Source organism: Spea bombifrons, chromosome 2, assembly GCF_027358695.1.
Source record: "Spea bombifrons isolate aSpeBom1 chromosome 2, aSpeBom1.2.pri, whole genome shotgun sequence".
NCBI classification, from domain to species: domain Eukaryota; kingdom Metazoa; phylum Chordata; class Amphibia; order Anura; family Pelobatidae; genus Spea; species Spea bombifrons.
In genome coordinates, this window is record NC_071088.1 from 25,736,119 (window position 1) to 25,853,641 (window position 117,523).

The following is a 117,523-nucleotide window of genomic DNA, read 5'->3' on the forward strand; positions in this document are numbered from 1 at the left end:
CTTCAGAGGCAAGTATTACATTAACAAAATACACCCAGTGCGTTTCACCTCACTTGGGCTTCTTACACCTAACGTGTTTCACCTCACTGGGCTTCTTCAGATGTATCACATTAAAAATAAAGCATACCCAATGCATTTTGCCTCACTGGGCTTCTTCAGAAGCAAGTATTGCATTAAAACAAAATACACCCAATGACACAAAATTCATCGTAACTTCAAGTAAGTAAATGCGCTGAATTGTGAAATATATCACCTGGGAATGGGACAGATTACCTTTAATAAAAATATTCAAGATGCCTACCAACACACAGACGAACTTGGCTTTGTAAAGTTTGATGGCGCTTAGACCGCTTTTATAGCCGTATTAAAGTATTTGTATTTGTCAAAGATATTTAGATTTAGACAAGACGTTTAGGGTAAATGTTCGATGGACCCCTGGCTGGTACACTTATTATAACCGTACCTAGAAAAACCAGAGGAAAGGCTACCCGGAGCGCTCCTTCTTCTGCGAGGAGGGCTAACCACGGATGAGGGTTGTGGTTAAATTGGTTGGGAAGTGAATTGGGCAGTGAGTGCACATGGAGGAGAGTGACCCAGTGCTATGGGATAAAACAAAGTGCCCTATCTACGAACGTGTCAAGCTTCCATTATGCCCATAGGATCAAATAAATCCTCTTGTTTTGGTCTTTTTTTGGTTTAGTGTTGGATTTATTAATCCGAAATAAATGATCTATGTTTGGTCTGTAGTATCCACTGCTGCTGTTGCCTTACTCATATACAATAAGATAACATTCTTATCATATTGTATATTGTATTGTAAATATATATATATAATATATTGTCATTTTGTGGTGACACTCCTACACACTTGTGTCATCTGTACACAAGTGTGTACTTTTCTGTCGCAATTGATGCAAAATGTGTTATTGGAACTGATATCAGCATTCTCCCTGGGACACTCCTCGTTTTGACATTTTAAATAGGATTTGCCCCATTGACTCCCGTCCTTTGTGCTTCCTCTTTTAAATTGCCGTGGAGTCCAATCGCAAACATTGCGTGCTACGACAGTTTCCATTCCCAATTTGCCTAATACTTTCTTTAGTAAAATTTACAACAATGCACTGGCAAAGGGAAGGACATTAATAATTCACATTCCGAGCAGATGTTCCTATACAACCTGTAGAGCTGCACGTATTGGCACCCTAAAGAGTATATCCTACGTCACGCGCAGCGATCTGTAAATATCCTACAGTTAACTTTAACACCATAGCTCAGCTCTACCCAGGGCACCCCTAGAAGGCTGAGTGTTGGAATATGATGTCCCAAAGCTCAGAGTTAAGGACAAGTTGTGCGTTGGGGGTGACTGGTAACAATGCCCTGGGTGTCTAGGGCAGTGCCGAAGATACGTCACCGCTTATATGTATACCAGGGAGAAATTACTATATTCCTCGCCATTCTGTTAAGTCCAGGGAGTCTTTGTAAAGTTGGGTGAGGGGAAGAACTCCTGGATAGCGCTGGGCTATATAATGGATCTTGGATTTTATACTGGATATCTCCAAAAATGGCAAACAAAAGACAAGCCCTTGGCCGTGGTAGTTGAAGAAATTAATTTAGTTCAACGCAACGATCAAAGCATGGTAAATGGACTCAAGTTAGGGTGGCCACATTGGCCGTGTTTTCCAGGACACATATAATTTGTACATAATGCTGACCAGCCCAGATAAAATGCTGCCCTGCAGTATGTGGGAAGTATAGACTCCAATTAGCCAGTTATACATTCCCTATACTGCAGATAAGCGTTTTATCCGGGCTGGTCAGCAATAAGTAAAAATTATGTGTGTGCGGGAAAACGTGGCCGATGTGGTCACCCTGACTCCAATATGCATTAAAACTGAATAACAAATATAAGGGGGGGTCCTTTAACCACTGCACTGCAATAGAAATTCGGAACACATGGTACTCCCAGGAAGTATCTGATACTTCTGTATTCTGTGTCACTTGGCAATGGAGGCGTTATCAGGGAAATGATCTGCAGTTGTTGGCAGCAGGAGGATTAGCACCAGAGTTCCGGCCTTCACAGTCCACTGAATAATAATTGGTCAGCTGCACACGGGATACTGAGGGGCTATGTGTAGAGGTAGAATGGGGTGGGCTGGACACTATCCCGCTTTAGCACCCTATTCACTTGCAGCTGTTTCTAGATTTCCATCCCAGTGAAAGTAATAAGTCAGCTGTAATGGCATAAAGAGGCTGGGAAGACACAGGCAGAATTACAGAAGTGGTGGAGCTGGAGATGGTGGAATACATCCAGAGACAGATAGGCATTGTTATTGCAGGATGCTGCCTTAGCTTTTCTGATGAATAATTAAGGGACATTTGATGAGCTGGATTTAGTCTGTCCTGTGGGACCATTAAGAAGCTCTTAGTCTAGCTGTCTTCATTCTTTTCACAAGGAGTATATTCTTCCCTCAGTGTCCGGGGGTCCCTTTATAAAGTCAGTTATTCTATTCACAATGTTGTTGGATATTTTTTTTTATTTTTTAGATCAGCTTTGCAGAACCTGAAGAACATGGCAATTGAAGAATATATTCCAATCACAAATACAACATATTTTGTTTTATAGATTCTGCACCTTTTGAAGCTGCCAACAGTTGTGAATTTGTATGGACAGTCCCTATAAGCTGCCACAGCAGATGTCCCATGTATTAGGGCTGGTGGCAGCTTATTAGGCACTGCATTCTGAAAGATGGAATGAGATGTGATGTCATGACTCCCGTGTGGAATATTTTAAAGTTGCTATTTATATAGTTGCATCACTTGTCCAAGGCTTTCACTGTACTGTACTTTCTGTGTGAGCTCTTTCAATGCCAGCCAATATGTACCATATGACCAAAGTATGTGGGCACCTGACTATCACACCTATATGAGTTAGTTGGATATCCCATTCTAAAACCATGGTCTTTAATTTTGAGTGTGTCTGTGGGAATTTGCCCCCATTCAGCCAAAAGAGTATTTGTCATGTCAAGCACTGACGTTGGGTGAGAAGGCCCGGTTTAACATTTAATCCCAAAAGTGTACTTATAGAGGACCGTGGCAGATCTAGCAGGACAGACTTGTGGCATCCTGTGACAGTACCACATTTTAAGTCACTGAGATCTTCAATAACATCTACTCTACTGACAATGTTTGTGTGGCTGCAACATCTAAACTCAATAATTATGAAGGGTATCCACATCCATTTGGTCATTCAGTGTACTTTTTTTTGGGTCCCAAATCCTCCTTCAAACAGATGAATATATATACACAAACTAGTTTATAATTATCTGTTGTTCCTATAAAATTTTTAGCTCCTAGAGAAGAGATATCAGGGAAGGGACATCAGGGAAGAAAAAGGGATAGAACCACTTGAGTCCCAAAGAACGACTGTCACTCTTTTATAATTTCTAGAATTATAATTAGGTTTGCACCAGTAAACAGTGATCCTCAATCTCTCAGTGACTGATTATGCATCATATAAACACCACTATCTAACTTTTTTCTTGTCATTCCAATAAAAGAGGTGAAAACAATGGTGCTTGTGTATGAACAAAAATTCTGCATTTTATGCATATAAAATTGTGGTTCATAATGGTAACATTGGATGAATCCATTAGGACAGTCCATTAGTTACTATGGTGATTGCACCAACTTTCACCAGAACTGATCTTCATGCACAAGATCTGATCTCTGTATACCCCTGCTTGATTTTGTATTCTACATTTGGATTAACCACATCTCCCCCAGGAGCCCATTATATACTACTAACACTGCCCACAGAGACATTTTGTCTCAATTCCAAAAACTATTTTGGGCAGTAAAACGCAGTTTAGCCGCATATTTAAGATCAGAGCTGCCACACGTCCACACTCGTTTTTTTCTGGGCAGTGACCTATGACTCAAAGAAGTCAGGACTCTTGCATAAGATTTTACATCCTGTAGAATGCAGTAAATTGTGTGCCTACAGCTAAGCAAGCACAAAAAATACACAAACGTTACCCTGACTTTCTATGCAACCCTTTTTAGAGGAGGTGTGTTGTACAGGACTAGACAAGAGTGTTGTGCAGCAATATATTATATAAAGCAGGGTCCTCCTCAACTTTTGTTCTGTGATGTATAACTTATGATCTGTTTACAAAGTGTACAGCAACACAGAATATGAGTGAGCACTTTAACTCAATAATTATTAAAAATTGTGTAAGTGTCTGGACTCTCTGGTCTGAAAGTTGTCAGGCATGACTAAACAACAAAATTGTACCTTGGTGTCTTCGGCCACTATAATCAGTGGTCCCCATCTTCATTTCTCAAGACCATCAAAGAGTCCAGAATCTCCTTACTTCCCTTAAGGCAGTTTAGAGCTCACTTTGGTTTGAGAAGGCCCAAAATAGCCTCAGCATTATTTTTTCTTTGCTTTTCCCATAGCGAAACATAATTGCCACAAGTTTCTCAATTTGTTCTGCAGGCCTGGACACTTGTCATCAGTCATGTTAATTTTGGTGGCTTTCTCGGCTCAAACACCACTGTGAGCTTTGTCTTTATGGAATTGCTGATGAAGTATGTTCTTTCATAGACTTTCATTAGTCAGAGTGTTGAGGGGTAGGAGGAGAAGTGGACATGGCCAAACACAGCTTCCATTCCCAGAGAAACAGGAAAGTGACCTGGAGACCCAAGGAAGCCGTGCTTCACCCAGAGATTCCAAGTCAAACCTGAAGAGTTCCTGGAATGGTCATGGGCTAAATTAACAAAGCCAAGACACATACATATGCCTAATATGCAGCTGTCTGAAAACATATAATGCAAAAACAAGAACTGTTTTAATCTGGTACTGTTAATCTTAAACAAATGTAATAGTTACAGTTTATTCATCCAGGTCCCTGACTTCATCATGGTCACAGCCCTGGTGAACGTCTCTTTTAAAAAATGTAATTGATTTAATTGCACATTAAGCACTTCAATTGGTCAAATGACTTTGTAGAAATCTGCCACAAATTAATTATGCAGTTTAGCAGGTAAACCACAGAAATAGGATATTCTGGCAATTTTCTTTGTGTGTACTCTTTTCACGGAATTTCTGGTGATGTAATCAAAAGGTTGGGAATGAATGTGATTGGCTGCATCTTTACTCAAGGTATATCTACCTTCTTGTTTAATCTATGTTATCAAGGTATTGCTGCTCAATCATAGCAAAAATAACAAACGCTGGAATTATATTAAGCATTTTATGAGTAGTAACTGTAACATAACGAAACCCTGCAGTAGAAGCAAACGTGGGATACAAGTTTTAAATGTAACACAGATGTTTTGTACACTGCCCACACTGTTTAGTATTATTTCAGTACATTGAGGTATTGTCTAATTCAAGATTTCTGAATAATGAAGCTTATCTCTAGACTAACAGAGGCATCCTTCATCTTTCTGGAGAACCTCCGTGGAGGAAGCTTCTGGGGAACCATAGCTTTGAGGATTGCCATCCCTTCTGGGCGCTAAAATGTAACCACTGTGGTATAGAATATGTCAAACGATATTTAAAAATTGGGGTTACCAAAAACTGTAGGCCCCTCCTGAGCAAAAATACACTATGTGGACAAAAGTATTGAATTTAGGTGTTTTTTATAAGACTCATTGCCACAGTATAAAATCAAGCCCCTAGCCAGTTTGCATTTATAAACATTTGTGAAGAAATTTCATCCCTGCTAGATATTCCAGGGTCAACTGTAAGTGGTGTTATTGGAAAGTGGAAGCATTTAGGAACAATAGCAACTAAGCGGAAGGCCAAGTAAAGTGACAGAGCGGGGTCACCGAGTGCTGAGGCACACAGTGCGTAAAAGTCACCAACACTTTGCTGATTCCATAGCTGAAGAATTCCAAACTTCCACTGGCATTAATAACAGCACAACAACTGTGCGGCGGGAACTTCATGGAATGGGATTCCATGGCTGAGCATCTGCATGTAAGCCGCACTTCACCAAGTACAATGCCAAGCGTCAGATTGAATGGCGTAAAGCACACTGCCACTGTACTCTGGAGCAGTGGAAACGTGTTCTGTGGATTGACACTTCTCTGGCAGTCTGATGGGTGAAATGGTCAGGTGTCCCAATACTTTTGTCAGTATAGTGTATTTCTGGAGCCTCCAAACATTTTTTCCCCTACCAACCCCATCATTTACAGTTATAGCCCAGTTTTATCCATCTTGTGTCAGCATACAGTGTAATTGAAAAGTGTTAGCTCACTAGCATCCTGGGACAGAATGGTTTCCACTGATTTCCATGTAACGCAGGGTCCCAGCGTACTGTGTCACCTCTGTAAATAAAAGAAGAACATAAAGAGTTCAAATGCTAATGAGATCCGATGGAAGTTAAAATTATATAGATATACATTGATCTATATTGTATAGTCTGTTATATAGAATATACTTGCATGCCTTAAGATTAATACAATTTAGGTTCATATGTAGCAAAACTTTGTTCTACATATGACTGTTTGCTCAAAGTATTTTTTAGTAGCTCTTGACTATTTAGCATTTTATACACAGAGATCTCTGTTTTGGGACCTTCCTTCCATACAATAATGTTACTTAATTTCATAAATCTTACAAAGTACGTTCAAATGCATTCATTGTTAAGGGGCCGCGCTCGGACATTAGAGTATCCCTTATAGGGATCAAATGAAAATACTCTCCCAACAGCAAAAAAAGAGAGAAGGTTAAAATATCCACAGGTGAATTTTAAAACATTAAAGTATCTGACACTTGTCTGTTATTTCCAGTCTATGAGTCTCTGTGGTATTTCGTATGGGGGCAGGGGTTTTCTTTATTGGGAACTGCTTGACTGGAGGGGGAAATAACAGATATATACAAAGTAAACCATGCTAATATGTAAGATGTTAGACAAAACATGTTATCTCAACAAGTCAACTCTTGAGAGACACTTCTGCAAAGTGTTGCAGCATTTTACTGTAATCTAGATACTTTTAAAGAGGATGTGCCTTCAGTGTGGTCAGAGTGCGGCCATGGGTGTTTTTTTTTAACGGGCAAGACATTACATAGCGACATAGAAAGTGACGGCAGATAAGAACCCTTCGCCCTCGGAATACTTTCCTTGGTTTAGTGTAGGAAAAGGAGAGACATAGATTAATCACTAAATAGGAGGTGATCAAGAGAGAAAGGATAGAGCAGAATAAAAAGAGAAAGAAGAGAGAAAGGATAGAATGGAATAAAGAGAGAAAGAAGAAAGCAAGCAAGCAAGCAAGAAGAAAGGAATGAGGAAAGTTGATGATAGATATAGGAAAAGCCAGAAACACTTAACAGAATTATAAATATTGCATATTCGCGTACTGTTTATATGTAAGTATACATTGCTCCATATTTTCACCACATGATGTGTAAGCATTTGCATTGGCCACTGCATCCGCATTTTCATTATGTTCACCCAGTACCATGCATTGCACAGAATTAGCTAGGTGCACAAATGCATATCTCTTTCTTTATCTGTGCCTATAAAAATCTAAGCACATTACCAAATCAATATATTAAAACAGAGATCATTCGCCTCTTACCACACATTTCTCAAAAAGCGAGGGAATAAGCATTTGCCATGAAGGTATTGTGTTCCAGAGGAAGTGGGGAAGTAAGTCTTTGTTCAGAATTCTCCAGATAAGCCCTGACGCATTTGTGTATATGGTTTATGGAAAAGTTTGACCGATGTAGACTTCATACCAGAATGAATTGTCTGTATGTGGAGTCAGTGTGTGTAATTCATTCTCAAAGAAATAATAACTGTTATTTAAATCTACTCAGCAGATGCAGGACCCTCTATAGTTGGGGCCAATTTCAATACTCGGCGATTGGTGTCCCTTTAGCTATTAATGGACCGATTTGGGAAATCAAAAATCTCCCTTAAAAAATGGACATAGCAGGTCGTTACAGGCCTATTGGTCTCCAGAAGAAAATGAGTTAAGACAATGCTCTTAAAAAAATTGAAAAACAAGCTTTTCAGCCTCCCAGGGACCGTGTTTTTTTTAGTGTGGGGGGATTTAATGATTGAATTTCATGATAAAAAACACACATTGGAATGTGTGAAATGTGCACAGCAATCACATTCTTACCAACCATTCTTTCCTCTTTGTATCTAAAATATATCTTAATATAGTTTGGTAATGTCTTCTACAGCATGAATATTCTGATTGTATATATTCTCATTTAATCAGAACACACAAACATTTAACAGCTGTTAGCCAAACACTCCATGGTTACAAATGTAGTGCCAAAGTTAGTTTTCATGGGGCCCATGTATGGTTGCCAAATTGACCATTCACTAGCCAGAAATCATAACACGTAATCATTCACATCACTGTGACACAGTGCATACCACTGCTGAGCCACCCACTTGCTACCCTCTGCTAACATCCGCTCATGAATTCCATTCAGAAAATATTCACCCAGTCGTAATGAATGTCACAGTCTGTACTGGAGTAGCCAATCAGTGGACAGGAAGGTCTCGGCATACCTAGGAACTGTCCGGGTCTCAGAGTGTTCTCGCGTATGCTGATGAGACCTTCATGAGCACTCTTCTGCTACTGATAAGCTACTTCAGTACAGACTGTGCCATTCATTACTACTGCGTGGGTCCAATTACACATATGTGCATAATGATTCTTTTCTGAATAAGTGGATGTCAGCAGACAAATATATATTATATACTATGAAATTATCACTTAAAACACATTAACCCCTATCAATGAAATAGTTTTATAATGTCTGTGAAATACATTCTGTATATATATATATATATATATATATATATATATATATTGTATATATAGGCAACTCCAGTCTGACATCAACCATCTGCTTCAATGCTCTTTAATGCTGTTATTTGTCATTAATAATAAATCAGTTGGATAGACTTTTAAATTGATGGGAAGAACTAAAAGCATAAAAAGGAGTCACTATTGTCATCAATACATGAAGCATAGAAATCAAAGCCGACATTAACCAGGAGCTTTGCTTAATAAGCAAAACTATATATATAGATTTGATAGCCCCACAAATACAGTATACAGAAATGTCCATCTTTGGCACAACCACCACTACCGGCACCACCACTACTTGCTACCCTCTGCTGAGCCACCCCCTTGCTACCCTTTGCTGACATCCACTCATGAATTCTGTTCAGAAAATAACCCCCCATATTAAGGTTTGACCGCTTCTCTGGATCACCAAAGAGAAACTCTGGGTACGCTATGGATGTTGCAGGGTGCCCCACTCCCTGCCCACTAGGTTGGAAGGACCATACGCAATATCAGTGGGACTGCCTACTGATGTCAGCTGGCTGCCGGCCTTTATCAACGGGATAGCCATCAACATCAGTAGGGCTCAAATCAGTGGGGCCACCTACCCAGTTCCCAAAAAGGTAGGGCTCCCAGTAGCTGTTTCCAGGTTTGCTCACTCGACCCCCCCCCCCCCTCACAATGCACACGTAGGCCAGCTGAAGCAGGCAGGAATGAGGAAAATAAAATACCATCATTTCATTTTACAACGCCATTAAAAAATCAACTCATACAGGACAGACTAGGGATTATAATCCTCCCTGGAATTTTAGGGTCATCAGATGATAAATGACGTACATGCTGCCGCCTACTGGATATAAAGGACAGACACTACACTCTTTCCAGCATGCGCCCACAATTATTGAGGGGGAGGAGGAAAATGAGATGAGATTGGCCAAGAGTGTCTAGTGCTCTAGTTGAACCATGCCTGTGGCTCTACCCTCCTGCATACACTTGCCTTCTAACATGAGAATCTCATAGTGACCTCCCTAGAAGTCAACCACCTAGTTTATATGGTAGGTTTGGCACGGCTAGGTATCTGGATCTGTGCGCCCATGTAGAGTGGCCGGTAGTATGTTTTGACATGTTCCTTGAGCATATGGCTCAGAGAAGTGGCCTGTCTCTTTTCATCTATTACGCACTTATATTCTAAACAGCATTGTATGCATTACTGTGAAGGCATTAAATCATTGTAACTATACTGTACTTATTTCTGACCTTTAACCATGAAACCCCCTTGGGTTATATCTGTACAGCAGGAATCTGGACGTCTGCCATGTATGAAGATTGGATATCACAGCTCTGATAAACTGACTGCATTTCAAGGAAAAAGTACGGACAGGATCTTTCCTTCCTAAAAGATGACCTACCTAGTTATTTACTTGGCATCAGCAAAATCAGAGATGTTTTTCCCCTTTAGATTTCCAAAACATGTTTGCCAGTATATCCATATTATTCATTTGTTAGTCAATAATTTACTTTATTTAGTTATTCATTAGTGAGAAATCAACACATTCTTGTGATGGAGCAATTATATTAAATCTTTACAAAATATATTTGGTCAGAATTGTTCTTTGACCAACATCTGAGCTTACATTACCTAATTACTGATCAAGAATGCAAAAAATAAAAAGAGGTTTTATGTTATACTAAACACTTACTACCTGTAAGCTTTGCAAGTCTATGATTTCGTGGTATAGTCATACATTTAGCATGGGATATTATAGCCAAGGTTTTATGGTACCGTCTAAATATTACTGTTTTATCGCACTATTTTTAGGAACATTCACATGGCATCATTTCCTTGGAAAATGGAAGGTAAGCTAAGGAACTTCCATCAGTTTTACTGATCTTGCATATCCCAAAGGCCTGCCAGTGACTTTGGAAACATCAGCAGGCCATCTTAATGGTGGAATGTTGTCTGGAACATGTCGTGATACAGTCACGCGTCAAGCGTTAGGTGGCTCTTCTTCTCCGGTGTATGGGCATTTACTTAATGAGGTTCAGAGACAAATAGTTACATACATACATATATATATATATAGTTACATAGTACATAAGGTTTAAAAAAGACCTAAGTCCATCATGTTCAACCCTTCTACCTAACCTTCCTATTCTTGATCCAAAAGAAGGCAAAAACCCCATAATTAAGCTACTTCGAATTCTGCCATCAGGGGAAAAAAAATCCTACTTGACTCCAAGAGGCAATCGGATTTCTCCATGGATCAAGAAGCTCTAAAATATTAATGTTATTCTATTTATATCCCTGTATGTCATGCCTTTCTAAAAAAAAATATCCAGACCCCTTTTGAAGGCATCTAATGTATTTGATAACACCACCTCCCTTGGCAATGAATTCCATACCTTACTGCAAAGAATCCCTTCCTTTGTCGTCTATGAAATCTCCGCTCTTCCAGTCTCAGAGGGTGACCTCTTGTTCTCTGTACATTTCTGTTAATGAACAGGTCACTGAAGAGCTCTTTATATTGGCCCTGTATATAGTTATATAATGTTATCATATATATATATATAAACAGCTACATGCCGCAGCTAAATGTCATTCTTATTTTTACTACTGCACTTTGTACACTAGAGGGCACCATTTGATAAGTTTTACAACAGTAAACCATGATCATGAAAATTGATTTAAAAAAAATACTGTATTATTATTTATACTAAAAAAAAAACTGTATAGGAAAGGCTCCGAATGAATCCAAATAGTTGCAGGATTCTCCAAGGTAATCAAACTGAAATCCTGCCATTAAAACTTAACTTTTAATATCGTTTTTTTATAAAAAAAAAAAATCACAATGTAATATTGTGTATCTAAATTGTAGCAGTCTGTAGCAATCTCCTGCTAAGCAACATAAACCTAAAGAAGTAGCAGCCTACTTTTGGCACTCCAGATGCTGTGCAATACATTTCTCATGACACCATTGTAGCACAAATCATAACAGACCAGTGTATCACATCAGTGAAACAACAACAACAGTTACCACGTTATTTTAAGTAGAATGTGTAATAAGTGTAAACATCTCTTTTGCTCCGTAACCCGTTTCCAAACCATTGCTTAATATTTTAACCTACTGTTCCAGATTGCTGACTAGGGATTTAATAATAACTATTAAAATATAACTATAATTATTATTAATTTAATTTAATTTATAGATTACTATGACTATTTTTTCTTCTTTAGAAGCCTGAGGTGAAGTGCTTTAATATCAGGAAAAAAGATGAAGGCATATGCTGGGTGAAACTCATGATCCAAAAAGGAGATGACAAGACTCACAATCGTATTCCTCACCTCTTTTACAGCCAGTAGGAAAAGCAAGAATGACAGGGTCTTTGGCTCTCTCTGCTGCCAGTGCTTCGTGGGCAACAAGAATTCCCAACTCCTGCCAGCTTGAAAGCCAGCACAAAGGTTTGGATCTTCCCCAGTGACCGTTTCTAAAGCTTTGGAACCCACGGGGATGGCCTAGTGGTGTATTCTGACCTAGGCCTACTAGAATCTAGGGCAGCAGGTCCAGTGTCCAAGTCTCCTACCACATAAAAAGGAACCAGAACTGGCCGACCAAGCTCCCTGTAGCGCTACTATTCAATGGGCTGGTTAACTGTGCCATGGCTGTTCAATGGGCCATGTCTTCACAACTTAAGCCTAGGGCAGCACCCAGATCTTATACAGAGTGGAGGCTACCAAAAGGCCCACTATGGCATTTTCAATGATAAACCCATGAAAAAGAGATGATACACAAAATAGTGCATTGTCAGTACAATTTACCCACAAGTGGTTCTCCTCTCCTGTCCTAGGGAATCAGTGGCGACTCTAGAAACAATATATAGGGGGCACACAAGATACTACAGTCAAACTGGGTGGGCATTAATAATTTCCACCATTAAATCATACCACTGGAAAAACATATATAATGTGCTATGGAATGATACTTTTGTTATTGGACAATACAATACTTGACCATTCAACATGGGAAGCCTGAAGCCACAATTTAGTACGACTAATCATTAAAATAAAAAAACAACACAATACCTTAACTTTTCCACTACATGATTTCAGGGCCTAATAATAGACCCTGCTGCCGATATATATAAATATTAGATCCTGCTGCTGATATATATATATTAGCCCCTGCTGCCCATATATATTAATATTAGCCCCAGTTGCCGATATATATATTAATATTAGACCCTGCTGCCGATAGCAGGTATAGATCAACACATTAACACACAAACCCAGCTTTGCATGTATAGATCAATTGAAATTCACTTGTGATCTCAGCACTGAAGGTATATATCAAATAAACAGAATCAGACATACAAATCCTGTATTTGCAGGTATACAATTATAATATATGAAACATAGCATTGCAGGTATAGATCAAATAAATACATGGAAACAGCATTGCAGGTATTAATCAACTGAACAAGACATACAAACCCTGTATTTGCAGGTATACATAAATAATGTATGGAAACATAGCATAGCAGATATGGATCTACAGAATAACACATAAACCCAGCTTTGCAGGCACAGATCAATTGGAATTCACATAAAAACTCGGCATTAAAGGTGTATTTAAAACCCCCTAAATTACAGGCATAGATCACAGGTTGCACACCCCAAAGTCAGCCCTGGCGTCCACACTGCCCACATAGAATCTGGCCAGCACCCAGATAACACACATAAGATTTGCCATCTTTGTCCCCAAATAGCCCAGGGCAAGTCAACTTTGTCCCCAAACAGCCTGGCCTGTGCCATCTTTGTCCCATACAGTGGGGCAAAGAAGTATTTAGTCAGCCACCAATTGTGCAAGTTCTCCCACTTACAAAGATGAGAGAGGCCTGTAATTTTCACCATAGGTACACTTCAACTATGAGAGACAGAATGAGACAACAAAGACCATAAATCACATTGTCTGATTGTTAAAGAATTTATTTGCAAATTATGGTAGAAAATAAGTATTTGGTCAATAACAAAAGTACCCTTTGTTGGCAATGACAGAGGTCAAACGTTTTCTGTAAGTCTTCACAAGGTTTTCACACATTGTTGCTGGTATTTTGGACCATTCCTCCATGCAGATCTCCTCTAGAGCAGTGATGTTTTGGGGCTGTCACTGGGCAACACGGACTTTCAACTCCCTCCAAAGGTTTTCTATGGGGTTGAGAGTGGGCCTAGGCCACTCCAGGACCTTGAAATGCTTCTTACAAAGCCACTCCTTTGTTGCCCGGGCGGTGTGTTTGGGATCATTGTCATGCTGAAAGACCCAGCCACGTTTTATCTTCAATGCCCTTGCTGATGGAAGGAGGTTTTCACTCAAAATCTAACGATACATGGCCCCATTCATTCTTTTCTTTACACGGATCAGTCGTCCTGGTCCCTTTGCAGAAAACAGCCCCAAAGCATGATGTTTCCACCCCCATGATTCACCGTAGGTATGGTGCAACTCAGCATTCTTTCTCCTCCAAACACGACGAGTTGAGTTTCTACGAAAAAGTTCTACCTTGGTTTCATCTGACCATATGACATTCACCCAGTCCTCTTCTGGATCATCCAAATGCTCTCTAGCAAACTTCAGACGGGCCCGGACATGTACTGGCTTAAGCAGGGGGACACGTCTGGCACTGCATGATTTGAGTCCCTGGCGGCGTAGTGTGTTACTGATGGTAGCCTTTGTTACTTTGGTCCCAGCTCTCTGCAGGTCATTCACTAGGTTCCCCCGTGTGGTTCTGGGATTTTTGCTCACCGTTCTTGTGATCATTTTGACACCACGGGGTGAGATCTTACGTGAAGCCCCAGATCGAGGGAGATTATCAGTGGTCCTGTATGTCTTCCATTTTCGAATAATTGCTCCCACAGTTGATTTCTTCACACCAAGCTGCTTGCCTATTGCAGATTCAGTCTTCCCAGCCTGGTGCAGGTCTACAATTTTGTTTCTAGTGTCCTTCAACAGCTCTTTGGTCTTGGCCATGGTGGGGTTTGGAGTGTGACCGTTTGAGGTTGTGGACAGGTGTCTTTTATACTGATAACAAGGTCAAACAGGTGCCATTAATACAGGTAACGAGTGGAGGACAGAGGAGACTCTTAAGGAAGATGTTACAGGTCTGTGAGAGCCAGATATCTTGCTTGTTTGTAGGTGACCAAATACTTATTTTACCGAGGAATTTACAAATGAATTCATTAGAAATCCTACAATGTGATTTCCTGTATTCTTTCCCCCCGTTCTGTCTCTCACAGTTGAAGTGTACCTATGGTGAAAATTACAGGCCTCTCTCATCTTTTTAAGTGGGAGAATTTGCACAATTGGTGGCTGACTAAATACTTTTTTTGCCCCACTGTATACATCCTGCCTGTGCCATCTTGGTCCCCAAGGCTCAAACATCCTGCTAGTGCCATCTTTGCCCTTCCACAATTATACATCTATGATACACACAAACACATTAACTCATGCTTTCCCTCATTCAGACAATTCATCCACATATTAACTCATGCTCTCCCTCATTCAGACAATTCATCCACACATTAATTCATGCTCTCCCTAATTCAGACAATTCATCCACATATTAACTCATGCTCTCCCTCATTCAGACAATTCATCCACATACCGTATTTGCTCGATTATAAGACGACCCTGATTATAAGACGACCCCCCAAAATCTAAATATTAATTTAGGAAAAAAACAAAAAGCCTGAATATAAGACTACCCTATAGGAAAAAAAGTTTTACTAGTAAATATTAATTCATGTAAACAATATTTTCATATTTAATAAAATGATTATTATGATTACTATGATTGAGAAAAATATTTTTTTATTTCCTTTTATTTGCCAACCTGCCCCCCCAGTTATGCACATCTGCCCCCAGGGTTGCCACTCTGCCCCCAGAAATGCCTTATACCCCCTATTTGCCACTCTGCCCCATGATGTGCCTTTTAATCCCCTATATGCCAGAGTGGCATATAGGGGGTTAAAAGGCACATCATGGGGCAGAGTGGCATATAGGGGGTTAAAAGGCATTTCTGGATATATATATATATATATATATATATATATATATATATATATATATATAACTGCTAACAGCAATCACACTCATATCAAGCCAAGGCAGCCAGTACATGCTGGAACCTGGGGATGATAGGAGTCTGAGTACAGCCTCCCTATGCCATGCTACCACCACCACCCCCCTTACACATCCATACTAACACACACTCATTCACAAACATTTAAATACTCCATTAATCACACATACTTCACACATTAATCACAAAAACCCTCCCCCACCCCCTTACCTGAACTGCAGATCTCTCACTCGAAGACTTCTGCAGGGGCCCGGCTGTGCGAGCAACTTCTCTGGCCCCGTCTCCAGAGGAAGGAGGGGGAGGCAGAGTTATGTGACACTCTTCTAGCTTCCTGTTCTCCTGCTGCTCGCGACCAAAGCCCGGTAAGCAGCATGGCCCCAGCGGACATTTTGAGGTCTGATTAGAAGACGACCTCGATTATAAGACGAGGGGTATTTTTCAGAGCATTTGCTCTGAAAAAAACCTCGTCTTATAATCGAGCAAATACGGTATTAACTCATGCTCTCCCTCATTCAGACAATTCATCCACATATTAACTCATGCTCTCCCTCATTCAGACAATTCATCCACACATTAACTCATGCTCTCCCTCATTCAGACAATGCATCTCACTCATTCACACTTTACTTCAATTCAATACTCTTATTCTACCCTCTTTCTCACTATGTACCCCCACTCACTCCCTTATCACTTTCTACCCCCACTCCCTCCCTTATCACTTTCTACCCTTTCTCCTTCCCTTATCACTTTCTACCCCTTTCTGTCTCCCTTATAACTTTCTAACCCCTCTCACTCCTCTTTCCCTACTCACTATCTACCCTCTCCCCTTTGTATTTCACCCAACTTTAAGTCCTGCGGCCGGAGAACGAGGCTTCCATCTTCCTGGTCTGCTGCAGCGCGCGCTGCTTCACTGCTGGGCGCCGGATATTACGTCATATACCGGTGCTCAGCATGAAACACCGGCACCGCGACGGAGGTAGAGGCCTCGTGGAGGAGACTGAGGGGGGGCGAGCGGTTGCTAGGCGCCCCTCTCTCTCCTCCACGTCAAAAAAAAAAAAGCATTTGACGCTGCCCGGGACTGTCCTGGGCAATCCGTTGGGTGCCCCCCTGTAGCGACGCCACTGTGCTATAAATACAAACACACACAGCCACTCTAACAATATACACAAACACATATATACATACACACATTCACTCTCATTGATAATTCATGCAGCTAACACACGTCTCCCTCAGCTTCCCTCTTACATTCTAGCTCTACATTTTCCAGGAAAGCTACAATGCAAAGCTTGCAATGTTTAATACCTACTATGAAAGTATTTTTTCTTTTTCAAATAACTTTTGTTATGTAACATTTGTTTATAATGTTTTCACTGATTTATTTAAATAAAGTTGAATATTTCCTATTAAGTTTTTTTCACATTATACAAACTATACCAGTGCTCTCTCAGTTGGTCCCAGACCATTACATTATGTCATGGACCACAGTGCTATTAGGAACTATGTGTTTTCATGTCTATTTTAATGATACTAATGCGGTTTTTAAATATATTTTAAAATGCAGGGTTTGTCCCTATTCTAAACAAAAAATATTGGGGTCAGAACCACAACATGTGCAGTCTTCCCAAAAATGGCACCATGAAATATGAGGCTGGTATTATTACCAGGACTGGTTTTAATTCCCAGTCCGGCCCTGTGAGCACTGCTAGAAATTCCCTTGTTTTACATGAAAACAGCTGACTCCAAACTTTTGAACAGTAGTGTATGTGTGGAGGATCTTCTGTACACTTGGGTCAATTTTAACCAATGGCGTACCAGGTACATCATGGGTCCTGCAGGACTATTTTTTATGACGTACCTGGTATGTCATCTGTCACGACTGGGCTAAAACATTTCTTGTTTTTGAATCATATAATGTTGATATATATTCTGACTTTGTTACCTTAACCCAATCTATTAGACAAACGCACTAACTCCTTACCACGATGCTGTCGGTGGTATAGAGTAAAGATTTACGCCAGTGTGGTGTTTGCACAGGAAAAGTCAACCAAAGTATCACAGGACTGACAACAATAGCAGCCTCCAGGTCTAAAGATAAAAGTTTATTGGAACAAAATAGCATCAATCCGTGTTTGTGTCAATTCCAAATTACTTTACAAATATACAGCAATGTATTTTATGCTCATGGAGAACAAAAATCCCACAGCACTTCCCCTTTAAAGATGCATGGAAAGCATACAAATATTCAGCTAGTCGTAGTTATTCATTAAAGTCAAACTAAGGTGAACTAGAATTGCGTAATTTACACAAGAATAAAGCAAGATATTTTTTGTTTGTTTTAGTGGCAAATTTAGCGTTTCATATTAAAGCCAAAAAGATGACATCTCATTTCTCCAGGTTACTGGCTCATGCATCATCTTTTATGTCTTTCATTTCCAGGTAATTAATGTGATCCTGAACCCATTTGGTCTCTGGGTTGGCGCATAATTTCTGGTTCTTTCTTGTGATTAATCTAATAAAAAAAGTGAAAAATATTTTTTGATAATTAATACATAATTACATAATTAACCAAACTTGAAAATGCATTATCAAGTCCTTGGAAGGAAGCATGATATTGCAAACAAAAGGTTTTTTGTATAAAGAATATTTCTGGAGCAAAGGAGTAAAAGATGGTCTAATTGGCATAGTAACTGGTTCTTACTAGTTTTTCAATTTTCTGCTGCTTTACTTCATAATAACTCTTATTTTCTATATATAACTCCCAAAGACTTAGGAAGTTCTCCTAGAAGACTAAGTTCATAGAAGAATATATATGTTCCCCAACTTGAATCTCACTTACACAACTGCTCTCTGAGTGCATCGGCCACTGGTGTAGAAATAATCTACCACATGTATGCGAGGGATGGGTTTCTCCATGTACCCAAAACAGCAGTAGACCACATCTGAGTCAACTGCAAAAGAGATATCTGGTTAAACAAGATACCCTATACGATTCACCATAAGGAATGCGTTAAAGAGTTATGGTCCATTTACCACCTTGAAGTATGAGCTACACATTTCTTCAGGGCTCAAATGTCAAGCACAGGTGATAATAACACATGAAGCATGCGGAGACACAGCACTATTCTAGGTATTGATAGACATTGTCAAAATCAAGCCACAAGTACAAGATGAAATATTGCCTAACATGAGCACCAATGGACAAATCAGTTTGTGAGTTACCTTAAGAGTTCCATCTGGCAAATTCTAAACATTTTATTTACTACATAAGGAGAGAAACATGTTAATTTTCTAAACAGAAAAACACAAAAATCAGGGAAGGGCTGGAAATGGTGACATCCTTAAAGTCTTTTGGCCACTACTTGCATTAGGCTGTATTTTGTTGGCATTCTATGCTGTTCTGTTTGGCAAATACGCGTTCCATAGGACAGGATAGAGAGCAATGAGCTCGTTATCAGCTGAATGTGTGGGACAATATATTATTGGGCCACCAATTTGGGATTGCCCTCGGGTTGCACGGTGCAAGCCCTCTCGACACTCAAAGACCAAGGGATTGTGTCATCCAGAATAGGCCACCTGGCAATCTAGTGAGGTGAACAAGAAACATTTCACTGCCCACTTTTTATGTTTTATATACCTGGATTTGAAAAACCTTTAATATAATATACTATGATAAATAAAAAGGGATATATATAAAAATTGATTCTGGTGTGGTAATTACAGATAATCAATATTTACATTAAACAAAAAGAAAAAACAGTTTGTATGTGTTCCCGAGCTCTGTGTTATGTTTATGTCCTTTGCAAAATTTAAGGAAGAAAAAATATATTGAGGTTTTATCATGTTTTCCCCATATAGAATATAGAGATTACATTGGTTGAGACATCATTAATATCACCTGTTTAAAAAATACAATTCCATAACAAAAACGGAATATCTAGCATATATTGATTAAATAGTTTTTGTTTTTCTTGAACATGCCACAGGTGAAGTATGCTAAAAACCTCAGAAAATATATTGCCTTTACCTCTTACCCATGATTGTATCTGTATATCAGCCCACTCCCTACAACTAGTTGACTGTAAGCTCCTTGGTTCACAGAACTCCTTTCCCAATGTGGTTATGCCTATTGTACCCCAATCAAAGTGTCTGTATGACTACTTTACCTATAAATGGCTACTTAATTATACTGTAAAGCGCATCTGTTAGTGCTAAAAATATACATATATATGTAGGTTGTTTTCAGTGTGTTTTAAGACATACACATCTATACTATGCTGTCTTAGGCAGAAGAATGAGGATGGATCAGGGTGATTGAATCTTATTATTCTCTTTTCTCTGGAAAAAGTACATGGCATCACTTGTATAGAGATAACATTGATGTTATTGGCCTCTTATTTGCTTAAAATTGCGTTGACATGGTCTACTGTGTTGATAGTATTTTTATCTATCAAAAGTCTTCTTGTAAACCATGTCATGCAGGATGGAGACAACAAAATCAACCTACCTGCAGTAGAATGAGCTTCTTTGAAAAAAACCAGAGCAAAAAGAATGGTAATTGTAAGAAGAGTCAACTTCATTGTTATGGATCCCAAAGAAGCCTGATAATGCCCGTTCTCTCAAGATCTGACACGTATGAGCAGTGAGATACTCTATGGCTACTTATATTAGTATGTAGTAGATACACACATACAGGAAACAATTTGTAGATGACCACGACCTTGCATGTGGGGGTGGGGTTAAGGGGGAGAGGTGTGAAATGCTTTTGCTGTTCTTTTTCCTCCTCAACATAAAGTGAATTAAAAGACAGGATCAGGATGTGGTGGACTCCTCAAGTAGCATTGAGATTTGTGTAAGTTTTTTTTTGTGCCATAAAGTTTGCAGTGCTATCAGAGCCGGCCTTAGGTGTTCTGGCGCCCTGTGCAGACTACTCCTCTGGTGCCCCCCCCATCCCCCAAAAAAGAAAGGAAAAAAATCAACAAACAACTAGCTTTCATTAAAGTTTATGTGCAAGTGCAAACAAGTACAGAAATATATAACTGGAAACAATGGAAACAATAATATACATTAAATACAAGGAAAAACAGCTAATCTGCTGTAACAAACAATTTTCTTTAAATACTGAAAAAATTGGACCCCAGAAAGCATGTCCTTGGGCCCCGCTCCACGCTCCCTAGCATGCAATCCCTCCCTCCACTACCACACCAAAAGAAAAATTGCCACACTGACTGCAGATTAGGGGAAGACTGTGAGAGTCAGTGCAGTCTTCCCCCCTTCTCACCCTGACCATGACTTTGAGAGGTCCCCTCCCCTGCATAAGCCATACCTCTCCTTACCTTCCTCCCTGTGAACTATAGATCAAACACATATAAACAGCACTTGCATGTATAGATCACAGACAAACCCTACATTTGCAGGTATGCATAAATCATGTATGGAAACATAGCATATCAGGTATAGATCAACAGAATCAACACAAAAACCAGGCTTTGCAGGTGTAGATCAATTGAAAATCACATGTTAGCGTTGAAGGTATAGATCAAATAAACAGAATCAGACATACAAACCCTCTATTTGTGGGTATACAATAATAATGTATGGAAACAGAGCGTACCAGATACAGATCAACAGAATAACACACACCCAGCTTTGCAGCTATAAATCAATTGGAATTCACATATAAACTCAGCATTAAAGGTATAGATAACCTCCTAAATTACAGCATAGATCACAGGTTGCACACGGCTAGGTATCTATGCGCCCATGTAGAGTGGCCGGTAGTATGTTTCGACATGTTCCCTGAGCATATGGCTCAGAGAAGTGGCCTGTCTCTTTTCATCTATTACTCACTTATATTCTAAACAGCATTGTATGCATTACTGTGAAGGCATTAAATCATTGTAACTATACTGTACTTATTTCTGACCTTTAACCATGAAACCTCCTTGGGTTATATCTGTACAGCAGGAATCTGGACGTCTGCCATGTATGAAGATTGGATATCACAGCTCTGATAAACTGACTGCATTTCAAGGAAAAAGTACGGACAGGATCTTTCCTTCCTAAAAGATGACCTACCTAGTTATTTACTTGGCATCAGCAAAATCAGAGATGTTTTTCCCCTTTAGATTTTCAAAACATGTTTGCCAGTATATCCATATTATTCATTTGTTAGTCAATAATTTACTTTATTTAGTTATTCATTAGTGAGAAATCAACACATTCTTGTGATGGCGCAATTATATTAAATCTATACAGAATATTTTTGGTCAGAATTGTTCTTTGACCAACATCTGAGCTTACATTACCTAATTACTGATCAAGAATGCAAAAAATAAAAAGAGGTTTTATGTTGTACTAAACACTTACTACCTGTAAGCTGTATAGTGTGAATTTGCATGTCTATGATTTCATGGTATAGTCATACATGTGATATTATAGCCAAGGTTTTATGGTACCTTCTAAATATTACTATTTTACCGCACTATTATTAGGAACATTTAAATGGTTAGCGTTATTCCCTTGGGAAATAAAAGGTAAGCTAAGGAACTTCCATCTGTTTTACTGATCTTGCATATCCCAAAGGCCTGCCAGTGACTTTGGAAACATCAGCAGGCCATCTTAATGGTGGAATGTTGTCTGGAATATGTCGTGATACAGTTCCACACAAGCATTAGGTGGCTCTTCCTCTCCGGTGTATGAAACACATCCAGAAAAAAATCCTAATTGGGCATTCACTTAACGAGGTTCAGAGACAAATAGTTACATACATATATATATATACATAGTTACATAGTACATAAGGTTGAAAAAAGACCTAAGTCCATCAAGTTCAACCCTTCTACCTAACCTTCCTATTCTTGATCCAAAAGAAGGCAAAAAAAACCCCATAATTAAGCTACTTTGAATTGTGCCATCAGCAGTGGTGTCGCTACAGGGGGCAATTGCCCCCCCTAGGTTTTTCCATGCCCCCCCTGTTGCCCCCCCCCGCCGAATTTGGAACCACTCACCGGATTGCCCAGGACAGTCACGCAATGGGACTTTAAGTCCCGGGCAGCCTCAAATGTTTTTGTTTTTTTTTTTTTTACGCGGAGGAGAGAGAGGGGCGCCTACCAACCGTTCTGCCCCCCTCAGTCTCCTCCACGAGGCCTCTACCTCCGTCGCGGTTCCAGCGTTTCATGCTGAGCGCCGGAGTATGACTTCATATCCGGCGCTCAGCAGTGAAGCAGCACGCGCCGCGGCACAGCAGGAAGACGGAAGCCTCGTTCTCCGGCCACAGGACATAAAGGTGAGTGAAATACAAAGGGGGGATGGTAGATAGTGAGTAGGGAAATAGGAGTGAGAGGGGTTAGAAAGTGATAAGGGAGGCAGAAGGGGTAGAAAGTGATAAGGGAGGGAGAAGGGGTAGAAAGAGATAAGGGAGTGAGAGGGGGTAAAAAGTGATAAGGGAGGGGGTACATAGTGAGAAAGAGGGTAGTAAGAATATTGAAATAAGCAAAGTGTGAATGAGTGAGTATGAATTCATGTGTGGATGAGTTGTCTGAATGAGGGAGAGCATGAGTTAATGTGTGGGTGAATTGTCTGAATGAGGGAGAGCATGAGTTAATGTGTGGATGAATTGTCTGAATGAGAGAGAGCATGAGTTAATATGTGGATGAGTTGTCTGAATGAGGCAGAGCATGAGTTAATGTGTGGATGAGTTCTCTGAATGAGGGAGAGCATGAGTTAATGTGTGGATGAATTGTCTGAATGAGGGAGAGCATGAGTTAATGTGTGGATGGATTGTCTGAATGAGGGAGAGCATGAGTTAATGTGTGGATGAATTGTCTGAATGAGGGAGAGCATGAGTTAATGTGTGGATGAATTGTCTGAATGAGGGAGAGCATGAGTTAATGTGTGGATGAATTGTCTGAATGAGGGAGAGCACGAGTTAATGTGTGGATGAGTTGTCTGAATGAGGGAGAGCACGAGTTAATGTGTGGATGAGTTGTCTGAATGAGGGAGAGCACAAGTTAATGTGTGGATGAGTTGTCTGAATGAGGGAGAGCATGAGTTAATGTGTGGATGAGTTGTCTGAATGAGGGAGAGCACGAGTTAATGTGTGGATGAATTGTCTGAATGAGGGAGAGCATGAGTTAATGTGTGGATGAATTGTCTGAATGAGGAAGAGCATGAGTTAATGTGTGGATGAATTGTCTGAATGAGGGAGAGCACGAGTTAATATGTGGATGAGTTGTCTGAATGAGGGAGAGTACGAGTTAATGTGTGGATGAATTGTCTGAATGAGGGAGAGCACGAGTTAATATGTGGATGAGTTGTCTGAATGAGGGAGAGTACGAGTTAATGTGTGGATGAGTTGTCTGAATGAGGGAGAGCACGAGTTAATGTGTGGATGAGTTGTCTGAATGAGGGAGAGTACGAGTTAATGTGTGGATGAGTTGTCTGAATGAGGGAGAGCGTGAGTTAATGTGTGGATTAGTTGTCTGAATGAGGGAGAGCATGAGTTAATGTGTGGATGAATTGTCTGAATGAGGGAGAGCGTGAGTTAATGTGTGGATGAATTGTCTGAATGAGGGAGAGCGTGAGTTAATGTGTGGATGAATTGTCTGAATGAGGGAGAGCATGAGTTAATGTGTGGATGAATTGTCTGAATGAGGGAGAGCGTGAGTTAATGTGTGGATGAATTGTCTGAATAAGGGAGAGAGTGAGTTAATGTGTGGATGAATTGTCTGAATGAGGGATAGTGTGAGTTAATGTGTGGATGAATTGTCTGAATGAGGGAGAGCATGAGTTAATGTGTGGATAAATTGTCTGAATGAGGGAGAGCATGAGTTAATGTGTGGATAAATTGTCTGAATGAGGGAGAGCATGAGTTAATGTGTTTGTGTGTATCATAGATGTAAAATTGTGGAAGGGCTCAGATGGCACTAGCAGGATGTTTGAGCCTTGGGGACCAAGATGACACAGGCAGAGTGTATATGGGAAAAAGATGGCACAGGCCAGGCTGTTTGGGGACAAAGTTGACTTGTGCTGGGCTATTTGGGGACAAAGATGGCAAATCTTATGTGTGTTATCTGGGTGCTGGTCAGGTTCTATGTGGGCAGTGTGGACCCAGGGCTGACTTTGGGCTGTGCAATCTGTGATCTATGCCTGTAATTTAGGGGGTTTTAAATATAACTTTAATGCTGTGTTTTTATGTGAATTCCAATTGATCTGTACCTGCAAAGCTGGGTTTGTGTGTTATTCTGTAGATCCATATCTGCTATGTTTCCATACATTATTTATGTATACCTGCAAATACAGGGTTTGTATGTCTTATTCAGTTGATTAATATCTGCAATGCTGTTTCCATGTATTTATTTGAGCTATATCTGCAATGCTACGTTTCATATATTATTGTATACCTGCAAATACAGGATTTGTATGTCTGATTCTGTTTATTTGATATATACCTTCAGTGCTGAGATCACAAGTGAATTTCAATTGATCTATACATGCAAAGCTGGGTTTGTGTGTTAATGTGTTGATCTATACCTGCTATCGGCAGCAGGGTCTAATATTTATATATATATATTTATATATATATCGGCAGCAGGGGCTAATATTAATATATATGGGCAGCAGGGGCTAATATATATATATATATATATATCAGCAGGATCTAATATTTATATATATCGGCAGCAAGGTCTAACATTAACGAAAATATCATTCCAAAGCACATTACTTTTGGCAATATATATATATATATATGTTTTTTCAGGGGTATGATTTAATGGTGGAAATTATTAATGCCCCCCAGTTTGACTGTGGTATCTTGTGTGCCCCCCCTATATATTGTTTCTAAAGTCGCCACTGTATCGGCATCTAATGTTTTTGATAACACCACCTTCCTTGGAAGTATATTCCATACCTTACTGCAAAGAATCCCTTCATTTGTCGTCTATGAAATCTCCACTCTTCCAGTCTCAGAGGGTGACCTCTTGTTCTCTGTACATTTCTGTTAATGAACAGGTCACTAAAGAGCTCTTTATATTGGCCCTGCATATATTTATATAATGTTATCATATATATATATATATATATATATATATATATATATATATATATATATATATATATATATATATATATATATATATATATATACATTGCGCAGCTAAATGTCATACTTATTTTTACTACTGCATTTTGTACACTAGAGGGCACCATTTGATATGTTTTACAACAGTAAACCCATGATCATGAAGATTGATTTATTAAAAAAAATATGGTGTATCCAGTGTATCACATCAGTGAGACAACCACAACAGTTACCACGTTATTTTAAGTAGAATGTGTAATAAGTGTAAACATCTCATTTACTCCGTAACCCGTTTCCAAACCATTGTTTAATATTTTAACCTACTGTTCCAGATTGCTGACTAGGGATTTAATAATAACCACCCCAGATTACTATGACTATTTTTTCTTCTTTAGAAGCCTGAGGTGAAGTGCTTTAATATCAGAAAAAAAAAGATGAAGGCATATGCTGGGTGAAACTCATGATCCAAAAAGAAGATGACAAGACTCACAATCGTATTCCTCACCAGTAGGAAAAGCAAGAATGACAGGGTCTTTGGCTCTCTCTGCTGCCAGTGCTTCGTGGGCAACAGGAATTCCCAACTCCTGCCAGCTTGAAAGCCAGCACAAAGATTTGGATCTTCCCCAGTGACCGTTTCTAAAGCTTTGGAACCCACGGGGATGGCCTAGTGGTGTATTCTGACCTAGGCCTACTAGAATCTAGGGCACCAGGTCCAGTGTCCAAGTCTCCTACCACATAAAAAGGAACCAGAACTGGCCGACCAAGCTCCCTGTAGCGCTACTATTCAATGGGCTGGTTAAATGTTCCATGGCTGTTCAATGGGCCATGTCTTCACAACTTAAGCCCAGGGCAGCACCCAGATCTTATACAGAGTGGAGGCTACCAAAAGGCTCACTATGGCCTTTTTAATGATAAACCCATGAAAAAGAAACACACAAAATTGTGCATTGTCAGTTCAATTTACCCACAAGTGGTTCTCCTCTCCTGTCCTAGGGAATGCCACACTTGGTTATAGCCGAAAGGTTGAGATTTGATTCTATGACTACATGGCAGTAGACACCTTGATCCAGTCCATTGCAATCTTAGCAATGCCTCCCTGCCCATTAACCATAGGTATAGTCAGTGTGTACTTCACTTGCATTCATAGAAATTCCAGTATCATTATACCACAAGATGCTCATGTTAGGTTATTGGGAGTACCACAGACTGACCTATCATGTTTGGGTAATTAAATAAAAATCTTCCCTACAATTGTGATTTGTATTGTGTGTTTGTTATGTGATTTTCCTCCTTCAATGTGTCAATAATATAAATCACCAAACATTCGTTCCAAATTATCAAATTTACGTTCAGTCTCTAATTGAACTTAGTTTAATTGAGCAGGTCAGTGACCTATGAGCAGCTTCTCAGACTGTGGAGTGGTAGTAAATTAAAAATCTAATTCCTTCTTAAATGTGTTTGTATCTCTTAAGTATATTTATGGCATTTGTAGTATATTTATGTACACAATCTTATGTGTGCCTACCCTGTTAAATGTGCTGTCACCTACATGGAAAATCTATATTCAATCAGGGGAATTCCTGCCAAGAGGCTAAGTGATAAAGAAGCTCAAGCCATATGTCTGACACTGAATATGTGCTACTCCTGTTCATAACACATTTTCAGAAAGTGGGTGTATAGCAAGCCACAGAATAGATCCAGTCATGATTTGAATACTACTACCTAGGTCCTTGTTACTGTAGGTAACATGGTGGATAAATATGGAAATAAAGTCCCTATGCTCGTATTCTATATATACAAGTGAGGGCTGTCGTTTTACCAGGCCCGCTCATATTGCTATCACTCAAGGGTTTTTTTTTTGTTTGTTTGTTTTTTTTTTGCCTGCGGGTAGCCGTATTTAGCCTCCCTGTCCTGTAGCTGCTCATTTAGGTCCCCATGTTCCCAATCTATGGACAAGACGGGGCTGTCACTTTCCTACATGCTTCACACTTACATGTAGACATATGTGTGTATAGACTTCACAGCTTCAAATTATTGCTCATTTTGCAACCCCCACCCCCCATACACACACGCAAACAAGCTTTATAAAAATCTAACTGCAAAATATTCCACCCGTGGGGAGAACTGCCACAACTGGTATTACAGTGTGCAAATAAATGCACTGCAGTGTATGAAAATACTTTAATGTAATTATTCCTGTAGCTGCTCATTTAGGGACTGGCTGTCCCCATGTTCGTAATCTACGGTCAAGACAAGGCTGTCACTTTCCCGAGCCCGCTCGTATTGCTCTCACTCAAGGGTTTTTTTGGTTTCTGGGCGGACTTGGCGATGGGGTGGGGGATTTGCTTATCCGGGTGGGTTTTTTTTTGGATGGTTATTGTGACCTATGTTTGTTCACGGATGGTTTGTTCTTTCTATTAAATTGTGAGCTAAGGCTGTGGAGTAACGCGGAGTGAACACATTTTTTATCTTTTTGTTCCTTCCCTTCTCGCTGCTATCCAAGGCGGTGCTTCCGTTCGCCCCTAGCAGATCGGACCACATCTTTAGGAGTGCTTGGCCTCCCCGCCATCGCTCTCCCCGATCTCTGCTGATACACGCCTATACACGCCCATCGGGCTTCCACGTGTTTGCGTGTTGTGTGTTTCGTCTCCCTGTGGTGTGTTCCCCCTCTTCCCTCCCCTCTCCTTCCTTTCCCTCTCCTTCCTTTCCTTTCTCACCCTCTCCTTCCTAAGGTCCTCCTCCCGACTTTCTCTCTCCCCCCTTCCCCCCTTTTTTTTTCTTTTTCTTTCTCTCTTCTAGATCCCCTCCCTCCTGCTCTCCTCTGCTCTACGTACACTTTTTCGTTCACGCATAATGCCTGTCCCGGCCCCTGCCTTCCGCGCGTCGAACTTGGCGGTCTTCAGCCTTAACGTTCGAGGACTTAACTCGCCGCAGAAACGGTTGAGGGTCTTTCAGACCCTCCGCAGCTTCGCTTCCTCGGTGGTTCTCCTGCAGGAGCCGACTCCGACACCCGTCCTTCCCGCAGGTCTTCAGCAGCCATTTCACAGGTTCTAAATCATGTGGTACGGCTCTCCTGTTTTCCCGCTATACCCCCTTTCTCCCAACTGCTTTTAAGGATGATCCTAATGGTCGCTTCACGTTTGTCAAGGGTACTATACGTGAACAACTGTTTACCTTTGCGTCTGTGCACCTTCCCAACCGGGGTCAATGTTCAGCCCTGTCACGTATCCTCCGCGCGCTAATGGACTTTAAAGAGGGCCTATTAGTCGTGGGGGGTGACTTCAATGTGGCGCCGGATCCTCGCGTGGACTCCACTACGTGCCCATCTGGGGCCCTGCCGTCTCACGTACGGCAATTTAATTCGGTTCTGAGGAAATATAGACTTGTGGATTGCTGGAGGGCGTTCCACGTGGCGGAGCGAGACTTCACCTGCTACTCGGCCCCAGGATTGACCTCTTCCTGATGGAGCACTACCACCTTGGTCAGGCAGTAGGCTGCGCTATTGGCTCGGCAGCGGTCTCAGACCACTCCCCGGTGACTTTGAGTCTTCAGGCTCGGCTCTTTCGACCTACCGTGACTTCTTGGCGTCTTAACGACTCCCTCCTGTCTAATGAGGAGGTGATTCAGGAGGTCTCTGAGCAACTGTCGCACTTTTTTCGGGACCACGCTGACTCAGAGGTAAATTGTCCCACGGTATGGGAAGCACACAAAAGCACAATAAGAAGTATCTTTATCTGTAAGGTGTCCTACCTTAAAAGGCTCCGGACGCAGGAGATCTCCGATCTTACGCGGCGTATAGCCGCAATTGAATCGGTCCACAAGCTCTCCTGTGACGAACAGACTTATCTTGAACTGTCTGACTTAAGGCGCCGCCTGACCACATTGCTTAACTATGACGTCCAGAGGACGTTTTTTTGTGTACCCGCTCTCTCTTTTATGAACACAGGAACAAAAGTGGGCCAGAGCGCTGCGGGCTAGACAACAAACTCTTTATATCGATAGGATTAAACCGCCTGCCGGATTGGTTTCCATGCTGATATCGCGGAGTCCTTTTGTCATTATTACCATTCTCTGTACAATCTTCCATGCTCCTCCACTGATGCTCACCGTGACACCCTTATCCAGGCCTATTTGGACGAACATGTCAGTAGTAAACTGACTGCAGAACAGTCGGAGGCGTTGGAGGGTGAGATTGGGGAAGCTGAGGTGTGGGCCGCGTTGAAGTCAATGGCAGCGGGGAAGGCACCGGGGCCTGACGGTCTCCCTTTGAGATATTATTGTATCTTTTGGGAGCAGTTAAAGACCCCCTTCACGACGCTCCTCAATGCTATGCGGACGGGTGAACTTTTACACCCGCAGTCCCTGATGGCGACAATCAAGTCTTGCCAAAGACAGGCAAAGACCCGCTGCTGTGTCAAAGTTATCGACCCATATCTCTCTTAAACGTCGATCTGAAGATATTCACCAAGGTGTTGGCTGCTCGACTGCAGGGAGTGTTGGGCTCATTGATACACCCCGACCAATCGGGGTTCATCTTGGGGAGGGAGGGGCGTGATGGGACATATAGAGCCCTCAATACCATACACTTAGCCCAGTCGACGGGCCAGAAGATTCTTCTCCTGTCTACGGACGCGGAGAAGGCGTTTGACAGGGTGGCCTGGGACTTCATGTTTCAGACACTCCGGGTCATGGGCTTTGGTCGATCCTGGCTCCATTGGATTGGATGTCACTGTATTCTGCCCCGTCAGCACGTATTCGCCTGAATGGGGCCCTCACTGCCTCCTTCCCCATTCGCAATGGCACCCGCCAAGGGTGCCCCTTGTCACCCCTGCTTTTCGCTATCTCTCTGGAGCCCTTCTTGCAGGCTATCTGGAATAATTCTGGCATCCATGGCTTACCCTGCTCCGGCCGCGAGCTTAAGGTGTACGCTTACGCGGACGACCTGCTTTTCTCGGTTTCTCAGCCGGTTGTCTCGCTTCCGCACATCCATGACGCGCTGAGAGTCTATGACTCCCTCTCCCATTTCAAGATTAATGCAGACAAATCTGAGGTTCTGGATGTTTCCTTGTCCACTGCAGAGTCTCGTGCTGTGGGTGTTTTCTTCCCGTATAGATGGTGTCGAGACCATATCAAATACCTGGGAGTGTGGCTCCCGCAGGACCTTTCGTCGACTTACAGGGTGAACTTCCCAAGGCTCCTACAGCAACTGCAGGCTGACCTCACCCGCTGGGCCCTCCCTCATGTATCATGGTACGGACGAGTTAATGTGATAAAGATGTCCTCCCACGGGTTTTATATCTTTATCAAAACATTGCCAGTGACGTTCCCGAGGTCCTTCTTTACGGATCTGCGCACGTTAGTGACTAGATATATCTGGAGGAGCGGCCGCCCCAGACTCAGCTATAACATACTTACGCATCCCAAGGACAGGGCTGGCCTCTCACTACCTGACTTCTTCGGCTATAACTGTGCCGCTCATTTGTTACGCTTCCTCGAGTGGAGGTATCATTCTGTTCCTAAGGTCTGGGTAGACATTGAGCAGGCCGATACCCGGATCCCCCTTTCTGGCTGCATTGGGCTTCGACCCGAAGTTCTCCAGCCCTCCCTTAGCTCCAATCCCTTCGTGAGAGCCTCCTAGGGGGGTCTGGCATAGGAGGCGGATTAGTGGCGCTCTATCCTCCTATCCGTCACCACTAACCCCTATAGCTGGCAACTCCGACTTTGCCCCGGGTCTGGAAGGGGGTTACCTTGCTTCCTTGGAGTTGTCTCCTGATGCCTACGTCTCTCTGACGTGGAATGGTTCGGCCCCCTTGCCTTTTGAGCGGGCGATCCCCACGGCCCGAGGTACTTTGCTGCAGCGCTTTCGCTACGCCCAGTTGGTGCGGTACGTCAAGGCGCTCCCGGGCAAGCACCATTTGTCTAGAGCCTTAACTCCTTTCGAACAACTTGCAAGGCGAGCCTGCCTCCCCAGGGGAGGGATTTCTATCATTTACCGCCTACTCCTCTAGAAGGACTCATTGATGCCTCCAACTTTATGAGTAAGTGGGAGACTGAGCTCGGTGAAACTCTCTCAGATCGTCAGTGGGAGACGGTCTGCATCCTAGCGCACAAATGTTCTATCGCCTCGCAATACCAGGAGACGGCCTATAAGATAATGAGGATGTGGTATAGGACTCCGGTGGCACTCAGCAGGATGGGACTAGGGGGTGATCCGACGTGCTGGAGGTGTGGGGTGGAGAGGGGTACCTACCTACATGTCTGGTGGAGTTGTGGTCGCCTTCAGCCCTTTTGGGCTGGTGTGTTCCATTGCTTGGGGGAGGTCTCGGGGGAACCGGTCCCGCTGTCCCCGGGACTGGGTCTTCTTCTTCATTCGGGGAGATCTTTGGGTCAAATGAAGCGCTCGGTCCTCCGCCATCTTCTCAACGCGGCTCGTAGTCGTATTCCGCTTTATTGGCAGCGCGCCGAGGTCCCTGCTTTACGTCAGTGGGTGTCCCGGGTGGAGGAGATGGAGACATACACTGGGATCCTCACCTGTTTTGGCCTCATTGCTTCGACAATAGATTCTTTGCTGGCTGCTTACCTTTTTCCTTTCTGCCCGCGCCCTGACGCTTCCCTACGCCTCTCTTATCCTCTCTCCCCTGCACTCTACCACCATTTCATTACGCAGATTTCTTTTCGTGCCCCTTTTCTTTTCTCTCTTGACCCTTTCTCACCTGTCCCCCCTTCCCCCTTTTTTTCTTTTTTTTTCTTCTCTCTCGCCCGTCTATGTTCTCCTCGTTTCTGTCTTGTGTGTTGCATGTTTGTCTCTGTCTGTCCCCCCCATTATTTATTTATTTATTTTCTTTCTAACGTGCGTGCAGCGACTTCAATTTTGTGTTTACTTTTATGGGCTCACCACTCTGCATTGCTCCACAACTCCTGTTTATTGTCTCAGAGGAGAGGTGCAAGGCCCCTCTGTATGTTCACCTCTAGTCCTCAAGTCCCTAATTGCTTAGGGGACATTGTCTTTTCTGATATAGCCCTGTTTACATTTTGTTTTTTCCATTTGTCTCGATGTTTATTGTACTTTATTCTAAAAAATAATAAACTTTCATTTACCTAAATATGGAAATAAAAGTTACAAAAAAAAAACTTAAAGTGCAGGCCAAACATCAGAACAACCCAGGAGGTGATTGCCACTAACTAGCCAGCCTTCCCCTGCCCACATGGACATCAACTGAGCATTTCCCAAAACATTATTATTGTACTCTTCACTAAAATCCCAATAAATAAGTCTAACCTAATATGTTCTACTTAGCTTCAACTACAGGGTTGCAGTTGTCTGTGCTTTTTCCAGAACATTGTGCAAACGTTTACAGTTGAAACTATTTTATGGATACTAGTGCTTACAAGATTTTTGACATTTTTGTTTTGCCTGTTTAGGAAATCCTTAAACTCTATTTGGTCCTTCTGTTATGAGCCTATCCCTTAAGTGTTTAAATCCCTTTATCGTATCAAGTGCTACCATCTCTGATGCTGATGCTGAAAGTGTATTTATTCTACATTATGCAATAAAAACATTGGTATTCAGATATATTTCTGCCAGGAAGTTATTTTAAGATATAATAGCAGCAGGTGGTGAAATGTTACTTGGTTGATCTTTGAGTTTCTCTAAAGACAATAGAGTGGGACTAGATGTGAGGAGGAGTCCCCCTCAGTTTGAGCCTCAAAGTGATGGATCCTGGCATTTAAAACACTGACTCATCACTAAAATGTAGGTTGCAGCTGTTGGTACCACATATGGACGACTCAAAAAGAAAGATCTGAGCCTCTATGTTGGTGTAGCTTGTAACTGGACGTAAAACAAATTAATTTCCTCAAATATTTTGCTTTTTTCAATGACCTCAAAACAAAAAAAAATACAAATAAAGATCCAAGGGAAAAGACTGCTCACAGCGATGTCCCAAACCAGCATATCTATATATATCATTTTTGTACATATTTGGGTCACAAATATCTGTACACTGGAAATGAAGGTCAGCCATGGGTTTATTCGCTTCTCTGCCCACTTTCCACCCATATTCTGCCTACTCCCTGCCCACATTCCACCCATATTCCGCCTACTCCACTTTCCTCGCTCCCATGCCCGTTGCCTCTCACTAAAGGCAGTCTATAGCTAGTTCATTCCCTATGCACAGCTTGCTCCGCCCCTTCACAAAACCACTCCCCAGAAGATGAGCCCTGAGTAGCCCATCATGGGAAGATTCCTGGTATCCATTCTGTAACTGCACTAGCGTTGTTACTATGGAGTCTCATTACTAGTAATATCTGGGCACCTGAGGGTAAGCAGTAAAATTCTGGCTTCTGCTGACAGGATCCTTTTATTTTTGTGTAAATTTATGAACAACGAGAAGTGGAAGTTTGATGCCTGAGCATTTATGTCTATATTTAGGGAGATGTAGCCATTGGCAGTGGGGCAGTTAATGATTCCATTAGTCACATTAATTTATTGAGATTGGTGTTTATCACACAAAAGCCATCTTATTCTAGTGTATTCACACAATGTGCAGCTACTTACAATACAGGAAGTGATTAGATCATATGGAAACGCTGAGGTTTTGGGTTGCTTAGATCTGGCTGATACCAGATCTTTTTCTTGTGGTGAACTCACAGCAGTGCAGACAAGGGTGAATATCACAGAGCAACCTCAACCTCCTCAGAAGCGTAATCATTGTATTATCCCTTGTTGGGTCATTAAAGGGAAAGTATAATATCCCCTACTATAGAAACATCCATATTAAATTCTATTTAAGGCCATCTCTGCCCCTTGAACGGCTAACCATGTCCCTTCTTTGTGGATAAAAGATGCAAAGATATTCCATCAAAAGAGGAAGAGCTTTATACAGACACCGGGAATTTCCCTGGTTTGATAATTATATCTGCTTCCTGCATTTAATGTCACACACATTTATGATATTTATACTTGTGATTTATTTTTACAGTACATAACCTTTTGCTATTTAAAGGATAACCACCTCTATTTTTAATTACTATCAAACAAATTCTAAAACAAATTAAAGATATGTTTTCAAAAACATTGCGCTGTCTACTTTTTTGAGCCCCTTCAGAACCCACAATTACTGTCCTATCTCTCTATTTCCCCTTGCCTCCAAGTATCTTGAAATAATTATTTCAATTAACTGAGTTTCTTGATTCCAACTCCTTACTTGACCCTCTTAAATCCACCCTTGACATTCTACTGAGACCGCCCTTACTTAAGTTACTAATGACCTACTCACTGCTAAATCCAAGGGCCACTTTTCTATGCTAACCCTACTGGATCTCTCTGCTGCTTTTGACACTGTGGACCACACTCTTCTCCTTCAAACTCTTCATCTTGGTCTACGTGACAGTGCTCTCTCCTAGTTAACTTCATACCTCTCTGATCATATCTATAGCGTCTCTGTCTCCAGTAACACTTCCCAACCCCCTCTCAGTCGGGGTACCCCAAGGCTCAGTTCTAGGACCCCTTCTGTTCTCTCTTTACACTACACTCTCATCCTTTGGCTGTCAATAACAATGATACATATATCTACCTATCCTCTCCCAATCTCTCTCCCTGTGTATTAGATTGTGTAACTAACTGCCTTCCATCTGTCTCTACCTGGATGTATGCACATTTCCTAAAACTCAAACTCTCTAAAACCGAACTTCTCATCTTCCTCCAATGTAAACATTCCGTCATCAGTTTCCTTTAATGTTAATGGTGCAATCATCTCCCCATCATGCTCACAGCCTTGATGTCACCCTTGGCTTTGACCTCTTGTTCACCCTCCACATTCAGTCTGTCTCTAAAAACAGCCATCTCCATCTTAAAAACATTGCCCACATCCATCCCTTCCTAATACAGGATGCCACTGGCTCTTGTCCATGCCCTCATTATCTCCCACGTCAATTATTGTAACTCTGTCTTAGCCGGTCCTCCTCTTACCCGTCTCACCCCTCTACAATACACCATGAATGCTGCTGCCAGACTTATCGTCCTCTCCCCTCTGTCAGTCTCTCCCCTGGCTGCCTGTGCGCTTCAGGATTAATTTCAAAATCCTGACTCTTACTTTCAAAGCCCTTCACTGTGGTTCCCTTACATCTCACTACTCATTTCTAAATACCCTCCTACCCATATTGTTTTAGCTCACCTTTCCTAGTCCCTCTCTTGCAATACTTATACTAGATTGGCTGGTCCATCCCTAACAACAGCCCTTTTACCTACTGTGTACACCGTAACTCCCTCCAGATTATAAACTCGTTTTAATAGGGCCCCCCTCACCTGTTGTTTCTGTAAGTCTAATTGTTATGTTATGTCCTGTCTACCTATTGTACAGTGCTACAGGAGTACGAGGAGTATATATGTTATGGCAAGAGACCCCCAGTAACAAGTTTTTGAAGATCCAGATGTGGAAAATGAATAGCCATGAAAATCAACACCAAGAGAAGCCAGTAATGAGTTAACAACATCAATATATATAATATGCATAACACTATTTTTATTTTGTATACTTAAATAGTTATCAATATGTTTTTTGCACTGTCACTTTATTGATTATATATGGATTTAATAATTTTTTATTCTACCTAATGAAATTTCTTTTTATTCTACACATGTTGAAGTTTATTCACACTGATGACTAATGAATTAATTTATATATATATTGAGCATTGTGTACATTATTTATTTATTTATTTATTAATATGCAGTACATGCATGAGGAGATATAAGTATTTATGCACTCCATCACTTTATTTATTCATTATATTTATTCATATATTATATTTATTGTTAACATACACTTAATGCACTTCAAATTCACACACATATATATATATTTATTGGGCTCATTTCTGGAGACACAGTTAAGGCTGATGCTGGCATAATATAACTGTTTCGAAACCTTAAGAAGTTCCGAGCCGAAACCTGGTGCGCCGGCGCGGCGATGGCCGTCCTGAGGTCCTGCTCGGGAGATAGTCTCTCGGGCTTGCGTGCCATGGGGTGGGACGTCCGATACGAGGCAGTGAATTATGGGGCGGAGACACAACACCGGCGCCAATTAGGGTTTCGGCGCGAAACTTCTGAGGGGAGGGGTATAAATATTAGTGTAAGATGAGGAAATAACAGCGACCCCTTGAAAAAGGAGAACTGAAACGGCGTTGGGGAAGTGGAGGACAATATGGGTAAGGAGCATATTGCTCTCAGGATACTATTCTGATTATTGGAATTTCCTGGATATTTATTGTTAATGTCAATAGTGCTTTATATACTTGTTAACTCCACAGTGAGTATTATTAACCATATATTTTTTGATGGTTATAGAATGGATAGGTGCACTCTATATAGAGTAAGATATAACTATACTTGAATGACTCAGCACTTTATGATTCTTATGATGGTTTACATGCACTTGAGACACTTTATATATACATAGCCATATTTCCTCCATATGCTCTGATTATCTTCCTAACAAACCTCTGTTGTCTACATAATGAAATGCTTTATATGTTTTTTATGAATTAATTTTTGTACAATAAAATAATATATTTTATATAAGGGCATGCGTAGAACTCTTTTCTTGCCAGGTGAACAAGAATATGATGGTGCTATAAATACACACACACACAGCTACTCTAACAATATACACATAGATACATCCACTCTCTCTGATAATCCATGCAGCTAACACACGTCTCCCTCCTTCAGCTTCCCTCTTACATTCTAGCTCTACCTTTTCCAGGAAAGCTACAATGCAAAGCTTGCAATGTTTAATACCTACTATGAAAGTATTTTTTCTCTTTCAAATAAGTTTTACGTTACATTTGTTTATAATGTTTTCACTGATTTATTTAAATAAAGTTGAATATTGAACAGTAGTGTATGTATGGAGGATCTTCTGTACACTTGTGTCAATTTTAACCAATGATGTACCAGGTACATCATGGGTCCTGCAGGACTATTTTTTATGACGTACCTGGTCATCGGTCACGAATGGGCTAAAACATTTCTTGTTGTTGAATCATATAATGTTTTCAGGAAGCTGCATATTAGCTATTGGTATATATTCTGACTTTGTTACCTTAACCCAATCTATTAGACAAACGCACTCACTCCTTACCACGATGCTGTCGGTGGTATAGAGTAAAGATTTACGTCAGTGTGGTGTTTGCACAGGAAAAATCAACCAAAGTATCACAGGACTGACAACAATAGCAGCCTCCAGGTCTAAAGATAAAAGTTTATTGGAACAAAATAGCATCAATCCGTGTTTGTGTCAATTCCAACTTACTTTACAAATATACAGCAATGTATTTTATGCTCATGGAGAACAAAAATCCCACAGCACTTCCCCTTTAGAGATGCACGGAAAGCATACAAACAGCTAGTGGTAGTTATTCATTAAAGTCAAACTAAGGTGAACTAGAATTGCGTAATTTATACAAGAATAAAGCAAGAGATTTTTTTGTTTTTTTTAGTGGCAAATTTAGCGTTTCATATTAAAGCCAAGAAGATGACATCTCATTTCTCCAGGTTACTGGCTCATGTATTATCTTTAATTGTCTCTCATTTCCAGGTAATTAATGTGATCCTGAACCCATTTGGTCTCTGGGTTGGCGCATAATTTCTGGTTCTTTCTTGTGATTAATCTAATAAAAAAAAAGTGAAAAATATTTTTAGATAATTAATATATAATTACATAATTAACCAAACTTGAAAATGCATTATCAAGTCCTTGGAAGGAAGCATGATATTGCTCTGGAGCACAAACAAAAGGTTTTATGTATAAAGAATATTTCTGGAGCAAAGGAGTAAAAGATGGTCTAATTGGCATAGTAACTGGTTCTTACTAGTTTTTAAAGTTTCTGCTGCTTTACTTCAGAATAATTCTTTATATATAACTCCCAAATACTTAGTTCCTAGAAGACTAAGTTCATACAAGAATATATATGTTCCTCAACTTGAATCTCACTTACACAACTGCTCTCTGAGTGCATCGGCCACTGGTGTAGAAATAATGTACCACATGTTTGCGAGGGATGGCTTTCTCCATGTACCCAAAACAGCAGGAGACCACATCTGAGCCAACTGCAAAAGAGATATCTGGTTAAACAAGATACCCTATACGATTCACCATAAGGAATGCGTTAAAGAGTTATGGTCCATTTACCACCTTGAAGTATGAACTACACATTTCTTCAGGGCTCAAATGTCAAGCACAGGTGACAATAACACATGAAGCATGCGGACACACAGCACTATTTTAGGTATTGATAGACATTGTCAAAATCAAGCCACAAGTACAAGATGAAATATTGCCTAACATGAGCACCAATGGACAAATCAGTTTGTGAGTTACCTTAAGAGTTCCATCTGGCAAATTCTAAACATTTTATTTACTGTATAAGGAGAGAAACGTGTTAATTTTCTAAACAGAAAAACACAAAAATCAGGGAAGGGCTGGAAATGGTGACATCCTTAAAGTCTTTGGGCCACTACTTGCATTAGGCTGTATTTTGTTGGCATTCTACGCTGTCCTGTTTGGCAAATACGCGTTCCATAGGACAGGATAGAGAGCAATGAGCGTGTTATCAGCTGAATGTGTGGGACAATATATTATTGGGCCACCAATTTGGGATTGCCCTTGGGTTGCATGGTGCAAGCCCTCTCGACACTCAAAGACCAAGGGATTGTGTCATCCAGAATAGGCCACCTGGCAATCTAGTGAGGTGAACAAGAAACATTTCACTGCCTACTTTTATATATTGCCTGGATTTGAAAAACTTTTAATATAATGTACTATAATAAATAAAAATATATATATTTTTGATATAAATATATAAATATAAATATATATATAAATTGATTCTGGTGTGGTTATTACAGATAATCAATATTTACATTAAACAAAAAGAAAAAACAGTTTGTATGTGTTTCCGAGCTCTGTGTTATGTTTATGTCCTTTGCAAAATATAGGAAGAAAAAAAGACACTGAGGTTTTGTCATGTTTTTTCCTCATATAGAATATATAGATTACATTGGTTGAGACATCATTAATATCACCTGTTTAAAAAAATACAATTCCATATCAAAAACGGAATATCTAGCATATATTGATTAAATAGTTTTCATTGTTCTTGAACATGCCACAGGTGAAGTATGTTCGACTGAAGTAGAAACAAGACCTCAGAAAATATATTGCCTTTACCTCTTAACCATGATTGTATCTGTATGTCAGCACACCACCTAAAACTAGTTGACTGTAAGCTCCTTGGTTCAAGCAACTCCTTTCCCAATGTGGTTATACCTATTGTACCCCAATCAAAGTGTCTGTATGACTACTTTACCTATACAAGGGTACTTTATTATACTGTAAAGCGCATCTGTAAAGTGCTAAAAATATACATATATATTTGGGTTGACATGGTCTACTGTGTTGATAGTATTTTTATCAAAAGTCTTCTTGTAAACCATGTCATGCGGGATAGGGACAAGGAAATCAACCTACCTGGAGCAGAATGAGCTTCTTTGAAAAAAACCAGAGCAAAAAGAATGGTAATTGTAAGAAGAGTCAACTTCATTGTTATGGATCCCAAAGAAGCCTGATAATGCCCGTTCTCTCAAGATCTGACACGTACGAGCAGTGAGATACTCTATGGCTACTTATATTAGTATGTAGTAGATACACACATACAGGAAACAATTTGTAGGTGACCACGACCTTGCATGTGTGGGGGGGTTAAGGGGGAGAGGTGTGAAATGCTTTTGCTGTTCTTTTTCCTCCTCAACATAAAGTGGATTAAAAGACAGGATGTGGCATTGAGGTCTATGTATAACACATCAGGTTTTTTTGTGTAAGGTTTTTTCGTGCCATAAAGTTTGCCGTGCTATGCAAAAGAAGACAAAATAAACAATTAAACAAACAAAACCCAAGCAAAAGGGGGACCTACAGCTTAAAATCTAAAGTAAATAAATGATACTAGAGAGCGACTTGTGACTATTCTGGTAGTTGACGATGGTTTACCTGATCAGGGCCAAACTGGGAAAGAGAAAAGTTACTTTAAGGCTAGCTGCTGCTAAATGGCACACATACATCCACATATACTAAAAACCAGCTGCCAGGTGAATCCAGCCAGCAAACACATATTGAAGGACTCAATCTGCTGTGGAGCAGCAGTAGAGGTAATTATGCAGCATCATTGGTCACCGGCCAACCAGACATTTGCTCAGTTTGCCAGATGACCAGTACGAACAATGAACAGGATGGCTGGGACGTACTCAAGCGATATACCATGTTATCTAAGAAAACAAACACAATAAAAATAAAACAAGAGATTGCAAATTAGCAAATCCAGATTGGAGATAGAGAAAAGAAAGAGACAGTGAGAAAGCGGAGATAATGAGAAAGATGATAGATGGGGGAAGGGGGGATGAGAAAAGGGAGAAATAACAAATAAGGGGGTATAGGGGAAATATTGGAAAGATAATGAGGACAGATTGGGACAAAGAGGAAAAGATAAAGAGAATAAAGAGAGATGAGCGTGAGTATATGCTTGTGTGTTGCTTTTCTGGAAGGTGAAAACAACATCGCACTGCACCAAGGTTAGGCACCAACATGCAAAACCAAACAGATGGTCCTAATCATTTTCATAACTTATAACAGTCTGCAAATACGTACATATCAGATGTCTGGTATTTACCTAGAGAATGCTATTTAAACATACAACACCATCTAAGAAAACCTCATAAACAAACTGTAACTATCCTGGGTCACCCCATATAATCCACATACCAGTGTCCCTTTATTTTTATGAATTTAGTATTCCTTTCCCACCTTTGATGCAGTCCAATGTAACCCGAATGGTCAAGTCCTTAACTTGTTTGGGAAGGCTTTTCAGAAGATTTGGGTCTGTGGGTCCCCCCCCCATTCAGCAAAAAGAGCATTTGTAAAGTCAGGCACAGATGTTGGATAAGAAGACCTGGCACACCAATCTCGTCAACTCATGTCTTTATTGACCTTGCTTTGCACATGGGAGCACAGTCATGTAACAGGGAAGGGCCTTCCCCAAACTCGTGCCACAAAGTTGGAAGTATCTAATTCTCTAAAATGTCTTGGGTTTGCTGTTGCATTAACAATCAATTAGATTTGAGTGGAACTAGCCATGGTTTCACATGCAAAAAAAACAAAACTCTATAAAAACAGTCCCAGGCCTGACGCAGTGAGGTTGGGCATCACAATTACTCACCCGCAGCATTGGGAGCGAGCAATGAAATGCAGGCCTTGCATTTTATTGCTCCCTCATCATGCTGCCAGCAAGTAATGCTGTAACTAATTATTCGTGCTGTTGCCCAAAGAACACAAATACCCAACTAGATTAATAGGTAGCAACCAGATTCATTAGCAGGGTGCATTTGTCATGGAAAAGATACACACACCACTATAACACTTGGGACACTCAAGAAATCACATCTAATCTTGGCATTAGCTCCTGGTGTTTCACATCATCATCATCATCATTTCCCACCTACAAATAAGTGTACATTGTTTACATCTGTAAACCACATTTTGTGTGTTTTTTAAAGCAAGGTTTTTATGTAGGCTTGTATTATTTGTTACAAGGATGTGGTGAAGTCTTTTCTTAGATTTGTATATTTGATCATTTCTTAGAATTTCCTTCTATTTAAGTACGTGTTGTCCATTTCACAATGGAAATGTGATATTTTGAAGCATGCTATATTATACACATATCCAAAGTGAAGGCATTTAGGACTTAATACAAACGTTCAAATTATTCTATGTAGAGGGTTAGCGACGGAATATTTTTTGTCTCACGTGTCTTACAATTAACTTAAAATAGCACTTTGCTCAGGGCCAAGTGGTATTAGTGGAATTATTCATTTTAGAGGTATGTGAACATCCAGGGGAGTTACTAGAAACTACAGGTCCCTGGTGCGAAAATTGCCCCGAGGCCCCCAACTTCACCAAGCAACATGTGCCACTCAGCTTGTGAGTGCCTTTGTCCAAGCAGCGTATTAGTGCCATCCTCACCCCCAAACAGCCTGTTTGTGTTATCTTTTCCCCCAGCTTGGCAGTGCCCCCAAACATCTTATCTGTGCCATCTTTGCCCCAAACAGCTTGTCGGTGCCATCATTGCCTCCAAATAACTTGTCTGTGCATTCTTTGGCCCTTGACTTACCTTCCAACATACACACTGGCACACATAAGTTAACACACTTAATTACACACACTTACTCATACTCACTAACACACACTACAACTCCACTTAAACATACATGCATACACACACACACAATTACACATCCATGCTCACATACATACAACTCTCTGTTTCATCACGGGAACACGTGATGTAGGGTGACCCCGATACGTTCCATGCCAATTTTTAATCTGCACGAGGAGACAGGAACGAGTGGTCGCAGGGGTTGGCGCAGCCCCGTCGCAGTTGGGACCAATGTGACCCTTGTAGTTACACCACTGTGAACATCATCTTGATGGCCACTAGATTCTCAAACCTTACCCAAGTCAATCAGATTGTTCTTCATTTCCGCTTTGTAAATTTTGCACCATCATATTCTGCAGCACTGTCCAATAAGCATAAGCATATAAGACGATCCCCCCAAATTGAAATATTCATTTTAAAAAAAAAAAAAGAAAAAGCCTGAATATAAGACTGCCCTATAAGAAAAAAGTTTTATAAGTACCGTATAGGCCGCACTTTTTCCCCCCACTTTAAGTCTTTAAAGTGGGGGTGCGGCATATAATCGAGGTCTAGCGCCCGACGCCCGGGACATGCAGTTCCGGGCGCCGGGCAGGGGACCTGTATCGTACTCTCTAGCGCAGACGTTCACTGGCTGCGGCGATGCAAGCGTAAACAGCCCCCGCTGCCGGCACATCTGCACGATGTGCTTTAACAATCTCCCTTGCCGGGAATTCCCACGGGGGGAGTCCCGGCAAGGGAGATTGTTAAAGCACATTGTGCAGACATGCCGGCAGCGGAGGTTGTTAATGCTTGCATCGCCGCAGCCGGTGAACGTCTGTGCGATGTACGCTAAAAATCCCACGGCGGAAGCGCCAGCACCGGAAGTTGAATACGAACTGCGTAGCTGTCCCCCGTCGGCCCTGCGAGACCCCGGGGAGTCTGCACCGGTAAGTCTAGGGGGGGGCTCTTGGGGGCAGAGTGGCAGCATATCTCGGGGGGGCAGAGTGGCAGCATATCTCGGGGGGGAGGGTGGCAGCATATCTCGGGGGGGCAGAGTGGCAGCATATCTGTTCCACTGTGGGGGGTTTTTTACTAAGAAATTTTTTTCTTTCAAAAAGCACCTAACTTTTAGGGTGTAAACTATTTTTTCATATTTAATAAAAACTATGATTGAGAAAAATTGCATTTTTTGTTTTTATTTCCTTTTATTTGCCAACCTGCCCAGTTTTGCATATCTGTCCCACGGCTTGCTACTCTGCCCCCCTCCAGATATGTCTTATACCCCTATTTGAGGTCTGATTATAAGATGACCGCGAATATAAGATGAGGGGTATTTTTACCACTTTTACTATTTTTCTAATAAAGTATTTATTTTTTAAGAGACAGACTAGAAGCAATTATTTTGCCCGCTTGCAACTCATACGTGTTTTTTGTGCACCCCTATGTAGGATCCTATATGATACTCTTTTTTTCTCTTTACTGTGGCAGCATGCAGGACTTCACTATCCACTTTTGGTCCCATCGTGTACACATGGATCATTGTAGACTACTCATTGCGCACAACAGGTAGTGGGTGAGACGCAGTCTTTTTCCAACAATCGCATTGTGAAAGCATACAGCATAGTTCATATCTAACTAGGAGATGGCGGCCTCCAAATCAGCTGCTGCAATGCGGATTAGCAACAGCATGAGGAACTACTGTCAAACTACTGACAGCTAAGTACGGTACTTTATATTATATTACATATACTGTCAGTTGACAAAGTGCTTACTCCAGTAGTTTTGGATACATGGTTACTGAAATGTAATGGAAATGACAGTCCTTCGAAGAATTTTGCACACTGCTATTTTGTGAAATACCGTATTTGCTCGATTATAAGACGACCCCCCCAAATCTTAATATTAATTTAGGAAAGAAAGGAAAAGCCTGAATATAAGACGACCCTATAGGAAAAAAGTTTTACCAGTAAATGTTAATTCATATAAACTATTTTTTTAATAAAAGCTATGATTGAGAAAAATATTTTGGTTTTATTTCCTTCTATTTTCCAACCTGCCCCCCAGTTATGCACATCTGCCCCAGAAATGCCTTATACTCCCTATATGCCACTGTGCCCCATGATATGCCGTTTAACCCTCTAAATGCCACTGTGCCCCATGATATGCCTTTTAACCCTATATGCCACTGTGCCCCATGATATGCCTTTTAAGCTTATATGCCACTCTGGCACTTAGAGGGTTAAAAGGCATATTATGGGGAAGAGTGGCATATAGGGAGGTTAAAGGCATTTCAGGAGGCAGAGTGGTGTATAGAGGGTTAAAAAGGCATTTCTGGCGGCAGAGTGGCATTAAGGGGGTTAAAAGGCATTTCACAGAGCACCCTGCCTCCAGAAATGCCTTATGCCCCCCATTTAACACCCCCCCGCCCCACTTACCGGTACTTCTGAGACTCCTGTCATGTAGCTGGGGCAGCGTGTAGACTCACGCTGCAGCCGGAAGGAGGCGTGGCTAGCAGCAGGGGTTGTCTGCGTGCATCGCGCAGACATACCCCGGCTGTCAGAGATCAGAGTTCCCCGCGCCGGCGCCGCACCGGTGCGGGGAACTCTGATCTTTGACAGCCAGGGAAGGTCTGCGCGATGCACGCAGACAACCCCCGCTGCTAGCCACACCTCCTTCCGACTGTAGCGGAAGTTGTCTACGCGAATCGCGTAGACATCTACACGCTGCCCCAGCTGCAGACCGGGGACTCTGAAGTACCGGTAAGATGGGCGCGGGGGTTGAGACAGGAGGATCCAGATCCCCTGCAGCTGTGGGGGATCTGAATCTTAGTCGTCTCATAGTCAGACTTTGAGGTCTGATTATAAGACGACCCTGATTATAAGACGAGGGGTATTTTTCAGAGCATTTGCTCTGAAAAAAACCTCGTCTTATAATCGAGCAAATACGGTATTCATGGCTCGTGGATTTTAGTTACTTGTTTCTGGTAACTTAATTGTTTATAATAACAGTAGTAAACCACATAACCATTTGGGGTTATAGAAACAAACTGTTAGAAGGAACCTTCTTAAATGAATTTACAGCCTAGATGGAGGTGGGAGTATTTTGCAGAAGACGAGGTGCAAACACTTTAGGTGGACCAGCCACTCAAATGTATCACCCTATAAGCATACATAGGTAGAGAACGAGCAAGAAGGCATGATGGTAGACACACGACAGAGGGAGTTAGACTATGAAAGGTGAGGCAGTTAAAGGTTGGAAATTTACAGGTATTCCCTTTGTAATTTTTACCATAGGTTTGTAAAACCATGATTCCCCTTTCCTATATTTGATGAATCTGCATAAAGTATGCATATTTTCTTCAGAAGTAGTACCTTCCTTTAAAATCATAGAAATACATAAAAACGTTAAAAACATTTACTAAAATAGAAGGTAATAGTTTTTGCAATCTTGCTAAAAATGCCACAGCTGAACAATAACCCAATTTATGTTCAGCAACATCCTCTAATTACAGTAATACCCTACATACATGTTTTTATGGTCAAGAAGGCCACATCCATGCTTTACATATTACCCAATATAACATATTTTTAATACTAATACTAACTATAATATAAACATACTATTTTCCCTTTTTTGGTTTTTGCACTGTTCCCAGTGCAGTAACACTTAAGATTCCTTTGGTAACCTCTCATACATTTTTATGCCTTATTTTTTTATTTTTTAGAAGGGGGGAAACTCTCCTCCGATCTGTCTGTGCTGATCAGCAGGAAGGGCTGATCGCAATAAGCGAGCCAGCACATCGGGAGCAACAAGAGATACCAGAAGGGTCTAGAAAGCCCTGATGAGGCTCTATCCTCAAGTGAACTTCCAGTGGGTGTCAGCACTGACACCTACCTTAAGGGAATGACCGATTGTGTGATTGGGGGTTCCTTGTATGACTGTGTACCAGCGCTTGCGCTGTTAAACATGATCAGTTACAGATGACAGGGAATAGCTCTCTTTGCTGATCGCAGTGTGATCAGCACAGACAGAACAAGAGGAGGAGAGGGAGTAAAACGTTTCTCCCCTGGACTTCCATGTAGTGGCAGGGAGATGTCCCTACCGCTGCAACAAAGTCAGGACATACCGCTACAAGTAATGCGTTTCTTGGCACAAGTTTGAAGGACGTACTGGTACGTCCTATGGGGACTGAACAGGAAAATATTTTCATGACTGATTCAACACCACTTCTTAATCATTTATATTGCATGTCAGGTCTTTCCAATTGTGTTTGTTCAGTGGGTTTTCCATGATGTCTCTCCATGATATACATGGTATATGTGGTTTTGTGTAGAGCTGTCCAATCAAATAAGCCCTGCACTAAAAGTCAAAAGCCTTTCTCTGACCACAAATTCACCAAAGAAATCAATAAAATGGAATAAGTGCACATAAAAACTGCCATACATAACAAAATCAGTGAGAATACATCAGTGAGAATACCTGGGGCATGATTTACTTAAATACCTCGAACAAATGTAGCCTAGACAGGAGCTGATAGAAGATAATATATTCTCTTTTTTCCTTTTTCTTATTATTATAAAGTAATGCAGAGGTGGTAGTGTTTTAAATGCATTCAGGCATACAAACTACATATACTCCGTAATGTCGGATGTTACTACTAAATCCCAAATTTGTGACCTGTGTTCATGTGCCACCTACTGGAATTTTTTTAATTTACACTTTACGCAGAATTATTTTTTGTACAACTCTCAAGTCTGTAGTTTTTTTTAGAACTACCAACATGGCAACATGCTTAAGACTCATCTTTGCTAGATATTATTTTCCATACAAACAATGTGTATAATACACAACACGTGACATCAAAGTCTAAATTTAGTCAAGAGTGATACACAAATTTTAAACCTATAGGATTCATAATTCTTAATCAAGGGTCATTTACTGAGAATAAAAACATCATGATTTGAGAAGGCATAAGGTGGATCTTGATAATGATTAGTGTGGCATGATAACAATTGTAATGTCATCGAACGTAAATTCGGCCTCAAGACAATAGGGACAATACATGTGAATATGTGTAATAAATATACTGCCCCTCCAGCCGGGTTTAAGTATTGTGAAATGGTATAAAAAACATTCAACTTCAGGACAGCACTGAAGTTTTTTGTACCCTTCATGACAATGGCTGTTTTAACATTTCTGTGGTGTTTGTATTTAGCTGTAATCTTTCTCATTTACTGTACCAATAGAATACCTTTATTACCAGAGAGAGATACCATTAATTTTATCATATCATCTAATTTACTATAAAAAAATAAAACAAAGTTTAGAAGTGCCAAATGTTTTTTTTTCTTTGCAAGTTATAGGGCAATAAGTACAAGTTGCATATTGCTGTTTCAAAACAATTTTTTTTAACCTGGAAATTTGACATCCGGTCATCATGCGCCCATGTCCTACTTTGGACATGTTTGAAGCCAGCAAATTTAATTTGCGTCCACAGCTCTGTACATGGTGAAAAATAATAATTTGCTAGAGGTCTATCGACTTGATTATAAACAATGCAGCACATTCCATGTTCTGAAAGTACTGTATTTCCCCATGTATAAGACGCACCTTTTGTAGAAAAATTTGGGGTCTAAAAATTGGGTGCGTCTTATACAGTGGTGGTAGATTTTTTTTTTACCAGAAAGGGGACCTGCTGCTTACCTGTTTTGCTCAGCAGCATCTCTTGATCCGTTGCGGCTGCACAGGAACCCAGTGGAGTCACGTGAATGCACATCGCATCACATGACTCCGCTCGTTTTCTGTTGCTGCTCGAGCAAGGCAGGGGGGAAACAGCGAGCGGCACCAGAAGATCTGCAGTTCAGGTAAGGTGGGGGAGTAAATGAATGTGTGTGTTAGCATGGATCCGTGTGTAGGGGGCACAGGGAGGCTGAAAGTGATGTGCATGAAGTGGCTGCCTGAGCATGATAGGAGTGCGATTGCTAACCATTGCTAGCAGCAATCACACTCATATCAAGCCCAGGCAACCAGTACAATAACTTTTTTAAAAAAAATTCGGCCCCCAAAATTAAGGTGCGTCTTATACTTGGGTAAATACGAAAAATATATTGGTACAGGGCACGAGCAGAGGTTCAAAAGATCCCTGCTTAAAAGTAATCCAGGGCACAGGGAGGCTTAAAGTGATGTGCATGTACTGGCTGCCTGAGCATGATAGGAGTGCAATTGCTAACAATTGCTAGCAGCTAACATCAATCACACGCATATCATGCCCAGGCAGCCAGTACAATAACTTTATGTAATTTAAAAAAAAAAAAATTCGGCCCCCAAAATGAAGGTGCGTCTTAATTGGGGAAATATGGTATGTGTTGCAGATTTTGGTGAATGAAGCAAGGGGGAATTTGTTAAGGTCCCATCCCAACATATTAAGAGCTACGAGGGATGCCAGGGGAAGAAATACAGACCATTCATATGTTAGCTCAGGCTAACTATTGGGACACCTTACATCCGTTGTATTTTCACTGAAGTCCTAGCAAATTGTTTTTTTTTCCACCTTGTATTATTATTGGGAAAGCTAGATGCAGCGCCAAACATGAGGGAAGTCACTATGACTTAACTCTCACCAGATCCCCATACCTGTGAACTTTTAAGGTTTGACCTTGAGTCTCAGGGCTTTTGACCCAATCTCAGAGAGAAGAGGCAGATTCTCAAGGTCATATAGTCTGGAACTGACACCTTTCTATTCTACACTACTGTGATCATAGATAAGACTCCCAATCAGTGCTATTTGCTACCATTATCTTACGTTTGATAGCCCTGCGTGAATGCAGATAACTAAATGAAACGTATATCTTGAAATAATAGCAAGTCAAGATCTCCATGAGGTGTTAGAGCCATTTGGTTAGCACATTTGGCGGGACACTTACATTACATTTATTTAAAAAGCGCAGGCAGATTCCACAGCGCTGTAGAATTGGCTATTAACGGGTTTATAGTCTAAGAGTTTCAGGGTCAGCTCATTTGAAGCTTCCTAGGTATGCTCGCTACCTATATATTATGTAGAGTTAAACCCGTGTGAATTTGTCCTGCCAGGAGAAACTATTTGGCCCTTTAAAGCGCACTCTTCATAAAACTATAAATCATGTTCTATAAATCCAGCGGCTCCCCCAAGAAAACTCGTCTTGGCTCCAGATTACTAAATAGACGTCCTATTATTATACATATTTTGCTCTTAACTTTAGACGTCGCTAGTAAATGGTGATTAGTCACTTGTATTATAATTACCTAAACCGAAGACTTAGCTTCCCCCCCAACACATGACCCCCTGAGTCACATCTAATAAAACCGCTAATCTTAAAGGCGGCACATTCTAAACGACTATGTGGCGAGTTACCCGGAAGTTTGCTGTCAGAGCGAGGCTTGGAACGCATGCTTCCGTGTGACGTAGCGCGCTGAGGGCCTGCTGTTTGCTGGGATAGCTGCGGGCTGAGTAAGGATACTCGTCGGAGAGGAGAGTGCCCGTCAGCGGCTTGGTGAAGGTGAGCAGCCGGACTAGGGGGGGTCGGAGACAGGTGTCTATATATAGTCCTCTAGGATATTCCGTGTCGTGAGTTTAAGAGCCGGGAAACATCCATGTACCGGGAAACTGTCACCCTCACCTCGCAGCAATGACAGCCTCTCCCTGGATATCCACACTAAGCCAAATACTCTTATCCAGGGAGATAAAGAGAGGCCGCTGCTCCCTTTGTGTTACTAAAATATATGGTATATTTAACAAAAAAAGTTGAGTGTGTGTGTATATATATAATGTAATATAATTTAACCCTGACTGCAGCACTAATGCTGTTGTGTAGAAGTGTATGTTTGTGAGACACAAGACTGCTATTTGCTGACTCAAGCCTTTCGGGTTATTGGTATACAATGCAGTTTTGAGTGATGTTGAGATGTCACCGAAGGCTATTATAAGGCTCGCGTTGGCTTGGACGGGGTATTTATAGGTGTGTGCGGTTTTGCATCTTCTTTGGCTTTCAGGCCCTAGAACCGGTTGTGTTGAAGTTGTAGTTGGCCGGTTATACGGCGAAGAACTGAAACTAAATGCTTTGTCTGTCATCCGAATAGGTTAAAGGGACTGCTTACCACCCATGACAACCTTGCCAAAGAAGAAAGGGTATTAAAGTAATATTAGTTCATTCTTTAAAAGTTAAAAAAAAAAAATAAGTACAAGAGTTTACCTTTGCTGGAGGCTGCAGCTTCCCACCTCTTTCATGTCTGCGATTCTCACCACTTATTGGTTGCTTAAAGTAGGGATTATTTTGTGTTTTGACCCCAGAAGTGATGCTAAAATGCACAATGTTGATCATATCGTACAGAACAAAATAATTGGTTGTTTCATTTTTTTTTTAAAGGCACACCTAAACTGGATTGTTGGAGTGTGTTGCTTACCATTATCCAGTGTGTCATATAAAGGGAGACATTAAAAGATGATATGTGTCAAATGGAATTAGGCTCTATACAGACTTAAGTATTTCCTTCAAAGCACAGAAACTTTATTCCACCTTAATACGACAAGCACTTCATGAAGCGCCATACACTTGATCTGTCACTGTAAGGGTAAATCTTAATGACAGGTTACGTCACTACTATAGTATCTGGTAGACATGGCTGGCAGTGCCTTTTGCATTGGCGATGTTTACCTCTTGTGATTCCTTATATCTGAGCCATAACCTCCTCTACGTGCTGCTCATCCAAATAATTTAATGCTGATATACCCCAGGATGTCACAGCGTTTACTTCCCCATATACCAAATCCAGATACCAGAGTATGTTAGTATTACGTGTGTATAAAGCCTGGTTTATAAACAAAGCAAAAGTCCCATGGTGAATATTTTGTAGGGATTATTAGGTTGCCTATTTACTAAGCGCGTGTTTCTTCTTGATAATATGTACAATTGCTGTAGATCAGCACTTTAAAAGAAAATCCACATTTTAAGGCTCCCTACTTGGAACAGCTGACTGGCTCTTTTCTAGCGCTGTTCATGACATGGTAAATACATATCCCCTTCCCTTATGATAAACTGTGTGGATGTTGAAACAGGAAGAAAACTATCTTGTGTCATGTTATATTTTCATTTATCTGTTTTTATTCACATTGCCCTCTGCCAACTAGGGCATCAGGGAATTGATGTTATGAATAATGAACCTGAAATTAATATTCAATTTACTTTGAATAATCATGTAGCACAGATATATGCACTACAGTTCAAAAGTGTAGTGACAATATAACTTTTTAAGCTTAAACTTGGATTAGCGAACACAACGTGCCGTTGGAACACACGAGTGTTGGTTGCTGATAAAGCGCCTCTGTAGGCCTGTGAAGATCTTCCATTAAAAATCCCCAGCTATAATAGTCATTTACAATTTTAACAATGTCTACACTATTTCTGATCCATCTTATTATTTTAATCTTCAAAATTTCCTTTTTTTCTCAAAAAGAAGGAAATCATGTCCTGTCACTGTATGCACAGCGCTGTGGAATATGATGGCACTATACAAAACAATAAATAATATCTAAGTGACCCCAAACATTTGAACGGTAGTGTGTGTGTGTGTGTGTTTGTATGCGTTTGTACACACGCACGCAAACCATGCATAAGAACATATTTTGCCAGGAAGATTATATTAAGATTTCTCTTGTTTTCAATTATGGCCTGGAGAACACAATAAGTTTCCATATGAAAATATGTGCAAAGGACTCGTGTAAAATGGAACATTAGCCATTCCATACTAAATGCAAGGCAGATATTTTCTAAAAGAGGAGTCATTTTTGTCCAGGTCACTTTTAGGGCACAATTCAATCTATATATTATGTAAACGTATTACTAGTAGATATTTGTTCTTATTTATAATAATAAAGATCATCCCCAACAAGGTATGCAGAGCTTTTTACTGTACAGTTAAAGGGGCATTGTGCAGCATTTACGACGATAGCAGCTATTGGGTTCAGTTTAATTGCACGTTCCACAAAACCAGAAGAAAGAAGCTTTAACGTTTAACTTACTGGTCTTAGTTTCAATTAGCAAAACTGTTTGAACAGCACAGTAAGGGCTAGACTTTGGTAAGGTGACCTTTATTCCCTTCCATTCTCCGTATGCTCTACCGTTTATACATCACCAAAGATACTTTAACGAAATAAAGGCATAGAAACTGTCCTTTGGAAACCAGGAACAGAATATTGGAGGAGCCAAGTCTAGTTCTTAAGAAATATAAGAAGATTTTATTCTTAGGTTGAAATACAACATTAGTTAATGATACACGACAGTTAGCCAGTTGTTATGGAAGTATACTTGTTGCTCCAGAAGAAGTCGTGCCATTTTCATGAGGAGAAGCATGCTGCTGTGTGTTTTCTAGACAGACAGTCCTTTGTGTAGTTACAGAGGACATTGTGGTCAATCTGGAGGAATTTTGTCCTCTTTTTGGAGAAAGCCCAGTTGCCGCAGTGTGATCAGCCTGGTGCTCTTTCTGATCCATGTTTTAAGTTGTGTTTTATTAGTGGCAGTAAGGGGTGTTTTGTGAAATCACTACATTGGTTTGTTTTTCTATTTCACCTGTAAGCAAGGAAGACCCGCCAGTTTGAAAAAAAATTCTTCTCCATTTGTGGATGCTGTTGGCATTTGTTACAGTATTACACTTTTGTTTTGTTAATGCTTCTATGGTTCCCATTTAATTAGTGCTGGTCACTTTCTTGTGTAGGTTGCTGCTAAGATCACGTAATATTTATATTCTACACGGTAACTGATGCATAAATTCTTATTTTGCCCAGACATGGGAGATCACTAGGGAAACCCATTCTATTGGGCCTCTATGTTACTATATTGCAGTCGAAATGTTCCATACCTTTCTAATTGGGGACATCTTAAATATAGAGGTAATTATTATTTTGCTTCTAACAAAAGATGAATGTCTGTATCGTGGCTCTAGTAGAGGCACGTGCCATGACGGTCATGTCCATCCAGCCGTTCACTATATAGCGTTTGTGAACCGTTCCACCATTACGTCTGACAGGTGCCGGCAGCTTTAAAACCTGAATCCTGCCACTGTGGAAGAAAGCATTGGGAGTTAATTTGCCGAACCTTATAAAATATTAGTCATTAAAGACTTTGTCAAGCCTGTTATCTAATTACTGCACGCTCTGAAATGTTAGTTACTCCACAGCCATACAGGTATTAACTTTATTTCCTTAAAAATACACTGTCACCCACACAGCTTTTAACATAACATAATTTAAATTAGTATTGTTAAAATTATCTATAGCTTGTGACTTTCCCCATCCATGCAATTGTTTTTGGCTACCAGAGGAGATCTATGAGAAGCCTAGCAAAGCAGTTAGTTTATTTTCCTGGCGTAGTCTTCTGCTCCCACCACGCTTACAGTGGCGGCCACCAAAGGTGAGAAATACTTTAATGGGAAAGTAACAAAGCAAATAGTGAGATCAGGAACTGGCTCACCCGTGGCTGATACGATGCCATACATGCGTGACTAAAAACCTATATTTTTGTTTATTTTTAATGCTCTCCTCAGGGGTTGTTGGTAAACTGGGCTTCTTTTTAGCCATGACATCTGTCCTTAGGAGGAATACAGAACATTTGTTTTCTATAATTTGTGTTGGTAAAATAAATGTGTGAGGGAGAAAATGGGGTTAAATGAAAGCACTTCAAAATAATGAAAGCTGCTCTGGTTCTGTAGGTTAACAATTGCCCTGGTCCTTAAGACCCGCGGATGCTACTTCACACTCATAAGTGCTGTGAATGGCAATCCGAATAGATCTAAATAATATTAAGCGGATACTTGGCAGAGTATTCATTATTTAATTTCAGCCGTATGTTAATGACAAGGTGTGCTACAAATGTCTAGGGTTATGTTTTCTGTTTTTTGTTTTTTTTTATTGTCCTAAGACTTGGGCGCAGTATCTGTTTTTTATATTTGTGTTGATAGTTGTTTTAATTGCTTGTTTACGTTTTCATATTACACTTTTCCAGCAGGAAGATGAGCCTGAAATCAGAGCGCAGAGCAATCCATGTAGACCAGTCGGAACTTCTATGTAAGAAAGGATGTGGGTACTATGGGAACCCTGCCTGGCAAGGATTCTGCTCTAAATGCTGGAGAGAGGAGTACCAGAAAGCTCGGCAGAAACAGATCCAGGAAGACTGGGAGCTTGCAGAACGGTATCTGTCACCTTTTTGAGGGCCATATTTGAGCGTGTTATCCTGTCTTGTCTCATGGGCTCAGGCTACCTGAACCTATACAGTATAACATCCTTGTTGTTTAATAAGATGTCCAGAAAACAGAAGTTACAACTCCATGTTATCACAATGACAGGATGGGGCTCTCTTGGCGGCAGCATTCACGCTGTAGTAGCGGACATTAAGCCTCAGGAACGGATGCGACTGTCCCTTATAATTGCAGGCAAGGACACAGACGCCAATAAAATACGTCTGTTGCAAATGAAGTAGAAAAGAGATGAGTACCATTCACGTTGTTTAGTAATGTGGAACCATGGAAAAGAAGCCCTGCTATGACAAGCTTTACAGGATACAGCTAATTTGTTTTAATAAGGTCCTAACTCGTAAACTAATTGTACCTTATTTTTTAACTTTTTTGGTTAAAAGGCTATTACCTGTGTTACTGTTTGCAAGATTATGTTTTCAGCAATACCTTAAAGGTATGTGACATGAGCCCTACGTCACTGATAGTCCTAAGCCATGGATGACCAGTCAAGGTGTTGTCATAGACCAGAGAGAAGTTATGTTGCATCAGAAAGTTCAACTTGACCTTGTTTTGCATTATAGCCTGCAGCGGGAGGAACAGGAGGCCTTTGCCAGCAGTCAAGGAGCACAGGGAGGACAATCTTCTCTCACCTTCTCTAAATTTGAGGAAAAGAAATCCAATGAAAAGGCTAGAAAAGTAACCACCGTCAAAAAATTCTTCAAAGCATCATCTAAAAGCCTACCAAAGAAAGGTAAATGTCCTCCTAAAAAATATTGTTTATAAACAAAGACAATATGCGGCTGCAAATATAAAATTATTAGGACCTGCCTCGCATGGATGCCATAGAGAAATGTTGCCTTCTACACATGGATATACATATAGAGTCAGATGGCTGTATTTTGTATTAATTTAAAAATATGGACGATTTTAAGTTTCAGTGCAATGCCCTAGCAGTGAAATCACACCCATGGCTGTCTGTATCCAGCTTAAAATTTGTATGCAGCCAAAGAGGGATCCATTTTCTAAAGAAAGCAACAATTGTGCTGGTTCCATATCCAGTGATCCATTGACATTATTTACACTTGTAATACAATGTGTACAAATGATACATTGTAGAATATGATCCAAGAACTTTTTCTGTCAATACAGCTTGAACATCTCATTTGAGTTGTCCTAAAGTAAGACTGAGGTTTAATGTCCTGACAATTGTGTTATTGCACTGTGACTAGCTAGTGGACCAGAACAATGTGAAGTTTCAGGCGCTTAAAATAATATTTTTAATTTGGTTATCTGTGATATTTCCTTAATGTTCTTCAAAAGGTATTGGGATACTGTACTCATTGATATCGCATAAATGTTTTATAGAAGTAACTTGCCATTTTTCATATTAGACAAACAGTAATGTTACTTATTATTAAAATGATTAGCTGCCCGTTGCCCTGAAGTGTGTCTGTGTGTAGAAACTTAAATGTAATCCCTGTTTAAAAGAAAAAAAAAAGTTGAAACCAGTGTTATGACTATGAATCACATGTACTTCAGCAGGGATTATTTTTAATACAATTTTGGATTTTATTTCCTAAATCCTGTCATCACAACAACCCCCTTTTGGTTTTTTGGCTTGCTACCATCGTTTCAGCTGCCGATGAAAAGCCTAGTAAAGTGGTGCATGTGGGGACAGAGCGCAATGCGGATCTTCTCAGGGATTTGAGGGGCTTCTTTGTCCCCCCCTGGGAACTGGCTTCCCAAGCTGAAGGTAATGTGGAGTAGTGTGTTCCACGTGCTTGCTTTTTTGTATAGGTTGCAGTTGACCTGTGCTATAACAAGTAGCCCGTTTCTCCGTATTAAAGCAGCACTAGCCCTGCCCCCCCACATTTTATACAATACGAGGCACATTGCACGTGCATGTATCACTAAACACCCCTTTTTGTTAATGAACTGAAACCCTTTTTGCTGTGGGTGCATACTGTCACAGCAAGCATGGCCGAATGGCTTTGTTTACTTGTACAGTGCTGCTCTAATGCGGTACAGCAATGTCTAGTCTGTAGGGCCTTTTCCTCTTCTATTTAGTTTTTTCTGTACATTCCCAATTTATGGAAGCTCAGGTTCTCAGCACGTCCTTTTGCATCGCTCAATTAATGTCAGAGACATATGGGGTAGACCAGGGGTGTCCAACTTGCGGCCCTCCAGCTGCTGCAGGACTACATCTCCCATAATGCTCTTTCAGCTAATGGGCTGGCTGAGTATGGGAGATGTACCGTAGTCCTGCAGCAGCTGGAGGGCCGCAAGTTGGACACCCCTGGCGTAGACAAATGCTGGCACAATTTATGATCCAAAAAGTCTTAAGATCATGTGACTATGCGGGTGCATTGATGTTGCACGCATGTTCAATGCTAACAAGTAGGGCGCTGGTTGTGGGGCAGTGTGGTGATTTGCCATAAGAGTGCTGCGTCAGCACAATCCCCACTAATGCGTTATTGATCACAGCAGGAAAGGGTCAAACGGAAAATAAAACACTGAAAATGGCACATTGGCTTGCACTTTTTCCAATCAATTATACAGAAGTGTAATCCAATGTAATTGCAATGTGTTTTCTTCTTTTCCTAAGGACAGTTTCAATGTTACATAATCGGTTTTCTTTAGATTGTATTGAAGATTCTGTTGAATTTCTAAACGGGGAAAAAAACAGTAGGTAGATGTGTGTAAACAGGTTCAGAGATTGATTAGTTGTATAGAAAATTCAAACTTTGACTTTGAAAAGTCAGTTAGGGTATACCAAGAATGGTGACAAAACATACTGCCACAAGAACCCACAACCATGCAAAGGCTATATAGGACACCTGAGAGCAGTTGTCAGCTCACGTCTCTGCTACACAAAAACATGAGGGTATCAGAATTGGGCAAGATGACATTTTTCAGCAGAATGGAGTCAGCATTATTTTTTTCCCCACTTCTAACATTCAAATCGAAGCACAGCTCCAAAACTGTACAGATTAACCCAGTAAATGAGATGCTTGCTGTTACACGGTGGATGAAATTGCACACCACACGGCCCCTGTTTGGCATTATTCACAGGAGCCTCACTGACACTCATCACTCTAATTACAAGAGAAACTGTCGCACACACACCATTCAGTCTTGGGTGTGCTGTGAAATTACATGGAGTCTTTCCTGAAGCCTCTCTTTATCGTTTTGTGTTGTGTGTGTGTGTGTGTTTGTTGCATCCAGCTGCCTCTCATAATTTACCATTTATTAAGAGATGTGCAGCGTGCAGCTCATAAACAGTTGATGGGCTCCAACTCTCATCGTCATCATCATTAGCCATCTGAAATGAGGTCAGTGGGAGTTGGACGCGGTAGCTGCAGGTTGGACAGTCACATTGTGTTTTGTCATTTATTTGTTCTAACCACTGTGTGTATTTCCCATCCTTTTGTTCACCGTTTTTTGCAGTGCTTTGTGACAAGCTGAGAGGTGGGTGACTGTCAAATCATAGACTTGTTTAGCTAGACTCCTTTGGTTTGTGTTTATATTCCCCTCTCTTCTCTTTGATTGTTATCCCACCTTTGTTTGTCCACCGATAGAGTGTTTGCCTTGCTGATATAATCCATCTACTGAGAACAGTAGAAACAACAACCCCAAAAAAGTTTTAAGGAAGTTTTACTTCACTTTCATGGTGAGAATAAGTGGAAAAGCCTTTCATTAGAAATAAAGGCTTGATGCTTTTGTAGCAGGAGAACAATAGGCAAATTAGATAGGTCCAATGGTTCTTATCTGCCTTTGAATTCTGTTTCTTTATTTAACCCCTTAAAACATTGATGGTAGCATGGAACGTCATGAAGACCGCTACCCGGCTGTTCCCGGTGCAGGGGACCGCCGTCATCCCTCTCAGCGCAGAAATCCTGCGCGATTTCCAATATGAATGAATGCCTTGCGGTTTCAATGAACCAGGGGATCCATTCATGAGTAATGAAGTCCGCTGATCAGTCAGAAGGCGATCAACAACAGAAATTTTAAAAAATAATGGTAAAAAAGAAGGAAATAAAATAAGTAGGCCTTAAACGGTGGTTCCCAGTGCAGGGGATGCAATTCTCGAGACTCGCCATTCATTTGTCCCCAAGGCTTCCTATATTATTTATTATTATTATTGTTTTATATAGCGCCATCAAATTCCGTAGCGCTATGAATGGATGTTTATCGGTTGATGCTTCATTTATCCGTTGTGGCTGCTGCTGATCGGTTAGAGGCTGACCAAGAGCATTAGAAAAGTAACAAAAAATGAGTAGAAAAATGAAACAAAATTACAAAAGATTTTTTTTTTAAAAACCCATTGCTGTCTAAAGTCAGGAGAAGTCGCTGTGGTTGGCCAGTTGCAGCAGTCGCTGTGGTTGGCCAGTTGCAGCGGTCGCTGTGGTTGGCCAGTTGCAGCGGTCGCTGTGGTTGGCCAATTACAACAGAAGTCTTCTCAGTTTTTAGCGTTAACAGTGGTCGGTGATGCATTGTGTTGGATAGCAGAGAGAACCTTGAGCAATAATATAAAGTTTCTGCATAATTTTTTGTTCTATTTGTGGGGGATTGGGAATTTAGTTTGTGGGTAGGTAGGGAGAAACATTTTACTTTTTAAGTTGATTAAGTTGTATACAGCCGAGCAGGCCTACACATTGCTGGCAGAGTCAGGCTCTATTTGACCATGAAAAATATTGTGTGTGTGTGTGTATATATATATATATATAGTGTGTGTGTGTGTGTACACAAAAAAACTAAAAAGGAGAATCATGGTTAAGGTGTAAAACATGGGAGTAAACTAGACCCTAAAGCCATCCTCATGGTTTTTGTCTTCCTTCATTACCTCTTAATTTTTGAACAGTATTCATAACTGTAAGAATTTCACCGGGAAAAAACAAAATGTGGTTAGTTAGCGATCGTTGAACAGTATGTGATTATGTGTTTTTTTCTGGTTACGTCTAATCGTAAGACATGTTCTTGGTTTTGGGGCCACATAACATGGTTCAGCTTGCAGCAAAAAGCAAGTGGGGAGCTGGTGTGATGACTCTGCACATACTGACTGAAATGTCAAGGGACCAAACACTACTAGATCATATCTAACCATTTAAAACTGTCACCTACTCCTACCACCCCACCCCCATTCTTTAAAATTTGCTGCTGTAATAAATGCTCTTGTTGAGAAATTCATGTACAATAGGCAAGTCATCAGGTAGGGCCGCCCTGTGTGATTGGCCATTTCCCAGCTGGATATAGAAGCCTATAGGGCCGTGAGAGTATGGTTCAACACGTATAATAAAATAATTTTATTTTCTATATTCCATCTTGCGGTGACAGATATAAAGGAGGCAAAAGCTCCCAGTCCTTCCCTCACTCGTCAGATAAGCATAGAGACCGATCGTGCATCCAAAGAATTTAAAGAGTTCTTAAAGCCCTACCAAAGAGCAGGGGATGATGTGTACAAGCAATGCATGATATTCCTGGAGACCATGAATCTAAAAAAGGTAGGCATGAAAAGCTATACAAAATGTTGTGACATTCCCTATTCTGACATAAACAGTAGGCTAGTGAGACAAAAAAAGATGCCATATAATTGAGTCTTGAACCCAGCTACTAAAGAAGGTTGGATTGGGAGCTCGCAATTACCAACACGTGTCAGAAAAGGGAACAAGCATCACATCCGATGGAGACATGTATATGTTTTTGCTGATTGTCGAGGATAAGTGAAGCTAACACAATTTGGAACTTAAGAGAGATTCTAAATTAACTAACATGAGGTATTCAAAACTACAGAGGAATGGTAGTTGTTCCCAGAACAGAGCCTGAGCTGCTGTAACTGAAAAGTAACCTTTATTTATATACCAAAGGAAACCTATGTAAGAAGAATTACGCTTTTCCCTTCCCGGAATTTCTATTCCAGACAAATATAGAGGAGACCTGTTATTTAAAAAAAAAAAACAAAAAAAAAACCCACAAGCAAAGCCCCCTGTTGGCTGCGGACCATCAGAATTGTTGTTGATTTAATTCTCTCTTTTTTCAGGAATCAAACATTGAAGAGCAATCAGAGTTAACCCAGGACTTTTACCAAAACACTGCTGATAAGTTGCAAATGTATTGGAAAGGTAACCGGTTATTTTGAAAAGTTGAAGATAAAAAGTATTTGCCATCATGTTCATATAACTATTGGAGATAGAGGTGGATGAGGCCATATATTTTTGGAGAGTCAGCATAATATAGCCACATAGCATGGAAAAAGAGAAGCATTGTCTATTGGAGTTTGGTTAACTCAACATAATCCTGTGTATGATCTCCCCGACCTGCCCATAGCCCGAAAGGCTCGAGGACTAAATCAAGTCTTGTGTGTTTAACTGTACGTGTTGTGCATTTACAGTTAAAAACACACACAGAGGCTTCCTCTGGGGAGGAGTGAATGTCGCTGATTGGTCACAGACCAATTGTTATAATCCCTTACTATTGGGGGGGGTAGTAGTAATGACTACTGCTGTGGAAAACAACGTTGAAGTGACGGCATGCTGCAAGCTCATCCGTTGTGACATCAGCTGGCTATCATGCTCGTAAAAAAAAAAACTATTGGCTCATCCCTGCTGACATGCACTATAACAGAAATTAACACCTTCATATATGTACAACCATGGCTATTGGAAAATGTACTAAGATGTCACGTATCTAGTTTGTGTTAGTTTTACTATTTGTTTTGGTGCTTGTGCAGAAATAGTGGGGGCGAGTTTGGGGGGGTTATTATTATTAGCTTTTATTTACGCAGCGATTAATACAATACATGACAAGATAAACCGATACATTAGGTGGAGAGAGCCCTGCTTGCAAGCTTACAATGTTGAGGGTTCTATTTTTATTACTATATCATGGTTTGCCCCCAAATTAGCTATCTATACACAGCTAAGGTTGTCCTGGAAAAAAAAATATTTATAGATTGTACACTCTTCTCCTTCTGTACCAGTGTGTCATTGTTGTTTTAAATTACCACCATTAAAGATTTTCACTGCCCTCCCCAGTGTAATAGCAATATTATGGGTATTTGCTATTAAAGTGTAAAATGTATAAATATAACTATAAAAAAAGCTTTCTACTTTGTAAGCCTGGGAGCTTCTGTATGTTACATTGTAAGATGGGAAAGACTTTGGGTGTGACTCGCATAATTTATCATTTAAATTCACTCTGTGGTAGAATAGTTTTAGACAAAAAGCTCTTGAAATTTTGTGTGAATCTTTTAGTGTCCCCAGATAACGTTGAAAAAGCAATGGACCAAATTGAAAAGTTCCTCATGACACGTTTATACAAATACGTGTTTTGTCCGGAAACCACAGATGATGAGAAAAAAGACCTTACAGTCCAAAAGAGAATAAGGTAAGTTTTATACTGAAATGACTCCACTCCTTAGAGCTAGAATTGAAGTTCTGAAAGCTACCAGCCTGGTAAACTACAAATTCCATGATTTTAGACTGAGGATCAAGGGAAATGCTGTCCACCAAAATTTTGAGGGGGTTATAGGTTAACCACCCTTATTATAAGCCGTGGAGTGGAATGTCAATAATCAAATATAAAATCGTTTTGTGGTATTCTCTAAAAATCACATTTTTGAAAACAGAACTTGATTGCATGCTTTAAGGGTTTGGTAGATACTGGATCACCCTGTCCCGTATGTAGTTTCTCTACAGAAAAACACCTCTGGTGAACTTTTAAGCAGGGATCTTTTGAACCTCTGCTCGTGCCCTGTACCGATACATTTAGTTCTTCTTTTATTTCCTGTTGCTTATATGCTATAATGTAAACTTTGATTCTTATATTCTGATTTACTAGCTACCTTTTACAGACAATTCTGAACGTGGTTTTTGCCACTTGTCAAAATGATATATTGAAGCGCATAGACGAGGGTATTGTATATTGGGAATGCCAGAGAAAAGGGAGCATGGCCCTAATTTATTATTTGAATGTTCAAATATTGGCGAATGCTGTACTGTCCTTATATCCTCAGGGCTTTACATTGGGTGAGTCCCCAGATGTTGTGCGTCCCTGTGAATGAAGATATCCCAGAGGTTTCTGACATGGTGGTAAAGGCAATAACAGGTCAGTGTAGATTGCAGATCATTGCATGATCACCCATTTGGCCAGTTAACAATATTGGATTTTGCATTGTGCATAAAAATTTATTTCCGTTAACCTGCTATTAATGGCTATCTCTTGCTTTTGTATTTTTTTTTTTTTAATTTTAAATTCTTTATTTATTTAAATGCAGATATTATTGAGATGGACTCAAAGCGGATTCCCCGTGACAAGCTCACCTGCATCACTCGGTGCAGCAAACACATCTTCAATGCCATTAAGATAACTAAAGATGAGCCAGCCTCTGCTGATGACTTCTTGCCTACCCTCATCTATATTGTCCTCAAGGCAAACCCACCTCGGCTGCAGTCCAACATCCAGTACATCACTAGATTTTGCAATCCAAGCAGGTTGATGACTGGGGAGGATGGCTATTATTTCACTAACCTGGTGAGACTCGCACCTCTAACTTTCCTGGAAACTTATAGTAGTTAAGTCCATTTAGATCAGATGACTTGTTATCTTACAGCTGAAGTAGCCAACATGTTGCATACTTCCACATTAGCTGGTGGAGTGGTTGTTGGCTACCCCAGCCATGTACTAAAGCTAATACAATTATATCATGGAAGATAATAAGTCTTACCTACATTCTATTTCCAGGCATATTCCTAAACATGCTCATGCAAAACCATTTTAGTGCTGTTTTAGTAGGCATTGGGTTGATTCTATTTTCTTCCTTCGACAGTGTTGTGCCATGGCTTTTATTGAGAAGCTGGATGCCCAGTCTCTGAATCTAAGTGAGGAAGAGTTCAACAGGTTCATGTCCGGTCAGGTGTCTCCAAAAAAACAAGAAACTGAAGGCTGGCCTGAAGATACATGCCCGGGAGTAAAGCAGATGCACAGAAACCTGGACCTGCTTTCACAGCTTTCCGAGAGACAAGAACGTATTGTGAATGGGGCCAGGAAGTTAGAGAAGGACCTCATTGATTGGACTGATGAAGTGACTCGGGAGGTCCAGGACATTGTAGAAAAATACCCATTGGACATAAAAACTAGCCAGCCTCTAGCCTCCATAGATTCAGAAAATGTAGAGGATGATAGGCTCCCCCCTCCTCTGCAACCACAAGTTTATGCAGGATAAGATGCTATACTCATGAGAGGTACACACTTAACCACTCCTATAACTGTACAGCTGAAAGACATACCTTATGGGGTGAATTCAGTCTAACTGTAAACCCCAATTAGGTCAAATGTCTGTTTAAATGCAATTTTTAATGGTACAAAACTTTTAGTCCATGCAGTTTGCTAAGTGTAACTATTTATTAACACAGGCCAGATAGGACAATTTGGTAGTGGTCATATATTTTTAATAATTTTTCTCATAGGAAAAAGCATATGCAGATACTTTTTTTTTTGTCTTATTTTAGCATTGGAGATGTTCATATACAGTCTTTAGTCTTCCTACCCTCCACTGGGGTATTTGGCATTATTACCATTTAACTATATACATAGTTTCACATCTACCTTTAATAATGCACTCAGGAATAGGTAATTACTATCAAAGGGGGTGATCATCTAGAAATTGGGATTATTTGTTAAAAAGTGATTATTTTTTTGACCATAAACCAATGACATAGACCTGCTAATTGGAACTCTTACAGTTGTTGCTGAGGGCCACCTTTCAGGCTTTGTGTGAGAATTCCTTTTTATATACAACCTTTTATGAGTCACCTGGCACGTTCATCATATAGTATTATCGTATGGTCTGACAATGTATTAAACCCCCATCCTTAATGGCAGAATCTTTGTCTTTGTTTACATAATGACTATGCTTTTGCCCCCCCCCCCCTAGTTCTGTTAGCCCTTTTCCTTAAATCTAATAACGATTGGTGGGAACTCAAACATGAACACTCTGGAACTTTTTTTGTGTTTTTTTAATCGAAAAAGTAGTTTCAGTTAGTAACTGAAAGATAACAGTTTTTTTTTTAAGTAACCACCTTTCTGCTTAAAAAATTAAAAAATTATCTTAAGATTGGAAAACACACTAAAAATGATAAATGAATGTTTGTAATAAGAACTCAAACTATAAATTCTATTTTTTTATGACATAATACATGAAGTTATAAGCATTTGATTAGTGTTTGCGTATTGTAATAATAATTCCCTTAGGACAAATGTTATAAATTGTACATTTGTTTACGCTGCCACTTAGGAGACATGATGACAGTGCATACATTTTCATCTCTTTAACATACTGCAAAACACCCAACGTGACTCTTTTTGTGTTTTGCAAAGCTGATCAAACCCAGTGTTATGAAGGAACATTCTGAGCATTGGCTTAGTTTACTTTTTTTATTTTATTTAAAGGGGAACTATCACATCTGAGACAACCGTAAGCCAATCCGGTTTTATTCTCTATTTGGTTTTACGCTTCCACTTGCAGTTTTGACATCACTTCTTCTTCTACCAAAGCCTGGGCTTTTTGTGCTTTATCCCACGATCCTTCAGTGAAGATCAAACTGGAGTCCTGCTGTAAGCCTGTACACTTTTATATCGGACTTGCGCATTTTAGTAGACTGCACATTTGTCTTTAGCTCTAGAGTTGGTTTAGAACCGTTCAGTTTATCTAAAGCTAATATCACAACTATCATAGGACAGCAAGACGGCAGATCCCACTGTGCAACGGGAGAATAAAACGTTAATTTATAAATCGACATGTACATGAAAAGGGAAGCAGTTTGTTGTAAATAAGTGTGAAGATGTGATGCGACAGTTCCCCTTTTAATTCCAGTCATTGAAACGGGGAACGTTTAGATCGTCTATTGAATTGGTGTTTTAATAATTACCAGTGTATGATCGTGCATGTTACCATTTCAGTGCTGTACTGTCTGCTATAGAGTGAAGACTATAGATTATTATAATACAGTTTGGTTATGTGGGGGATGTACATATGTAAATATGTAGTTGGGGGCTGCATTTGTTCAGGCATCAAATTTCTTCTTGGTTTGAATCACAACCTCAAGCATTAAAACATAAACAAGAATAAAACATTTTACGTTTTAGCGGGTTTATTTTATTTATTGGGCTTCTGTTTGAAATAAGTAAATACAATTTCATTGTTGACAGGAAAAGAGCAGATGTGGCATCAGTCAGTGACTATTGTCCCTTGGCCGTGGTGAGTCAGTTTCAAATTGTATGATTTTATGATCTTATGGCCACACAGTCTGCAGCATTAAAGAACAAGACATTGCCCAAAGTCCTAAATATTTATTTCTGTCAAGTAAAAAATGCTATTTTACATTGTTCACAAGCCTGAGAAATACCCTGGAGGAACAACAACTGGTTTATTGTTCATTAAAGCATGAAAAAGATAAGTGGTAAAGAACTGTAAAGGTGTTAACTTTAACAAAATATAATAAAGAATACATTATTCCAATCATATTCATTGTAGAAGCATGTTGATTAGTTTCAGTAGTTTTAAACTAAACCCCCCCTTTAGCTATACTGTGCTATACTTCAGTAATTGATACTCTACCCATATGATGCAACTGTAATCACTTCTAAAAAAAAACAAAAAAAAAAAAAACATCAGTCCCACAGATCTAATGCATAGACGGAAATCGCTTCACCTTCAAAATGATAAAGGGTACATTTTCTTGTGTAAAGGGAACCCAAACCCTCACCCGTATACTATGAATCTCCAGATATAGCTCTAAGGTTTAATGCAAGTCAGTCAAAGTCTTTGCACGGTGTGGATAGACCCCAAAGTGTGATCTCTGTTTATCCAGTTCGATGCATTTCTTTAAATAATGAAAGTGCCATTGTGTTGGCATCTCATCAACTGGAAACCAGGACTGGTTAAATACTCATTACCTTTTATGAACAAAAAAAATTGTGTAATTCACCCACATTACTTTTATCTATGACTGTTTGCCCTGCAGACACATGGTGAGAGCTCCAGTAGTTTTGTGTCTGACAAAGTCGTTCAAGTTTCGGAACTTAAGGAGAGGAAAAAATAGCAAGAGATATATATCCTAGCATCCTAAATATAAGGCAAAATGAAACGTATAGATATATGGTTGAGTGTATGGTGGGCAACATAGCACTAGTTTGCTTTGTACATCACTTTATTGTGGAGTCTAATGTACGGTAATTATTCCAAAATCACATGCATTTGGGGAGATTCAGATGCATAAACGGGCCGTCTTATGTATCAAAAAGCCGCCAAACCTTTCCCTAGCAGGCCACGCTCACTCAGTCCCCGCACGCTGAATCTGGAGATTTGTCTTTTCCCAGCGCAACGGAATCAGCGTGTGCCGCAAGGTAGCAGAAGAGCTGTCTTGAGCCAAGATAGAGATAAAAAAACACACTGTGTGTGTTAGTAATTCACTGTTAATATCAGAATAAAAGACTGGCTCCTGTATTTTTGGCTGGCTCCTAGAACCAAACTAAATATATAGACTCCTAAACACATGACAAACTGTGTATGTACAGCATTAAAAAGTGAATGGACTGGCTGTCTCAGTCCCCTGGATGGCATACTTATTTTCTATCCATGTTTACACTGCATGTAACGTAATTTTTGTAGCGTTCCTATCTCCATCAGGCTTCCAGGTCGTGAGGTCTAGCTCCAAAAGTATAAGAGATGAGAACTTTCATGAAACATGGAGGTCGCTCCCTTAAGTACGGGGATGTAAAATTACATCATCCGCTTCTTTCAGCAATCGCTGTCGGTTCTTGTTACAATTAGAGGGGTAGACCTGCAGCAGTGGTCCCCCCTCAGATGACATGAGAATTCATCTGCTATCATCAATAATACTTACTGCTAGAGTAGGTCCAAGGATCACAGCGAATTCCCCTCATGATTGGAGGGGGGGCACTGCTGCTGGTCTGTTTGGACTTCAGGGCAGACAGCAGCAGCCATTTCCCCTTCCGTGTTGGCGAGAATGCATGATGATACATCATAGTGCTCATATCTGTTCTGTAATGTAAACATTGTACATTACTGTTATTTCACATTTGCCTTTTTTTCTCTTTCCAGGTGCTAATATTTATATAAAGACCTCTTAAATGATGTGGATCAAATTATTGAATTCAATAAATGTTTTAATGTAGAGCAATTATCTGTATCGACTGCTTGCATTTTTCTATAAGACTGTGTAGTGAGAATAGATTAGAGATAGTGTATCTGTAGGCACCCAATAAACGTATTTTCCACGTGTGAAAGTTCTATAGAAGCCAACCCATAAAAATGAATCCAAAAATACACTGAGAAAGCAGATATAGGTCAGATAAGTTGCAATCTAAATGTCAAAGTAAGCATTCCTTCTATACAGTTTATCCATTCTAGGATAGAATACAGTACTTAAAACAAACCAGTTATCACAGATATTGGTATATGTGGTAAAATGTATGTATATATAAAAGGGCAATCATGTCTGCTTAGAACTGTCCATTGCATGTACACATTATAAACTTAACACAATGATAAAAAAAACACATGCACCGTTTTGAATTGAATAATAAATGGCCGTAGCTTTATTAGAGGGTATAAAAGTCATGACAAACATTAACCATTTAAATTAACACACAAACAAATATAACCAATACAATCCGCCCTTCCTTTAGCCAGATTGTTAAACAACCAACCTCTGTTCACCCAAAACCAGAGGCAACCTTTACCCCATAAAAGCTACCACAGTATACATAAACTTTTTGGGAGGGTGGGGCGCTCGTTCAGTAATCCAGGAACAGCTCTTTGCAATTTCAGCTGAGGTGATAAAAATATATTTTGCGCGCTGCTATTTATTTCAACTTGAACTTGTCTCGCATCGCGACCCCAGCTCATTGTACCAATCAGCTTGTGCGCATTTTCCCGCCGCAAACGCTCGCGCTGCAGCACAGCTGATTAACCAATCAGCTGCGATACCTGTCCTACCTGCCTGACAACCAAAAAACCGGTTTTAGCTGCCAAAGCCTGCCAAAATCAAAGTGCCCTGACCTGTGCTTGACCTTTCAATGACCCTAATACCGAACTAATGTCCAGTAATGGACAATTTAAAATTCAACTAATGTCCAGTTATGGTTTGGATCACAATGTAAATTGGGCTTTGCACATGCTCATTGTGAGCCTCCCTGCTTTAAGTGGAAATTCCTTTATTTATTTCTGAATGGATAGCCTCTTATGTTCTTTATGCAGTCCTAATAATGGATAAGTCATCAGAATGGTATCGTCCCTGTATGTTATTTGTATAATGATGTAATCTCGCCTAACGAAGGTGCTCCATTCCTCTTATTCATTTTGCTGCACGTCTCTGCGATTTTTCTATCTGCTATTTCCTCATCTATGCTGACCCCACCAAGATAAACCCTTCTAATGAATCTACACTAGGTACCCATTTTATCTCCACCCATCTCCTACATCCTAGTTTGAAAACACATCCAACCATCTTCTCCCCAGTACAGCAGCTTGGAGGTCGTTGCCCTAAGGTTTGTCACCTAGCGCTACCTGCCAGTGACTTTGTCTTTAATTCCAATGTCTACTACAAATGCTGGCTCATCACCAGCTACTCTCAATAATCTATCCACCCAGCCAGCTCCATGCCAAACTCAAGCACCCAGGAGACGGCAAGCTGTTTGGCATTCAGGTTCTTCGCAGCACATTACGAAATCCTTCCTTGTAATTAAATCCTCTCCTACATACTCCCAGCTAGCCATCTTAACCTTTCCACACCCCCACCCACACCATCCTTTCCACACCCCCACCCCAACCATCTTTTCCACACACACCCATACTAGAGAGGCTACTCATCTGGCTGCTAGGTAAATCAGCCTGCCCTAGTAAAGCCACATATTAACTGATTCCCCAGCATCGTTGCCCCCACCCTCACCAGCACTGACCCAAGCAAGTGTCTGCTCAGTAAGGAGTAATCGCCTCTCCATGTTATGAATGCCCCCTCAGTGTTGCCAGTTGCCCGCTTAGATCCATCTTAGATTGCAAGTAGGCCACCTGCTCACACCTTCCATGGCAATGTGGCACCAGCTCCAGGAGCGCATCCCTGTGGCAAGATGTGCACAGAATGGCATTTCTCAAAACTCCCCCATCCTTTCTTCCTGTCTTTCAACTCCTTCTTGGCAATTAACTCCTCACTCACCAATTTTCACTCAGGATTCTGATTCGCTCAGAATTCGCCTTGCAGTTATGATTAAATAAACTTTAAATAAACTATTTGCTGTTCAGGATTCACAATGTAAAATGCTAATTATTAATAGAGTCCCTAAGTCCAATCATATTTTTCTTCTCAGTACATAAGGTCTGCAAGCATTTCACCCTGTACTGCTGATAAAGTTGATTGAACAAAAAACAAAAAAAAAAAAGGAGAGGAAAGGCGGAGACTGCAGAGTGTGACAGGTCGGCATTACCTCCGGAAACCAGTAGCTAAGGAAGTGAAAGGGAAGTGGGGTACCGTGTATAACATTCCGCCTGTCGTAGCGACACAGGCATGTCCGAGCCCGGGTCCCCGCCTCTACCCCCGATACCCGCCGCCTGAGAGCGGGAGCCCGGGGACTGGCCGAGAGAAGAGGGGCCACCCCCTCAGGTGAGTGGTAGTTCGTTTTAGGCAGTGCCATGAAAGAGAGGGCCAGACCCAATGCCAGGGTGAAGAGTGACTGGCACTGCCGGGGTGCATCACCCAGGACGCAGTGGTGCAGCGGGGTAAGCTCGTTTGTGTTGGTCCCAGGAAAAAACAGGACAGGTCATCGGTGCAAAGAGGAGCATATTATCCCGGGCACGGTACGGAGGAAATCAGTGGAAGGCTGTGCCCAGCGAACACGTAAAGCGCTCTGGTTGTAGAAGAGGCAGATCGGCGTGAGTAGGCCCCAGCTAAATAAAAGGGTGAATATCACTGGGGTTGGCGCTGAGGCCATATCTGCCCATAGTTCAGTCCTAGGACAGTCGGTGGGGAGGAATATGGCTGCAAAACATACACAGTATCAGTATGTGAGCCACCTTATCAATGCCAGGAGCTACATGGGCTCATCAGCATTAGCAGTGCCATGGAGGACAGTGCCGCGCAGGCTGGGGATTATCAGTGCCGGGTGACAGAAGATCTAATGTATGGCAGGACCCTAAAGGAGTAGCAATGATTTGAGTTTCGGAGAAGGTAACCGCAGATAAGGCTATATGTGGGAACATTGCTGAGCCAGCAACGATTACTAGATTTCTACATCTGGCCCTAAAGATGTTTTGGTATGTTGTGTATCTTTGTTGGTGGATCCCTGCCTGGCTCACTAACCACTAAGCTGGTTCCTACCTTCTACAGAAATGTGGCCAGCATTATATGAAGGGAGGTAGCTGGAAAGCCTTGGTACTGCACCCTTCATAGAGGAGTCAGGTTTTGGGTCAATACATTGACTTTAATTTTATTTTGCGATTGGCACACAGGGCAGATCATGTCTATTTGATATACTATGCAAAAAATGATACTGTAAAATTCAGTGTATGTCTAAAGTAAATAATGAATCATTATTGACCTGAAAAGTCTGTATCAGTAAATTGTGCTGTTTATATTCTTGCTACCCTTTGTCTAACCCGAATGGCACAATCGTTACCACCGAAGGTAAAGACTTTAGAGAGTTTGTCTTGTGTGAGGACACATACAACGACAGTATTCTCTACACAGATGTCTTCATTCCAAGGTTAGAACGTAGACTTTTTTCTTCTTATGCAACATCAGTCAGGAAATCAACAACTAACATTTTAATGGCGATCTGGTACTAGGCTTAATATGTATTTCCACAGTGTACAGCTCTTTATATATATATATATATAATAATATATATATATATATATATATATAACTAAATGTTTTGCATATTGAACTATCTGAACCACTGGTTAAAATAATATTTGCGTGTAACAATAATGTGCTTGGTCTGTTGTGGCTGTGTAGTTATCCATTTAAGTTTGTGTATCGCGGTGCTGCTCTGAAAACATGGAGGGTTATCCATAAAAAGTGGTGGTATCTCCACGGCCGCTAACGGCTGGTTTTATTTTTTTAAATTCCCTTTAATGTTAGCCATATATTGCTTAGACTGACACTTCGTCAGAGTACCCCAAGTTTGCTGAGTGTGACAGAATACCCAATATTTATGCATTATGTGTTTTTTTTGGTTTTGTTTTTTTAGGTCTTTTATGCTTTTTAAGTTGTTTGCTCCTTTTGTATAATTCTTGTGCTATGCGTATTTGCAGGTTCTGACCAAACCTTAAGATTGAGCAGCCCCTCCTGTAACACGGGTACCTCTTGCACTGAATTATTGCTTTGTTTTGTTTAAGTGGAACAACACCTTTAACCTGTTCACACCCCTTAAGACATACATATTACCCTAATATAGGGTAATATGTAAAGCAAGCGTGTGCTCTCTTGAACATATAAGAATATGTACAATACTCGGAGAGGTCTCATAAGAATGTGGGATGTTACTGTAATCAGGGGATGTTGCTGAACATAAATTGGGTCATTGTTCTGCTGTCGCTGTTACAGTATAGGAGACATTTTAAGCAAAATTGCAAAAAAAAAATTTTTGTCTTCTTTGCTAGTATAGGGTTTTTTTTTTTTTTTTTTTTTTTTTATCTATTATGACTAAATATGGTAAAAATGCCAAACCCTGGTGCTTAGGTTATGGAGAAGCCCCGGTCTGTCCCAAATGGGGTTAATAATGAATGTATAGTAAGAATTATTTGTGTTGGTAAACAGATAACATAATTTATGTGTGTGCTGCCTGAAGCTGATGAATGATTTAACTATCTCGGTTTAAGTAATTGTTGGAAGCTATAAACCAGTCACATTAGATATTGGGGATTATATTATATGAGGGACTACATTTGTTTTGTTACAAGAGGACAACTTTTGATGGTTACATGATTGGCAAATGGGCAGAAGAAAAGCTTCTCAGCATGTCTGAGCAAATTGTTCCGAGTGGGATAGTTACTGTAACGGGTTCACCAAGAGAGCTGTAGTAACTCCCAGAGATCACCCACATGTATCCTCCTGTTGTCCCCGGAATCACTTCCAGCACCAGCCAGCATGCGCACCTTGGAACCCTGCTATGTGTACCCAATAAGTAGACACAACTACCCTGAACTGAGTACAGCAGGAATGAACAGTTTATTGTAGTAAAACATAGACTCATATAGCCACAGAACTTCATTAACATAAATTAATAGATACATGTATTCAACCCAACCTTTAATCCCCAGTCAGCAATCCTATTGATGGGATTAATTAAACAATGGAGTTCCTGCCTGTTTGGCAGCCAGGCTGGAGCCATCTCTGAGTACCGTGGGCTCCTGTATGACAGGTCATTCTGTCACAGTTACCTTAACAGCACACATGTTGGGCATTGCGGTAACTGTACAAAGCTACATCTGCTTCTTCACATCTGTTGTACATTTACAATGCAAAGTATATGGATTCTATTTTACATCTGGTGACCACTTAGCTGTATAATGCCTATTTTTACCCCTTCGTTTCTTTGTTACCCACATGATCCCTCGTAGAATCATAAGGCCCCATTCTTGGCAGTAACTATGTATGAAAGTGCAAGCTCACAGACACGGTCCTCAACTGTTGTATGACTAAGTATATCTTTCTTATGTACATGTTAACCCCCCATATTTAAAGTGTACAGCCCTGTCGAATAGGTTGGTGCTTAATAAACAAAGTATAGTAATAATTGCAGGTATTTATAAAATCAGGTATATATTGTGTTTCAGGAGAATTGTGGTCCTGTCTCTGTTTGGAGCCTGAGGCTCAGGAGGTGTAGTAGGTAGCAGGTTATATCATCTGCAAGGGCAATAAATATGAGAGACTGAAGAAAGTGGATAGTCTGCGTCTGAATATTAACGTGAATGAATCCTTGGTGAGCGCAGCAAACTGCCCATGTGTTGGCCAGATTTGTTAATACAGAGGGGACGCTTCACGGTGCCTTATGTGAGTTGGCGTCTTGGCTGAACAGTCTGTACTGCAGCTTAAGGCGGATGTGAGCAAGGTACTGAGACCCGTGTTAGCAAACCATTGTTCACAATCTGTGCCAACGGCTTAGTAAATATAAAGATGAATTGGAACATCCTGCTGAATGATCAGATGGTGGTTGGCTGGGGTATAAAACTCGTATATGAAGAAGTGTAGACGCTGAGGGTGTTGTCTTATAGTTTGGATGGATTTTTTGTTTGTGTTCGTTCTGTTAAAAGATGAGTCATAAAGTAAATGGAAATATTCTGTTGAGTGTTCTGGTTGTGTAAAGGGACAGTTACCGGGCACTGTAACTTCGTTCCACACTGAGCTGCGTTGTGACTGTGTGAAGCGATTCTCAGACACCTGGCACTGATCAAGAGCAACCGAGGAGCAGATCTTCTAAGTGAAACATTGTTGGGATTGAAGAGAAATTAGAATCGGGAAAGCACTATTGATATTGGTCTTTTTTAAATCGTTTGTACAGTTGCCATGTTTTTTTAATTGATTAGACATATCTCTTTTCTGGTATGTATAGATTGCTCCCTTATAATTTCCCTGTTATCTTTCACACCTTGTGATAGTCAAACACCTTCATGTAATAGACAATGAGGTTTCAGGCAATGCGATTGGATGACTATATCTTGGACAAAGTAGAGGTGGGGAGGAAAAACTAGCAATCTCTGATTATGTATTAGTTTCTGTTCAAATGCAGTATTTCTTTCTGTATTAAGCAAAAGGTCATTAGGAGATAAAGTAAATGGCAACCCTTCTAACATGATTGCGTGTGTGGCACAGAGTTTTCTAGATGCTCTTTTATACAGAATAACCTTTTTATATAATTTTCCAGCTGATTCTAGGAAGCGACAAAGCCATTAGTGTGTAAAAAGTGATGTTTCAGAAATAGCGAAGTCAGTCTTTATACCGAGTCTCCCCAGCCCCCCCCGTGGCCTGCAGCACTTTTCCAAAGGAAGCGCTCTGTGGAACTGCTAAGCAGTGGTGAGCCTGGGGTTACTGGTGCCTAACACTCACTCACACTAACACCATACATTAACATATACTCTCCCTCTACTCCCTCTTTAGTGCAGAAATCTCAATGAGTATGAGTTTACACAGACATTTAAAGTGGTTTCGGTTGAAATGGACAATCCACATCCAAACATGCTGTAATATGCATTCTTCATTAGGATCCATCCTTTTAGTATGTAGGGAATTAAGGCGCATATCATTCTTGTGGACAGTCTGATTAATTTATGAATTGGTGCAATGGCTTTTTATTGGGACCCAAAGGGAGAAGCTCCATTACTAGATTAATACTATGAATGATAACATCAGTTTAATTTACTACCTTTTGTTAATTTACCTGACCTGAAGAAACGCAGCATAGGATACGCTTCATGGAAAATGTCTGCTCCTGATTAATTTACTAATTTGTGGTACAGACACCAGCAGCTGTCCTAGATTAACAGGATTTACTGACCTTGGAAATACTATACAAAAAGGTAATTTAACTTCTTCCTTTTCTAGACACAATTCTAGGTCAGGAATAACAATTCTTCTTGTAGACATGTGACAAGAAGAAACCAATTGGTACTTAATATAATGATCTAAAATATGCAGCATATATTTCTTGTATAAGAAAGAAAGAACGAGAAAACTTTCAGGAAATGTCAAATATTCTGCTACAATCTTTTAGTTGAGGAAAGCATAATACAATGCGTTTGGTGGTTTTGCTGCTGTATATTACAATGATTTTCTCTTCTGTAAACAGAAGGATCAAATGTGTAGCGTTATGGATGAGCATGTACTCAATGATCTGCCAGTTCATTAACAAAGTAACAAAGCGGTTGGTAGATGTTGCTAGACAGATTGAGCTAGTAGGGCATTGAAGAAATCCCAAGGTGAGGAGTTAAAGACCCTGACTACTAGGGATTGAGAGTTTGTGGGACTTTGAAAGAAAGTTGCAGGGCTGAGGTCCCACTTGTGAGCTTACAAGATAGGGAGTAGTAGTAATAAGTAGGGGTAAGTAGTTGGAGAATGTATAAATAAACATAGTGGTGGTGTCTTAGAGCATTTGCCAAGATGGTGGCTTGCGGCGTTACATGTATTTGACACCGAAATCAGGAGAATATCATTGTATCAGAGAAGTTGTTTATTGTCCTGCCCATGGAGAACTGGAATAGTTAATAGTGGAATAGGATCGAAGCAAAGGTTTGTGCCTTGGCCTATTATATTTTGCATTCTTATGAGACCTCTCTCGGTATTGTGCATTAGAACCTCTGCTTGCTCATCTCTTAATTCACAAGAATAATTACCGTATTTGCTCGATTATAAGACGACCCTGATTATAAGACGACCCCCCAAAATCTGAATATTAACTTAGGAAAAAAAGAAAAAGCCTGAATATAAGACGACCCTAAAGGAAAAAAGTTTTACCAGTAAATGTTAATTCATGTAAACTATTTTTTTTAATAAAAGCTATGATTGAGAAAAATATTTTTTTTGTTTTTATTTCCTTGTATTTTCCAACCTGCCCCCAGTTACGCACATCTGCCCCCAGGCTTGCCACACCAATATGGCACTGTGGCCCATGATATGCCTTTTAACCCTCTATATGCCACTGTGCCCCATGGTATGCCTTTTGACCCCCTATGTGCCACTCTGCCTCCAGAAATGCCTTATACCCCTATATCCCATTCTGGCATTTAGGGGGTTAAAATGCATATTATGGGGCAGAGTGGCATATAGGGAGGTATAAGGCATTCCAGGAGGCAGAGTGGCATTAAGGGAGTTAAAAGGCATTATATAGAGCACTCTGCCTCCAGAAATGCCTTATACCCCTATATGCCACTCTGGCATTTAGGGGGTTAAAAGGCATATTATGGGCAGAGTGGCATATAGGGAGGTATAAGGCATTTCAGGAGGCAGAGTGCTCTATTAAATGCCCCCTTAACGCCACTCTGCCTCCTGAAATGCCTTATACCTCCCTATATGCCACTCTGCCCCATAATATGCCTTTTAACCCCCTAAGTGCCAGAGTGGCATATAGGGGTGTAAGGCATTCCAGAAATGCCCTACACACACACACACACACACACACACACACACACACACACACACACACACACACACACACACACACACTTACTTACTTACCGGTGCTTCCAATGTCCTGCTGTATTGCCGGGGCAGCGGGTTGACGTCTCATTCCGCGGCAGCCGGGAGGAGGTGGAGTTGGCAGCGGGGGTTTGTATGCGTCCGTCGCAAATACCTTCCCCGGCTGTCAGCGATCAGGAACTCTGGAACTCTGATCTCTGACAGTCGGGGAAGGTATTTGCGACGGACGCATACAAACCCCCGCTGCCAACTTCACCTCCGGAAGCACCGGTAAGTGCGTGCGTGCGGGGGGGGGGCGACGATAGGAGGATCCAGGTCCCCTGCAGCGGTGCGGGGGATCTGGATCTTAGTCTCCTAATCAGACCTCTATTTGAGGTCTGATTAGAAGACGACCCCGATTATAAGACGAGGGGTATTTTTCAGAGCATTTGCTCTGAAAAAAACCTCGTCTTATAATCGAGCAAATACGGTATATGTTCAAGTTTGTGCTGGAGCTTTTGTCATGTCCTAAATGTGTATTCAAAGCATTGGGTAACTCATCAATAGTGTCCAAAGAGGACTATAAATTGTAGGAGAAACTTGTAAGAGTATCTTTACACCACAGCTACATGGTAAACAATACAGAGATATTAGGATTAGCAAGGACTTGATAAGCATCGCATACATCCCTTAATACTTAATATCGATCACTCGTGGAACTGCCATTGTTGGCTTCCAAAATAAAGTGCTGCCAGGATATGGCTGGTTACACATCAGTAGAATGTAGATTCTCATCATGTTAAGGTAGTTCTATGTCAAGAGTAATTTTGAAAATGTTTCATGGAAGCCTGCTTTTATTTAGATATGTCCAAATATGAGGCCATTCATCAGTTTTCAGCTCGTAATATGCAAAACTCTGTTTTTGGTTTTAATCGTATAATCATTTACTCTCTGCATATTCTGTATTTTCTTATGCAGTCCATTGACCAATATATTGGTAAATATTTTAAGGACTAGTTCATCTGTACAAACACATTATGTGGTTTGGAGGGCCAGTGTCTAGGGATTAGAAAAAGATGTTTAGATAAACCGTGGTGAGTTGAGGAGTTAATGGTTTGATTTTTAGTAAATTTTCATTTACTTTGGCAGCGTCTTCACATCACCATGATGCTTTACCTACATCCCCTGGAGAACCTGAAGTCCTACATTAGCAGTCGCCCACCTTTGGTTGTGTTCATGGTCAGTGTTAGTGGGATGGCCATAGCCTTCCTGACACTTGGTTACTTCTTCAAAATGAAAGAAATCAAATCGCCTGAGATGACTGAGGTATGATATGTCCTACATACTGTGTGGGAGTCATTGAGAATGTGTAGCTTACATGACCTAGTGGCTCAACTAGCTTTACCTTTTTAGGTATAACAGGGTAGTTGAACACCAACGCACATCTGAGGAAAATGAATATCTTTCAGTATGTTAGAAGGAAAACATTTTTTAAAAATTGCTTTCATTATAATACATGCACTCTCAAAAAAATCCATCTGTATAAAATGGGGGAGCAATGAGACATTAAATGGGGTATAGTGATGGGGTAACAATGCCTCCACTATGTTTCACAGATGCTTCTGATCATGAGCCATTCCTTCCCTTTATACCTTTCCCCTCCCATCATTGTGGTATAGGTTTGTCTTAGTTTCATCTTTCCAATGAATATTTTTCCAGAACTGGGCAGACCGTTTTATAGGTTTTGTGGCAAAGCCTAATCTGGCCTTCGCCTTCTTGAGTAAATACTTTCATGAGGTCTTCTCTTAATTTGCTTTCCCCTGGAGAGTGCTCTTGACATGATTAGATGTTCTGAAGGGGGTTTTCGTCACCAAATAAATAATTCTGAAATTGTCCACTAAAGCTCACCTATGGGTTCCTTTTTTTCAGAATGTGCCAATTGTTGATTTAGCCATCTCTGAAGGGTTTATTAATGGCTTACTTTACTTCTGTTCACAGTTCTTTAGACCACATGTTTAGAGCTGATAGAAACAGCTTACAAATATAAATTGCACGTTTTGATTCAAGTCCGGACATTTTAACTGTTTAATAAGAGCTACTTGGACAATTGACTGGTTACTTGTAAGCCCCTGAAAAATGGCGGGAACTGTGCATGAAAACTGCTATAATTCCTAAACCATTCACCAGTTTGGATGTAAATATCTTCAAATTAAAGCTGAAAGTCTGCACTTGATTGCTCACATTAAATCCATTGGGATGGCATACTAAAAGATCATGACAATGGTGTTGTCCAAATATTTATGAACTTAATTGTGTGCTTTATGACGCAAAAATATTGTGAACATGAAAGGCCTCCAAATGACAGAAAAAACATAGATTGGAATCTACAGAAGTGAATAAATGTTTTTAAAAAGTACTTATTCATACAAATGGGTCTGGACATGTAGTGTATTGTGCTATCAAAAGCATATTGCATGTAAGGTGTGTGTATATATGTAGATGGATATCCCCCCCACCAATACTATATATTATGAGTATTCAATGTATTGATCTCTTCTTCCCATGCAGGACTGGAACACATTCCTCTTGAAGTTTAATAACCTGGACTTGTGTATATCAGAGAATGAAACCTTAAAGCACCTTCTCAATGATACTACCCCACCTGAGAGCACAGCGACCACTGGCCAAGCAAGGTCGTCCACTCAGACCCCGCAGGCTCTAGATGATTCTGGGCCCATAAATATCTCGGTGGCAGTTACGTTGACTTTGGATCCATTAAAGCCCTTTGGAGGTTATTCTCGTAACATCACACATCTGAGCTCCACAATCTTTGGCCACCAAATTGGGCTTTCAGGTATACATAAAGCTGATCGTGCCAGACTGTGTGTGTGTGTGTGTGTGTGTGTAAGCGATGTTTGTGACTGAAATGTTTTCTATCATGAAGATTTTAAAAACCTTTAGGTGATTCTAGATCTATCCTATCTTCAATGTTCTTGATCAGGCTTCCACTTTTAGAAAAGTGCCTAAAATCTACATTAGATATCTCAGGGTCCCTTTTTCCAAAACATCTTTGCTTGTTGGGTTCTCTGGGATTGTTGTAAATGATCTTCTCAACCAGGCCTATATAAATAACCCCTTAATGACAAAGCCCATACATGCATTGTTTTCAATGGGTTTATGGGCCGCCCATTGTCCTTAAGGGGTTAAATACTTTATAATTGTTTACGTTACATTGGCAATGGTTCTGTTAACCAAACAAACTTATTTTTCTGTGTGGGAATATTTCCTTTCTCCCGCCTCCTTTTATTGATTTTAGTACAATATACATGTGCCAGAATAGTAGTCTTTTGCTTATTAATGTGTCCATTAAACTGGAAAGTCAAAGCCTTGTATTGACCATCTCTGGAATATAGTTCAGTGCCCCCCCGAGTGACATTAAAATTCTTTTTTTCCATGTCTTTATAATAGATTTATTTTATATTCTACAATATTTTGTTTTCCCCTTTAAGGCAGAGATTCCCACGAGGAAATGAATGTTACCTTTACACTGCCAACTGCTTGGAACTCTGATGATTGTATCCTCCACGGACACTGCGAACAGGTGGTGTTTACCACGTGCATGACAGTGACCGCCATGAGCAGTGTCTTTCCAGTTACTCTGTAAGCAGATTGTGAACGCAATAAAGATTAGTGTGAAGGGCATCGTCCAGTCTCCACTGAGAAAGATTCAACTTAAATGTCTGTTTTCCTCTTGTTTTAGTCAGCCTCCTCACTGTGTTCCCGAGACATACAGTAATGCCACTTTGTGGTACAAAATCTTCACCACCGCTCGTGACTCCAGGACAAAGTATGCTCAAGACTATAACCCTTTCTGGTGTTATAAGGGCGCTATTGGAAAGGTGTACCATGCTTTAAACCCTAAACTAACCGTTATTATTCCAGAGGTGAGTTTGTAATTGTACAGCTTTCCTCCGCTGTAAATAATGTGACTTTACAAAAATTAGACACATTCATCCTTTTTTACCTCACATTTTCTCTGCCTGACACTAATGTATCTCCTTTTCATCGTAATCAATTTTCTTATGTTTCTTTACATTTAAAGAATCACATAAAATGTTTAAAACAGCATGCCATTCCTTACCTACTATAGTGAGGTAGGTAGGTGATGGCTGTTCAACTTAAGCTCATGATTACGTTTTTGGAATAATTGCCATGAATGGGGGGGGTGGACACCCTGTGAAAACTCAATGTATTTTTAACAAACTCTGCCTTCATATTTCCTTTCTCTACAGATCTGACTTATTTTTCGCAGCAATTTATTACCATTCCAACTTAGCTTATGAATCTTATTTTTATTTTTTTTTATTTTGTCATTATAGGATGATCGCTCACTGATAAATCTGCATCTGATAGACACAAGTTACTTCCTGTTTGTGATGGTTATCACCATGTTCTGCTATGCTGTGATCAAAGGGAGACCAAGCAAGCAAAGACAAAGCAACTCAGATTTTTTCCCTGAAAAGGTTAGAAACTGAAGTTCTACAGAAACCAAAATTAGTTTTGTTTTTTAAAACATTAAACACAAGTGTAAATTGCACCTGTTGCCCATACAAAGAAGGAAGTCTGTTCTAAAAAGATATTGCCTTAGTATTGATTCATTCGTAAATATCATCTCACTAAAGGAAGGTCCTTCAAGGCCGTTTTTGAGGTTAAATTGCATATTTTCATCTGAATCCTCTAACTTTAATCCAGATGGCACTTTAATTTAGGACCTCAGAGTATAAATTTAAGTCCAATGAACTGTAACACAATTTGGTACATCCTGTGTAAAGTTGAAGTTGCTTGCAAAGTAGTACATTAAGCAAGCAATCTAGTTTGCATCCTAAGGTTTATCTGTTAGTGACCAGTCTCAATAGGCTTAACTAAAGGGGGAGTTTGCAGGAGAGTTTTAATTTGACTGACCAGCTGTACGTTACGGGCTAGTGAGGTTAGCACTGTATAATGCATGGATTTCTTGAAAGTGGCCTCACAGGTTGAAGTGTGTGCATTCTGCAGAGCTAGCTCAGCCCTTAATTTATACTGTAATCCATCTCCTCAAATATAGGCCTACATGCCTCCTAATAAAAGGATTGCTCATATGTGTAAATTGATTTTTAGAATGTCTTTTATATCCCCAGATGTTATGTACTTATGTGGATTTAAAATAAAACAAATACAACTATACAGAATGTAAACATGGATAAAAAAAATCAGAAATTGTGACATTCAAACCTTTGTTTCATAATGCTTTCTTTGATAGTCCCTTTTATGCTCGTCTGTCTAGCCAAATGTATCTTATATGATATTTGCTTTGTTTCTCTCTTACTTTCTGCAGGTGGCTTTGTCTGAAGCATAACCATCTCGCCTCCATCACTATGAATAGATGCAAATGGAGTCATAGCCTGTTGACCCCACCAAGTGAATGTGTCCTGAGTCCTTCTTATGAGGAGGGAGGAATACATACTTTGCAATGTTGGTTTGGTCCAACCAAAGACATTTCAAGTGCCTGTAATTGATTTGTACATATTTATAAATAGGTGCACTTATAGAGGCTTGGTGCACATTTTCACCCCTCATGTCTGTGGACTAGCCAACTTTTGTTTGTGTAGATATGTCTAGTGGCTAGCATACTGAAGACGAAACCTATGTCTTTCCCCCAGTGTGTTGAGCAACTGCACTTTTCTGTACCTAGTAAGAATAAACCTATCCTCTTGCTTGAAGAGTAAACTGCTGGAAAAGGAAGCGTCATCTGTCTTGGAAGTAAAAGAAAAATGATTTTTGTCCAAATCTATTTACCAACAGTCACACTGTGAAATGAAGTAAAAACAATGCATCTGAAAAAATGGGATTATTGGTAAGGCTATATGTTTTTCACGTGCTTGGTTTAAAAAAAAAAAAATGTACATGACACATAACAAATATAACCTAACTTTTTGTTTTTAGTTCAGATGGGTAAGAAATGCATTTCTGCACAAGATAATGCAGATTGAGTCGCACTTAACGAGTAGGTAGAAATGAATCATAGAGGCGGTAAGAGGTAAGCTTTTGCTATAAAGCTTACTGTATGCAGACTATATACACTGGCAACAATAGCAATGTAGTTACATGTACCACACAGATGAAAAAATAGAAACTCAATATATCTGGTGTTTTCATTAGGACTTCAATGTTTTTCAGTAGTCACTACTGCAGGGACACATGCAGTGTGGTTACAGTAAGTATTAGGTTTGTGTTAGACAACCAGTCCTAGAAAGTACAATGCCAAGTAAAATATAGTGGACTCTTTCTGTGTGTATATGTGGCGCAAGAGACACTTTTTGTGATTTTTGTTTGCTGGATAATGCACCAAAAGTCTGAAGTGGAGATGGGGCACCATTTAGCTTTTAACCAAGATTTTGCTTTGAAAACACTTATTATACTGTTATTTTGCAGATTTTAAAGTTTTAATTGAATCCTTGTAATGACAAATCACAATGTCTTCTGATTAGTTTTACAGCGTTTGTTTTGTTTACTGAATATGGAATTATGGAGAACGTGGCTGTATGGAATGCTTTTTGGCTTTATGAATAAAGCTATTCCCATTACTGTGACTACTGTACAATATCTAGTAATTGTATCACTACCTAAAATTTTAACAGTCAGGCATAACCATATAGTGCTAGAAGCAATGGAAGTGTGCGCCAGCCTTTGTAGTTGAAAGCAGTAGGTGTGTGGCATCATGTTATGTCCAAAAAAAAGCCCTCCCAGCCAAATGTCTTAAAGGCTTCTAAGTAATATGACAAAAATGTAAAATTGGCAGTTTGCTAATTCCAGATTAAGTATACATTTTGAAATCTTAAAAAAATATACCCAAAAAAGTATATATTAAAGTATATAATAAATTAGTGACCCGTGTCACCCACCCTTGTAATCTTGGGTCCAAAGTAGGAATTTAAATTTTCTTACTTCAGCCACCTATTTTATCATTGGCAAGAGATGCATCTTCTGTCATTTTGCCCATGTCCCTCTTCAGAGCTAAGACCAAGTCTACACTTTTTGGATGCTGGGCAGTGAGTTCCTACGTATCTGGACAGAGCTAGACCATGGTGGAGAGACAAACCTACTGATTGCTTTTTATAGAGTCTCTAAAGGTCTGAGTGTAATTACATCCTCTATTGTAAGATGAAGCCATTATGTAAGCCTATGTGGCACCAATAAAGATCTTCTGCCCACTCTTCTGATGCCTTCCCAGAATTTCTCTGCAAGGCTGCAACCTGGGGTAGACTACACACTTTCTCACCTTGATTCTTTGCCTTCGGCGGAACTTGACAGAATCCTTCAAGCTACTGTGACGTGGCACCACCCTCCCCTCCCCATTCCTTTTTTTGTTTGTTTTGTAAACTATCTTGTACTACAAGTGATTGCAAGAAAAGGTTGAGTTCTACTTACAGGAATGCTCACAGCTACCCAACGGTTCCTGGTGCAGGCCGTTTAGCATACTTACTAGGTTCTAGGTCAATCTGACTGCCAAATTTAACATTCACACCCGCTGACTACACACAAAGCGACATTAACATTTATTTAGAGTTAAGCAATAACATTTAGATTTTAGCACACTCAGGGATGAAATGTTTTAAATTTAGGAGTTTTAATTGAACTGTGCAAAAGGTTTAGGTAGGTGTGAAAAACTGCTGTAAAGTAAGAATGCTTTAAAAATAGACATGTTAATAGTTTTTTTTTTTATCATATTTGGTATGACCACCTTTGCCTTCAAAAACACATCCATTCTTCTCTGTACACTTGCACAAACTCAGGGATTTTGTTGCCAAATAGTTTGGTATGATTGTTTAATTATACATCTATGCAAAACAGCTCTGTAGGAGGAATGAAAACATCCAAACTCACTAATAAGGTAAGTTTGTGGAAGACAGTTTAATGTCAGTAGTCATAGACCATGGCAAGACTGAGCACAGCAGCAAGACACAAGGTAGTTTTATACTACATCAGCAAGATCTCTCCTAGGCAGAAATTTCAAGGCAGACAGGGTTTCCAGATGTTCTGTCCAAGTTCTTTTCAAGAAGCACAAAGTAATAGGCAATATTGAGGATTGTAGATGCAGTGGTCAGCCAAGGAAACCTATTGCAGCAGATGAGACACACATCATGCTTTTGGTTTAAAGGCCCTACCTCTGAAGTGCAAACAAGGCTAAGCGGCTCAACTATTCACAACGATAAAGGAACTGGGGTGCAACAAATGGCAAGAGGGGCTCTGGACTGATGAGTCAAAATTGTAAATATTTGTAGCTGAAGGCAGTTTGTTTCCGAAGGGCTGGACAGTGGTACAAGACCCGGTTTTCATGCAACAGTGAAGCATGGTGGAGGTTCCAGGCAAGTTTGGGGATGCATTTCTGCAAATGGAGCTGGGCATTTGGTCAAAATGGGTGGTCTCCTCGATGCTGAGGAGTACTGGTAGATCCTTATTCATCGTGCAGTCATCTGATTCTGATTGGCCCCGAATTTATTCTTCATATTCTGTTTATGTAGCTAACTTAGCGTAATTCTGGCGAGGGTTGTGGAAAGTTTTTATTGTGCATGGATTTACAGTGTAACTTCTGCTGATTCACTCACTCAAACCATCCCATGCGACTCCTGTAGTTCTGGGTGTGGGTGCAAACAAAAACACTCCTCAAATCAGAGGAATGACTTCATTTTTACAATATTTTTGTAATATGATTCACCTTTTCTATAATGAACCCACACAAATTTATACATAATATTGTTCAGGAGGCGTAGGGCCTTATAAATTTTTCACCTACAATGATTGTAGGTGAAAATAGATTTAAAAAGGCTTCTCTTTTATATTGTAAGTGCCACAACCAACATACATATTTATTTTATTCATGAAGGCCGCATCCATTGTTTACATATTGTCCTTTATTGCATTTTTAACTTTTAGTACCAGGTTAAGGGGCGCCGAGCAGTTGCTCGTGAAGTTTTCAACAACTGCTCGGCGCCCCTCACTCTCCGTGACTCCGTAGCGGTGCCGGCATTTATAGCTGAGCGCTGGAATATGACATTTCGGCGCTCGGCATGAAACGCCGGCACCTCGACGGAGTCAAGGAGGGTGAGGGGCGCCGAGCGGTTGCTGAAAACTTCACGAGCAACCGCTCGGTGCCCCTGCCCGGGACTTAAATTAAAGCATCGTTTTTTTGTTGTTTTAACTTTATGTAACATCCTCCATGTTAAAAAAGTTTAACCCCTTCAATCCCCTATAGACGTACCGGGACGTCCAAAAAACGCCCACAAAGAAACCCCTATGGACGTCCCGGTACGTCCAGCTGTTCGCGCAGCGTCAGGGACACATCCCTGCCGCTGCACGGGAGACCAGGCTGTCGTTTGACAGCCTGGACTCCCCACTGACAGCAGAAGCCGGCTTTGCCGGCTTTCTGCTGTCCGATCGCCCGTAACAGCTTCCGGCATGAAAGCCGGTAAGCTGTTACCGGTAAACTGCCCGATCGCGCGATCGCGCGATCGCGCAGTTGCAAACGCGCGATCGGCATTCCCTTCCGGGTTACGTCACTGCTGACGTAACCCGGAAGGTCATCAGAGGACAGGATATCCCCTGCGGCACAGAGACGCTGCGATCTCCATGCAGGTCTGTGAGGACCTGCATAGAGATCACAGTGTGATCGGTGCAGGGGGATCGCGGGGAGGGGAGTGAGAGACCATCTCTCTCACTCCCCCTCCCGTCCTGTAAGAGAAAAGCAGAAAAAAAAAAAAACGGTTAGTGATTTAAAAATAATATTAAATAAATCATTAAAATATTAATATAAATAATACAAAAAAAAATTATAACGTGAGCTGTGATGTCATTGTGACATCACTGGCATGTTTAGGAGGACCTCTAACCATTTCTGTGTAAAAATAATATATAAAAAATAAAAAAAATGTTAAAAAATTAAAATTAAAAAAAATATATAAAAAAAGATAAGAAAAAAATTATTAAAAAACCTTACTCCCCATTGCCCTAGCATAACATCTAGCCAGTATAACCCTCCTGCCCCCGTTCACAACCCCCAAACCCGTTAAACCATAGGCATAAAAATTATACAAAATTGTACACCTAATAGTATGCTCCCTGGAGCTGACAAATTCTGGAAAATCTATATAAATTAGGTATTTCTGAAATCAGGACACCTGAATTGATAAACTTGGAGGGGATTTTCCATCACTTTACCTAATTTTGTGAGGATTCAGAGGGAAAATGTAAAAAAAAATTAGTTTATTTTTCTAATCTTCGCTAGTTTTTACTAAATTTCTCATTCTAAATTTTCAGCTTATCATCCAACTATGGTATCAAACGAAAGCTCTATCTCTCCTTGAAAAAACAATATATAGTTTACATGGGTACACTATTCACAGGAAAAGAGAATCATCGCTAAACCGACATACCCCAAAAATGGCAAAATTGCTCTGGGCTTTGAGGTACCAAAAACCGCTGGGATTGAAGGGGTTAAAAAAAAAAACACATGGAGGATTTAAATAAAGTTAAAACAAAACAAAAAAAACGATGTTTTAATTTAAGTCCCGGGCAGGCGCCCCAGTTGCCATGGCGCCCTGTGCAGGCGCACAGGTCGCACTCCCCTAAGGCCGGCCCTGACTATTGTCACAGGACACGAAACCTAAATCCAAATAGGTTGGTCCTAGCTGCAGATATTTCCATCCACTCTTATGGTTACGCCATTGGCAGAATCATTATTTAGAGAATATTGCAGATACAGTAGAGGGTTCATTGAAAAGGAGAGGAGAGATACAAAAACACCAAACCAATCGTGTATACCAGTATGGCCAAATGGTTAATAAGTATAAAAGATAGAGGGTTACTGAGTATATTTGTGAGATCTACAGCATGCCTCAACGAGGCAATCTTTGAGCAGGGACTTCAAAATCACAAAATCTAGCAGTAAGTAACTATGCAGCATACAAAACACCAAAGCTTGCAGGCGATCAGAAAAATATTTATTTCACCAAGAGTGATACATTATTTTAGTCAAATCTAACAAAACAATAAACATAAGTTATTTGTAATACGCATGACATTATGCCACATGGAAGATCATTTTTGGTCGTTTGATCATTTTACAATGCAGCCTGTAGTACATTCGTTTGACCACAAGATGGCATACAGATACCGTTTGATCTCTAATGTTTGCCATGGAGGGAGAATCATGCATGTTCTTTATTTTGATATATATGTGCCATACTTTGTGTGTACATAATTTGATTTATATTTGATTTGTTTAATCTCAATTATAATGATGGCATATGTGTTAATGTGCCAATGATTAGGAGCTGCTAAGCGAGACCGCGTCTGACATTTCACCCCGCCTAATTTGGGAGTCTCTCTGTCTTCTGTTTTGGTGGAAATCTGCTTTGAATATGTTGCACTGTTCAAAAGATGAATCAATGAATCATTTATTTCTGCAGACATTCATATTCTCAGTGTGTTTCATTCATTAAGGAGAACAACCTACCTGTGTGTTTTGCATTTCAGTGCGGTTAAATCAGCTGGAGCTTGGCTTTCATATTGTCTATTCTGATTTTGTTTTAACCCATGTTAAATCCTAGTTTCTTTGTATTATCAGGGGTTTGATTCAATTACTAAAGCAACAAACTGCAACTCACAGAATTGGATAGAGTAGAGTAATCCTTTTAATCCAAAGAAGGCACAGACAAGTTGCTTGGGGGCAACATAGCTCCCGTCAGTTGTTGATGTTGGGGGCAATTTTCACACCAGGGCCCTGTGGTTTCTAGTTACGCTCCTGACTACGGGGGATGCCCAGTGTCAGTGAAAGACTTTAATGACCCCTAGAGATGCCAGGAACTTTAAGGCTGTGACACCAGGTAGGGCCTTAAACATTTCGCCCTGTTGTCTCAACGCTTGCAGCCCCTGCTCTCTCTCCCTTGCTTTGGCCTGGTATGGTCTGAGATTTTTACGGACCAGGTCCTTCAAGCTCCAAAAGTTCCCTAAGCTCCTTCTCCACACTCTTCTCTTTCCAGAATTCCTTTAAAATGTGTAATGGCCATTGCAATTTCCTGCCACATAGGAGCTCAAAGGGAAAGAACTCTGTAAATTCATGTGGCACCTCTCAATATGTGGCATATCTCAAATATGAGATGCAGTAGAAATTGTTTCAATCAGCATGAATTGCCACAAAAATCCAGAACATCGATGTCTGGGTTCCATTGACCTGTTCACAGATCCCATTGGTCTGGGGGTGGTACGGCAAACTACTAATTCATCTTACTCAATGGACCTGCCAGATCTGTCGTATCAGATAAGAGGTAAATTGTGTACCCTACTCTTGTAAAAAATGTAATTAGGGCATTTGAAAATGCTTCTGCAGAAATGGTGGAAAAGGACTACAGCTTCAGGGTACCTAGTGGCATAATCCACCACGATGAGGGTGTACTCCTTCCCAGTGTGGCTGATCTTAGCTAGGGGACCAATTGTGTCTAATGTTACTCTGCAAAATGGTTCCCCGATAACCGGCAAGGGGTGCAAGGAAGCATGTGGATAGTCACCCCACCTCCCTGCTCACTGGCAAGTGTCACAGGTACTGCAAAACTGTCACATATCCTCTGGCACCCCCTGCCAAAAGAAAGCCTGGGTAAGTTGAGTGAATTAGCAATACACGGGTGCTCTGCAGGGAAAATGGCATAAGCTATTTCTACTAGGGGTCTCCTATATTTTTGGGGAAATATCAGATGTTTGTGGAACCCACTCCATTCTGTCACACAGTATAGGAGCCAATATTTCCATATTATTCTATCATGAGGAGCATCAGGAGAGTCAGTTTCCGTCCTAGTGTGATAACCAGCTAGGGTTGGAACTTCCTTCAGAAAACTATCTGGGGGCGCCCAATTAAACATGGGTTTGTCAGCCTGTGTCTGGGAAGCTTGAATTTCCTGGGACCTTGTCACGGAGATTCCTAGTCCTTAAAGCGGAATTTGTGGAACAAGAAGCCAAACAAAGAACCACCCTTTCCCGTAAAAAAACATGCTACACCACCATACCTCCCAAGCATCAGGGTTTTAAGTGGGACAGTTCTTTTTTTCTACTTCAGCTCAATACTTTTGTACATCTTGCAATAGAAATAGAAATTAAATGATTTATTTTTGCCTGAAATTAAAAAAAAAGATGCACACACAAATATATCATGCAGATAATGGATGGACAAAATCTAAAAATGCTTGAGTATGTTTTTTTTCTTATCTCTGCTGTGCCTGAGCCTATTTTTACTTTGTTCTTCATCAGCATCTACTTCCTATAGCAGATTCTACGATGTAAAATCCAGGTGTTTTCTCCCGATGCATTCTTAGTGTGCTGTGGCTAAATATGGGTAAAACGTGGCCTCTGTGTGAGGTGCTCCTAAATTAATGTCAGTTCATAGCGTGGTTAGTTCAACTGAGGTAAATGTTGAAGCACCTTGCACACCTGAAGACTTTCATCGGCTTAAATGGCACACCAGTTAAATGCACAACAATGCTTCTCACTTACCTTTACCCATGCCTCCACTCAGGGCCATCTTTAGCGGGGTGCAGTTGACTTTTGTTGGGCCCCCATTGATAGATGACTGCCTTGATGGATGAAAACAGAGAACGCAGAGAGCTTGGGCTTTTCTCATGGTGACTTCCCAGGAACCAAGGGTGTTGCCAGGTTCAAAAAACATCAAGGTTAAAGGCTAATAAAAACGGTGAGAGGTTTCCTACCTTTTCAGTGATTCCTTTCTGTAAATATGCATGTAATATTTAATTGACTTGTAAAGCTGTATAAATATTGTGACTTCACAAAACCACACACAGGAGAATTCACTAAGCTGGGTTTTTTTTTTTGGTAATGGGTGGCTTAAGACCTTGTTTACCATCAACATATTCACCAGCTCATGTCATTTTGACAATGCGACCAAAGGTCATTCTCAAAGAGATTCAGAAAACATGTAGGCAACATGACAAATTTAAACCCAGCTTTTTCACGAATGGATGAGAGGAAAAAAAGTGAATACAAAGTAGGTATGCACACATGAAGCTGAATCCAATACCAGAGGTGAATCTTACATACATGGGAACGTTCCAAATGCTGCTTTCCCGCATGGAGAAAGAAGTCAACTCTTGGTCTAGGGAGCTCCTATATATGTAACCCTGTCACAAGTAACTTAATAGCAGTGCTTGTAAAGATTGCAATGGAAAACCCGATATGTTTTAACCACGATAATTCAGTGAGTATTACTGTTGTTTATCTCATATTTTCTATGATCTATGTGAGGATTACCATTCAACTACTTGTGATATATTTTTAGAAGTGAAACCACTCCAAATTCTTATGACCTAAAGGCAAGTCTGTGGTATGTTGAGGAAAAGTATATATATGTTTCAGCAGCAGTGATGCGGTAGTTGTAACGCAGGCATTATGCGCTAAACATACAAAACGGCATTTAGTTACAAGACATTTTTTTTTAGCCGTAGGATGAATAGAAACATGAAAGAATAAAAGGCAATAGTGTGCTGTAATAAATTTGTTTAACCAAATGTGTCTACACATAATATTGATACGTTCCTTACAAAAAAAACTGTGAATAGCATAAAATCAAAAAATATATTACATAACTCATTCGTACAACACTTTTTTTTTATTTCACTGAAAACATAATTTCTTTATTTCCTTGTGTAAAATATATACGTTATGCTGATGTGTAAATATCTTACCGTACTATTACTGTATTACAAGAAAAATAATAAAAAAAGAAAAGATTTCTAACCATTAATCACAGCATGTCAGCACCCGGTGCGCTGCGGGAAAGAAATCCAGGTATCTAGATCAGAATTTCAATATCAAAGGACGGGTTTTTATCTATAATTTGTTCATCTCCAGAGCAGCAAAGAGCAGTGTACAGTACAGCGGAAGACATTCATGATTCTGCTTTTTTCTGTAAATAGACAGACAGTGTAGGAGTTTATCTAAATTAAAGCATTCGCTTCCAAATGTGCCAAAATAGGTTATTGGTTAATAGAAACTCCTGCAATTACTGTTATTACTTATTCCCAAAAATATTATTAATAAAACTATTAGGGATATTCTATTATTCTAATATTCTCATGTAAAAGCATCTTATAGTTTATTTAAGATGTTCCATATTTAAGTGGGGTGATGCCACAGGTCTGATCATGGTCTACACCAACTCAATCTTACCATACCTTCTGTTCCGAGCCAAAATGCATTTACTTTCTTGGGGGGACAGTCCCTCTGGAACATATCTCTGTAATAAATTTATCTCATACGGCTAATAGTACCATATTTGCTCGATTATAAGATGACCCTGATTATAAGACGACCCCCCAAAATCTGAATATTAACTTAGGAAAAAAAAGAAAAAGCCTGAATATAAGACGACCCCAAAGGAAAAAAGTTTTACCAGTAAATGTTAATTCATGTAAACTATTTTTTTTAATAAAAGCTATGATTGAGAAAAATATTTTTTTGTTTTTATTTCTTGTATTTTCCAACCTGTCCCCCAGTTACGCACATCTGCCCCCAGGCTTGCCACTCCAATATGGCACTGTGGCCCATGATATGCCTTTTAACCCTCTATATGCCACTGTGCCCCATGGTATGCCTTTTGACCCCCTATGTGCCACTCTGCCTCCAGAAATGCCTTATACCCCTATATCCCATTCTGGCATTTAGGGGGTTAAAATGCATATTAGGGGGTTAAAATGCATATTATGGGGCAGAGTGGCATATAGGGAGGTATAAGGCATTTCAGGAGGCAGAGTGGCATTAAGGGAGTTAAAAGGCATTGTATAGAGCACTCTGCCTCCAGAAATGCCTTATACTATTTGAGGTCTGATTAGAAGACGACCCAGATTAGAAGACGAGGGGTATTTTTCAGAGCATTTGCTCTGAAAAAAACCTCGTCTTATAATTGAGCAAATACGGTATATTATGTCTTGAGACTTGAAAGCTCCAGGATATAGTTTTAGAATACAAAATCTTAAAAGTGATTATCAGACCCTGGATCTGGCGGTTCTTTGTGAAAATAATTATCCTAATTTGGGCTTTTAATATGTACAGTCATATGTGAGCTCTAATGTGTTCAAAGCGTGCAAATTATTTTAGTGTATGGGGTTTCACTATCTGATAATTTCCGTGCCTATTAAATTCGTAATGTGGTCTATTCTAAGACAGTCGGCAGCAGAGTTGGCAGAAAGTTGTGGTTTTAACTACATTTATTATGAGTTATGAAGGGCCACTCTAAAATAATTATTCAACAAGAGCTGAGTTCAGAACCCCCTTTAAGTAGGGTAAAGCAGGGTCACTTAATGCAACATCACGTGATCCTGCGCTACTAGGGCTCCAGCTCACATCACGTGTGAGATTGTAAAGGGTGTCCAGTCGGGGCCAGTGTGGAGAATGGGTGTGAGAGTGGTATGTGCTCACAGTATGGTCATATGAGATTGCTTCACTGGGACTGACTGTACTTCAACGAGGTTAAAATCATCTGTGCTTGAGTTTGCATCATTTTTTGAGTGATCAATACAGTTCTGTAGAGACACGTGCAATGTGCGTCCTCTACCAGCAGGTGTCGCTGTTTTGTTAGACTTTGCCTCACCCAAGATGGCTACTGAATCTGGCTACGTCTGCCTCGATCATGGAACCCAGGAAGGAAGTACGCTTCTAGAGTTTCCTCTAGTATTTAAAACTGTTTCCTGCGCCTAGCTAACCGCTTGTGTAAGAGTTGGTGTAACGTGTTGGATCCTGGTTTGTTTATTTGATGATTATTGTCGTCTGTTTTGATCTGTTGCCTGTGACCTGGAAGATCCTGTCTGCTCACAGCCCTCTGCTTTTGGATTCGCCCTGACCATCTTCCTGCTTTTTGGATTTGCCCCCAAGCTTGTGTATGGACTGTGGCTCTGTCGCCATCCTGTGGGCTCTGTGTCATTGTGGTGAAGAGTGGTCAGTATCAGTGGGGTTAAAAGTGCTCAATATGAGAGTTTTTTTCCTGCTAGAAGGGCTCCAATATTAATCAGTCCTTTGTCTCTGGAAAGCTTTTGAAAACTTTTGCTTGTATCTACCAAATTCCTTACCTTGCATCAAAGCCTCTGTCCCTCTAGTTTTAGATTTATAACCTCATATTTTAACATTTCTGTTCTTTGATGAACTTCTGTCCTGTACGTTATACGTCGCTTTAAGTATTCAAATGTTTAGTTATCACGTGCTGTATCCCCCCTCTTCTCTCTCCCCCCTTCAAAAATAATGGCAAATTTAGATTCAATTACAATGATGGCAAAAGTGTTATTTTTTATTATTATTAACTGTCCTTTTAAAGGGAATCTCTAACCAACATATACACTTAAATGCATACGATAGCTGACTTTGCATTTTAACTTCTCATGATTCATAAGAATTTGGCTGAATGTATCTCTTCCTTGGTGCTGCAGAAGTGCATTGTATTCACCACCATCCCGCTCCAGTGCTGGCTCGTGTGTAAGTTCCAGAGGGTCTAATGCAGGGGCGTCCAACATGCGGCCCGCGTAAAATCGGCAGCCAGGGCAACCGATCTTACGCGAGCCGCACCTCAAGCCCTGCTACTTACTTGTGGGAGGGTCTTCTGGACTGCACAGAGGAAGCGGAGTTCACGTGACATCCTACTTCCTCTGTGCTTTAGCAGAGGGAGGCCGCGCCCCCTGCTGAAGTCTGTAAGCGGCATCGAGGAGCTGCAGTGCAGGTAAGGGGGTGGGGAGGATGTTTGAATGAGTGTGTGTGATTGAGGGAATTAATCTGTGAATGAATGATTATATAAATAAATGAGTGTGTGTGTGTGTGTGATAGCATGGATGTGTAAGTGCTGGAACCTAGGCATGATGGGACTGCGATTGCTGTTAGCAATCACACTCCTATCATGCCAAGTCAGCCAGTACATGCTGAAACCTGGCCAGCTGCCCCCCTTGTGTATTGATGCTGCCAGCAGTATGGGGTCTGCACTTACAGCCACCCTGTACCAGCATGTACTGGCTGACTTGGCATGATAGGAGTGTGATTGCTAACAGCAATCACAGTCCTATAATGCCTAGGATCCAGTATTTACTGGATGGATGTGTAAGTGCTGGAACCTAGGCATGATGGGACTGTGATTGCTGTTAGCAATCACACTCCTATCATGCCAAGTCAGCCAGTACATGCTGAAACATGGCTAGCTGCCCCCCTTGTGTATTGATGCTGCCAGCAGTATGGGGTCTGCACATCACTTACAGCCACCCTGTACCAGCGTGTATTGGTTGACTTGGCATGATAGGAGTGTGATTGCTAACAGCAATCACAGTCCCATCATGCCTAGGTTCCAGCATTTACTGGATGGATGTGTAAGTGCTGGAACCTAGGCATGATGGGACTGTGACTACTGTTAGCAATCACACTCCTATCATGCCAAGTCAGCCAGTACATGCTGAAACCTAGCTAGCTGCCCCCCTTGTGTAGTGATGCTGCCAGCAGTATGGGGTCTGCACATCACTTACAGCCACCCTGTACCAGCATGTACTGGCTGACTTGGCATGATAGGAGTGTGATTGCTAACAGCAATCACAGCGAGCACAGTCCCATCATGCCTAGGAACCGCCATTTACTGGTTGCCTGGGTTGCCAGCATTTACTGGTTGCCAAGTCATATTGCTAATTTTGTCCAGTTGTGTGTTACCTACTTTTATTAAAAATGTGAGTTTTTATTATTATTTTTAAAGGTAGGGGTCATTTTCGGTTTTGGCTAAGTGAACCCTGAATGTTTTGGTCCAGAATTTTCATTTTAGTTCATCCCTAGAATAAATCTAGGGAATCCTGAATCTGTAGTCGCAAAACTTTCTAGGCCCAGAAATCAGTGAGAAAGAGTAAAGGTTTTGTGTCATTTTACTTTATTTTAATCTGCATATTTTATGAAAGGCCATATTTTTTGTCACAGTGAAAAATGAGTGCGGCCCGCGCACGTATACAATTCTGATGAAGTGGCCCACTGCAGAAAAAACTTGGACACCCTTGGTCTAATGCAACCAGGCATGCAGAAAGCACCTGATTTGTTTTAAGTAAAAGCACTAATGTCGCTAATGTGGAGCTGTAACTTCTTAGGGGGTTATTCATTAAAGGGAGAGGTTTCAGGAGAGTTGGGGTTATAACTCCTTGACGCCATAATGCATTATGAAGTTCCAACCCCAATGAGCTTCTGCCTCAGGAAAAATTTGGCAGTTCCTGTGTAATGTATAGTTAAAAATGAAATACCGTATTGGCTCGAATATAGGCCGCACTTTTTCCCCCCACTTTAAAGTGGGGGTGCGGCCTATATTCGGGGTTTAGCGCCCGACGCCCGGGACATGCAGTTCCGGGCAGGCAGCAGGGTTAGGATACAGATCCGGCGGGGGGGGGTTAGGGGGGCCGGCACGGGAGGTTGTCTAAGCGTATCGCGCAGACGTTCACCGGGAGCAGCGATGCGCGTAAACAGCCTCCGCTGCCGGCACGTCTGCACGATGTGCTTTATCAATCTCCAATCTCCCTTGCCGGGAATTCCCACGGGGGGAGTCCTGGCAAGGGAGATTGTTAAAGCACATCGTGCAGACGTGCCGGCAGCGGAGGTTGTTTACGCGCATCGCCGCAGCCGGTGAACGTCCGCATGATGCGTTTTACCTCTGCCCCCAAGACTTACCAGAGCAGACTCCCGAGTGTCTTGCGGGGCCGGCGGGGGACATCTACGCAATACGCGTATACAACTTCCGGTGCCGACACATCCGAAAAGTGCCGGCACCGGAATTTGTAATGAATTAGATGTTCCCCGCAAGACACCCTGGAGTCTGCTCTGGTAAGTCGGGGGGGGCAGAGTGGCAGCATATCTCGGGGGGGGGCAGAGTGGCAGCATATCTATTAAAAAAAACTTTTTCTTTAAAAAAGCACCAAACTTTTAGGGTGCGGCCTATATACGGGGGTGGCCTATATCCGAGCCAATACGGTATTCTGTCAGTCTTTTTATATTATGCGCAGTGGCGTCTCCAGCTTTCATATTTAGGGGGGACCAGGGACCAAGGTAGGGGGGCCAATTTTAAAACGATATATATTATATATTGTAACTGAATGTCCTTTTAAAGCACAAGGAATCAGTCATAGATCTTTCAGAATCACTTGTCTTCTAGGGTAATATGAACGCCAATTCCAGATCCAGATAAAATCGAAATATTTATTTTCTTCAAATCAGCAGCTTAAACAAAAATACAATATAAAAAAAAATAAACCCTTGCTTTTCTGAGCACTAACTAAACATAGGATTGTGTTTCCTCTCTAGGTTGGGGTGGCTCCCCACCTCCCAACAAAACACTCGAAACAAACTAAATCCAGCAAGGCTTTTTGTCCAGCAGCTCTCTTGGCTGTAAATAAGAAGAGCGAGTGAATAGCACCAAGCTGGGCTTTTTAAACCCTCCTGATTAGACCAGGTGAGCTGTACTTGGACACCTGTAAATCCTGGTCTGGATTTTAAAAACTGCTGGAGCACCAGCCCACCCTGCTCTTCTGGATACTCCACCCCAGGGACTCATTACACAATTTATAAGTCACATTCCTATAGTGTAGTTTTTTATTGTGCTTCTCTTTCCCTGGGGCTTTAATTTTACACGAACACCGTGCTTCCGATATGTATTAATATTAGCCCCTGTGGCCAATATATATTATTAGCCCCTGCTGCCAATATGAATATAAATACTAGACCCTGCTGCCAATATATAAATAAATATTAGACCCTGTTGCCAATATATTTTATAGTGAAAAAATTGGACCCTAACCAAGCATTTCCTTGGGCCCCGCTCAACGCTCCCTTGCATGCAATCACTCCCTCCGCTCCCACACCAAAAAAAATATATTTGCCACACTGACTGCAGATCAGGGGAAGACAGGGAGAATCGGTCCTTCTGACTGCACCGCGACATTGATTGGTCCTCTCCCCTGTAATCATCCCCAGAGTCCCTTTGTCCCCTCATTCACTAAACCATACCGCTCTTTTACTTACTTACACCATGTCAGGTATAGATCAAATAAACAACACCTGAAAACAGCCCTCCAGGTATTGATCAACTGAATAAGGCCTACAAATCCTATATTTGCAGGTAAACATAAATAATGTATGGAAACATAGCAGATACAGATCAACAGAATAACACAAAACCCAGCTTTGCAGGTATATATCAACTGGAAATTACATATAAACTCTGTGTTAAAGATAGATAAAACCCCCTAAATTACAGGCATAGATCACGGGTCGCACACCCCAAAGACAACCCTGGCGTCCACATTGCCCACTTAGAACCTGATCATCGCCCAAATTACACACATATAGGGAGTGCCATGTTTGTCGCCAAACAGCCCAGCATGGGTCAACATTGTCCCCAAACAGCTGAGCGTACGCCATCTTTGTCCTATAAACACGCTACCTGTGCCATCTTTGTCCCCAGTGCTTAAACACCCTGCTTATACCATCTTTGCTTTTTTGACATATCAATAATACACCTATGATTCACACAAACACTTTTACAGTCACTCACTAATTCACTTTCATTCACACAATCACTTATTCTCTCCCTATCTACCCCGTCTCACTCCCTATCTACCCCTTCTCACTATCTACCCTCTCCCCCTTTGACGTTTACTTACCTTGTAGAAGTCCAGCGGTGGTGTCGTGAGGCCTCGCGGAGGAGAGTGAGAGGCGCTGAACGGTTGCTTAAAACGTATTCCTCAGCGACCGCTTGGCGCCTCTCTCTCTCCTCCGCATCTATTACAAAAAAAAGATAGCTTTTCAATTGGGGGGCACAGCATGATGTATATGGCCCCCTCCCCCCCCCCCCGCTGACGCCACTGATTATGCGTTAAACTGAAGTGGAAGAATTAAAATTACAAATCTCCCTTTAGTAAATAGACTTTTTTTTTAATTTTAATGTTTTTCACCTTACATATGTGATTTTGTGCTTTAAGAATAGCCATAAGCAGTCTCTGAGGCTTGTAATACAAAGCAATCCCTTTTCGGGGGAAGCTTAGCATTCAACTTGAAAATTATTAAGCAAACATTACTTATATTAAATGTAAAGTTTACAGACTTGTTTCCAAATCAGTTTAGGTATAAAAAAATAAAAAATAAAGACAGTTTACGTACCTGGGGATACTCTCCAGTCTCTGGTCTTCACTGCAAAGGCACGCTTAGCTCCTTCAAGCTATATATATATTATAATTAAAAATAAAATACTAATTTCCTGTAACTGTTTTTCCTGTTCTTACAGGCCATATCGACCTATTGAAAATGTCTAATTGTCCTGTTTACATGATAAAAGAGGAACCGTTTACTCATTCAGAGGTCCTGCAAATATTAGAAAACCCGGGATCTAAGAACATATCTACAGTACCTGCTAGAAAACCTGAACATGGGCAAGTTTACGTGTATAGTTACAAAGATAAACCTGAAGCTTATAAAAACTGGCGAGCGGACCGGTGCCAGTGGAAACACAAAGGAATCCAGCGCTTACCAAAAAAGGATCCAGTGCTAGGGAAAATTTACCATCAGCTAACAGTTAACGGTGAAACTGTTAACTTCCACCGCTATGGCTATGAACATAAAGATCCCACAATAAAATTTGTAGTTGTCCATTATCTTGGAAATAAGGACACAGTACTTAAAAAGGGTGTATACGGTGTCAAGCCACAATCCCCAAAGCGAATCGATATGGAGACCTTGTCGTCAGTTTATTCCTATGAGCCTACACCAATGGAGGAAACGCAGAGTGACATTAACAAAGCCCCAATTGCTGAAACTACAACCACTAATGACTATGTGACTGTGCAAGTACCTGGAGATGCTGAAGAAACCTCCAATAAGCCTATAAATGAAAACAGAAAAAGAAAACTTAAATGTGATGAGCTACGTAACGTGTACGAACTTCATTTAACTTTGGACAATTTCATTACAAACCTTTCCCTTGTTCCTGAGTTTAGCGTGGTTCTTGCACTGCCGGAAATTGTGGAGATATTTAACAGTTTAACTAGTATTGAGTCGAAGGCCGTGCTCTACTATGATACCTCAGCTCAGTTCGGAGACTTTTATGTATCGACACTTATCTTATTGTATAGTATTTTTGAGGAAAGGCCTTGTATACCACTTGCGGGACTTATACACAAGACAAAGAATCAGAAGGTTCACCAGTGTTTTTTTGATAGTGTTAAAGATACGATTCCGACCATTAACACACCAGGTGTAACTATTGTGACAGCCAGGGAGCCCGGAGTTGCGCAGGCTATTGAGGAGAGCGTGCCAAATGCTAAGCAAGTCTTTTGTTGGAATGATTTGCTGAAGGAGGTTGAGGATTGGGTGACCAAGCATGAGACCTCAGAGGCAGACCAGAATTTGTACATCAACGATGTCCTGATTTTATTAAAATGTGACTCAGCATTAGACTATGAGACATCCCTTTACCCCTTAAAAAGTAAATGGAGCAACCAATTCATGACTCATTTTGACTCTAAATTGAAAATCGACATCAAAAACAGTGGAAAATGGGTACTGGAAGAACTGGGCATATACAAAAGTGGCGGTGTAGTGACGACAAGCGTTTCGGACGGTTTGAATATAATTCTGAAAAGAATGATTCAGTGGGAAGTGGTGAGTTTGGAGAACATGGTGCTTGCGTTTTATTTTTTGCAGACCTTTTATCAACAGGAAATAATTCAAGGATACTGTAACACTGGATACTACCGTTTAAAAGAAGAGCTTAAAAGCTTGAAAGTGGAAGCGTCGGCCATTACACTTCCAGCTGATTACATGAGCTTGCAAGCGTTGATAAATCTGTTTAAGAGCGACGCCACAAACGCAAGAGAAACCGAAAATAAACCACTCGTGGTCATGCAAAGACTAGCAGAATGGATTGTTGCTCAAAATAGAGTATATCTTGAAAGTCAGTCGGCTAAGTTCAGTGTCAAAGGGTTAAGAAACAAGGATTTTGTTGTATCGCTTTTTCCTGAAGAAAAATGCTCGTGTAATAGCACACAATCCTGCTACCACATCATGGCATCTAGACTTGCTGTTGGTTTGTAAGTTTTAGATGCCAATGACTGATTTATTATATCATTAAGAAAATGTGACATCTGTAATGTTACCGTCTACCGCGTAAAATAAGCCGTTTCCATGTATCTTTGGGTTATATTATATTTTTGGTTGAGGCAGCCTTTATCAAGGTGGCTGAGTAGATGGGCGAGAACTTCAGGACTGGGAGCTGAATACCACTCTGAAACAAAGTGAAACTTTTTGATCTGAACTTTTTAAATGATGTGGCTCCAAAACAATTACACAGATCGCCAAACATAGACCAAAAGTTATTGCTCGTTTTTTTTGTTTTTTTTTAATATCTTGTTTATTAGCATTCGTTAAAAATGACAAAACATGTATGTAAATATACAGGTTACATGCTGTGTAGTAGTCGCATTGGTATGGCAATACATTCAAATAGCAGTTATTATACATCTATATGAGTTACAGTAGTGTCGGCGCATTGGAAGTGCAACAAATCACAAATGCGTAATAGTTTTACATTTGTAATAGATTCAAATCAAATAAAAAGCAAACATGTTGCAAATGAGTGCATGAGATGGGTAAAGAGAAAAGGAAGAAGAGAAGAAAGGGGCATTGAGATGTTCTTGGCTAGTTTCATTGGAAGTCATCAAAGGTGCTGCAGGGGTGTCACCTCTGCTGTCCTGGTAAATGTAGTGAGCCATGGCTCCCAAATAGCTTTGAATTTGTGTATCTCATGAATTTTAGCTATTTTTTCCATGGTGATGAGGTTCCAGATATTGGAGTGGGTTTCTTCCATCATAGGAGGGTTCCCCTTCCACCTCCTTGCAAGGGCCTGTTTGACAGCCGCACATATCCTATGGATGAGCTTTTGGTTGGGGGCAGACAACTCCTGCATGTCCACATCCATAACTAGTAGAGCCACCGCTGGAGATTCGGTAATCTTCGTTTTCAAAGCTTGGGGTAGTTGCTGGAAACAATCTTGCCAAATCGGCGAGATGAATCTGCATGTCCACCATGCGTGTAAGTAGGAACCTGTCGTCCCACAGCCCCTAAAACACTGATTTTCGCTGCCGTTATTGCTCGTTTTTAATATTTTATATTATTTACTCCAAGGCATCTGCAGAAACAACCTTGTCTTATACTCAAGGTTGTTTTTATATTCGGTCCTCAAATCTGTGGCAAAAAAATGGTTGCTCAACTCCCCAATGGGTGGTTAAAAATGTCTGTCGATCATGCCCCCCAAACTCAAAGCAAATTAGCTGAAGGGCTTTATTCCATTTTTTAAAAAAAACATTATTAACCCTCTCCTGTTTGGGGGTAGTGGTGTGGGTTTTTTTTTTTTTTTTTTTTTTTACATTGTTCACAGTGCAGTATCGCTTGAGATCCATTTCAGAATCTCTCTTATGCATTTTTTTCCAGCTGGGGGAGCAATTGGAGATCCCATCAGGGTTTCTCCTGTCCTCTAGTGAACAGCTTTCCTTACGGGCTCAAAAATGGCTAGTTAGCATGTGCATATTCTATTTCAGGTAATTTTTAGAATATGCAAATTTCATTCCTCAAAAAAAGCTCCCCAACAAAATTTGTTGTTTGGAAACATGATTTTGTGCCTCATACACATGACTACTATGTGGTACTCTTTTCCAGATTGTTCTGAACGGCTCTGGCTTTTACCTAGTCCTGGAAAAATTTACTTTAGGCAGGTATTTGTGCAAATTGCAAATGTTTTATACATATTGCAATAAATACACCTGATCCTAGAAGAAAGCTGGCACCTTCTGGCCCAGGGCAGGTACAGCTATGTGGCCCCCTTGTCCTCCTAGTTACTAACTCCCACACTAGCACACAAACACATACTAATACACACTTTCCCATTCGCACTTACACAGTAAAACATACTCTATCATACCCCACACCTAAGTCTCTTACACCTCACACCATTATCTCATGCAAGCAGCCCCACTTTTACCAAAGGTTCGCTACTGCATTACTGCCTCTGTCAGAGACTGAACTTTGGACTGGCCTGGTGGACGACTTCCCCCGGGCAGCCTGCTCCTGCCTGGTACTCGTTGATTGGGGTGATTGAGCTTGTATTCCATAAATATTAGTAGCAACACGGTTGTGCCTGTCTTGACTAGAGGATAACTGTTACTGAAAAAGGTATGAGAACATTTTTTTTTAGACTTCCTCAAAGACTGAAGAGAGAAAGATGACAGTAATGCCCTGAGATCTGGAACTCGTACATGAACGTGTAATTACAATAGGAACTGGAGCTGATCTGATATAGGAATACATTCATCACACAGCAAGTCTAAGATAGCAAAGTGTGAAGTAACAGCATGTCTTAAGCCTCATTATTTTAAGAATCTCAGCCAAGAGAGGGCTCAACAGAGACAGATGGAGGTAAACAGACTTGCTGGAAGCATTTTTCCAGACTTGGCCACAAAACAGTGCCTGCGTAATGACTGCAGCCTGGCAAATTTGTGCACAAAAAAAAGGAAAAGTGTCTCCAGGGGAGGACAATTCATGTTGGGTAGAAGTATGACTCCATAATCAGAGCTGGGATTTGATAAGCCTTTTTCTGGCCAAGAATTGCGTGTGAAATTGTCATATCTCAATTCTTGAGACCACCAGAAAATAGATGTCTCGCTAGAGCGAACACACATTTGTTTTACATTTCCAGTTTTTATTTGTTTTCAGTTTAAGTTTCATAGTATCTTGTTTTAATCTTTTCAATTTCCCTTTGACGCCTCAGACTTCTGGGTACGGATTGTCTTTCGTTTTAAAACTTCACTAAACTAAAATTATGTTACGTGCATACTCCTGAATTTGTAATTACAGTCTGTAATCAAACCTTTTTGTTGCTATGAAAATTAATCTTCATAAAATCCAAAGTGGGTGGAAGAATAAAATAAAAAGGAAATTTATACTAATGTCCTTGGAGGTCCTGAACATTTTTGCACTGTGATCTTTTTCTATATTATAAAGTAAAAGATGTCTCCCACGGCTAAAGACTTCATAAGAAATGGTAACCTGTCACCTGGGAACTTTCTAAAAGAGCTTACACTACTGAAGATTCTACATAGTGACATGCCAAATATGTCACCCAAACGGCTCTAATACCGGTCATCATGGAAACCCTGACCTCTCATTATTTAAAGATACACTTGATTGAGTCACCTGCATTCAAGCAGGGATATTAACCGTAACAACATAATAGCAAACGTACCAACTAGGAGTCCTGTATGTGATCACAGCAGTGTAGAATAGGAAGAAGTCAGATCCAGACTGTATGAGCCTGATAATTTGCCCCTTCACCCTGAGACCCTAAGATTGGGACAAAAACTCTGAGACTCAGGGTTAAACCCTGAGAGTTCCTAGGTATGTCTATCGCTTGGTGCTGCAAGAGATTCCCCCATTGCTTACTGATGTTCCATATGCAGCAATGTCTGGTGCATGTCTGACTCTAGCTGGTTTGCAGGAAAATAAATTCATTGTGTAACTGCAACACTTGCTAGGTTTTCTCTACAAAGAACCAAAATGTCCAGAATGGGGATATATGTTAATTCTGTCAATGAATCCTCTGATATCCTGTACTTTCTATAATTATATAGGTAATTTATTTTTATTTTCTGAAATAACTTGTTTTGGCTTATGGCCTGTTGTAACCGTCTTAAAGCAGTGATTCTGAATCACTAAAGAAATGTGATGATTGAATAACAAAAGTACATTGCAATGTATCCAGTGATAGTAACCAGGGAGAGGCTGACACTATTAGTCCAATGCGACAAGTCTAGTTAAATGGTCCTAGAAGAAAGCACCAAAAGCACATTTGTCAGAAAACATTCTAATTCTGGCTAAACACATTTCTAGAAATTGAATGGATCGAAAACCCACAATTGGATCCAATAAGGAAATAAATGCTGAACGAGGTCCTTCTTACTAGACACCTTGATGGGTATATGTTCAGCTGCAAAAAAAAAAAAGTCTGTTGCCCCCGGCTGATAATGCAAAAAGTAAAACACATACCTTACCCATTAGAGCCACTGCCTCCTTGCTGATGGTTTCACCATGTGGTTGTTGTATACAGTACAAAATATGGGTTCATAAAAGCATTTAAAAAATATTTTTAAGGGTGTTGTTCCGCCTATGCTGCTGACTGTCATGCTTTTGTGGAGTGCTATGGAATATAATACTGGACTTGGGCACTGGCCAACTCTTCGTAGGGAAGAAAATTTCGTATTCCACGAATATTCGCCCCTTCCTGTGTTGAGGAATATTCAGGAATATTCGTGTACATTCTTCGTGTTCGTTTATTTTATTTTTTTTAAGAAGGGGTTAATACAGGTTTAACGCGGTACGCGGCAGCTTTGGCCCCAGGATTTTCAAGGTCTGTGCGAGTAACTTTATTGATCGCCATCAGGGGCCTCCTCTGCCATCAACCAATAAAGTGCAGCTGCTTTTCATTGGTTGATGTCAGACGAGACCCTTGCCCGCGACTAATTGATTCGCTCGTACAGACTTTTAAAATCCTGGTGCTGAAACTCCTCAGTCGCTCGTACGGACCTTTAACTCCTGACGGCGAGACTCCGCCTGAGCCTGCTCCAGGAGTTAAAGGTCGATAGGAGCGACTCTTATTGGTCCAAATCTTTTCCAGAAATAAAAGTTTTCCCTCATTCATAAGTTTTCCCAGGGACACTTAACTGGTAAGGTGTTGTCAAAGAAACTTAAAAAATATATTATACATGTTATACATATATATATGTGTTGTTTTGAAGTGATTTAACAATGTAAGAAAGAATAAAACTACACATATGCTAAGGTTTGTTAGCTTAACACACTAGAGGTCTTAGTTGTTTTCTAAGTGGGACAACACCTTTAATGTTTTGTGGTGGTGCTCACTAGAATTGTATGTTTACTGATACAGATATTTCTAATCACTTCTAAATTAGGTGATATGCTGCTGAAGTGGTAGATATATTTCAACGACAACGACATTGAAAAAATCTCAATCCTGTAGCCAATCTATGATTAAGACAATGATGGAACAAAATGTATTTAACACAACATAACATACGCAAGCTTCAAGAAGGCACTAACACAGGTGCTGCTTGTGCATGGCACCCAGTTGCTCCAGTATCCAAAGCACTCAGCGAGTTCCTGTAAGATGATGATAGGTGCCAAGTGAGGTGGGTGACCAAGTGACTACGCGTGTGTATGAATGTATGTATTAGTGTGTGTGTTTTGGTGTATGGTGTTAGAGTGCGTGTGTGCATTACTGTATGGTGTATGTAGGAGTTAGAATGAGTTTGCATGCTAGTATGTGTGTGTTTTTCTCTTTATAAACATCTGTTATTTCCACAGAGGAGACACAGATGAAATACTGTACCCAGGCACTACTAATCCTAGGCTCACCCCTGTCAAATCCATCCGCTGGGAACTTCTTTTGGGGTAGAGAGATGAAAGCTACAGACCAATGACGAGAATATTATGGGACATATGGGCATTGATAACTTGCAAATGAGCATGTTTTAATCATTTTTGGAAATTACTAATTAGGGAATGATAATAGTTTTAATAATCTTGTCTAACCTAGAAAAAATGTCCAATTATCTCCAATTGCTTATTCAGTTTTCCTGGAACTTCAGTTTCCAAGCATTCAATTTTGTGGTGCCAGTTCCGATAGGATTTACAGTTGACATGACAGATGACCCCCTGAACCATATGTCTAGATTGGAACACAGTCTGTCTATGTTTCAATGACTAAACACTTTTTTTTTCTTTTTTTTCAATGGGTTCTTGGTTCTATTTTGAAACATTTTTCTCAAATTAGATAAATTAGAAAAAAATACACATTTCCATTCCAATATCTTAAGTTTATATAGGCTTTTACATTTTTATTATGAAATATTAAAAAGTGCTTCAATACCACAGCTGTAATTGAGCTATAGCTTCCTTTTTGATACCGTTCAGCTCACACGTTCACAGGACGGTCTAATGACGAAGACGGCAGTATTTTACATTCCCCAAGCGCAGGTGAAAATCATTTTACCTCCTCTCTATTTCTGGAACGTTTCATCTGGATTATTCACAGCTGCCTCCCTTCAGTTTACGGCTCTCCCAATGCGCTTTGTTAATCAAATTCTTTAAAATATGGGTATTCACGTTTATCCTACTTTATTCTCCCTGGGAATAAAATTCAGACACTGACCAAAGACCTGTGTGGAGCACGAAAACCTATCTTATATGAATATAAACTACGTATTTATGGGTTTATTTATAAAACGTTAAGAAATTGCACTTCTCTGCACAATGTTTCTGAACATTTTTTATCCTGTTATATTTTATCGATGTTCCTTGCTTTGTAAATTTCATTCTGTGAATTGTTTCCCGTTTTACATATCATATTCCTGATTGTATAGTATACGCTGCATTTTTATTTTGCTGCTACTGATATAATGCATTGTGCTGATGTGCCAGAAAAATGCAGAGTAGCATTATGTTCGAGATCAGTGCAGTGTTACCGCAGCTTCTGCAAGACCCATACCTGTTTAGGTAATAATGGTTATTGTAATGGTAGATTAGAAGTTAAAGTGCTCTAAATATATTATTATTTTAGCATTCTCCTCCTATGTCTTTAGAGTCCAGCACTAGATCTAGGCATCTAAGGTATGATAGCCTTCAAAATCTAAAAAAATAATTAGGACATTGCCGAAGTTTGCATAAAGTGGGTGGAAAACGTTCAAAATAGAAGTGTGCAAAAGGAGCAAAGTATTGGGAGGGCTTCTTGGTCATGGCGGATAAAGAATATTATAGTCTTTCCGTAAGCACTGTACCTGACCACACCGAGCATAAGACATTATTGATCACACAACAGTGAACAATGTATTATTTTGTTTGTACAATTACCAATGTCTTATTTTATTTAATACAAAGAAATCTCATTGGCTTACCTAGGAATATTATGGGGAGGCTATAATTAATACAATTCTTCTATATCAGAACTGTGGTGGAGGATCACACAAGAATGGAGCACCGTTCTATACCAGATGGTGTTCTATAGCAGATAACTAGGTATACGTATTATTATTATTATTGTATGTGAAACTGGTTTGGCTGGTGCTAAATGCCCCTTGCCCAGAGCCTGGCAATCAGTTATGACAATCTGACTCTATGGGCAAATGGCCCAAACTCCAAGCTATCTACACCACCAATACAAGTAAGCCATTAGCAAGAAAACGGTGCGTCCTCTTCCCGTGCTACACACATTCATTTTAAATTCATTGTACAAGATCCTAAAAGATTTAGCGCAGCCAGGTTTATTTCACAAAAGTCTGAAAGTCTGAAAATATTTAATAAAGTATACTTTACTAAATGAAATCATAATTTTCCGAAAAACTGTGCTGTCTACTGGCATAGAAATATTATACTAATTAAGATACTGATCTTGGAAGCACGTAGGGGGTCATGTATCAAACCCAGAATATTAAAAATAAAAAAACGCACAAAAACCTGCTAAATCCGAAACTAGGTTATATAACTCCTTAGTCTTTCATGCAAAACTACCGAAATGTTGATGTCCCAATGAACCTTTCCTATATTTTGTATCCGGTAACATTAGAAGCTGGTCCAGCTTTGTCTATATCAGGATGGGACAACCTGAAGATGCTCAGCTGCTGATCAGCTCAGCTGTTAAACTCCCATTGTACAGCGCTACGGAATTTGATGGCGCTATATAAAACAATAAATAATAATAATAATAAACTCAGTAAATCAGTGCGTGATGAACAGTGCCATTTGCAATATACATTTTACTGTGGTCCTAAAAATATAGAAAATATATCCTGTAAAGGTTTAATCACATGAACACAGCAAAGAACTTTCATTTTCAATGGCAATAAGCAGTTCCTGCCTTTGCATCACATGTGTCACCCCTTCCCGGTGTCCCACGTCCGTCCGTCCTGGGAGAAGAACTTCTGCGGTGAGTGGAGCTCCGGTCAACGGTAGGCGTGACAACATTCCAATTAACCATTCACAGAATTTTTTTGTTTTTTTTAATGAGGCCAGTTTTACTTAATTAACAAATTATTTACAATAATTTGTTATGAAAATCACAGTTTACAGTCAGAAACATCTACTGCTAGTAGGGCTGGGGATATCTCTACCCCAGCGAGTACTCCCTATCCAGATGTAACCACTGGTGGTGTTGCAGGGTCAGACCAGCCATCTGGAAGAACAGGCAAATGCCAGTGGCCGGTACAGCTGGACACTTACCTTACTGCCATTCCAGCAGCACATACTGTCAATCTGCGTGGCAGTGTGTGGCTGGCAGCTGGATAAATGCGGCCGCACACTGTTAGAATGTAACAATGCACCATTTATCCAGCCATCGTCTGCTCGTACATTATTTAGCAGCCACTGGCCTCGTGCAGTGCAGGTCTCTAGCTGCCAGAAGAGACATCTACACTATTTATTTCTCCATCGCAGGCAGCGTGTTTCCTGATACCGATCCATAATGCACCAAAGTTGGGTTAAAATATATTAAATAGTATCTTACAATTTTTTGATTATAAATGTTACTGGGTAATTAATCAGGGACCATACTCTCGCAACAAGCATGTACCAATGATACTAAAAATGCCAAGAAACACTATGTAGAATTAATTGAAAAGTCACATTTACTTTGCCCATAAATCTATGTTTTTGCTATGGTTATACCGCTAGGAGACTTTGACAAATGAGTCACCAACATCTACCTATTGACAGTTACTAAAGCCCAACCATCTGTGATCGATGAGTGCCGGAACTCTGCTTGACTCACTGTCATCACAATGCACCTCGGGGATAATTAATATGAATGCTATGCCTTCTCCTAGCCCATTAATTCCCATGTAGAAGTTGTAAACAAATCAGTTTTGTAATATTATATACAAAAATGCTATTTTCCTCCTCATTTAAATTAAAATTAACCATTCTCCCATAACAAGAAGTGAACACACGCTGCAGGCAATTACAGCTTTGTGTATATATTAAAGTTCGACGATTTGAATTATTTCTATCTTTTTAACCATTTGAGTGACTTAAACTCACCTATGAGTTTACAACACTTAATCTCCATCTACCACTTGGAGTTTTAATCTTAAAAGAGATTACAGGTTCATCTCATGTAAATTCAAATAGATCAATCGGTGTATGTATCCGCCTTCATGTGCATACCCATTTATCAATCAAAAGGTTAATCTAAACCACAGCAAGGCTAACTTTTTGGTCTCCTTATGCATACACATCTTCTCATTCATTACATTGGGAATTACAATTCACTCCATTAAAGGGACACTCCAGTGTCAAAGGGAGCTCCTTGGACAATGAATGAAAACAAAGTACTTTGTAAGTACTTTCATAGGCCTTCTTCAATGCTGCAAAAAAAAATAAAAAATAATAATAATAATAATAATGGCAAATATCTGGGGTGAGGAAAGGGGCAAAAGCATAAAGGGGATTCTGTAGAACCCGTCATACATTTCCAAGGGGGCACCACAAAAAATAAAAGGGCCTCTGACGGCAGGAGTGTGCCTTTAAGACTAGCAGGTCTTGTATACATTGCAGGGAATTAAAACTTAACTTACTAGAGCAGAGGATTTTTAATTATGTTTGTGTTGTCACAACAGATCCATCTGCAGCAATGGTCCTTTGTACAGTTCCTCCTGCCAAGCAGCATGTCAAGTGCTATTAGATTGCATTTTATTCATGGAGCACCCGCTATAACAATAGAGAACAGTGAAAATGAACATTCAAATTGACAGTAAGCATAACGACAACAACATTAACACATACTAAGACATCCCGATACAGAAGGAGAATAGGGCTCTGCTCTTGCAAGCTTACAATACATTAAGAGGTTGAGAGGAAAAAAAGGCGGAAGACTGCTTGGACGAGGATGTTTGATTGTGGTGAGGGATGTGTGGAGAAGGCCGTGCTCTTCGTGTTCGTCTTCGTGCTTGTCTTCGGCAAAAAAAAAAAATCTTTGTGTTCCGCGAATATTTGCCCGTTCCTGTCTTCTCAAATATTCATGGGCATTCTTTGTGTTCGTTTTTTCTTCATTTTTTCCGTTTTTATAAGGGGTTTATGCGTATGGCAGCAGCTCTGGCTCCAGGGGTTTAAATGTCTGTATGAGCAACTCTATTGGTCGCCAGCAGGGGGCTCATCTGCCATCTTTATGTAGTGTTATGTAGTGTTACCAGCATACCTGGGACCCTTTAATAGCCCATCCTGCATTTTCTATGTGGAGCCCCAACAAATGCGTTAACCAAATGCCTTATGGAAACCTTTACTCGCTTACTTGATCTCCAAATTAACTGGATAGAATTCAGCTTTGTCATGGCCGATATGAATAAACAGGAGTTAATGCTGAATTGGTGACAAAAAGCTATAGATATATATGTTTTTCATAAAACAGATTTCATTTAGTGCACACTAAAATATATAATGTGATTTTTTTTTTATTTGAGTCACATATTTCATATAATTTTTAAGCTTAATCTATAGTATAAAACCCTTCCTCTGCCCAATAAGCTCCTGTCTATAATTTACATTTCGTATCAAGGTGTATATGTGCTCATGCAAATCATAAATGCTTTCCAAAAGCGTTTTCTGTGTATAAATCAATGAATTATTTATTTAGTCACTGACGAGCTGAAGGAGAACATAACTTTGTGAGAGGAAGGATGGGTGTCATATGACTAAATATGATACATTTGGTGAGTTAAAAGCAGTAGGGAGAATCTGCAGATTTTATCATCAGCTTAAAGTACGGTAGTTTCTGTCACACAGGGGCCAAGAATCCAAATGCAAATCATTATGAGACAAGATCAACCAACAACATACAGTTCCTAGTAATATACAGTATCTGCAAATTCTAAAGGCTTGACCCAGAATATCAGAGTGAAGCCCCGCTTCTGTGGTTTCAGAGTCAGTCTCTTCTTATTCTTTCTCCATGGAGTGGAACAGTGCTTGCTCATTTCCCTGTTTAAGACTAGCCCCATCTCCACGCTTGCCTAGTTTTGTACCTTGCATGGATAACTCCACTTCTGTGCATGGATAAGCCTTGCCTCATTATAAAACCACAGAAGAGAGAAAGGCCTTGGTAGCCTTCCTTGGTAAGGCTGGTCCAAATCAGACTTGACTGTTTACCTAGGTCTTCAAAGACCTGACTCTAATAACCCCTTTCCCCTGGGTGAGTTTACTGGCAGGGATAATACATTTTTCACACCTAAGGCTGGCAAGCTTGATTACCTAGCACATCAAACAAATGTAAAAAGCACCAAACTTTAGTGCTATATGACCTGTCCCTCTATATGCCACCATACCCCACCTAATTATTTCATTAAAATCAATGTGACAAATATTTTTTATGACTACCTTACATATTTCTTTATACTTATATCTATATAACAGTTCCTTTTAGGAATGTCCTGTGAAGTGTTTCAATTAAAAGAAATAATTGTTGGAAATTTTGTCATTTCTTTCACCACAAGAGAGGTTGAGATGCTCATATCCTGTAGGGGTAATGTCTAGAAAGATGAACCTCTGGCTTATTGTATTCCGCCACATTCAATACTGAAAGCTGTGCATAAAGTTGTAGGTACGTGAAACCAAGGCAGCCCATATAACAGCAGGTTACAGAACTTTCAGTTTAGAGCAGGATTGTTTTGAAACATGAGCATATTATTTTAAGTGTATTTTTTTGTTTGCTTTATAGCTAAGCAAAAGGCCTACATGCTTCCCCTAGAATGTACGTGGGACATTATGAAAATTAGGAACCTAAACAACCTCCAAATCAAGGGTGACCTTCTGTAATTTGATGTAGAAAATCATTCCTGGTTGATAGTGACACTAGGCCTGGGTCGTGTGCCAATTAAGAACAGATGTTAATGCTGAGCAACCTGCCCAATGACCATATCATGGAACTTCCCAAGGTAGGCTTTCCTAGAGCTCTCTATCGTCATGAAGAGCGAGGCTAGCCTCACGTAGGGGTGGGAAGTGGACATGGGAAGTAGGGTTTCAGTCAGAGAGTCTGCATCAGACCTGGAGAGTTTTATATGATTAATACAAGGAATGTAATAAATTGCACGATTAGGCCCCCTTGTGTATTCTGGAACCTTGCCTACCTTTTGCATTTGAATTAAAATGTTTAAAGACCGAATCATTTAAAATGCCCCTTACTGTTTGAAGTATGGCTTATAATAACACATATAATGGTAAAAGGAAAAAAACTCATTTCTCTGCTCCATATTCTGAGTACAAATGCAATCAAAACTTTTCCCTGTGGAAGAATCACACTGGTTACCTGCTATACAAAGGCTCACCATACATTCCTTTTTCCAGGAATACGTTTCCAGTTATTTTAGTCAATTACCTTAATATCCTTTCATTTTTAATATGTTTTTGTCTATCTGCAGCCCTCGCATTAAATCCCACCAGTATTTTATACTGCAACTGAAGCAGATAACATTATGATAATATTTCAGCAAAGAAGGTCCTTCACCCAGCTGTTGGATATTGTGACCCAGCAGGGAAGACTCATGACTGTAAACATGTAATGTTTATAACTCCGCATGCTCATTGAAACCTTGCTATTAATCATACATTGTGTGTTTAAATATTGAAGATTTATATGGTCTCTTCTTCAGAATCTAGAGGGTGGAACCAAAATGATAAATTATCAGCCAATTCCTTGGCTTGTGTTTCACTGACTTCGGTGGCTTTCTCTCTTACAAAGTATGTGAAGCGAATGCAATATATTAATATAATGTTATTCAATTATGTTCGTATAAATGTGGTGCATTAGAGATTCAGGGAGTAAAAAAACAGAGGATTATACATTATCCTTCTCTGCGTTGTGTTGAGGGTGGCCTTCCCATGCCCAAGAACATGCCTGATTAGCCTAATTTCTAGGTCACTGGTTTAAATAAACCCTGATTTCTGAAAAAAATATGCTGTATCTAATTATCTAGTTGTTTGGTGAACCTGATAAGCAGAAGATTTTTCTGTGGCAGTTCCCGTAAGCATACCTGAGAACGTTCTGGTTCCAGCTACCCAGAGCCCATCTTTGCGGGATGTGGGTAGGAGGTCCTGCTGGTGTGACAGGTGGTCCAACAGGCTTAGGGCAACTGTGAAGCCCAAGGTGTGTTCAGAGTCTGCTGGTTAGATCCACCAGAATGCTAAACACTATGGTATTTTATTGTGAGGATGCACACTCGCTTTGTTTATATGCAAATAATAACACCGAGCAGTTCTTTGGACTCTTCATCACACTTTTTATGTCTTCCTTCACTACCTTAGTTTATTGCTGGTGGTTCAAATGATTTTTTTTATAACACCAGCCATGGGCTGGAGCCAAAATAGCATGTTTATTCACACTGTCCTTTTTTGTTTTATGCATGCATATGTTTGGTTTGTTTGACTTAATTTATTGCATGTGCTGGAAATGCCACAGGGAAGTTGAGTACCTGAAGACTCAGCTTTCTCATGGGGCACGGGTGGCTTTTTATGTGTAATTTCCCTTTGAGGACTTAAGCGATTCCCCCTCCACCAGAGGACCAACAAAATCCGCTTTAGGACATGGAGGTAAAGAAGGGGCCACATATCCCTTAGGGTAGTATGGGGGTATAATTAGACACCCTGTGAGCATGTGCATAGAGTGTCTTCAACTAATTTCAACAAAAGCACTTTCTTGTTAATGATCAGTTGCTTAAGCAGCCAAAATTAGCACAAAAATCACACAACAAAATGTAGCATATTAAAGTACTTACAAAGTAAATACACTTTATTACAGATTCTTCATTGGTGGGGCAACTTGGGACATTTATATAATTTGTTTCCTCGCTATTAAAAACAATGCATGATATTCAAGAAACTATAAAACTCACAAGGTGAACACAGTATTGAGTATCATGTACAGAGGTGCTGATCTTCACCTGCCACAGTTATCCACAGTGTGACTCGTGGGGGAAAATCTTTACTCCTGGTGAATAGCTATTTGAGGATTTTATTTCTCCGCAATCAGTATCTGCTGCAATGGAACCCTTAATCAGTAGCAATTTCCAATCAACGCACAGGGCTGAGTCTTATAGTTCAAGAGCCTTAACCAAAACCAGTGTGATTTATAACACTTTTCTTTACAGATCTACTTAAGTGAGCTCCAGAGCTATGTTTAACATATTCCTTTCTATATGTCACAAAAGAGTATTGTATTAAACAAATGGAGGGTTGCAGAGATAAAATGCATATTTTCAGTATTTTGTCTCTATTTTCTTTTTGTATTGCCAAAAGACTACCTTATACAACGCCAAAAAACATGTAAATATGAATGTTGCTTTATCTAAAAATATGGCCACCACAAGTTCAAATGTAAAGACACTTAACAGAGCATTTTGTTAGGCTCACTGATGCCTAAAACAAAGGGGCCTGACAGCTCCATGAAACACTCGTTGGTAGTAGAGTTGCCGGGAGTTGTATACCAACATGAGCTAGAAAGCTACAGACCTAGCCCTTAACTACATGCTCACTGTAAGATTGTATTTGATGGCAGACAAGAACCATTCGGCCCATCTAGTCTACCCATTTGTCCTGATGTAAAAATGCAAAAAATAATCAGTCCTTGGTCTAGTCTAATATTCAGGATAGCCTTATGCCTACAACATGTATGTTTAAATTCCCTCTCTGTATTAATCTTTAGCACTTCTGCTGGGAACTCTGGGTAAAGCCCTGCTTCCCTGATCCTCTGGGTCAGTTTCTCCTTTCTCCAAGCAGGGGAGTGGTGTTTCGCCATGGCTACTCCCCACCCATTTCCCTGCCTCTCCCTAACCACTAAAGGTGGTCTGGGCTAGCCCCACCTCTTCATGAAGCCACTCCCCCAGAAGAAGGCACGCTCCGGGATAGCTTGCCCTGGAAAGTTCCCAGTTATGTAGAAGACACATATCGTCTTGTCTCTTCCTGACCATAACACCCAACTTTTCAAATGGCGATAAATTTGTTTTAGAGATGAGGCCAGGGGTGGACCTTTTAATGTGACTTTGTGACTGATAGTGATCTATCTCAGATAAAATTTAGATAAAGTATCCTTTAAACTTTAAGCGGGCAATTCCTATAATCTGACATAAACTCAATTTTTTTCTGCAGGAAGACTGTATAATGCCGCACATTTAGTAGTCTGCTATCATCTGCAGGTAATGTGAACAATAAATGAAATCAGAATCTTTTGAATAAAGGTCAGATCATTTTACTGTAGTTTTTACATGCCCAGAAATACAACTTTAGCAAATGTTATGACGGTTGTACACTTAATCTACGGCTAAGAAAGCATTGTGTTATTCTTTAAGGCATGTTACCCTGAAAACCGCACTGCCCTGTACAGCAAACTGGCGATCAAGAGGCTAGTAAAGAAGGAACCAGACAGTCAAAGCCATTTTCAGCCCTCTCATTTACATTCCTTTGTGTTGTTTTACGTGTTTAATTGTGGACACAATATTTTATACTGAAGTAACGAGCTATATTAAATGATTCATGTAGCGTATCGCTTGTAAATACATTTTCCAATATAATAGATCTGACACTATGGAGGTGAGGTCAATCTTCATGCTTACGC

At 40.4% G+C, this 117,523-nt stretch overlaps 5 protein-coding genes across 9 annotated transcripts; 3 read left to right on the plus strand and 2 right to left on the minus strand.

Moving 5' to 3' along the window:
* Positions 1-18,041: 18,041 nt before the first annotated feature.
* Positions 18,042-20,581, minus strand: LOC128474528 (C-C motif chemokine 5-like). The gene is made up of 3 exons (XM_053456879.1): positions 20,462-20,581; positions 18,794-18,905; positions 18,042-18,466 (listed from the first exon to the last, which is right to left on the minus strand). The coding sequence occupies exons 1-3, from the start codon at positions 20,532-20,534 to the stop codon at positions 18,361-18,363; spliced, it is 291 nt and encodes a 96-aa protein (XP_053312854.1). The 5' UTR covers positions 20,535-20,581; the 3' UTR covers positions 18,042-18,360.
* Positions 20,582-38,281: 17,700 nt separating this feature from the next.
* Positions 38,282-40,749, minus strand: LOC128474561 (C-C motif chemokine 5-like). The gene is made up of 3 exons (XM_053456911.1): positions 40,570-40,749; positions 39,038-39,149; positions 38,282-38,710 (listed from the first exon to the last, which is right to left on the minus strand). Exons 1-3 carry the CDS (start codon positions 40,640-40,642, stop codon positions 38,617-38,619), a joined length of 279 nt encoding a protein of 92 aa, XP_053312886.1. The 5' UTR covers positions 40,643-40,749; the 3' UTR covers positions 38,282-38,616.
* Positions 40,750-50,706: 9,957 nt separating this feature from the next.
* Positions 50,707-65,429, plus strand: RABGEF1 (RAB guanine nucleotide exchange factor 1). 3 transcript variants are annotated; one of them, XM_053457214.1, is made up of 10 exons: positions 50,707-50,817; positions 55,315-55,500; positions 56,125-56,294; positions 57,180-57,296; positions 60,878-61,044; positions 61,581-61,662; positions 62,794-62,926; positions 63,555-63,646; positions 63,816-64,072; positions 64,368-65,429. In XM_053457214.1, the coding sequence occupies exons 2-10, from the start codon at positions 55,322-55,324 to the stop codon at positions 64,761-64,763; spliced, it is 1,593 nt and encodes a 530-aa protein (XP_053313189.1). In that variant the 5' UTR covers positions 50,707-50,817; positions 55,315-55,321; the 3' UTR covers positions 64,764-65,429. The 3 variants fall into 3 exon arrangements, with proteins under 3 accessions (XP_053313189.1, XP_053313190.1, XP_053313191.1); XM_053457215.1 differs by having other exon boundaries at positions 55,318-55,500; XM_053457216.1 differs by lacking the exon at positions 57,180-57,296.
* A 5,595-nt stretch (positions 65,430-71,024) lies between these two features.
* On the plus strand, positions 71,025-84,359 carry TMEM248 (transmembrane protein 248). Of its 2 annotated transcripts, XM_053457218.1 has the most exons (8): positions 71,025-71,220; positions 72,241-72,319; positions 78,880-79,056; positions 80,299-80,584; positions 81,240-81,390; positions 81,491-81,674; positions 82,110-82,253; positions 83,105-84,359. In XM_053457218.1, exons 3-8 carry the CDS (start codon positions 78,895-78,897, stop codon positions 83,123-83,125), a joined length of 948 nt encoding a protein of 315 aa, XP_053313193.1. In that variant the 5' UTR covers positions 71,025-71,220; positions 72,241-72,319; positions 78,880-78,894; the 3' UTR covers positions 83,126-84,359. The 2 variants fall into 2 exon arrangements, with proteins under 2 accessions (XP_053313193.1, XP_053313192.1); XM_053457217.1 differs by lacking the exon at positions 72,241-72,319.
* Positions 84,360-94,515: 10,156 nt separating this feature from the next.
* Positions 94,516-102,442, plus strand: LOC128474818 (uncharacterized). Of its 2 annotated transcripts, none has more exons than XR_008346404.1 (2): positions 94,516-94,761; positions 98,195-98,440. XR_008346404.1 is itself a non-coding variant. In XM_053457219.1 (2 exons), the coding sequence occupies exon 2, from the start codon at positions 100,120-100,122 to the stop codon at positions 101,902-101,904; it is 1,785 nt and encodes a 594-aa protein (XP_053313194.1). In that variant the 5' UTR covers positions 94,516-94,761; positions 100,100-100,119; the 3' UTR covers positions 101,905-102,442. The 2 variants fall into 2 exon arrangements, 1 of the variants encoding a protein (XP_053313194.1); XM_053457219.1 differs by lacking the exon at positions 98,195-98,440 and adding an exon at positions 100,100-102,442.
* Positions 102,443-117,523: the final 15,081 nt, after the last annotated feature.

Bases quoted from the DNA above. Each gene is read 5' to 3' on its own strand.
- LOC128474561 (XM_053456911.1), bottom strand. From the start codon at position 40,642: ATGAAGTTGACTCTTCTTACAATTACCATTCTTTTTGCTCTGGTTTTT. The intron at 39,150-40,569 runs GTAGGTTGATTT...TCTCTTTTGCAG, and splicing joins AGAAGCTCATTCTGCTCCAG to TTGGCTCAGATGTGGTCTCC. The intron at 38,711-39,037 runs GTAAGTGAGATT...TTTTTTTATTAG, and splicing joins TGCACTCAGAGAGCAGTTGT to ATTAATCACAAGAAAGAACC.
- RABGEF1 (XM_053457214.1), top strand. From the start codon at position 55,322: ATGAGCCTGAAATCAGAGCGCAGAGCAATCCATGTAGACCAGTCGGAA. The intron at 55,501-56,124 runs GTATCTGTCACC...TTTGCATTATAG, and splicing joins GACTGGGAGCTTGCAGAACG to CCTGCAGCGGGAGGAACAGG. The intron at 61,045-61,580 runs GTAGGCATGAAA...CTCTTTTTTCAG, and splicing joins AGACCATGAATCTAAAAAAG to GAATCAAACATTGAAGAGCA.
- TMEM248 (XM_053457218.1), top strand. From the start codon at position 78,895: ATGATGCTTTACCTACATCCCCTGGAGAACCTGAAGTCCTACATTAGC. The intron at 81,675-82,109 runs GTGAGTTTGTAA...TTGTCATTATAG, and splicing joins TAACCGTTATTATTCCAGAG to GATGATCGCTCACTGATAAA. The intron at 82,254-83,104 runs GTTAGAAACTGA...TACTTTCTGCAG, and splicing joins CAGATTTTTTCCCTGAAAAG to GTGGCTTTGTCTGAAGCATA.
- LOC128474528 (XM_053456879.1), bottom strand. From the start codon at position 20,534: ATGAAGTTGACTCTTCTTACAATTACCATTCTTTTTGCTCTGGTTTTT. The intron at 18,906-20,461 runs GTAGGTTGATTT...TCTCTTTTGCAG, and splicing joins AGAAGCTCATTCTACTGCAG to TTGACTCAGATGTGGTCTAC. The intron at 18,467-18,793 runs GTAAGTGAGATT...TTTTTTTATTAG, and splicing joins TGCACTCAGAGAGCAGTTGT to ATTAATCACAAGAAAGAACC.
- LOC128474818 (XM_053457219.1), top strand. From the start codon at position 100,120: ATGTCTAATTGTCCTGTTTACATGATAAAAGAGGAACCGTTTACTCAT.